We start from the raw sequence: 131,444 nt of genomic DNA on the forward strand, positions 1-131,444 counted from the left end.
TACCACCCAGGTGCACGAGAGTGTGCACACACACGCACCCACACACATGCATGCGCACACACGCACACACTCCAGGTATCCGATCCATTCCAGCTTGTTTCAGCTCCCCCCACCCTTCTGCTTCTAGCCCCTCCCCACTTCTTAACTCTGTGGATGGGTTAGTAAATGCCCAAGGCCTTCGGCCTGAGCGAGCACAGATAACAAGGCAAATCTCATTTCCAGAGTGAGAGTGCGTCTGGATGCCACCCCCCCGCCACCGTGTACCTCGGGGCAGCATCACGACGAGCCCCCCCACCAGCCTGCAACATCAGTGGTAGGCTGATGGACTGGCTGTCTGGCTCTTACCATCCCCAAAGTCTTCCTGGGAAGAGGAGGCAAAGCGGGTCCCAGGGCAAGACCGGGGCAACCTGGGGACAGCCTGTCCTGCCCAGTGACCCCAGCAAGGCCTTGGCCCTCATTGCTACCCCCTGGCAAGGGCCAGCCTTGCTCAGGAGGCGAATGATTGCATCCCAGCCGGCTGGCTGCGTCCACTTCCAGCTCAGTGCTCAGGGTGGACAGGGGTCCCCTGGGAGCCGGGAGGGGGAGGCAGGAATGTTCTGGCACTCTGGGCTCAGCGAGTCCCTGTGTGCCCTTCGGCACCGGGCCCATCCCCCTGATGCACCTGGTCTAAATCCCAGGGGTCATGCAGTGTCTTTGGGTGGGAGCAGACCATGCTGGCCAAAAGAGAGGGAGGGGGGCACCAGGGCTTTGGGGACCTGCCGCCCCAACCCTTGCTCTGTTCCCAGCCTGACTTTCAACTGAAACACACCAGTCCTGCCGTAGAGGATTTTAAAATAACTTAAAATAGCTGAACGACTTCCACCATGTTGTCAAATGGGGGCTGCCCTGAGCTCTCCCGCAGCCCCGGCGCACTGGTCCCTTCCTGGCTCTCCAGAGCCTCCTTCCCGGGAATTACGGAGTTAACACCTCCATGCAGGTGCGTAACTGAAGATGTGGAGTGTCACCCAGGACCAGGGGCCTGTCCCTGACTCCGTTAGTCCCACCCCCGCCCCTGGCCCACCTGCCTAGTTGGGTTTCTGCTGCCCCGACTCGGGAGTCCGGAAGCGTGGTTGACTCAGACCCAATCATGAGCCTGAGGGTCCTGCCTCCAGCCCCACAGATAAGAGTTGGAGGGATACACCGAGCACAGGCCCCCAGCCGAAGCTCTGAAAGGGAGGAAAGTCAGCAGAGTCCTCTCTCTGGGTCCCAGGCGAGGAGGAGGGCCAGTGGACCCCCACCTGAGCCCCAGCTTCCTCTGCCGCTCACACTCGCGGCCGCCCCCGCCCCTGCCCCCACAAGTACCTCCATCATCTATACAGATTTATTTCACGATAATTTCATTTCGTCCCTGGCTCTGGAAAGATGGATTGCCCAGCGAGGTGATTGGGGAATCTGTGTTGGGCTCATAAATTTGCTGCCCCTCCATGAAGCTCCTGTGTAATGTCCCACACTTGGTGGTGGGGGGGGCGGGGTGGAGAGGGGTGAATGTGACTGCTGTCCTCTCCCTGTCACCTGGGGGGGGTGGTATAACAGGAAAGCATAGCAAAGGGGGGAGTTTCCCTGCCCTAGAACAGGTGGGGTTCTCTCTCCTCCCTTGTTACAAAGGAGGTTATTTGTCACTTGGCTGGCAGGATGGCCCGCCTTTGTCCACCCCTCACCAGCCCCCCGCCACAAGGGGAGGCCTTCTCCTGCTGAGCGGGCACTGAGCTGGCAGAGGAAAGAGGGGCCAAGAAGCAGTGCGGGGAGCCGGGGGGGGGGGGGCGGGGAGAGGAGAGGGGGGCTGCCCCCTCCTTCCTGCTCTTACTGGTCAGCAGGAGGCACTGTGCTGGGAGGGAGTGGGAGGCTCGTAGAAAGCTAGCCCCTTTCAGGAGGGAGAGCACATGCACACACACATCTAACCAGTATGCACACACACGCACAGAATAGTAGCACGCCCACACCAACACCTGCTAGAAAGAGATTACAAATGCAATAGCAGAATTGAAGCAGTGTAGGAAAAAGGAGTATGGGACTCAGAATCTAGGAGAGCCAGAAATCGGATACTGGCCACCCAGCGTTCCCTTGGACCACTAACACAACCTCTCTGAGCTTCACCTTGTCCAACTGTAAGGATAACCCATCTTCCCTCCAAGGGTTGTTGTCAGGATCAAAGGAGACGCTATGTGAGTCACATAAACGGTGGCAGAGTCATGGTTACCGTGCCCTCCACACGCGTGCGCGCACCCTTGCCTCTACCTTCTTTCTGCATCTCTCCGTAGCCCGATCCATCCCTCTTCCCACTTCTGCACAATCCCTAACTGACCTTTCAACCTCCCAACTCCAGGAACAGCCCAGAACAGTGCAGCTCCGAGCCCCCCGGGGCCACACGTTCAAGCCTTCTTTCCTCTCCTCCCTCTCCCGACCAAGTCACCTTTATCAGCCCAAGCCACATGGCCCCTCCTGCCCCCAACCTTCATGCTCCTGGGTGATGGGGAAGGCTAGGGTTTGGAGGTCATAGGGGATGGGCAGGGTAAGAGGACAGAAGTGAGGGGAGGAAGGGAAGCTACCAATGGCAAAAATGCAAAAATTGGGAGCAGAGACCCCAACGAAGGCCAAAGCCGAAGGTTTTCAGTCGTGGTTAGGGAGGAGGATGTTAACATCATCAGGAAGCTCTTAAAAATTACAGATGCCCGAATAAGCAGCATCAAGGCCCCCAGCCCACAGACATTTTCTGTCGTTGGTCAGGGATGAGGCCTGGGTCCCTCGAAGGGTTTAGGAAACCGGAGCCAGCGGGTCCCTGCAGCTCTGGGGGGACGGAGGTTTCTTAGCACCCTGCCACCTGGCCTCCCACTACTCTAGTCCAGCACGTCCACTGCCGGCCCCACCTGCTGTCCTCTCCTGCCTCTCTACCTATTACACGTTAGCCCCCCGCCTGCCTCCAGCTCCCGCATCTCATCCCCACATGAACCCTTCCCTGGGGTCCCTGGTGGGCCCAGGCCTCCTGTTGGATTCCCCCAAGGATCCTCCTCCCACCCCAGCTTCCCAGGTGGGAGGGGGGCAGGAGAGGCGCTCAGTTCCCGGTTGAATCCCGGCTCCTGCCTAATTAGTATTCCAAGGAGAGCTGGCTCGGCAGGCCCCGGGATTTGTTTGCCAGCCGGCCAGTTCCCTGTCTCCCCAGTTCAGAGTGAGTAATTCTGTCCCTCCCAGGCCCATTTAAGGGAGTGAATAATTAGTTACATTCAATTAGGCCTCTCGCTGCCACTGTGGCTCCTGCCTGCCTCACTTGGGGGGACAGGCGCCTAATGAGCTGGCGCCTGTCTGACACGGGGGAGCGGGTGTTAAACACCTGCGACCCCCCACCCCTCCACCGGGTGAGGGCTTGGAGGCAGGAGGTGAGAAAGGAGGCTGGAACCTTAGGGGTGAAGGCGGGAGAGGAGAGGCCCATAGAAAGAGAGGCAGCAGGAAGGGACTCACAAGGAGAAGGAAAGAGAGAAGCCATGCAGACATCCAGCCGTATAGTGTCCTTACATGAAGCAGGCTCGGCCCTACACGGAATCCTATGCAGCACTTAAAAAGTATGTTGTTGATCTATATTTACACGCATGGAGAGACGCCCACCGTATACTGCTAGGCAGAGAAGGCTGCTTACAGCTCAGTGTATGTAATAATAGCCCAAGTTAAAAAAAAACTATTTTTGGCACAGAAAACAAGCCTGGAGGACCTGTACCTTGTGGCGGGTGGGGTTGGTGGGGAGGGTTACAGGTGGTCTTATTTTCCTGTTTATTGCTTAGATGGGGGCGGTGCAATGCACCGGTATGATTTTCATAATTAGCCAAAATAACATTTGTTCGAAAGAGAAGAGGGGGAGATGGAATTGCGTGGAGAAGGAAGGAGGCGGATGGCAAGGAGCTAGCGGCCGACTGCAGGGAGAGGGGTGGAGGGATGGGCAGAGACTGCGGGTGGGGTGGGCGGAGTCCTGGAGGCAGGCGGCGAGACGCAGGGAAGTCGCTGAGCACCGAGGCCCAGCAGGACGCCCCGGTCTGTGGGGAGAGAGGCAGAGAGCCAGAGGGATTGGAAGGGGGACAGGAATGAAGAAGCATTCCTTGCCCACCGGGCACATCTGTTTGGGCAGAAGCTGCTCACTGACCTTACTGAGCTCCTCCCAGAGACCCCCTCCATTAACGGTGCTGCAGGGCCTTCCTATGGGTGTCCTCCAGCCCCCAGACTCTAGGACCACAGCATGGGGTTCCCCCCCCCGCTTTTTTTTTTTTTAATTAAAACTGTATTTCCCCACCCTTGCCAGTGGGTTTTTAATTTTCTGTTCCAGAATCACTCTGGGGGAGAGAAATCCTTGGGGCAGAGTCTTTAATAACTTCTGCTGCCCAAGGAAGCCGCCGCAGGCCCTGCAGGCTGCCGGGGAGGGTTTTGCATCTGCCTGCCTTGGGGGGAAGGTGGGCTGGCAGTGGGGGCAGGAAGGGGGGTATCACAGAATGAAAAGGACACAGACACCAGCTCACGGCAGACCCAGGGCAATTTCTGAGTCCTAGAGCTTTTCAACACTTAGATGTGGGTAGAGCCAGGGCCCCCAGGAGCTTCCTCCAGCCTCTGGGCTGGGATGCGGAGGGAGGAGAGAGCCTGCCTCTGACACTCGGCCTCACCCAGTTCTGGACCTTACCCAGGGCCTCAGTTTCCATGCATATAAAACAAAGGATCAGGCACAATGACGTTCCCAGTCTCTTTTAATTCCAACCCTCTATGACACACTTTCTTGGGTTCTCACCGACTTTTTAAATTTTTTAAATTTTAAATTCTTGGAGCTGGTAGCATTTCAACACTAGGAGATTTCACATGGAAATCCGGATTCAAAGCAATATCCAACTCCCATTCCTGCAGGGCAACGTGGAAAGGGACCCATCGACACTGCCTCCCCCAAAATAGGCAGAGCCTCCCCACTTTGTCATAGTCTCTGTCCTCCTGAATCTTCTCGCCCAGGCCCCACCTCACTCTGTGGCTCCTATGCGGGTCACCTCACACCCCCTTGCCCTGGAGGTTAGCTGCTCCAGGGTTTCTCTTCACCTGCCTGTGCACAGTCACACTGACTCTTAATGGCCCCGCGAGATAGGCACCTGTTCCCCTACTTGATGATGGGGCAAAATCCTCAGTCTGGGGGTCAGCCTAGTTTGGCCCAAATCCCAGGTGTAATCTTGAGAATTTAGCAAGTCATTCCACTCTAAGCCTCATCTGTAAAATGGGTGTCATGAGACCATGCATTCTGGACAGTTGTCCTCTGGACTAGGACAATGCCTAGGAAATTCTCAGCACAGTGCCTAGTACATGGAGAGCACTCAAGCCGTGAGCATTCTCAGCGACTCCGTGCCCAGTAGGAATGCATTTAATGCCTGTCCGAGGAAGGAGGTAGGGGAGAGGGTGGCCTCCGAACGGCCAGAAATGGAGGAAGATGCAGGGTACAGGTAGCAGGAGGTTCGGGCCTAGTGGGCCCGAGACAGGAAAGGCCTCTTCTCCAAAGTGAGGGTGGGATGTAGCTTGAAAGTCCGCAAAAACCGGCGGCCAGGGTCTTCGGACGTGACGTTGGCGCCACCTTCTGGCTGATACAGGCCTCACACCCTCACCCCCACCCACCCCCACCCCCAACCACAGACCAGAGCCGCTTGTCTAGTGGGTTGATAATCTTCACTTATTTTTAGCATTGGCGGGACCCTTAGAACTCCTAGGGCACCAGCCCTTCCTCACACATCGGAAGGGAAAATTTCCAAAACCAGAGAGTAACTTTCCCAAGGTCACATAGAAAGTTTCTGGCTGAGCTCCATTTAGAACCCAGAACTTGCTACAGCTGCCAAGAACCCCTTCCCTTTGTCAGGGACGCTGAGATATATAAAATTGTACCTTCCCATGCATGAGCTCTGCTGACTCTTAGGGGGAGCCCCTCCCAGAAACAGACTCTGTTTCTGGAAAGAATGCGGGTAGCTTATTGGTGGGAGGGCAGTGTTGAACTCAAGAGCGCCAGTGGGGGAAGGGGGAGGAGACAGGGGAGGGAAGGAAGCCAGCGGCAGAGGGGCACCTGGGGCTTGATCCCTCTAAAAAACCTGGAAAACCTACACCGCCCTTCAGATTTGTCCCTCCCAAGGGCAAGGAGGCTGGGGCATCTGTCCTCCACCTTTCATTCCTATTTGGTTGATAGTATTCTGGGGCATTAACTCTCCCAGTGGACCCTCCGCACACCTGCACCAAGCCTGCTTTCGAGACCAGGGAAACCCCAAGGCAATTGATCCCAAGTGCTTACAATAGGAAACCAACTGCTTATCTGGAAATGTCAATGCCTAGGGAGGGCAGTGGTTCTCAAAGTGAGGTACCTGGACCAGCAGCCTCAGCATCACCCAGGGAACTTGTTAAAAATGCAAATGGCTGAGCTCCTCCCAAACCGACTCTTACACTGGCTTTGAGCCCCCTGCAATCTTTTAATAAGTCTGAGAGGAGGTTCTGATCCATGCTCAAGATTGAGAACCTCTGACCCAGGAGAACACAAAGAAGACTCAATACCACCTACTACGGGTATCGTCTCCATTTGCCAGATGAGGAAACTGAGCTGCTCAGAGATGAAAATGACACACCCAAGGTCACACAGACAATAGGTGACAGAGGAGGGTCTTTTGCCTCTTTCCACCATACTGCCAGGCCCAGAAGTGAGTGACACTAGGATTTATTTGGATTCTAGGTAGAGGATAAGGGTGCTGTTCCAAAGCTCCCCTCCCCCGACCCCACAACCACCATGTTCTGCTTTCTAAACCAAACGTCTCTGCCTGGTGCATCCGAATGGTTCTTAAAGCTCTTCTGGGAAGCTTGCCAAGCCAGGTGCCCTTCTCTTGGCTCGCAGCTGCCCTCAGTCTCCATCCAGGACAAGCCCCCTCCTCCATCCCCACTGTCCAGCCAGCAGGACACACCAAGGAAATCCAAAGCTGCTTCTCAATGGGGGGACAGGTTGAGCTCCCTGGGTTGAACCAGCCTGGTGGAACCCTCACCATGAATCTTTGTGCAGGGGCTTTGTGTGGCTCCTCCCTCTCCTTGTCCTCCAACTTTCCTCCCCTCCTCTCCCCTCCCCTCCCCTCCCTTCCCCTCTGCTCCCACTCCATCTGCTGTTCCTCCTGGCTAGGCTCCCCCTCAGTTGGCACAGCAGGAAAAGAGAACAGGATGGTTTATTTTTATCCTAAGATACTGCTGGGGGGCGGGGGGAAGGGGCACCATCTGACCAAGAAGCAGCAGCTCCTGTAGCAGTTGGGAGGTCAGAAGGAAGTGGGAGGCCAAGGACCTCCCAAGGAAGGAGCTACAGATGTAGGCTCCAGAGAGCAGGAAGATCTGGAAGGAGCAGCCCAGGACCAAGAGTGGCGAACTCCGAGTGCCATCACTGAGAATTGCTGTGTGACCCCAGGCAAATCCCTTCACCTCTCTGGGCTCCCACTTTCACCTCTGTTAAAGAGGGAGGGATCTGGACCCTGCCTGCCCGCAAGGCTGGTTTTTTTTTTTATGAACACGAATAAAATGAGGAGAGTGCTTTGCAAACACAATGCCAAATGTGAGCACACATGGAAACCGCCGGGAAGGGCAACAGCCTGGGGATGTTCTTATCCTCAGAAAAGTGCCCTAATTCTGTGAGCCTGTCAGCAAGTTAAACAGCTCATGTCACCCAGCATTTCCACCCCCGTTTTCCTTTATACATGTTTGATGACTTTTTTTTTTTAATTACATAAGCATTATATGAACTCACTCTCCTTTTGGGGGAAAAAAGTCAAATCGTCGTTTAACCCTTCCCCAACCCAGACATTGCAACTCTTGAAGCTGTGCTTTTTCTGTGTATCCTTCCAGAACATATCTATCTATATCATATCTATATACACACTGGTATGTTACGATTATACACGTATCTGTAGATGACATATCCTATCGTTTGGGGGTATGTGCTTTAAGAAAAAAAAAATGTTTCCATACCATTCTGCAGCCTGATTTTTTTTCACGACAGTGTTTTTGAGATCCTGTTGTATAAATATATTATAATTTTATTTAGCCAGTCCCCTGCTGATAGACCGTTAAGTGGCTTCTAGCTGTCCACTGTCACAAGCAACGCCACAATGGATATTCGCGTACGCGTCTTCCTGGGCTCGTAGAACACACCAGGGTACATCTCTGGGCGCTGAAGTGCTGGTTTGGAGGATTTGGTGGATATTACTCTACGGCCACCAAAAAGTTTCAGCTCCATCTTTAACAGCAAGTTGGGAGAGCGAAGGGACTCCAGGGCTGGGGTGGAAGGTTCTCTGATTCTGCACCTCAGCGGTGCGCAGGGGCTGCCCCGCCCCTTGCCGCCCAGCGCAGCCGCTGGAGCCGCAGCTCCAGGTTCTGCGGCCACGCGCCCGTCTTCCCCTGCGGCCACACTCCTGGGAGCGCACTGCCTCATACTCTCTCCTGCACAGAGATGCGACTCTCTTTGCCGTCCTCCTGGGTCACCGGCTGGCACCCGTGTAAGGTCTCCTGCACCGGAGCAATGGAGTGGGGAGGGACAGGAAATTCCTCCACGTCCTCCACGGGGCCCCCCCTGCGGTCGTTCCACGTAACCTTAGGGGAGCCAAGGCGTGAGGTTACCCCCCCAATACCTCCAAGTGGCCCTTCCCTCAGAAGGAGCCCCCTTCCCCCAAACACAAGCCCCTTCCCCTTTCCCAAAGGGAGGGTCAGAGCTGATTCAATGGGGACCTCCTGCCCCCTGCTGGCCACACAGGGAGTGTCAAGAAGCTTCCAGAGTGGGAGCCCGCAGATCCAAGGAGCTGCCCCCTCCAGCCCCTGCCCAGTGACGGGGCACCAAGGCCCCAGAGACACGGTTCCCCATGTATTAAATGCCAGGAAATGTCAGATCTTGCCCATGGTGCCAGGGCTGCTCTGTGGGGAGATGAACTCTGGAGCAGGCAGAGTTGCTGGTGCCGGGGAGTGAGTGGGAAGAGGCGGCCGTCCCTGCAGCCCAGCCCTGGGAGTGACAGCAGCTGCTTCTGGTCCCTTCCCCTACCGGCCACAGGGGCAAACCCTGAAGCAGTTTTCCTGCCACAGAGTCAACACTGAGTCAGGCTTTCTTTCCAGCTTGCCAAAACCCTGACCTGGTTCCCCAGGGCTGACCTACCTTATTCTCTGGCTTCTTGGCCACCTTTCCTGGGGGGGAAGGGGGCGGAGAGAAATGAGATGGGGAGTTGGTGAAGTCAGATCAGGAAACAGGTGGCCACTTCCATACCTTCTCCCTCCTTCCTTCCCTCATCGCCTCCCCACCTGGGGACTCACTGACACAGGCGGACACCAACAGGACAGCAAGCAGGATCCCCATGGTAATGGGGATCACCACCAAGGCTCTCATCCGAGGTGGGGGACCTGGAGAAATCAAGACTTCGGTGATGGCTTCCCACCAGCAGCACCCCCCCAACCCCCATGCCTAAGGCAGCTGCACCTTGCGGGACTCTCAAACCCTTCAATGGCTGAGCTCATCTCAAATCCACCAACTCAAACAGGTGGCCCTGGGAGAATGTGGCCGGATGTGTTTAGTGTGACCAGCACATTAAAAAAGAATTCTCGAGGGACACCCGGGTGGGTCAGTTGGTGAAGGGGCTGCCTTCAGCTCAGGTCATGATCCCAGGGTCTGGGATCAAGCCCTGCATTGGGCTCCCTGCTCGGCGCAGAGCCTGCTTCTCCCTCTGCCTCTGCCATCGCTCTGCCTACTTGTGCTCTCTCTCTCTATCTCTCCGTCAAATTTTTTTTAAAAAAGGAATTCTTGAAATACTTGCCAACTTTTTAAAATTGGGAGATGGCATATTGAGTATTGGGATATCTGGTTTCTCTTAGAAGTTTGGAAGATCCAGCTGCAACGGGCCAGCAGCCCCACCTGGCACCCCTCGCCAAAACTGAGGAGTGGTAGCTGTCCACTCTGGCTCCCCACATACCTCATACCTCCCCACCCTCTGTCCGGTGCGGAGGTCCACCTTATGTCTGCAGGTTGTCTTTGTTATAGAAGAATGAAGAGAAGTAAAGTATTTCTTGGACCTAAGTCTCTATCCTAAATGGGAAAATGAGAGATGCATGGCAGGGACTAGGGGAAGGCAAGTGAAGCATTCACCTTGGGACAAAATCTAAGGGGACACCAAAAGACTCAGTAATCAAGAAAAGTAATATTTTAATGTCATGTTTTGAAAATTATATCAACTATGGCCTATAAGCCGCCTGCCTTTTCTTTTCTTTTTCTGAGATTTATTTATTTATTTATTTGAGAGAGAGAGAGCACACACAAGTAGGGGAAGGGGGAGAGGGAAATGGAGAGAATCTCAAGCAGATTCCCCACTGAGTGGGGAAGCCTGACATGAGACTAGATCTCACTACCCTGAGCCGAAACTGAGATCATGACTTGAGCTAAAATCAGGAGTCAGACACTTAACTGACTGAGCCACCCAGGCACCCCTGGCTGGCTGTTTTTTAAATAAAGTTTTATTGGAACCAGGGCTGGGATTAGGCTGAGGCAAGTGAGGCAGGGCTGGATCACATTTTTATGTAAATCTTGATATTTTGTTCATTAAGGGTTTGTTTTTTACAATAGCTTTGATTTTTTAAAAAAGAAAGTGTTATTTATCTCGATGACTGCATTTTTCTCGCACCCCCTTTAATACTGTGTCCAAGGCAAGTGCCTCGCTCACCTCACTCTAGTCCCAGCCCTGCCAAGAGGAAAGCAGTTCTTAAGAAAAAAAACGCAGAGAAAATGTCTTTGTCTTAGCAGTGACTTTTCAGCTCCTCGACATGACCTGCCTGGTCCCTGCAGTTATCGGAGTCTGTGATCTGTGCTGTGGGCCAACCCCCTCATTCTAAAATCAAAACCGAGGCCCTGAGAGGAACAATGTCCCACCATGCTGGCTGGAACACCTTGAAAGAGCCCATGCCAGGCACTTCCCCAAGCTGCTAAAAGACCTGCTGTCATCATCCCATTTCACAGATGAAGAAACTGAGGCTCAGAGTAGGGAGGTGACTTGCCCAGGCTCCATGGGTAAGTGGCAAAGCTGGGATGCCTCAAAACCCCCAAACTGTTCCCTCCTCTCACTTCACCTGCTCTCCCTCTCCCCGCCCCGTCATCTCTGTGGGCCCCTCTGTTCCCCTTGAGCTCCTCGCCTCCCGAGCCTGCTACCAGGACCCAATCTCCAAGACTCACCACAGACAGCATCTGTCTTGTTAGTCCCCTCCTGAATCTCCATCAGGCCTTTGGTCTCACAGCTGTGCACAGACAGACGTGCATGCGTGTGCACGCACACACACACACACGACACAGACACAGAGAGAGATAGAAAAAGACATGAAATTTCCCCAACCATAAGATTTCCAACCCCAGAGGGAGACCGTCAAAGCCAACAAGTTCAGGTTCACCGAGCACGTATTGTGTGCACCCTCCAATGCAGGCTATTATGGGAATGACACAGACTCTGTTCTTATGGAACTCATGAGTGCAGAGAAAAAATTGTTGCACATCTTGAAGGAGGAATAATCGGAGAGTCTCTACAGCGTGCCGTGCTTCGTCACATAGGCTGAAGTGAACTGGGAATCACTCAGAGCAGGGGAGACCAAGCCCACAGTGGCTGGACGAGAGGGACGACGAATTCAGGCTAAGGCAGGGCTTCTCACACTCAGCACTACCGACATTTGGGGCCACATGGCTCTCTGTTGCAGGGCTCTCCTGTGCACCGCAGGCTGCTTAGCAATACCCCTGGCCTCCACCCACTAGATCCCAGTAGCAGCCCCTCTCCAGTTGTGACAACCAAAATGTCTCCAGACATTGCCAGATGTCCCCTGGGGAGAAAAATTGCTCAGTTGAGAACCTCTGGGTTAAGGGTCATCCAGAAAGGCTGCCCTAGGGAAAGGAGATCTGAGTGGCCTTGAAGGATGTAAATTTAGAGCAGCAGTACATTCAAGCTGAAGCAAGACAACATGATTTGAGGGATTTGGTGGGGGCCATGCCAGACGGTGCAAAGGAACTACAGAAAATTGGGCTTTAGAACCGGATCACTGGTAATCAGCCATGAAGGTTTCACCCGGATTCAGCAGGTAAGTTGTGTCAGCATCCAACCAGAGGATCACATAGTGACAGGACTTGGGGGGCCAGAGAGCTCACAGGAGGAGAAATTACAGACAAGTTCAGCCGGGAGGCCCTCACACGCATCTCAATATGGGATGATGAAGACGTGGCTGTAAGAGGAGTGGGGAGGAGTGGACAGAAGAGAACATCACCAAGAAAAATACATCAAAAGCAGGGGAAAAAGGTGAGATGCTACAAAGAACGCGTGTACATAAGGGTGCCTGGGTGTCTACGAGATACTCCTACATGTCTTCTCCTCATGCCTTGTGAAGTGCGGGTTGCTCCCATTTTCTAAATGAGGGCACTGGGGCTCAGACAAGGGTTGCACACTTATGTGGGGTCACAACCTTTCTAAGCTGCACTGGGGCTGGGATCCAGTGCTCTGATTCCACCAACCCAGCTGCCCCCAGTTATCATTCAGCAGTTATCAGTAAAGATTTATTGAGCATCTACTGCGCACCAAGCATTGATGTAGGCATAAGGAATGCATCACTGGAAGAAAAAAGAAAAAGAAAACAAGACCAAGTCTCTACACTGAAGGAACTGGCGGTCTCCTGGAGCAAGACAGACAGGAAGCAAATGAGAAAGTATTGTATGGAATCCTGGTATTTGTGTGGAAAATACGTGTGTTTGCACGTGCATGCGTTTATTTGTTTGCACAGAGAATCTCTGGTAGGACACGCAGGAAGAGTAGCTACCTCCAGGGAGGACTGAGTGGCCGAGGAACAGGGTGAAAGGAGACTGACTGGTCACCCTAGGCCTCCTTGTGCCTCGTGTCCCACGAGCTTGTCTCACCCATTTTTTAAAAGTGAAATGTAAAAATTAATCAGGCACGTGAACACAAGGGTGTTCAAAGCAGGAGAGCTGGGTCAAGAGAACCAACAGCGTGTTGAAGGTTGGGGCCTGTGCAAAGGAGTCTGGGTTTCATCCTAAATGCACAGGGAGCCATGAAGCGTTTTACATAGGGAGCGCCAGGATCCGAAATTCACTGCAGAAAGCTCACTGTGGCAAGAGGGTGGGCGGGAGAGAGCAGAGGCAGGGAGGCCGGTAGGGAGTAAAGGCACTGTACAGACCATAGTAGTGACCGTGAAGGTAAGAAGAAGGAATCCCAAAACAGGACCTGGTGACTGATTTGGGAGGGACCATGGGACAAGTACCCAGACCCATGGGAGTATCTTCCCAGAGGATAAAGGGGCAGGCAAGTGAGCCCATTTGGCACCTGTGGGTCACCTGTGTGGAGCTGGACCCCCAGTGATGACATATGACTGCCTGGGACCCAGGAGACAGATCTGGACAGGAGATGTGGTTTGGGAACCATGGACACAGATGAGATGCTCAGGCAAGGCAGGCAAAGTGGCTGGGGAGTAGAGCCTAGAACAAAGGCCAAGGAAACCAGGTAGGAGGAGCAAAGGACAGGTAGAAGGAAAGCAAGAGAGGTGTCACGGTGCCCCTGAGAAGCGAGTTTCATGAAGACTGAGAGATCAGCAGCGTCTGTTACCACCGAGAGAGCAGGCAAAAAAAAAATGCTGAGAAGTGACCTTTTGGTCTAGAATTCTCTAACTGCAAAAGTGTGTGGACATGGGGAGCAGGGGCTGAAGGACAGGTAGCCAGAGAGAATGGAAGTGGTCCCACGCCCCTCTGAGGGCCAGAAACACAAGGGATGGATCCTTGTACCTTGTCCAAGGGTGACACTTTTCCAAAGCAGATGACACATTGGAGAAGAAGCCGACGGGGCAGGGATCGCAGACGGTATCAGAAACCTCTGTAGCTGGAAGGGAGGAGGCGGTATTCGTCATCACAGTGGACCACCTGTCCGGCTCGCAAAGGAACTCGTGGAATGGCAGGACAGGACAAACTGCCTGTGTCAAGGGCTATCCCCCAGCCCAGAGCTGCCCTGGTAGAAGCCTCCTCCCACCATCCACCCCAGGCAGATGCCCAGGGCTGGAGGCAGGATGAGAAACATTCTGTTTTCACCAAGCAGAGATCCCAAGGCAGGGGGATCAAGACTGAGTGCCCAGTGCCCAACCCCTCACCTGGAGCCTCAGCTCCCATCTCCTGCCTGCAGAGCAGACTCCCAGACAGGCCACGTACCGATCTGCTTGACTCCCAGGCCAGGGAGGCACAGGCTGTGCGCGGTGCAGCTTTCACAGGCCTCGCTGGTACAATGGAGACCTTCATGGCACATGCAAGTGGTGTCTCTTTCTGAGGTGCCCTCTCTCTGGACCCGGAGCCCTAGGTCTGAACAGAGATGGCAGGAGAGATAGAGACACCTTACCAGCCGTGCTCGGGCAATCTGCACCTCACACGTCCCGCTTTTCTTTTCTTTTCTTTTTTTAAAAATATTTTTCTTATTTATTTACTAGAGAGAGAGAGAGAGAGAGAGAGAGCATGAGAGGAGAGTCAGCGAGAGAAGCAGACTCCCTGCCGGGCAGGGAGCCTGATGTGGGTTTCGATCCCAGGACTCCAGGATCATGACCTGAGCCGAAGGCAGTCGCCCAACCAACTGAGCCACCCAGGCACCCCCGCCTTTATTTTCTTAAACCATCTTCCAAGTAGGGATAAGTATCAAACTATTTAACAACCCGGACAACCCAGACTGCAACCAATCAGAGCAGACTCTGGCCATGGAAAAAAGTAAGGGCTCCGTTGTCTGGAATAAGCTAGACTATCAGCCTAGCTTGAGCGCACCCCTTCCCCAGCAGCCCACGCACTGGGGTCGCAGTATTTGTGCTGGTGACAGTGTCTCTCTGAGTTCCAAGTGCCTAGGAATTCGCCTTCTTTGCAATGAGTGCATTCAGTGTCGATGGTCTGTGTGCAGTCGCTCACCAGTTTCTGTCCTGGAAAACATTGGGAAATGAGATGGTTCCAGCCAGCTCAATGAGTCAGACACTTATCCAAAACTGAGCAGGCTGGGGTGTAAGGTGGCGGGGGAGGGGGGAGTTCAAAGATGATCGTCTTGGACCTTTCCAGACTTCATAGTCTTGTGGGGGCCACAGGAGAGATAGGAACCCTAGGGCTGGGTAGACAGAGAGGGAACCCAGAACATTCTGACAGCAGGGCAGGGATGGGAAGAATCCCAGGAGTCATTTAAGACGGGAGCGGACAGTTGACACATGGAGTCTGTGTCTGCCAGCAAACCAGGAAGGGTCCCACTATGGGGCCAGGGGGTTGGCGGCTCACCTGGAGGACACAAATTACAGCACTGGGTGTTTACTGGGTATTGCTTTTCTCTGCATGCGGTGTATTCTGGGTGGACCTAAAAACAGAATGGGGCGATTGGCGGGGATCTTGCAATCTCTGCTACAGCTGGCAGAGAGGTGGAAATCAGCCAGGACAGAGGTTAGAACTGAAGTCTGGAGCAGAAAAATGGAGCCTGCGTATTACTTGGTGTGTTTGTTTTTAACTAAACTGCCAACTGATGTGATTATAAAAGGACCCAGAGGATCAGTCTGGCATTTCACAAAGTGATTGCACTGGAACATCACAATATTCCCTGAACCAAACAGATCTGCCTTTTGGCTCAACTCCTGAGTTGTTCCTCTTCCCAAAGACCCAGAAACACAAGAGGACTCCAGTACCTCCCCTGGAATCATGAAGCTAGCTGGCTTCAGCTGGTCCTAGTTCTGGCTGGGGCTATATTTAGCACTTGGCCCCTTCCTTCTATTCATCCGCTCCCCACCCTTTTCTCCTCTCCAAACACTCATCATCTGCTGATCCAACCCCTTCCTCATGAAATACCAGGACTGTGAAGCTAGAAGGATTCAAATCCATTGCTTTTGCTTTACAGGTGGCTAGCCTAAGGACCAGAGAGTTGGGGCACTTGCCCTGGGTCACACAAAGATATAATCTGCAAGAGCTCAGGTCTCAATACTGCCCCCTCTCCATCAACTTGGGTCTTGCCTGTGCTATTTTTACTCCATCCAGGTACCACCCATGCTATTAATTACTTCTCATTAATTTAAATACATCGGGTTTAAATGTAAACTTTATATCGTTGACATGAGAGAAGAGCCAGTATCACTTCTCATAAATAAAAGGTAACCCTAAAAATAAATTCAACGGAAATGCAACAATGTTATTAAAAACCCAGCAGATTGGGGAGGGTATGGGCTATGATGAGTGCTGTGAAATGTGTAAACCTGGCGATTCACAGACCTGTACCCCTGGGGAGAAAAATACATTATATGTTTATTAAAATAAAAAAAAATAAAAAAATAAAAAAAACCCAGCAGAGCCCCTCCTCTCCAGGCCTGCCCTTGGTTTGGGTTTTTTGGTTTTTGTTTTTTAAAGGATTGTTAGAGGGGCGCCTGGGTGGCTCAGTGGGTTAAAGCCTCTGCCTTCGCCTCAGGTCATGATTCTGGGATCCTGGGATCGAGCCCAGCATTGCACCGGGCTCTCTGCTCAGCAGGGAGCCTGCTTCCTCCTCTCTCTCTCTCTCTGCCTGCCTCTCTGTCTACTTGTGCTCTCTATCTGGCAAATAAATAAAAAAAAATCTTTTTTAAAAAAATAAAGGAGGATTAGTAAGTGCTGGAGAGGTTTTAACTCTATTCTAGCTCCAGAGAGTTCCTCCTTCAAAAAGAGAGAGAGAGAGAGAGGATTTTAATAGAAGTGTAAAGTAAATTTCTGTTGTTTAGTTCTATATCTGTGTGTTCCCTAAAATCATGCCACACTTCAGGAAGAGCCAGTGAAAAGAGCACAGGCTTGAGAGTCAAACCGCTTAAGGCTCCAATCTTGCCTTTGTTAACACTTATTGGTTTGGTTTCTCTTAGCCTCAGTTTCCACATCTCTAAAATGGGAGTACCACCTGCTCCACAGATAAGGTTGTGAAAATCAGAATGAATATCCATAGACAGCCCGACACAGTAGCTAGCACATAGTAGGGCTCATTTCAATGGCAGTTTTAATTATCACACGTATATGAATATCTGCTGAGATGACGAACACCCTGGATTCTGCCTAATTGGTGGCTCTCATTCAGCTTGGGTGAGAAGATTACTTGCAGAGAAGCTTCTTGCTCCAAATGGGGAAGGAAATATACAGGTCTGTTTATTCCACTACCACATCCTGTGAATGTTCTTCCTGCAACCCTGTGGACCTTCCCACCAGACTCCCAGAGCAGTGGATATCCTTCGTCATTTTCAAACCCATGAGAAATACAGCTCCTTCTCTGAAAGTTTGTCAATCTCCAGCTCCCACTCCGTAGTCCCGGTCCTTCTGACACAAAGAAGCTCAGGACCAAGGCTCGGAGAAGAAGGCTCTGGAATCAGGCAGATGTAGATTTATATCCAGGTTCCACCTAGCTATGAGAACTCTGGCAAGTTATTTTCTCTCTGAGCCTCAGTTTGCTTATCTGTGTAATGGGGGAGTTGAAAAAATCCGACTGAATACCTAGAAAGGATTTTGCTCAGAGCCTGACACATGGGAAGCTCTTACAAGTAGTCCCTGCTATTTTTGTCACCACCCAGTCTCTACCTGGCGCCCAAACTGGCAGCATGTTCTTAAGAAGACCAGATCACCCGTCACGCTACCTCGCCTGTCTCTTCCTCCAGTAACCTCCTACAACCTCCTCCTCCTCTATCCAGCTCCACCTTCTTCCTGCATCCTTTCTCCCTAAGAACCATTGCTTAGAGTGAAAATGAAAGTTCTGGGACCAAAGCAGCTTCCCCACTGACTCTCTTCCCCTGCTGCTGACTCCCCAAACCCTCCATGGGTCTTTCCTACTCAGACTTCATGCCAGAAACTACATCCCTTGAAAGTAGGGGGAGGCCGGAGGGTTTGGGATGAGAGGGTCAGGTACTTGGGGGATTCCCAGCCTCCAGAATGAGGAACTACCAAAATAGATTTAAACAAAAAGTGAGTCAAGTGTGGGCTTCTGAAAATCCCGGAGACATGCTTGGTTGGGCATAAACTGAGACTTCCTGGTGCCTGGAGAAACCCCTGCTGGTCTCCTAACCCCTTCTTGGGTCCCATGAACTACGCAACGCATCTCCCCTGGCAAAGGTCTCCTATATCATCTTAAATTCAGGAGGTAGAGACACAACCTTGGGTATGCCTCCTAGGTTGGATCACCCAGGATTGGGGGTGGGCATGGGAGAGTGAAAAGCTCCTTGCCTTCTCAGAGCAGTACCTGGCCCCCTGCACCCACCCTTATTCCCACAAGAAGGCAGCCCCAGGTGGCCAGGATATGATAACCCCTCACAGAGGCTGGCATCTGTCCACAGTGGAAAAGGGACAGGAAACCGACCAGACCCGCCTCTTCCCTTGCCCAGCCTCCCTTCTGGCTTCTGAAACCCCTCGCCAGTCTGTGCAGCCAGCCTCTGAAGCAACAAAACTAGACTGCAGCCTTTTGACCAAATAAAGAGTTGAGGCTCCCCAAATCCCATCCCCATCTACACCATAGGTGCACGGTTTTTGCAGTGCCCCCACTACACGCCCTCTGTGGACTACCTGGCACCCCAACCTGGAAGAAGACAGAGGCAGCCTACCTCGTACAGCCAGGACTCCGGGGTACCTTCCCCGGCTTCTCTACCCACCTGTCTGTCCTCCCAAAATCAGCTAGGAAGGTCCCTTCCCCGAAATATTTCTTCTCTTCCCGTTCCCCCCTCTCCTGTCCCTTATCGGGTCGGAGCAGAAATTCAACTCACGGCGGTCAACAAGGAGCCCCAGAAGACACAGCGCAGAGGCAGAAGAACCATGGCGAGGTGAATATCAGGTGGCGGAGTAGGGGCGCGGGCACTGGGCCTCTAGTAACCCCCCAGCCCGTGCCCCTCCGCCCCTCCCAGGAAATGGGCGGGGTCTCCGGGGACCAATCGCGGTCAGCTTCGTTGGGGGGGGCGGAGCTCCTGACGACTACTCGCACCGGGATTTCCCCTGGACATTCCTAGGAGTCTAATTTTCCCCGGAGTTTAGGGACGCGCTTTTGGCGCGGGGAAGGGCGCGTAGTCCCAGGAACAGCACTGCCTCCTCTCCTCGCCCCTGGGGCTCAGAGGCCAAGCTGAAGGGCGCAGGGAGCTAGCAGTCTTCTCGGAGAGCTAAAGGAGAGAAGAGAGATCCCCACGTGCTGCGAAGACGCCCCAGGGACACCACCCCCAAATGTTCTCCCCGGCAGCCTCCGGGAATTCCGGCAGAACCGAAAGTGTCCCCACCGCGGATGGAGAGGCCTGAGGAAGTTCCCCCCATCCCTGAAAGCGGGAAGGCCGCAGCTGGGGTGTGGGGAAGAGGAGGGCTCGGGTGGCGTTTCAAGGAAAAGAGTTTTCCAGTTTAAAGTTTCGCTCTCTTTCAGAGGAAATTCCCTCGAGTGGGCGCAGCGTCCCAGCCTCCCCAGCCATCCATCCGTGCGCATCCATGCGTCCCCGCGTTCCCATCCGGCGGCTGGAGACAGGCAATTAGAGTAGAACATCAGCCTTTCGGGGATCGGGGATCCCCACGAGTATCTCAGGGGACTGCGGACCCTCTCGTTCTACAGAAACCCCCGCACGCTTGTGCCTACATTTCTCGAGTTCTGGCCCTCCACGCCATTCTTCAACCAAGTTAACACTCCCTATTCGGCAGCATGGAACACCTGAATTCTGTTCTAGGCTCCGCCTCTGATGGGTTGCGTTCCGTGGAACCTTGGATGTCCCCGATGGAACCTGAGAAGCTTGAACTAGACAGCTGTTGGGGTGATGGCCCAACAAGTTTTGCATTTCTGGGCCAGCCCAAAAGGCCAGGCTGCATAGATCAGGGAAGAGGGGAGAGGATGACACTGCTAACCCCACCCTCCCGGCTTCTGCAAAAAAGGGCACCCTCTTTTCCAACACGTGCCACTAATTCAGAACCCCATCATCTCTCACCTGGGCTGGCCTCACTCATTCACTAGGTACCTGTTGAGCCTCTACTATGGGCCTCGCAACACCCAACAGCCCCCTCCCCAATTGTTCATCCTGTTGCAGTTTTCCTTGCAAACCCCAGATCTGATCCGATCAGGACACTTCCCTGTTGAAAAACCTCTTTGGGCTCCCCATCCTCAGGATGTTCCAAACTCCTTCTCATGACATAGAAAGCCCTTCTGCACCCTACCCCCACCTGTCTCCCCAAGTTCACTCTCTGCCATGCCCTCCCATGCACACTGGCTCCCACAGTACTTTCCTCCCCATTTTCAAACACTCTTTTCTTCTTACTGTGTCTCGCTGTTTCCTTCTTTCCCCTCTCCTTCCTGGAACCAGTTTAAATATCGCTTCCTCCTCACTTAAGTCTCAGCTTAACTCCCTGAGACAGAGGTAGCTGCTCTGCCTTAGCCTCTCCCCCTATTTTCTTGCAACATTTGTGTGCTGGACTAGAACTCCACCTGTCTGGCCCCACTGGACTGGAAGCATCTTGAGGGCAGGACTGAATTCATCCCAGTCCTGGGCATGTAATAGGACACCAATATGCACTTGCTGAATGAGTGAATAAGTGGGTTCTGTTGCTTCTCGTTCCCAGCACACCCTCCATCAAGAACCATGTGCGGACAGGAGGTGCAAAGCAGGTTGGTAGTCACAACACACCTCGAGCTGGTGGTCAGACACCACTAAGCCATGAACCCTTGAAATCAGAGTCCAGAGGACTTCACAAAAGCCACCCAAACATGCCTGGGATGAAGAGAACATTAAACTATCTTTTCCCTTTTTAATCCACCTCATAAAGCAAGTAGAGTTTTAATTCCTTTGGGAGGGGGGAGGGCGTTGCTATAATAACTTCAGCCATTACTTATTCTTTATTTGCTTGATTCCAAAATTGGGCCCTTCACAAAACTGCCTTGGGAAGCCAGTACACAGAATTAAAACATTAATTATATTATATAAAACGTATCATAGCCGCAATTAAAGCAGCTTAAATTAATGTGTGAAAGAATAAATAGTAGCCTTCGGGTTGCCCCATGGGGAGAAGACCAGATAAGATAAAGGGAAGATATTTTAGTATATGCATATCCAAAGCAGACGTGTGCTGGCGGGGATAGGCCAAGAGAAGGCATAGAATCTCCCTGGACTGAACAGAGTACGCTGGAAAAGGAAGGAGAAAAGATGATTTACGGGGAGGGTGGGTTCAATGATAGGAGTAGGGCAAAGAGTGGGGACCCAGGATTCTGGAAAAATAGGAAATGGTCTTTGCAGGGGAGTTGGGGGGGCGTGTCCCAGGGCCACATGGATGGGTAAGAACCAGGCCTGGAGGTGAAGTCCACAGCACAATCAGAATCCGGTGAGCAGATGATTCTAATACACAAACCCCATTGTGTTGCTCTTAGGTTTGAAGCAACTCCCCAGAGAACCTCATTCCTTAAGCTCATGGAGTCTCAAGGCCATGGGTTCACTGAGCTGCATCTCTTACTGTCTTCCTGTCTTCAAATTTCTGCTCCAGGCTGGGTGCTGTGACCTCTGCCAGAAAGCCCTTCTCCGCTCTCCTTTCTTCAGATCCACCCTTTCTCATCTTTCAACTCAGGTGTCCTTCTCTGGAAACCTTCTGGAACAAGCCACCTGGAATGGGCCCACCTACCTCCCTGTGCTCTCTCAGAATCCTGTGGCTGCTTACCTAAGCAGGACTCCAACCCTACCACACTGTATTTCAATTATTCTGTTTACACATGGAACCAGTGTGCTGAGGCGACTCAAGTTGATGGGGCATAATAATGAAGTTTTCCGTCTAATCTCTACCTTCAGCCATGCTGTGCTGAATTTCCCTTTTCCATCCCTTAATGACATCTTGGGCAGATTGCATTACTTTTGGATCACTTTCTGTTGTTAAACCTCCATCCTTGAAAGCTTTATTCTCAAACTCAATTTAAATCTCATTTTGTCTTCTCCCTTATTCATCCAAGGGTTGACTTGAGCCAGCATCCTTCCTGCTTGAATAAAAGGTGGGGGAATCTGGGGGGGGGGTGGATATAGCCTGGTTGGGAAACACGCATCCTGCATCCTCCCCCTTACTGAAACTGGGAGGAAGGAACGGGAACAGCTCTGCGATAGACCCCTCCCTGTTGGTTGACCCTCCTTCTCTGGCTAACCCGGAGTGGCAAGTGTTTATAAATGGTTTCTCATGGGCCACATGAGTCTATTTCTTGTGGGCTTCTCCACTGCACAGTTTTCTGACAGTGGCCATCCAGTTCAGGCTTGAGCTTCCCTACCTTGCCCCACCCCCTAGGCTTCTACCCCTGGTGGGATCCTGTTGCTTAGCAACCAGCCCAGCTGGGTGAGAATGTCAGCTCAGGGAACTACTACAGGGTCTACTTGACTCAGAGAAACTCACACATCCTGGCCAGCTGCTCCACAGTGACTCCTCTCTCACCTCTCTTTTCCCCTGCTCAGATAGGGACAAGGGAACATCAGCAAGTCCATTGCCAAGTAGACTCCATTGGGGAACAGCATTCCAGTATCCCAGTATTCCAGCATTCCAGTATTGAAGAGGGGAAGAGAAGGGAACTATCTCTCACCATAAAAATTATACTCTTCAATAAAACCTAAGAACTCCTCCCTCTCTGGTATTATGGGGCAAGGAAAAGGAAGTGAGCTTTTAGCTAGGGGATATAGGGCCAGTTCTGCCCCCTTTAGTAAACCTTGCAAGGAATGCATCTGGCTTCATTTAGAATGCAGGGTACACAGGGCCTGTTTGCTTTGGTTGTGGGACATAGTACCAAATCTTAAGTAACTAGGAGTTCCCGCTCAATAACCTTTGGATTGGGCCATCCTTCATACCTAACTTGATTCTTGGAGAGGAAGATCTTTGTAGACTGATGCCACATAGAGCCCAGGCACATGCTGGATGCCGAGCAAGTGTTTGTTGAGTGAATGTGAAACTATAAACTGATGAGACTGTAGGGACCCGTCAGGATCTACTTGCTCATTCTCACACTGTCTGGGGAGTTCTTATCTTCACCAGATGACCAGGCTCTCTAGCTAGGATTCCCAGGCACAAGTGTAAACAAAAATCTCTCCTTTCAGCTCAGCAGAATTGGGTCGGGATTTATCAAAGGGAACCAAGAAACTCAGGAAAGAACCCAACTATAGATTAAGAAAACCCAAGAGCTCGCAAAACAGATGAGTGAGTTAACAAAATATAAACATTTGTTATCATGATCTGGTGAAATCCACTTACTGACTTGGCTGATCCTGATTCTTAGACCTCAGGTCTGGTCCTCAGTCTTCTCGGGCTCTGATGTCTGGAATACGAGATGCTTTGGTTGGGGGAGGGGATCAGATTTCTTAACCATGGCCTCAAGATCTTGCGTGATCTGGCTTCTGCGGACCGCTCCTTCCTCTCACCTACTTGCTGGCTACACCCCAGTCACCCAGAACTCTCAGTTCCCACCTCAGAGCCTTTATGCTGCTCCTTCGGCCTAAGAGGCCCTTCCCCACACTGTTCCTCAGCTGACTCTTTCTCATCATTCAGGTCTCCGGGCACAGGGCACTTCCTCAGTGAGGCCTTCTCTGATAACCTTATCTAAAGTGAGTTCCTCTGCTCCAACCCACCTTCCCCACTGCCGTCCTCTCTCACAGCACCTGTTCGAGTCGGGGTCATCACTGCAAGCAAGAGAAGACAGAGCTGATGAACTTAGGAAGAGAACATTGTTGGAGGGTGTCAAGTAGCTCACAGAACTGATGGGAAGGCTGAAGGATCCAACTCCATCCAGCAACGACACGGGAAGCAGGACATAGTCAAGACCCTGCTACAGAACAGGTCTTACAAACCAGCTCTGTTAGCCAACCCCCCAAGACAGCCCCCAGCGACCCCACCTCCTGGTCTATGTACCTTCTGCTGGTCCCCCCACCACCACCACTCACTGTACCAGGGCTGGTCACATAACCAATAAAATCCTGGAGAAGGGATGGCATGTCACTTCCAAGATCAGGTCATAAAACTGAGATTTCAGGCCTACGTGCGCTGTAGAATATTCTCTCTCTCCCTCACCTTCCCCCTTTCTTGCTTCCCTCCCCCTTTCTCTCCTCCTCCCCTCTCTTCTCCCTTCTCTTGTCAGGCCCACTGGGGAAGCCAACTGTCCTTTCAGGAGAACACTTGGGAGTCTATAGAGAAGCCCACCTAGTGAGGATCTGAAGCTTCGGGCCATCGGCCATGTAAGAGGAGTGGCCCCTCGAGTCCCAGTCAAGCCTCAGCTAAGTGAAACCCAGCTGCCACCTTGACTGCAGTCTTGTGAGCTCATAAATGTTTTGTTATTTCAAGTCGCTAAGTTTTTTTTTTTAAGATTTTATTTATTTGACAGAGAGAGGGAACACAGCAGGGGGAGCGGGAGAGGGAGAAACAGGCTTCCTACTAAGCAGGGAGCCTGATGCTGGGCTCGATTCCAGGATCCTGGGATCATGACCCGAGCCAAAGGCAGATGCTTAATGACTGAGCCACCCAAGTCAGTAAGTTTTAAGGGAATCTTTTACTCGGCAATAGATAATACAATCAGTAAGTGACCCTGAACTTGAGCATCATCCCCTCTAGGTTCAACGTCTTGGGAAGGGACCTCGGAGTGGCTATGCCTGGCTCACACCCCATATTCTGGCTGCCAGGGCGGAAGGAAGAACTATCTGTGCCTTTCTGGCCCCTGGTGGGTCCTGCCCCCTACCGTTCCCATCAAGTAGGAGGGATGCTCGTATGCAAAACAGCCAAAGCAATCTGTCTGTACTGCAATGCTCCATCACAACATTACCACTAGTTATCGTTCTCTGCACAGGATGGCCTTTTTCTCTTTTCTCCTCCTCCTCCTAATTTTGGGCACAGAGCAAGGCCTCAGAACTAAAGAAAACAGATACTCTCTTGACCCAATAGTATAGGGGAACTATTCTCAAAAGTCAAAAGTCTGAGTGCCTTAAGAATGCCAAACCCTGGGGAAACCTCAGGGCAACCTCCTCTCGGTGGATTAATGGGGGGAAAAGAAGAGAAAATTTGGGAATCGGGATCAAAAGATACAGTTCTGCAACTTTTTGTAGAGCCAAAGGCCAATGAATAATCAAACCTTCCCCACTCAAGATATATGTATGAAACAGATACTTTAAAACAGACCAAAAATTCAGCCACGGTCCCATCCCCAAAATAAACCAATGTTTTATTTGTGCATGTCTCCTTGTTGACCTTGTCAATATGTACCTTCAGATTTTTCTTTCCTGAGGATACCCTAGATAGATTTCTTGTTTTACGTTATGCTGTAACATTAGATCGTAAGTATTATTTCCACTTCTGTAAATATCCATTTTTATCTTTCTGCTTACACTCCCCTCCCAATCACAGCTTTGTTGGGATCCTTCTACGTATTTAAGAATATGTTTGTTCAGGGGCTCCTGGGTGGCTCATTTGATTAAGCATCTGCCTTTACCTCAGGTCACGATCTCAGGGTCCTGGGATTGAGCCCTGTGTCCTGTCAGGCTCACTGCTCAGCAGGGAGCCTGCTTCTCCCACTCCCTTTGCCCCTCCCCCTCCTTGCGCTATCTTTTTTTTTTTTTTTTAAGATTTTATTTATTCATTTGACAGACAGAGATCACAGGTAGGCAGAGAGGCAGGCAGAGAGAGAGAAGGAAACAGGCTCCCTGCTGAGCAGAGAGCCGGATGTGGGGCTCGATCCCAGGACCCTGAGATCATGACCTGAGCTGAAGGCAGAGGCTTTAACCCACTGAGCCACCCAGGCGCCCCATCCTTGTGCTATCTTTAAAAAATATATATGTTTCTTCATATCATAATAAAAGGAATCTTTACCAATTTTCCGCCCTTTTCTCATTTAACTCTATAGTGGAAATCATGCCAGGTTAGCAGACACAGATCTAACACATTCCTTTTGTAGCCGCTGCATAATATTCCAGGATGTGGGCTTGTCACAACTGACTCAGTGGTTCTTCTGTTGATATACATTCAGGCTACATCCAGGCTTTACCACTGAACAGCATGCTGTAACGACACGTACTTGTACCCATATGCTTGGGCATTTGCGCTTCTATTCCTACAGAAGAGATTTCTAGAAGTGGAATTTGCAGATATGTATATTGTAAATGGGAACAGTATTTACAAAACACTTGGGAAATTCACATGTATGAAGGGACCTTTACTTTGCATTCTACCACTAGATGTTATCATCCATTTCAATATCTGACAGTTCATGCGTGAAGAGAGATAGCTCATTGCTTGAATTTATATTTTCCCAATTAATTGAGCATCCTCCCAAATGTTTATTAACCATTTGGATTTCCCCTTTCATGAGCTAACTAATATATCCCTCACACACTGTTCTACCGAATGTCTTCTTCCTATCAATTTCACTTATCTATGTATCCATTCAACAAATACTCATCAAGGATTTCACTATATGTCACATGTTAGGATTATGGTATTGAACCAGGCAAGTCCCAACCCTAATGAAGAGCTTTTTGTATGGTTTCAATAGTAACCCTTTACTATGTCACCCACCTTGAAAATCAGCTCAGATGTCTAATTGTATTTTCAAGCTCATACCCATGCTCTAGGAGATTGCTAATCTTTATAGTTTGGGGTTTTATGATGTAAAATACCTAATACCAAGCACCACCAGCTATTAATTTGTTAGAATATAAAGAGTACCTTGCTGGTACCCCACTTTTATGCCCTTCACATTCACTGTTTCTGTCCCTCCTTCAAGCACCTGTGACCTTCTCCTGAAGGGCCTTTTATGGCCACAAGTTCATATTTAGCCTTTGAGGGGAGCGGGACAGAAGTGCCTGGGGGAATGTCCCTGCGAGCATCCTTTTACCAATGACAGACAAAGAGCTGGTGAATGAATAGCCCCGTTCCCTCCTCCCTTAGGTGGGATAACTCAGAGGTGTGTGTTCTCCACAATCTCCGCATCAAGAGGAAGCCTCAGTTGTCCGTGATGTAACCAGCATATGAACCCACTGCACAAGGGCTTCCTTCCCTTCCTTCCCCATCGGTGCTTCATGGAGTCATCTTCCAAATTAACTACTTGCCCTCAAATCCTTGTCTCAGTTTCTGTTTCTGCAAGACTTCAACTAAGCGCCCTTGGTTTGCAGATGAGAAACTAGCTTGATGGGTAGGAATGTGGCCTCTGAAGTCAGAGGTCTGGGTCCAAAGCCTGGTTCTGCTCCCGATTGCGGCCTTGAGTACTTTCTAAATCTCTGGTTCCTCCTCTGTAAAATGGGCCTGAAAGCTCCCATGGTTATGATAAGGATCAAACTAATTTTGTCATTTCCTCATAATATCCAGTGGAAGTGATATTAATCCTTAGTATTAGAAATACAAGAAAACTGCATCCTAGAGAGTACAAGTAGCTCACCTAAGGTCACACAGGAACGTGGCACTCATGGGCCATTTCAAAAGACCCTAATCCTCTGTCTTCCCGGGGTCCAGGGATGTTACAGTCATAGGGTTCCGCATGCCTTGGACTTTGAATGCCCCTAGACTCACAGGAGGAACTGGGTATTTACCAAAGCTGTCCAACAGAACTTTCTGTGCTGATGGAAACACTCTATATCTGCATCCAACGTGAGGACCACTAGCCAAAACACAGGGGCCAATTAAGTACTTGGAATATGACCAGTGCAACCAAGGAAGTAGGTTTTTTACTTCATTTACTCTTAATACACGTAAATAGTCACACACAGCTAATCCCGCAGCTCAGGTCTAGAGAATGGGGGTTGGGCAACGATGAGAAGAACCGCTTAGGTTCTTTCCTTCTCCCCTCTTGTCCTCCCTTGCCTCCTGCCCCGTCTCCCAGTGCCAGCCAGTCGACACCCAGCTTTCCCTCCTTTGAAGGCGCTGGGTTCTATGGCAGGAAGCACAGGGACTGGGACAGCGGCTGTATTTTCATACATCCAGCAAGGTGAAACACACTCCTTTGGGGTCCCGGTGTTGAAAGACAAGACGAATACCTACTATAAATAAAGCTGAATAGAGATCCTTTTCTAGATGGCTTCCATTGTTCCCTGTTCCCTTCAAGTGTTCACGCTGAGATAATTTCCAGCTTCTCAGACCCTCAATAGTTATAAAACATACCATTACCTCATTTTCATTTCATTAGATTCACAGGTCACAAGACCACGCTGATCCTTACCAACTTCATCTTTAATGGTTTCAAAATAATGGTTCTTTCCGCTTTAGTGTGAGCCCGATACAGAACTTCCTACTCGTGTATTGTTACATCTCCTGCTTCCCCTTTCACTCTCTGTCTAGACAATAGCGGCTAATGGAGTTTTCCAAATGCCAGTGTGCATTTCACATCCACGAAGATGCGCCCCACACTGCTCTGTAACCCCACAGCTGGAGTAGGAAAAGCAGTCATTTCTCTCCAAACCATCTAATGCTGATGGATGGCATGGAAAGGTCTGCCCAAGTCATATATCTGATAAACCGTCAGCTCGCCCAAGCTACATTTCCATGGCCCCTTTAGTTAACTCTGCAGGGCATGGTGGGACATGGGGGCTCTGGAGGCTGACAGATGTGGATTTGACAGATTGCGTTGCTTAATTGTGAGGAAGAGTAACTTACCCTATTTGAGACACAGTTTCCACACCTGCAAAATGGAGGAATGGGATAATTACTTTGCAGGATAGTGAAGGACTAGATTTATGTGGAAAGCAGGATGTTGGCCTTAAAAGCACGAACTCTACCACTGGGATACTGCCCTGTGACACTGGGTAACTTACCCAACCTCTCTGAGCTTCAATTTTCTTGCCTATATACCAGGGATCATAATAAGGCCTACCTTTTTTTTTTTTTTAAGATTTTATTTATTTATTTGACAGAGAGAGATCACAAGTAGGCAGACAGGCAGGCAGAGAGAGAGGAGGAAGCAGGCTCCCTGCCGAGCAGAGAGCCCCATGCGGGGCTCGATCCCAGCACCCTGGGATCATGACCTGAGCCAAAGGCAGAGGTTTTAACCCACTGAGCCACCCAGGCACCCCTAATGCCTACCTTTTAAGGTATTGGGAGGATTAAATAAGGATGTATATATCAAGTCCTCGGAGAGTGACTGACTCAAAGAAAACATTCACCTTTTAGTTTGTCCTAAGGAGAGCTTCTCATCCCAGACATTAACTTCTTTCTTTAGAGCAGGATTCTTGAGTGTGTGTGTGTGTATGTGTGTGTCTGTGTATGTGTTTTGCAGAATCCTCTGACCATACATAGAAGTCTTTGGACCTTTCCTAGAAAAACATTTGTGAATGCATAAAATATGATAGCGGTACAAAAAAACCAATTATATTGAAATACAGTCATCAAAATGGTAAAAAGACAAATGTGTCCTGTAGCCCTGTATGAGCTTCTTCGTTAATGGATTACATAATAAGATCTAGTGGCACGACTAAGATTTCCATAATTTCAAAGTAATGATGAGTGCAAACAATAATTTAAGACCTCTGCAATAACTGTACTGTGATATGAAATATCTGTAATTTCCACTGGAGACAATGTAGTGGGCTCTGCTAATACTTCTGTTGCTTACATTCATAATGGAAAGAAATGCTTAATTTCAGTTAGAGGTAAATGAGAACCAAGAAGCAGGTTTTTCCCATTCAAGTTCACGAACCCCAGACTAAAGCCTCCTGCTTAAGAAAATACTTAGTGCCCCTTTATCCTCAACCGTGGGTCCAAAGTCACAGATTAGGAGGTACCCCCAGGATTCCCCCTCACATCTCATTAAATGGCTTCTGACTGGAAAAGTAATTTCAAGATGGGAGAGCATAGTCCTACAAGAGCGTATGTCAGGCTAACAAACCACTACCAGCTAGCTAATGCTTACTGTGCGGTACACGGCAGGCACTAAGTGTTCTAAGTGTTTTACAGATGTTAACTCAGCAACATTCATAACAATCCTTTCAGGGAGGTCCTATGACTATCCCTGTTTTACAGAGGAGAAAACCGAGGCACAGAGAGGTTAGGTGACATGCCCTAAAGTCACACTGTGAGTAAATAGTGGAGCCAGAATTTGTACTCAAGTAGTCTGAATCCCTGGTCTATGATCCTAGCTACCAGGCTACGCTATCTTTCTATTTTGAGTGGGGATTGGGATTCAGATTTAAAAGAACATCTTGTTAACCTTAAATGTAAAATACTCAGGTATTTACCGGCAAAATGAGTTTATTTGGAAATTGTGGAAGAATTGCAATCTGAGACATGCAGGCTATGGCAAACCACACAAAGCAGAGGAAATTTACTCTATGGAGAGAAAGGAGGAAGTTGGAAGTGGCTGCTCTGAATGAAAGCCCCTTGGAGGAAAGCAGGAGCTCGGGGTGATGATGGCTCCTCGTTGGCTGAATTATGGCAGTTTCTCATGGGCTGGGCTGTTGCTGGGCAAGGAGAAAATCTTCCTTCCTCCTGCTGGGTAGTCTTCCTGTCTAGGAATGTGAAACAAGCTGCCCTGATAAGTTTGTGGGTGAGAACTTCCCCTTCGGGGCTTCCCAACTCCACTCTGCATGAGGTTTCCCTTTACTGACTTTCACAACCTTAAGGGTGAATAGGAATTCACTAAAGAGGTGGCAGAGAAAGGAGGAGGGAGGATGGAAACGTAGGAAAGGGGTTAGGAGAGTACTTAAGCAGAGGGAACAGGAGGTATAAAGGCCCTGAGGCGGAAAGAATGTGGTGAATGTAGGGCCCAAAATGATACCTGTGGGTTTGCAGGTTGGAAAGCAAGAGGGACAGTGGCAAAATGTTAAGTCTGGATGGCAAAGTTCCAGATCTCACAGGGCCTTGAAGGCAGCTTTATCATTGTCCCAAGGACCGTGGGGAGTGATAATCAGATCTGTTATATAAAAACATCATTCCATAGAAGAAAAAGAAAGGGAGAGAAGAAAGGGTGAAAGCCAGGAGCCAAGTTTGGAGACAAGGAAAGCAGTATAAGCTAGGGGTGACAATAGCTTGGACTCGGTGGTGGCCGGGGAGGACCAATTTGAGAAACATTAGAGGGAAGGATCTGGTGTACCAGCTACGGGGATGAGGGAGAACTCCGTGGCCCACTGTATTCCCCAAAGGTGGCCACAGCTTTGTCTCCCTCCCACAGTCTCTGCTCAGAGTGAGAGCTCTCACCACTCCTCCGGTTGAGAGGGGTCCGTGAATCTGGCCTGCTTAGGAGGCATATGACTTCCACAACTATGTCAGAGAGGGCAACACAGCTCCTCCCTGGTTCTTTCAGCCACTCTCCCAGGGCACCGAGCTCCATGGAAACAGCACAACTACTCTAAAGCCACCATGTTGTGAGGAAGCCCAGGCTAGCCCATGCAGAGGCCATGTGAGGAGAGAAAGATGTCCCGCCAGCCTCCAGCTGCTCCAGCCCCCTCCTGTTCCAGCAGCAGCCACTGGCTCACGAACCTGGAGACAGAACTGCCCAACTAAGCCCTTCCCGAATTCCTGGTTCCCAGAAACTATGAACAAGAATGAAACACTTGTTTCACATTACTAAGCTTTGAATCTGGAACATCCATCCTTCAGATTCTGCCTCTACTGACTTGGCCAGTTATCCAGTTCCAACTCCCATAAAAGAGACTTAACAGTCTCAGTCTGGGTAAATTGTGAGAGACCCTGAAACATGGTCAATGGTTTCTAGGTATGTTATCTCTGTAATCACCAAGCCCAGCGGTTTGTAAACCTGGGAGGAGACTTGTTTTTTTGTTTGTTTGTTTGTTTGCTTAATATTCTCAAGTTTTACCCTAAACTCACTGAATCAGAATCACCAGGAAACAGTGACCCAGGACTTGGCTCATCTGTCCTACTCTCTGACACCATCCTTAATCATTTTTATGATTTTTATACTTATACTCTATTTCTATAACCCAACATATATAGGCAAATTTGGAGATGGATCCTTTGAGAATTTCAAGGGAAGGGAGGCATTAATCAGATTGCCCTGGGGATCTGAGTAGCACAAAAGAGATTTACTTACCTGCATCAAAGATAATTCTCTTTAAACATTTTCATAAGTATATTTCACATGGCTCTGGAAATAAAACAACTAAATATGTGCCATCTAGGGTAATAATAATTAAAACAATGTGAACTGCCCCCAAAAGAAAGGGATATTATAGAATCAATAAAGAGTAGGGCACTTGGCTGGCCCAGGGTCTCGGGGTCATGAGTTCAAGCCCCACATTGGGTTTTTATTTTCTGAAAAAAATTTAAAAAAACGAAAAAAATAGGAAATGATACAGAAGCAATGAAAACCCCTAAATTTAATCCTCCTATTAAAAAGAATATTATATGATAAACAGATACAAAAATGGTTTGGGGGTGTTATTTTGTGTTGAAATGGCTTGGAGGAAGAGGGAATATAATTGTACCTACCTGTGACATCATACTTTAAAATCAATATTAATTGGATTAAATAATCAGGTATTAAAAGGGGAAAAGTAAATCACTGAAACATTAGAAAAGGAAAATGTATATTTACCAAGTTTTCGGGAGGGTGAAAAGTCGGAAGTTAAAAATGTGTCAGCTGGGGCGCCTGGGTGGCTCAGTGGGTTGGGGCCTCTGCCTTTGGCTCGGGTCATGGTCTCGGGGTCCTGGGATTGAGCCCCGCATCGGGTTTCTCTGCTCAGCGGGGAGCCTGCTTCCCTTCCTCTCTCTCTGCCTACTTGTGATCTCTGTCTGTCAAAAGAATAGATAGAACCTTTAAAAAAAAATGTGTCAGCAAAGCTGTGTTCCTTCTAGAAGCTCTGGGGGGAATCTGTTTTCCCGCTTTTTCCAGCTTCTAGAGGCCTCCTGTGTTCCTTGGCTCATGGCCCCATTCTCCACCTGCAAATCCAGCAGTGTAGTAACATCTCCCACTACCTCCCTCTCCCTCTCTCCCTCTCCCTGTCTTTCTTCCACCTCCACACCCTTCCCCCAGCCCCCACTTCCATAATCACATCTCCTTCCCTGACTCCAACCTTCCCACCCCCCACCCATAAGGACCCTTGTGATTACATTACATTGGGCCCACTTGGACAACCTAAGATTATCTCCCCATCTCGAGATCCTTAACCTAATGACACATCCAAAGCCCCCATTGCCATGTAAGGTGATGTATTCACAGGTTCCAGAGACTAGGATATGGATATCTTTAGGAGGTCATTACCCGGATTCCCACAGTTGTACAGAGCTATACTAACACTGATGGGCGTGTCATAGAGGCTGGTCTCTCTGATGGCAGGGAGGGAACTCAGTGTGGCTATTCTGCAGTTTCCTGAGCCACTCCTTTCAACATACAACAGACCTTGCCAAGTTGGGGCTATCCCGTTCTGACCCACTTTGTTGGCAGAATCTTACTCTGAAGAGCTATTAATTCATTTGGGGTTCACCAGGAACTCAATATCACAACAAAGTCCCTTCCACCCCCACCCCAACATCCTGGGGAACCAGCATTCATTTATTCACTCATTCAACTCCCAGTGACATTTATTCTATTTATTCCACTTGTGAACAGAGTAGCCCATGAAAACCCAAGGGCCTCTGTCTTCTAAGGATTTCTTTTTTTTAAAGATTTTATTTATTTGACAGGGGGGCGGATCACAAGTAGGCAGAGAGGCAGGCAGAGGGGGAGGAGGAAGCAGGCTCCCTGCTGAGTAGAGAGCTCAACCCTGAGGACCCTAAGATCATGACCTGAGCTGAAGGCAGAGGCTTAACCCACTGAGCCACCCAGGCACCCCTGTCTTCTAAGGATTTCTTATAAACTGCAAATACAAATAAATCTATAGAAAGACACAAACCATGGCATCATAAGACATCTATGAGCCATTGAGCCTGCGCAAATCAGGCATAATTCTAAGAGCTTTATATACTTTTTTTACATACTACCTCATCTAACATACTTCCTATTGACCTTACGAGGCACATACTATCTTCATTCCCATTTTACAGATGAAGAAGAGGAGTCATGGGACATTAAAGAACACACCAAGTCTGCCAGCTAGGAAGTAGTAGATTAGAGTTGTGAACGTAGGCCAGTCTGATTCTACAGCCTATGTTCTAATCTACCGAGATTTCATAAATGGTAAATTCCCTCAATAGGTTTGAGCCAAGAAAGCTGGAGCATCAGAGGTCTGTGTTCATGGCCCACCAGATAGATGGCTAGGGCCGCACAGGCAGGTCCCAGCTAGGCTGGCAGTCGCCTCCACTCTCAATGCCTCTCTCCTCCCCTGTCTCCTACTGGCAAGGAATCCCTTCAAGACTAGCATGGAGAAATGAGTTTCTTAGCCTCTGTTAGGTCGTGTGAACCTTTTGGGAATTGGAAAGAAGAGATAGTAATCACTTTGCCTGGAAAATGCATTTTATGCACATAATACCACAGAGGGTTCCACTCAAAAGAAAATTGCTGGCTGAGGAGGACACAGCCTCGCTTCTGTGTCTTCCTGCCAAAAATGTAGAACCTGGATCTCACAATGGAGAAACATCAGACAAGCCTCAGTGAGGGTTGTTCTATAAAATAAGTAGCCTGTACTCTTTAGAAATGTCAAGGTCATGAAGGACACAGACGGACTGAAGAACTGTCACAGATCAAAGGAAACCCAAGACATGAAAATAAAGGCAACATGTAACCCGAAACTGGGTCCCCGACCAGAAACAAATTGTTTCTTTTGCTCTCAAGAACATTAGTGGAACAACTGGTGAAATTCAAATTAGGCTGTGGATTAGATGACACAGAGATAACACAGAGGAAGAGAAACAAACAGAGAGACAGCTACAGAGCAAACAAGGTAAAACGTTCAATATTTGGGGAATCTGGGAAAAGGACATTCAGGAACTCTTTGTACTATTTTTTGCAACTTTTCTGTAAATCTGAAATTATTTGAACATTTTAAAACATATTTTTAGAGATTTTGACATCTAGAGCCACAGTGCTTCATTATGTAGTGAATGAGAATTGCCTTAACTGGCAGCACATCTGAGCTCTGCACACCCTATGTGTCTACAGAAAAGGCTGAGAAGTGTTCTCATGAGACAATTAGCGGCAAGAAGTTCCTAAACCAGGGAATGCAGTGCAGCTCAGAGGTCAGGAGCCCAGGCTGTTCACCTCCAGCATTCTGTGACCTTAGGCAAGCTATATAAAATAGAAGCTCTCTGTGCCTCAACTGGCTCACCTGTAAAACTGACATAATAACAGTATTTACTAAGGAGACCATCTATATGACATTAGCAAAGGGAAGGAATTCTTTCATTTTTAAAGATTTTATTTATTTATTTGACAGGGAGAGAGACAGCGGGAGAGGGAACACAAGCAGGGGGAGTGGGAGAGGGAGAAGCAGGCTTCCCACTGAGCTGGGAGCCCAGTGCGAGGCTCGATCCCAGGACCCTGGGATCAATGACCTGAGCCAAAGGCAAGACGCTTAACTGACTGAGCCACCCGGGTGCCCCAAGGGAAGGAATTCGTAAACAAGACATAGAACACCACAAACATATGACTACATTAAACTGTAAAACTTGTGAATGACAAGGTACCATTAACAAAATAAGATGACAAACCACAGAGAGAAGACCTAACCCTAACATGAGATTGGTATCCAGAATAGATAAACAACTCCTATGGATCATTAAGAAAAACAGAAATAAACCCAATGGGAAATGGTCTAGAAATATCGACAGGCAGTTCATAAAGGAAGAATCTCAGGAAAAACTTGGATAAGAAAATACACTCGATATCACTAAATTCAGGAGAATTCAAACTAAAACAACAAAAATATTGTTGCATACCTATAGTCATAAGCAAAAAATGAGTAAATGAATAAAGTCCAAAAATATCCAAAGTTGATAACGGTATCTAGAAATGGTACTTATACATTGCAGGCAGGACCAGACATTAATACACCACACACACTTCTCTGAAGAGCAGTCTGGCTAACCCTCCTAAAGTTCGAGATGTGATATATACTACAGAGTCAGCAAATCTACTCCTAAGTATGTGTCCTTGATGTACCCAAAGAGATATGTACTAATGTGTTCAGGGCAGCACACTTTTAACCAAAAGAAAATCTAACTATTCCTTAGTACAGATACACAAACTGTGGCAGACTTATACAAAATAATACTACACAGCAAATCAAATGAATACATTACAGCAGTAGTTCTCAGACTTTAGGATGCATCAGAATCACCAAGGAGGGCTTGGGAAAGGACAAATGGCTGGGTCCTACCCTCAGAGTTTCTGATTCAATGAGTCTTGTGTAGGACTGAAATTCTGCATTTCTAACAAGTTCTCAGGTGTTACTGATGCTGCTTGCTGGTCTAGGGACCACAGAAGTAGTTGTAAGTTTCAACACAGTTAAATTTTGCAAACCTAGCAGAGTTAAAAAGATAAAAGTTTGAAATGTTAAGGAATTGTTGAAGTTCAAATTATATAGCATTTATCTCGTGGATCGGCGTGAATAACAACTGGTATAATGTGAAATGTTCTGGGTGGGAAAAGATAGGAAGATGAAGTTGGGCCACAAAATCTCTGTCCCTGTATATCTCACCAGAAAAATAATAATAATAAAAATAAGTTAAAGGATATCAGAAAATTAAAAGAATTAATCAATTCAACCCAAAAATGAAAAAGCATACAATTTTATGGCATAAACACCAAAAAGGGATAACACAGGAAAGAAACAGAAGATTCTGAACTGAGTCCAGTGTGGTTCTTAACCTACCCACAAAAGGATACCAGGGAAGCAGGTGAATCCACAAAATCCGGAGACTTCACTCACTCCAGAGTGAGTGAACAACCTTAGGAAAAGTAGAGAGAAAAAAAAAAACATTCCCTGGGCATAGACATCCCTATCTGCTCTGGGAGCTCTCAGCAGAAGTGGGAAATCCCAGGTGCCATGATGAATTATGAATTATTAAGGACCCGAAGATAACACATATCTGTCCAAAGGCATCAGGCACACCCTGCACTCATCACAAGTGAGACTAATGAGACAATACTGTGTGTCTCTGTTTCTTTCCTTCAAATATTTACCTGTTTGTAATTACACGTTCAGGTGCGATTATTCCCTAATTCTCTCTCTCCACTAGAAAGTAATCTCGAAGACAGCAGAGATGGGTCTGCATTTGCTCATGACAGTGTTTCAAAATTAGGTGTCTAATAAATCATAGGGCCACCTACTAGGTGTTTGATAAACATTCAGTGAGCAAATGAGTGAAGGGGTGAGAAAATGAATGGTTGTCAAAGAAATCTGACTTCCCATAGCATTCCAATTCCACAGCCACCATTTTTCCTTGGCATGCACTATCACAAAGAGAAAAACTAGACCCCCGCGGGGTCTGAGACATTTCCTAACTAATAAAAAAGCCTACCTGGTTCATATAGCGATAGCTGTGATTAATGAAGCGTATTTACAATTGTGTGAACAAATTCCATCCCCTCTGACAAATTATTCTAGAGAAAAAATGAACAATACAGCATTTTGCATGCTTCATAGTCAACAATTACATTCTGCGGTATTTATTTTTGACATTGAATAAATATTCCAGGAAGAAATAACTCAAAAAGAACCTGTAACTATATCAACAGAAGCCTTTTGCCCCTTGTCAGCGAAACTAATAGGGTACACAGCCTATTTAAATGTAAATTTAAATAAAGCGTTTTTCTACCTCTCTGCTTTCTTTGTTCCTTGAGATTCGGAGGTTACGGGAATACATATACTATTCTCCAACACACACATCCAAAGGTGTTTTGTTTTTTGTTGTGTTTTATGAAAAACAAAATCAAAGTGTTTTAGGATTTAAGTGATCTATTTCCACAGTTAGAATGGAAGAAAAGGCGCTCCGAATATCAGAAGAAAGGCGAAGCCTTTGGGGTCGGGGGACCAAGCCTGGACCCATCCTTAGCCTTGGAGCCGTTACTAGGCAACCCCTAGCGTTCTCAACGGCCGCCGGGAGCCACTTCCCCGCCCTGATTGCTAAGGAGATCGACGCCCAACACAGCCCTGCCGTAAACCCACGCGCTCTTGCGACATTGCCGCGCCTGCCGCTGCGTGCGCGCCCTCTGCCCCCACTCTCCGCCCCGGCCGCCATTGCCTCGTGCCCGCGCCGGTCGGTTGGTGGCGCCTTTGTCCTACGGCGGGCAGGTGGGCTGAGGTGGAGGCGGCAGGGGCGGGCCTGAGGCGAAGGAGCGGCCGGGAGCCCGCCGCGCTGGTAGCGGTGAGTGCCGGGAAGCGGTGGCCGTCCGCCGAGGCGTGGGGCTCACGGCAGGCGGTTGAGGGGCCCGGGCCGGATGGGGAGGCTGAGGCGGGAGGGCCCGCTCGACGCGCGACCGCGGCCTCGGCTCCTCTCTGGGTGCGCGCGGAGCTGCGCATGCCCGGTGCGGGGCGCGGCCTCTGGCTCCCGTCAAGCCCAGGCCCGGACAGCCGGGGCGGCCGCTGGTGGGCTCGGGTCCGGGCGGTGCCGCACCGCGGCCGCCTGTTTTGTGCGCGAACCGCCGACAGTAGTCCTCCAAGCTTGTCTGTAGGATAGGCCTGCACACCCCGCGTCCCTTTCTCGAAATTGTGAAGTCGCTCGCCTGCGGGTCCTCAGCGAGTCGGTGGCGCAGGCGGGATTCGAACTCGGACCGAGGTGGCCCGCCTCTCCGGGCGTTCTACCGGGCGTGCACGCGCCGTGCGGCGAACCGAACGCTGGCCCCCGTCGCCGCCGCCTCGCGGCCCCTTGACAGCATCTTCGGGGCGTCTGTCTCCTTGTCGCGTGATACCTCCACTCATTTTATAACGCGGACCCCGGGCCCCGAGGATGGGGAAAGAAACTTGTGCCCGAGGTTACCGCGGAAACTAGCGACAGAGCCAACGCCCAACCTGCTGGCTCTTCTGTCTCCTGACCCAGGTCACTCTCCGCTCCCCACGACCCGCCGGGGGCTTTTTTGAGGACGGCGTTTCCCAAATTTCAGTCTCTCGCGTTACACCTTTCTGTCGTGTACCTTCTGTACTGTTATTTATTTACCAAATGTTAATTTTTTTCTTTAAACTGACTCATTTTTCCTCCTTCTTAAATACGTTTGTTTAAGGTGGAAACGTAAATAACAAACCGTATAATGGAAAGCCAGTTATTTTTCTATTGCTCATAAAAAATAAATACCTATCTATTAAACAGTGCGTCCTTGTTCCTCCTGAAGTTATTCTGCGTTCCACGCTTTGGGAAACGCTGCCCTAGGAGTACGGGGTTAATTGTCGTCCTGGCTTTCGCTCTGTGCATAGATTTTTTTCCCTGAGGCATAGCTGATTCCGTGAAATGCTCCAGGATCTTGGGGATGATGATATTACAGGGCTTTTTCGTTGTAAACTGTTCTCATTATTGACTTACAAGCGCTAGTCCCAGGGAACTGCAGGAACTGTCAGCTCCAGTGCGCCCGGTGTGCCTCCTCAGTTTTCTTGTAGCATTGTGTCATGGTAACCACCTGACTGTTTCTGCATATGACCATGGAGCAGTTTTGGGTTTTGACAACTCTAGATTTAATGTTTTCTGTATGAGTCAGTCCGGGTGTGAAAACTTACTTTCATGTTGCCTTTTTCCAACCAGTAAAGCCCAAGCTTTTGCATTGTGGGTTTTGGAGATCACTTGGCTATTTAATATCTGTTTCTTCCTATATTCTAGTTTCTTTGCCTTTCTTTTAGCTCGTGTCATCTTCCAGGTACTCATTGAAACCTCTGACATGATTTTTTAACCTAAAACGTAGAAACTGTAGTTTTCCTTGTAGAATGTGCTGGAGAAACTGTATTCCAGGGCCCAGTGGAAGGAATTTTTCTAGCTGCAGGTGGTTCAGGCTCACATGCCGGTGAACACCACACATTTCAAGAAGGCATTAGGAGCTCCTTTCTCCTGGCTAGATCAGATGCTGCCAATTGCTGAATTGTTGAAAAAAGCTAATTAGGTCTTTCAAACAAAGGGAGGCATTGACAGATTAACTTATTTATGTAAACAGTCTGTTCTATTTGTAGTCCGTTCATAAACATTGTGTGTGTGAGAGAGCAGATTTACTTTAATTCATTGAAAGGAAACTCAGAAAAGTCTGCTCAGACCATTCAGGTGTTGTTTCTTCAAAGTCTTATTAAAAAAAAAAACCCACATTCCTTGGAGTTACCTTGGTAAGAGCAAAATGTAGAACTTATATAAGGCTAAGGTGATCAGTCCTGTTTAGAGAAGAAATGAGAATTTATTATTGAGGTCTGTTTCCGAACTTCAGCACATGGAGGTTCAAGCTACCAGGGCTCAAAAGCTAAGTCCTTTGGAGAAAGGTTTTAGAAGTATGATTTAAAAAAAAAAAAAAGAGTGCCTCATGGTTTGAAACTTCATTCTTAAGAACCATTGCAGGCATTCTATCCCTGTGGCCTGCAGATGGCAGTGCCTTTGTATGGCTTGTTACTACTGTGAAAAGTATTGGAATTCATTTGTACTTGTAAGAGAATGAGAAACCTGTGGAGGAAATGTATTTAATATTTGAATGAGATACCTGTGGAGGAAATGTGTTTAAAATTTTATTCCCTTCAACTATCTTTGTTTCTTTGTTTTTGACTCCCCACATAAAGAATGAAACGTCTGTTCCTAAACTATTACTCTTAATGGTAATGATCACATACAACCCTCAGTGCATATGATTTAAAAGCAGGTTTACAGTACCAATTCATTTGCTCCCACTAATCATCTTGTGAGATATGTAGGCTGATATTATTAATTTTTTTTTTTTTTTTTGCTTATGAGGAAATAATGGCTCAGAGAAGTTAGATTTTTTTGCCTAAATCATATACTTAGTAGAACATATTCAGGATACTATTGAAGATATAGGATTTTGTGGTCAAGCAAAATTGGGAAATAATGAGATAAAGAGGTGTCCTTATTCCAGAACTTTAATATGCTAAACATATGCACTGTAGATGTCCAAGAGAGGAAGATATCATTGGTATCATTGTCTTGCTATCCTCCTATGTACATGTTTAGGTCCTAGTGTTTTCCCAAACTGACTGTTCTTTCTGCCACGCTCTGTTTCCTCTCTTTACCTTGTGGTTTACTAATGATTACCATGTGTTTTGAGACAGGTGGTTTTAAAGCTCAGTCAGCTTTTTTTTGTGCCAAAAGATTTGTCCTGTGAACAGCATACACATTTGTCTAGACTATTTGGCTTAAGCAGAGTTGAACTATCAAGAAGTTAAAAGGGCAGTGACCAACAGAATATTACCCTCTATGCTACTTTCATTAATGAGAAGCATTAATGAAAGGATCAGGGTAAGGCCACTGTCTGAAGCCATAGCACATTAGAGAAGTATGAAGTATACTGACAGCTAAATATATAATGCCAGCATGCCTGCTGCTTTTTAAATGGTGGTTTTATTACCACCAGATATGAATATTTATAGGGATGGTCATTTTCATTCTTTAGCCTATCACTAAAAGAAAAAAAAGAAACAAACAAAAGAAATAATAGGTCAACTGGACCAAGTGCTTTTTTCTTTTTTTATTTAAATTAAATTAATTAACATATAGTGTACTATTAGTTTCAGAGGTAGAGTTCAGTGATTCATCAGTTGTGTAAAACACCGAATGCTCATTATCAATTATTTTTATGTTAAGAAAATTCCCCTCAAAAAATTAGAACTTTTGCACACCATAATACTCTTTTCCTTTTATTTCCTATTCAAAACAATATTATTGTTGACCTACATAAAGACTGACAACTTTAGGCAAGGATCAGGGTAACTTAAGTTGCATTGGAGAACATTTAGAAAGCAAAATGTCTTATAACTTGAGCTCTGTGAAATATCTTGAGTGGTCCCCTGGTTTGGATCTAGAGTGATTGAATTACTGAAGATTAGGTTGATCCTGCAGTTAGTGAGCAAGCTTTGGAGAACTTTGAATTATGAATAATTTGGCTTTAAGTGAGTGTACTTAATTATCCAGTTGGAGATTGAGATAGTAATAACATGTATTTACCATCAGAGATGATACAGGAAATTTATTTTTAAATGTCTCTTCAGAAATTATTCTTGATATCCAAAAGAAAAAAATAAGAAAAATACTATTTCGTTCAGTACAAAAACTTAAGATTATAAACTTATTTTATAATAAGTTTTTTTATAAGGACAGCATCAGTCACTAGAACAGCTTGTTGGAAATACAAATCTGTATTCAGCTTCCCATCCCCCCAACTCTGGAGTTGGGGCCTGGAGAATCTACCTTTCAGAAGCAAACCCTGCCATTTTTATGTACATTATGGTTTTGAGAACCCCAGATTTAGGCTTTAGAAAATGAGTTTTCACTAGAAATAGAAGATTGAAGCAGATTCTAGTACTAATCTATTCATATCCCAGATTACTAATAGGAATTGGCAACTCTGGTTTATGGTTGGTATACATTTTAAGCAAAACTGTAATTTAACTATAAAATGTTCTTTGGCTTCATGGTTTGAACTAGAGGTAATAGCAATAGTTAGAATATCTGTAGAGTTTTTAGTATTTTAATTCTTTCCATTTGCATCAGTAGGATGCTTTTACCCCTTGAAAACAAAGCAGACCCACCAATATTCCATGTCTGCTTATTAAATTTAGATTTCCTCCACTTTGCTTTTAGTGGTGTGGATGTGAAATCATATGTGTGACCATTTTTCTCTTCTTGCAAAGAGATTCATTTAGATATGAAAACCAGATACCTAAGAAGAAGCAGGAGTTTTAGCCCCTGTCAGCAAAACAATATCAACAAGTCTAGTTTGCAGAATTTAGAGAGAACTTTAGTTGAAATTTTGCCATTTATTAGCCAAAGAACTGGATAATATGCTATCAAAAAGTGGCAAGCTCAGTTGATAATATTTTTCTTGCTCTTTTATAACTAGGTAATTGGGAAAAGAAGCTTAAGTTCTCAGGATGCTTTTTAAATGATCAGATGAAATTGAAGAGAAATTGTTGGTATACACTCCTCCTTGGGGGGCAGGGACACTGACCTTATAATTGGATATTATTACTAACTTTAGTACAGTGGAAACTTGGGTTCATGATTCCATTTCCTTTGGAGGTAGCTATGTGATTGTTTTCTATACTGTTTTCAAGGGTTATACTTTGACAGATTTTAGCCATTGTCATGATGTTTTCTTCGTAGCATTATGTTTATGGGTTATTACTCCTTGAATACAGGAGTTTAAAGAGGTTTCTAAATGGAGGATCTAAGTATATGTTATACATAAGCTAAGGGATAAATAGATAATACAGTTCCCAAATACTTGCCAAGGATCACCTGAGAAGCTTGTTAAAATACAGGTTCCTAGGCTTCATCCTCAGATTCTCAAAGTTTGAGATGAGGTCTGAGAATGATGTTTAGCCATCTTCTCAGGTGGTACTGATATTTCTTCATTAAAGGAATGCAACGTGAATAATGAAAAAATATGTGTGTGTGTGTGTGTGTGTATATATATAAATGAGAGGGGACATGGGAAACTGTTTAATGGGTATAAAGAATTTTAGTTTTGCAAGATGAAAAAGTTCTGAAGATCTGTTGTACAATAGTGTGAATATATTCAATGTACTAAACCATGCACTTAAAAATAGTTCGTATGAGGGGCACCTGGCTGTTTCAACCGGTAAAGTATGCTACTCTTGATCTCTGAGTCATGAGTTCAAGCCCCACATTAGGTATAGAGCTTACTTTAAAAAAAATAATAGTTAATATGATAAATTGTGTGTTATGTGGTTTTTTTTTAATCACACTAAGTTGTTTGTTTGTTTGTTTTTAAGTATTAGGAAAAACTAAGGAAGGGTGCTTCGTTGTCTGTTTCTTCCAGAACAGTGGGTTAAACTGATATTGTTGGCTATTAATTCCTGACTTGGGCCCCAAGTTTATTTTATATTCCTTTACTGAAGGTAGAATCATAACCTTTTAAATATTTTTCTCATTCCTGTACCCTTCATTGTCAAACCAGTGATCCTTGAAAATCATTACTGTAGTTAATATTTTGAATATCTTAGGTTTAAATACTCCTTGCCCCCCTTTTTTGGATAATATACATATAGGAATCCTTTATTATTTAGCTTCACTGAGACTCTATCATGGTAGCTCAGTGTATACAGACCCTCTTGCCACCAATTTTTTCCTTTTCAGCAGCAAAGTTTTTTGTGACCTTTTTCTAACTCTGGCTTGCATCTGTAATTCTTCTCTCTTTTCTTCCTCCTGTCCCCCTATTCCCTACACTAAACTTCCTTTAGTACTAATTATGTTCTTCACGCCATTCCTTCACCTTTACGTGGGCTGGAATGACTCTTCTCTTTCTGAACTTTCTGAACTTTCTAAACTACTCATCCTTCAGGACTTTTTCTTTTAGGCCATCCCTGCCTCCTCTATGTCCCTCCTACCCCTTATTCTTTTCAGTCTCTTCTCCCCTGCCACACAAGCCTTCATTGTCTCTGCAGTAAACCTCCTTTAGATTATGATAATCCATGTGTATGTCCCACTCTCCTTTATTAAACAGTGAACTCCTTTAAAGCAGAGACTTTAGCCTTGTTATTTCTGTATGTGTAAGGCGTAGTACAGAGTGTGACACACAGTAGGCCTAGAGGCATCTGATTGAGCTGATTAGAAACTGTTTTCAAGTGTGTTAATTCAGTTCTGTAAGGATTTCTACTGGTACAGTTCAACGGAATTTTTACCTGTGTTAAATAAGCCTGTATTTTACATTTTTTGTAGCTCAGACTGTTTTACCAGTTTAGATTAGCTCCATCTTTGTGACTCTAAATTAGTGAGTTTTTTCTCTTAGCTGATACTCTCTTTAAATCAGCATAACCAACACAGGTGGAGTATCCATTTCATCAGGTTTAGAGAAATCAAATGACTTGACTAATTATCCACCACTCCCATTAGGACTAGAACTCAGATGTGCTGATCAGGCGAGTGCTCTTTCCTCAAAAGAAGTAAAAAGGGCAGAAAATTAAATGATGTAGAATTTTTTTCTGAAGTGTTGAGTGAATAGAATATCGGTAGCAAAGTCAGAAACCTTGTACAGTTGACCCTTGAACAACATGGGTTTGAACTGCACAAGTCCACTTATATGTGAATTTTTTTTATAGTACTGTAAATGTGTTTTCTCTTCCTTACGGTTTCCATAATATCATTTTCTTTTCTCTACCCTACTTTGTTGTAAGAATATAATACATATATTATTATATATGTATATGTAATATATACAGTATATAATACATATACAAAATATAATACATATAACAGTATATAATACATTATATAATACATATAACATACAAAATATAATTTTGTATATAATATATAATACATATAACATACAAAAACACATGTTAATCAACTGTTCATGTTATCAGTAAGTCTTCTGGTCCACAGTAGGCTGCCATTAAGTTTTTGGGGTGTTTTGTTTTGTTTTTAGTCAATCAGATTTTTTTTTAAGATTTCATTTATTTATTTGACAGTCAGAAATCACAAGTAGGCAGAGAAGCAGGCAGAGAGAGAGAGAGAGGAGGAAGCAGGCTCCCTGCTGAGCAGAGAGCCCGACATGGGGCTCGATCCCAAGACCCTGGGATCATGACCTGAGCCGAAGGCAGAGGCTTTAACCCGCTGAGCCACCCAGGCGCCCCGGCTGCCGTTAAGTTTTTAGGTAGTCAAGTTTTTCCGCTGCATGGGAACAGCACTCCTAACCCCTGATTTGTTCAAGGGTCAACTGTAGTTTGAGGTGATAGAAACCGAAGTGGTAATTTAATAAGTAGGCTCTGCCCTGCTGGGTATCTGGGGCACTAAAATTGGTGTGACTGGCATAGACTGGGCCTATCCCAGGTTCTGTCATTTTGATCAGGGAGTCTTAGCAAGCATTCATAATAGAAACCATGTTTTTCTGTTCCCTGTTGGAGCAGTATAGCATAATAGTTAAGCACTTTGGTGTCAGACAGATCTGGATTTGAATCCTAGCTCTGCCTCCTGACCATGATGTGATCTAAGATAAGGCAGTTAATTTCTCTAAATCTCAAATTTCCTCATTCGCAAAATAGAGATCATAGTACTTACCTCCAAGCGTTGTAGAAAGGATTGAATGAGATAATGCACATGATGTTCTTAGTACAGGCTCTGGGACAGAGTAAGCATTCTGTAAATATAAGTTATCATTGTTTCCCCCATTCCTGTACCTAGGAATAAAAATTTAATACAGTTAAAGATACAATCGCTATTTTAATTAGAGAATGAAAGAGAGAATCCAATATGAGGGAATGCGTAGTTTTTAAAGTAAGCTTAAAGGATTGAGAAACAACAAGCAGGGCATTCTCTTATTCCTGACTCATTGCATTATAACTTGTTACATATCCATGATGTTATAGTATACCATCAAGGCCATCTTCATAAATATAGTTTAAGTGAAAAGTCCAATCCTTCCCCCTCCCAATTTGGGGAATTTGATGTGTGATAACCTCTTTCTTGTCAGTATAGTTTTTCAAGTGGCGTTATCTTTATCATTACATAGTTCCAATTTAGTAATTACTGATTATTAGTTGGTTTTCAACTAAGCCTTTGGGGAATTTTATTTCATTTATAATCACATCGAAATTATATAGGCTTCTGGGTTCTTTCAGCAGCCAACAGTCCAACAGTGATACTGTCACTAAGTGCAGCAATTCATGCTAGAATAGTCCTTATGGTTTTCCATTATGATAGCTTGTGATAAAAATTGATTTTAAGGTGAAAGAGTTGTTTTTATGATGGTACAATTAGAAAAAATAGAGCAAAGCCATTCTTGGTACTATGAATGAAACATGCATTTTTATTTATAGCATTGTACAAAGACCATTGTGTGAACCCTGTCTAGCATATTAGTCTAAACTAAAATTGTACAGTAGGCATTGTGTCATTCTTTGAAAGTTCTTTACCCCAATCTTTTGTGACTTAAAACAGCTTTGCCACTTCCTGTGTGACATCGTGTTTTCTAGATTATTTTCTGGTTTGTTTCCTTTTATGTAGATCCCTTCAGTTGGTGTTATTTTTCTTGCCTAAAAATCCTTAACTGAAAAGTGCTTTTAACTATTTTCAGAAGAAACCTTAGAAGATATTCAAGCCAAGGTACCTTGTGATGGTGATTTTGAATGGCATTCACATAGCTAATATAGCTAACAAAGTATGGAGGTACCAACCAAGCTGAGGTGAAAGAGATACTGAGAGACTGACTTCAGGTCTTTTTTTTTTTTTTTTTTTTAATTTATTTATTTGTTAGAGAGAGAGAGTGAGCGAGCACAGGCAGACAGAGTGGCAGGCAGAGGCAGAGGGAGAAGCAGGCTCCCCGCCGAGCAAGGAGCCCGATGTGGGACTCTATCCCAGGACGCTGGGATCATGACCTGAGCCGAAGGCAGCCGCTTAACCAACTGAGCCACCCAGGCGTCCCGCTGACTTCAGGTCTTAAGGGCATTTGGCCAGGATGAGATAGAGCAGGAGGGGGAAGAAACATCAAAGTTGCCACTACCCTCTTGTTGATTAAATTCTCTCCAATTATGGTTCCCTACCTAATGTCCAGAAAGGTGGCCAGATTGTCTTTCCATCTTTTTTTTCTTTTCCTTTACATTAACATTATTTCTATTTCCTTGGTGTAGATTATATATCTCTGTAAAGAGTTAAGGAAAAAAATCTAATTAACCAATTAATACAAAAGCCCCCTTTACCAATCCTAATATTTTCATTTTCAAACAAACCTCCAGCCTCCTACTTGGTGGGTTATTAAATTATGTGACCACAAAAGGGGGGGGGGGACAAGGGTCTTTTCCTTGACTCTTTAAATCTTAATTATGCTTTGTGACCAGTTCCCTGAAGTTATTTTACTTTTGGCAGCTTCTCTATTCTTCCTGTATTTCTAAACTCATAGGTTTTCCAAAAGTTCTATGTGACCATGTGTTAGGATTTTTTTGTGTATCAGTCTTCGTGGTGATAACAGTTTTGCTTTCATAACTCTTACTGAAACCCACCCCCCAACCCTCCTCTAACCTGAGCAGCCCTCTTGGGTAGCAGTGAAACTATCAAAAACTTCAGGTCTCATTTTCTCCATATCTCACCCAAGATGGAGGTATAAGGAACTCTTAAACAGAGGTGAATAAACAAACACTTGGCATTTAAGAAGAAACTTAAAATGGTCTGAGAGTTCTCTTTTTTACAGAAGAAACATAAGCCACACCATCCAGATATAATTGCTTTAGACTATTTAGTGAAAATAGATAGTAGGAGACAAATTATAATCAAAATGGTTTAAAGATAAAATAATCTTGAATTTTAAATAATCTTTCAAATAATTGCAAAAAAATTTCACTAACTTCAAAGTAAAATATTTACCTCCTTCATTCTAACTGGAGCCAGCTTTGCCCCAAAAGCCTATAATACATGACTACTTTGGTCTCCCAGTACTAATATGTAGGTGCTCACAGAAGTGAATATAATTAAATAGTGTAATAATCCTTTTCATACCATGTAAGCAAATTATATCACATTAATAGAAACGTGCCAGCTAAAATGGTACCATATGTACTGTACTCTAACCTAAATGTTCAGGTCAAGTCAATGTTTAGAGAAGTTTTCTTTATTCACAAGACCATCCAATAATATCTGGAATCCTGCTGGGAGATACCATGCTTATTTAAAAGAAATCTTCACACCCCTACTACCCTCAGTATATTCCATAGATACTTTGAAAACTACTTAAACAATCAAAGAGATGACTTTTCTTTCTGAATCATAATCACCCCATATTAGAGAGCAGTACAAAGTAAGTAGACTAGGTCAGTAGGCCCTTCGAAACCTAAACAAATATTCTTCACAATAATACATAAAAGAACTAATCATTATATAATGTGCAGTTCAGCTGTTGTTGAACTTTTGGGATTGTAAGTGAAAGTGCTACTTGTCATACCAAAGCAATGGTCAGATATTACTATTGGCCAAGTCCTGTATAGACGTTATATTTTTATTTTTATTTTTTTTAATAGAAGGATGATAGATAGCATTGTGTCTACTTCATTGAAAATGTGAGAGGCAACTTAGGGTGAAATATGCTTCTCTTATTGTTTAGATTTAGATTTATGTTACCTTCAGTTTATCAAAAGTCATTCTTCTCCTAGATACAATAGAAACTCTGACTTAAAATGGAACTGAAGATTATTCTCACTTAAATAGGAACTCAAAGTTGACAGCATAGCGGGGTAAGGTCTGTACCAGACCTCTTAAGTTCTATGCTATTACTGTGATCTCTCACACCATAGGACTCTGGTTGGAATTTTTTAAATACATAATTACTATTTTAAAGTACTCTAATTATGTGAGTGCTTAATACCATTTAATGTCATTAGATACACTGCCAATTGCTTAATATGGAACATGGAGAACAAAACTACACTGCAGCAGGACACAGTTTCATTTCTTCATGCAACCAAAGATTGAAATTTTTAATACATTTATTAATCTTTAAGTCACATAAAAATTGTCCTGTGTTATCTTTGGATACATATTGGTACATTTCTTTAGATAATTCATCAGTTCTTACTCACACATGGTGTTTTTATTATTCATTTCAGTTTTTGCAAAGCAGATTTGTTTTGTTTTTAGCAAGCAGGCCTTAACTGCACAAACTGGCCTTTCTGTAAGTTTGTATGATTCCAGTGCTTGCTTCGGCAGCACATATACTAAAAAAAAAGTTTGTATGATTCCACTGTTCTCCCTTACCTAGTTGTAAATGCCACACTTCTCTAATGAAAACTTCCTGTGTGGAGTGTTTTACTACCTAACCAAATGCCAGTTTTTATTCTGAAATACTTACCTGTGAGGATTGTAGTTGCTAACATGTAATATACTTCGTTTAGGAAAAAAATATTCTTTCCTACATCTCATTCTGGAACATTCTATACAACGGAATGCAACACAAGGCACATTAAAAGTAGGCCCTGCTTCATGGCATATTGACAGTTTTAAGCAACAGAGTCCGGCTGTTTCTTCTTTATAACATAAAGTGGAATTATTTTCCTTTGCTGCTTTTTTTTTCTTTTTTCTTTTTTCTTTCTTTCTTTTCTTTTTTTTTTTTTTTTTTTTTAACTCTGTCTCTCCTGTCTTTCTCCCACTCTCCTGCCCTCAAAAAAGAATCTTGGAGCTGGCACTCGAAGAGTTTAGAAGGCAACCTTTTCTACTTTTGGAGGAGGCAGTTAGGTTTAGGACTTGATAGCGTGTTAAAGCATAAACTGAGGGACATTCCTTACCAAACCATGACAATGTACTGCCATAACTTAGTAAAAATTGCCCAAGTGACAGTGTGTCTGCTGAATGGATTTTCTTACACCATCTGGTTGTCATTGTAGTTTTTTTGTTGTTGCTTTCATTTGAAATGTGCTGATGATTTTGTTTTTATTCCATAGCATTGAACAGATGGGTTGATTATTCTTTTCAGATATTAATAAGGCAGCGGAAAGAAGAAATATGAATACGGCTCCATCAAGACCCAGCCCCACACGAAGGTAAAGTACCCTGAAGCAGTGAGTTACCTTGGGAGAGTTGGGCTCTGGGGAGTTAAGCCCAACTTCGTACGTCAAGGGTCTTTTCTTCCCCCCAACAAATCAGAAACGCTCAAGCAAACAATAAGAACATGAACGTTGTGTGAAGGGCCTTGCTGCTTTTTTTAAACATACATCAGGAGATGCAGAGAAGCTTTGCGTTTTCGGTGACAAACCCAGCAAGTTCAGCTTGCAACATGAGTTGCAGGTGATTGGAAGAGGATAAACCTCTGTCTGTCCCCAGCTCACGTGTCGTTGTCGTTGGGAGCCTCCACAGCAGGAGGAGTGCCCCAGGGTCGTTGGTGTGTGCCATGCTGCGCTGCAGTGGGCAGCAGAGATTCGACTCTTCATTCCAAATGGCTGCCGGTCCAGATGTTAACCAGGTTTATGGAAAGTGCTGCTTGAGAGATTGCTGCCGTGCCTGTGCTGCAGATCCCGTTTGCTCGCATGCTTGGGTTACTGTTTGAGGGGAAATAAAAAGGGCAAAAACACTCCAGCTCTCAAAAGTCTCCCTTTTTCTTAGCTTTTCTGGAAACAAAAGGCATTTCCCTAATACATTCTTTCTTCCAGTATCTACAGAAGAGATAGTCCTGATGTATACCCACGAGATATGCATTAAATTGGCCCTTTCTCTCAAAGAAGAGCCTGTTTATGTTACCATATGCACCAAAGAGGCGTTATCCAAACTAGCACCCTAACCGTACACGAGTGGATGCAGTTGTGCACTTCTGTGTGGAATGCAGACAGATGTGATCTTTTTCATATCTAGTGTCTCTTCATGGCCAAATGGATACTCAGTAAGGATTTTGCTTTTACCTCTAAGTAAAAATATCAGTTTTCCACAGTAAACTACATACCTAAACTACGTACCATGATAGACTATATTTCTTATATTGAACTGAACACGGCTGAGTACGATGAATCCTGGTGTGTACCTGCTGGCGCCGCAGATCACCTGGCATATACCCAGCTAACTTACACATGACATACAGCTGTCTTTCGAGACAAAAACACCTCTATTTTGTTCCCTACTCATAGGAAGGAATGGCTGCTGTATGTTTGGTGTATGTTGCCCCCACTTGGATGTGAAGAGTGGGTATTTTCTTAGCTACCAGGAATAGATTATACTTGACTGCTCTGCAGACTTCAGGTAGACGATAACAGCAAGGTGGTGATTTCAGTTGGCTTCTCTGAGCACTCTGCCAGTGCAGAGGAGTTGAATCTGACACCACAGCCACAGCTGCACTACAGCCACCGGGTGGATGCCCTGGCTGGCCAGTGGTCTCACTGCAGAAGTGAACATGTACATTGGTATTCTGTCTGTCCGCTCTCACACTGGAAGGAATGCCTGTAGCTTACAGGGAAATACTGTGCTGATTGATTTTGTGGGCATGCGTGAGTAGCCTGAAGAACTTAAATGAATCCTGCAGAACTTCAGCAGTTCCATATAATGTCTGCTTCTATTATGCTGCATCAAACCATGCTGTAGATGTTGGGAAGTCCCATCTGTGTTGCTTCTCATGCCCCAATAAACACGGAATACAGAGGGTGAAGAGTTTACATCTAATGGTCAGAAATAGAGGGCGCCCATTGGAAGCTCTGGCTGCCAAGAGGCTTGAAAGGAGGTAGAGTATGTGTTCCCGAACTAGGTAACTTACTGGAAGGAGTATGGAATTGGTATCTATAAAGACAGTGGCTCCACTAGTAAAATCCTCTCCCCTCTCTTGTCCCCATGATGCTTATAATCTCTGGATAATGTCTTTGTTTTTTTGCAGGCAACACGCCCCCCCAAAAAACAAGGCACATCACAGAATAGAGTAGTTCCTGTTTGTGCTCTTGATTTATGCCATCTTATTAATAATACTTAGCTAAATCTTTTTAACATTTCCAATTGATTATAGGTATTCAACAGACATTGGCAATGTTGAGAAAATAACCATCTCCCCTGCTTGGAATCTAATATAGCTATTGCCAGAACATTAAATTAAAAAGATTAATTTCATCCCCTCTTAAAATGCAGCTCTATAATTTCTTGTGCAATGGAAGAAATAGCTATATGCTTTTCTTTTTTTTAATAGTAGATCTCCCTACAAAACAAAACAAAACATACAAACAACATTGGAAGGGGCTTTTAAAATGTTCTCCCTACCAGAGACATAAATACAAATACGTTACTTCTATATGCCTTTTAAAATATCACCTTCCTCAGGGCACCTGGGTGGCTCAGTTGGTTAAGCACCTGCCTTTGGCTCAGGTCATTGACCCCTGTGTTGGGCTCCTTGCTCAGCAGGGAGTCTTTTTCACCCTCTCCCTCTGCCCCTCCACCCCACTCATGCTTGCTCGCATGCAGGCTTTTTCTCTCTCTCAAATAAAATCTTTTTAAAAAAATAAAATATCACCTTCCTCAAATAATTTCTAAAATGAGGTTGTTTGGGATGTGAATAGGGCAGTAGCCTCCTGCTTCTTTTTGCAATCAATAGGAGGCACAGTTGGGCTAATTTAATTGCCATCAAGAATCAGTCTTCCCCCTTGGTGCTATGTCCCTAACTGGGTTCCTCAGCATGTTATTTAACATGACAAAGTGTCATACAGTTGTGCTTAATAAGGTTCAGGGAAGGAGGATATTCACATTTCATAAATCTGTTCTGAGCCCAGTCTAAAACCTGAGCAGAGAGTCCCAGTTTTTTATCTCTAAGAATAAAAATTTTAAAGCCAGACAAACTTGATACTGTATTCAAAACAGAACACTAACATTTTGATCACACTGATCATGTATTTTCTCTTATGGTATACCAATAAAACAGAAATAAAATGGAATAAGTAGGCAAGATAGATGACTGGTTAGCCTGGAAGAGGCTAATCATTTTCTCTAAGGATGAACACTGGATATCACTCTTTGGGTACATACTCCCAGTCAGAGCCTTGAAGTAATTCAAAATATACCAGTCTGTTGACAACTGCCAAACTGCCTTCATTTGGCAACTGTAATCAGTTACGTGTCCCCCAGCCAGACGGAATGCATTGTTCATGGGCAGGGTGGGGGGGAGTATATTTGTGCCAGATATTTCCCTGGAGTTGTATTTTAATGTGTTCAGTGTTGCTCCTTTTAATAAAATTGTTTCTAAACATGCTGGCAAGACCTTTGTAACACCTTGTTTTGCTGGACGTTAACCTTGACTGTCAAAACACCTAAGTATCTTTGGGAGTTTTCACAGGATTATCACCTCTTCAAATGTCTCTGTAAGCCACAGTTCTGCTGGCATTGCTCTCTGTTCGGTAATGTGCCTCCCCAATGACTCCAGCTGTCAGAGTGTAATTCTGACAATATTGGTCCAGCCAAGCACAAAACTCTGCATCAGGGATCTCTGCTCTGGATCAAATTTCGGCCTGAATTCTCATCATTTAACCCTTGGACCACTTCAGTGGACTCTTGAATACATCGCTTAGTTACCATTAAGCTGTCTAGCATTGGTGCTAGGCACTGGCCCTTACTTTCTTCAGAGACTGAACCGTGATGCTGGTTGTACCTCAGATGTTCTCTGTTTCTATCTTCAGCTCAACACCCTGGCAGTCCAGGTCTTGGAACATATCCCTACACAGATGTGGCCTCCAAGTGAGACTCTATTTCCTAAACCTTCCTGTCTGACATTAAAAAGAGCAAATAGAACTAATTTGTCTACACCAAAAGCTCTGCAGAGAATTTTCCCTGTGTGTTTGTTAAGGATGTTAGGCTTGGTGCATCTTGGTGAAAGTCATCGGGGATCAGCTCATCAGAAATATCCTAGCTGTAGACGAGTTTCTTATGTGGCTCAAGATAACTTCTATCTCCAGTGCTAGTTCTTTTGATGACTACTTGCTCTTACGCTAGCTCTAGGTGGGCCTCGCAAATTAAGATTCCAGGCTATGATTACCTCTGCACTAACACTTAAAGAACAGCCATCAGTTCTCAGGAAGTGCCGCCTCTACCGACAAAAAAAGTCGTATTTGTGCTTGAGAAAATCATCAGCGTTCTTCCTAAGGAGAAGCATGGACACTTAAAAAATTTGGATCTGTGAGGTGCGATAACTCATTGCACCCCATATCCTACCAGCACCTAACGGCAAATTTCTGCACAAGTCTGTTGTCTCCGTTTCTCACAGTAACATGGAGCCATCATGGTGGGGGATCAACATCACGCAGCAGCCAGCCGTTTTAGATAATGATACTTGTGGACAATATCTGCGACAGAAGTACCAGCAACTACTGAAGTTGGTTTTTTTCAGGAACGGAAAAAGAAAAAAAAGCTCGCCCTCCCAAGGAAAATATTCCAGTGAACAGAAAGGAGATGCTGACAAAAAAGGACAGAGACCTTTCTCCCTGACATTCTGTAGAGCCAAGGCCAAAGAACACCATCCTGGGCTTGAGGTTTCGGTCTGTGGAGGAAGAGAAGCTTAAAGTCCATCACACACTTCCAAGATGATCATCTGTCCGTTCTTACTCTGTAGGCTCTCAAATGCCTAGTGCTCTGCACACCTCTTGGTAGTGCCTGGAAGAGAAGCTGTTCTACCAGAAGCACATCACTTTACCATCTGAGCCATGGCTTTTCCCGTCACCCACCCTTCTCTTCCCTCTCAGATGTTTCCAAATGATACGACTATATTTCTCTCAAGGCAAAGAGCATTTGGCTTTTTCCCCAGCTGAATAGATGAGAAATGTATAGCAATTTTAGTCGTGTTTGTCATCTGCCTTCAGTTTGTGGACTCCAGTGCTGAAATTTGTTTAACTGGTTCTGTTTAAAAGGTTCAGTTCTTTTTAGCTTCTAGTGACCTGGTACCTGAGGATACACTGCGGTTGTTCTCCAGTAAAACACCTCTGGGATGAGATTGTGAACCCTATTGTGCTCCAGAAACTTGCTTTTAACCCACTTGTTATCTAAGGTCAAGCATCTCATTCAGAGGCTTCCTCCTTGTGCACTCTGAATCCTGCACCCTGTACCTCCCTTTTGTTAGCTGGTTCTTGTTTTGAGAAAGTTGTTGGGGCCAGCAGCAGGAGCCCTTTTGTTCTGGGGAGATCTTTGTTTGGGTCCTAAAGTGACCCTAAAGGTTTTTCGTTTTCGTCTCTAGAAGAACAGCTTCTGCCACACTGCTCCTCTTTTGGAGAAAGGAGAAAAGCTTTGCCTTTTCATATTATTATCTTCTCTGTTCCTACTTCCACTGTTGTTTGGTTCTTTCCCCCTTGTGAATGTCATCTTTTCTCCATTTTACCCAGAAAGCAATGAGGGAATTAGTAGTTTTGTTGCATATGGACTTTAGATTCATTGAGGGAAAGGGAGTGCTTGCCTTCTCACACTGGAAGCATGAACTGAGACTTTGGGAATCTAGGGTTATGGTCAGCCTCCAGGGGTGGAGGTAAGTAAGGTAAGTTTAAGGTATTTCAGTGGATTCAAAAGCATGAGGACAATGTGGCATTTTTAATTATCCTAAAGCTATAAATAATGTGCTATGACTCGGTGTTCTTAGCCATATCCCCACCCCTCGTTGCCACCACCTGAAGGCTTTGTGTATGGTCTGTGGTCTGTCAGGTTCATGGTATCTCTCATCCCTGATTGCCAAGAACACTTGAAATCTGATTCTATCTCTAATGACTACTTCTGACTGTTCCCCAAGGCAGGTTTATCTGCTGATCGTTAGTCTAAAAATACTTACTTGTCTCTTCCCATAGGATCCTGAGTTTTTGCCCACATTATATACTCTTATCAGATGTTATACACGTGAGGAAGATTCTAGGACATAATAGAAAAAAAAACAAAGAATCTTGGTTAGTCTGCACTTCAATAGGAAAAATGTTTAGCGCCTCCTCATTTAAACTCCCTGATCTCCCATGTTTGCGCCCATAAATCAAGAGTGCGTGTGACCCTTAAAATATATAAGGACCTTTCAAAGATGCAGAATTGGCATTTAAATTCTTTTTACTGTGCCCACATGAAGTAAAATCGAGGCTTTCTACCAGACTTGATGGCATCGTGATGGCTGCCTAGTGTGTGTAATCATGGTAGATGACAAAAGTTTAGACAAAATATGACACCTGCTCATAAGAGGCTTACAGTTGAGTTGAATAATTCGATTTATTAAACATTACTGAACTCCATGCTGATGTCCTAGGGATCCAAAGACTTCAGGAGAACTTACTCTTCAGTAGAGAAGCAGTGTAAACAGGTAATTACAGAACCATGTGATAAGTGCAGTGATAGAAATACATACAATATAAGTTATGGGGCATCTGCTGCATGCCAGACATAAACTGACCTAGTGGGTTTACAGTGGAGAGTCAGACGGACTCATGGACTCACGGTCTAGTAGAGCAGACAGGTGTTACACAAGTAAATAGATATGTCAAATTATGATAAATGACAAGTAAAAACAGTGCTATGAGAAAATGTGGCCAGGATTTAAGGGCAGAAAATAAACTTTTAGACTATTAGAATCGAAGGTAAGAGACGCATATTATGCTGAGACCTAGAGAATGAGTATGTTCTGTTCCTGCTGCTCAAGCAGAGGCATCAGGAAAAGCCTTGGCTAGTTACAGCTGAGAGGCCAGTGTGGCAAGATAGTGTCGAACTTCGGAGGAGAGGGAGTGAAGTTGGAGAAGACAGCCAAGACCGTGCAGCACCTGACTTAACCTTACTGGAGATTTCGGATTGAATTCTGTGGGAAACCAGTGAAAGGTTTTACATTTTTGAAAAAATCACTCAATACAGAGAAAGATTAGAAAAGAGGCAAGAGCAGGAATGAGGAAGTCTTATCCCACGGTAGAAGTCTCTTGCTGTGGTTTTAGGGAAAGGTCATTATGGGTTGGCCTTCAGCAGTACTAACGGACTTAAACATGAACAGAATTGATACAGATTTTAGAGAAAGAATGAACAGAATTTGAAAATGGAATTGGAAGAGTGGATGGGGCTTTGGAAAAGATGACATTCAGTTTCCTGGCTTAATGAACTGAGTAGGTAGGTGTGCCATTTATTGAGATGGAAAGGACTGAAGGAGGAGCATTTTTGTTGGGGAAGTTCAAGAGTTCGGGGCAGATTTTATGGAGGCGGTAATTCTTAAAGTAGGTCAAACAAGGAGACACTGTTGTGAAAAGGTAACTATCAGATAGAGATGAGTAACAGAAATAGTAAGTGTTCTAAGAGTTGAGCCGCAGGAAAGATCAACAGTTATTAGGGAGATTAGAGAAGATCTCTTGGAAGATTTGGGACATGAACTTTCCTGTGAGGATTGGGTGATACTGGCATTAGTGCAGGAAAAATATTCCAAGTTGAAAAACCATGTGAACAGAAATCCTGAAGCAGATAGGATCGTTATAGTTAAGTCCTAAGAACAGAACAGATGAGGTTGAATCAGGAAATGGGGGGAGCAGTAATAGTTGGGAAGGGTTCGGATTTGTTAGGAAGGGATACCTAAAAGTGTGATTGTCAAGCTGTGATTAGTAACAGGTGGAAATCTGATAGTTAATCTGATGTTTATGGGTTGAATGAATTGAAATCTGGAAGATTGGTTTTTGGTTTGGGTTGGGTTTTTTGTTTTGTTTTGTAAACTTGTAAATCCAGTAGGAATGAAAAAGAAAAGTGAACAGGATTCAGGTGACTTAATGGAGAAAGGAAAGAAGAATCAACATTAACTTTCAAGAACTTAAACTTTGGTAACCAGGAAGATAATTTCCAGCAGAAGTGAAAAAGTCGGGAATGGGACTATGAAGTGGGTTGAATAAGAAGTTTAATTTTAGATATGTTGAGGTTTAGTTTCCAGTAGGGTGGAACGTTTCATGAAGCCCAGACATATCTGTGACTTCAGACACTGTTCAAAGGAAAAAAAAGAAGGAACCGGGTTCTGCATTAAACTCAGATTGAGAGAGACCACTACTCAGTAACTGTTGAGAAGACAGAGAAGCTGAGTGTTCTTATACTTTACTGTGTGTCATATTGTACTTTTTCTTTTTTTCCCTTAATTTGACTATCCTACTAGATATTTTAAGTGAGATTTTCTGTACTTCAGGAACAACTTTGATCACTGTTACTATATATGAAATTGTGCATTTGCTCTTTTTTTTCTTCATGAGTCTTGCTCCTTACTATGTCGCTCCAACTTTTCCCCCTTTTAAAATCTTTCAGACTTGTCTAGTGGGAGAAAACAGGTTATGGGGGAAAGATGCTTGAACTTTGAAAACCTGTGGAGATTTAGATGATAGCGTGGCATGCGTAAGGAATACCGAACTACTCTGGGACAAATACGTGACCCCAGTCAAAACCTTTGGCTTTGGGCCTACATTCTTCTTTTGATGTCCTAATCTTTTGGGATCCTGGAACCTACTAGTCTTCATTTGCTAACCAGATGGGTGACTGTCTTTAAAATTTTAGTCATGTTCTCACTGTTTGGCTGCCGTGTTTTAGAGAAAAATGCTTGGAGAGGGTGGGGACTTCCTCCAATAAAGAGCTGAAGGGTTGGCTACCTTCAATTTCTTTGTCTTAGCTCCTCCTTGCTACCTCCCACAGAGATCCATATGGCTTTGGAGACGGTCGAGATACAAGACGTGATAGATCCCCAATCCGAGGAAGTCCAAGGAGAGAGCCCAGGGATGGCAGAAATGGCCGGGATGCCCGTGATAGCAGAGCCATGCGAGACCCCCGAGACTTGCGGGACCACAGAGATACCAGAGACATTCGGGATCACAGAGACAGCCGAAGTATGCGAGATGCTCGGGACATGAGAGACCTTAGAGACTTTCGTGATCTAAGAGACTCTAGGGATTTTCGAGATCACCGGGATCCCATGTACGACAGATACAGAGATATAAGAGACTCCAGAGAGCCCATGTACAGGTACATATACAGCCATCTGCTTGGATTTTTGTTGGTTTTTTTGGTAACAGTCTTTTTTATGGGTGTTCTGTTGAACAAATTGAAAGCTTTATAAGGGCAGTGACTTTATCAGCCTTGTATTTCCAATGTCTAGCAAGTGGCAGATGTGCTACTCAATAAATACTTGCTGAATGTGTGAATGTTTGATGAATTATGCTTAGTGAATGAATCTGGATCTCTCCATGTGACCTGTGAAAGGCAGCATTGTGCAAATGGGGAAAAAAGATGGATCGCAAATTGTTTTGGCAGTGCAGAAACACAGGGAAAATGTACACGTGGACAGTAGGTCCAGGAAAAAATATTCAGCATCATTCGTCAGAAGGGAAATGGAGATCAAAGCCACAATGGGCCACCCCTTCATACCTACTAGGCTGGCTGTAATCACTGAATCGTGTATCGAGGCAAACAACAAAAGAAAGTAACAAGTATTGGCAAGGTGGGGAGAGAGAGAACCCTCGTGCATTGTTGGTGGGCATGTAAAATAGTGTGGCTGCTGCAGAGAACAGTTGGCAGGAGGTTCCTCAGAACATTAAATACAGCAGAATTACTTGGACCCATCAGTTCCACTCACGGAACTGAAAAGAGGGACTCAGAACAGATCCTTGTATGTGAGTACGCGTAACAGCACTCTCCACTGTGGGTCTAGCAAAAGATGATGAATAAGAAAAGTGATCTATCCATACAGTGGACTTGTATTCAGCCATAAAATGGAGGGTAATTCTGACATCTGCTACAACAAGGATGGACTTTGAAAACATAATGCTAAAGGAAGTAATCCAGACGACACAAAAGAACAAATACTGTATGATCCCACCGACATGAAATACCTAGAGAGAGCAAATTCATGGAGACAGAAAATAGATTAGTGGTTACAGGGATGGGAAGTGAAGAGTTTCTGCTTAGTGGGTACAGAGTTTCTGTTCTGAGTGTTCTGCCCAAGGTAATGAGAAATTTATCTGTGTATTCACATGAAATATATGTCTGTATGTATTATCAAAATTAATATCAGTAGTTACTATCAATTATTTTGCATTTACTTTAAGCCAGGGACTATTCTGAGAGCTTTCTGTATATCCTCCCAGTCATTTGCAAAGCAGGTTAACACAGTCACAGCCACAGAGCTGATAAGCAGTGAGTCTCAGACACAGACCTCATTTGTCTAATCCCAAAGTCCTGCCTTCCTGTGCCGCTTCCTCACAGAGGAGTGGGTATTGAAGAATTCTCTCTGGGTTTTGCAGCATAGGTGAGTTTTAACTTTGTGCGAATTTGTTCCGCTTTTCAGGAGAGAAAGCTCTTATGACCGATACCTGCGAATGGACGAGTATTGCAGGAGGAAGGACGACGCTTACTTTGACCGCTACAGAGATAGCTTTGATGGACGAGGCCCTCCGGGCCCAGAAAGTCAGTCTCGTGCAAAAGGTAAAGCAGCAGTTTATTTCTGTTACTGGTAAGACACTTGACAAATGGAACAGGAAACGAATAACTGACTGGAAAGGGACTGATGTCTTGGCAAAGCAATCTACGGAAAGGAGAAATGCAAATATCCTGCTAATATGTAGGGAACGTACAGCTGAAAATAATTTATAAAATGCAGATTAGTACCGCCATCCGGTTGAGTCATGTAACAAGAAGAAATGAATATGGGATTCCAGCAGGAAGAAACGAACAAAAGATTGGAGCTAAAGAGGGTTAAGTGTTTGCTTTTTGCCAATTAACGAATAACTACAACTGTTTGCACTGCCTGTGCATCATGTGGGGTTTTTTGTTTATTTATAATTTTTATCAGCATCTCTTTTTTAGGTAAAGACAAACATGGTTTTTCTTTTTCTTTTTTTTTTTAAGATTTTATTTATTTGACAGAGAGATCACAAGTAGGCAGAATAGCAGGCAGAGAGAGGGGGAAGCAGGCTCCCCACTGAGCAGAGAGCCTGATTCGGGGCTCGATCCCAGGACCCTGAGATCATGACCTGACCTGAAGGCAGAGGCTTAACCCACTGAGCCACCCAGGCACCCCCAAACATGTTTTTTCAAAGCCTCATTTTTCATAATACATCTTTAAAAATTTTTAAATTATTTCATAGTTGAATTAAAAAGCTCTTTTAATTTGTAATAAAACTTTATGAGTTTTTTTTTACAGAAAAAATTACAAATACCTGTCAATAAGGGTCTTAAATAGTTGTTCCCAAAATGCAAAATAAAATAATAACAGAATACCATCTTTTACCTATTAAGTTGGCAGGAATTTTCAGAAGTGGCAATTCCCAGTGTTGACTAAGATGTGGAGAAATAGCACTGGGTGATCCACCCCCCTGAGAGGATAAGTTAGTAACAGCCTCTCTAGAGTAACAGCCTTGGTGTAGTGTATATCAGATGACACATTAAAAATGACCATGCCCTCTAACTGAACAGTTCCATTTCAGTGAGTTTATAATAGTAAAGAACAATTACACTGGCTGTTTTTAGGAGGTAGACCAGAATGTGTTTATGTTACGACCTTGTCCTACAAGTAGTTTGGGATTCACAATAAGCCTTGTGACTTATTTTTGTAGAAAGTCACAGTCCACATTTCAGTTTGCCTTGTTGGTGTCTTACAGAGCGTTTGAAACGTGAGGAACGGCGTAGAGAAGAACTTTATCGTCAATATTTTGAGGAAATCCAGAGACGTTTCGATGCCGAGAGGCCTGTTGATTGTTCTGTGATTGTGGTCAACAAGCAGACTAAGTAAGAATCCTTTGGTTATTTCTCCTTAGTAAGGAGAAACGTCAGAAGAGAAATTAAGACGTCCTTTGGCAGCTGTACCCACTGGATTTGGGCTGTATATTCCAGCATTGCTCTCCTGTGTTTAGCCAGAGTTCGGTCTGTCAGTTGTAGCTTGACAAAAAAGCCATTGCAAACGGTCTTAGGCCCCAGAGGGAAATTTTTAGTTCACTTGATGGGGAACTTTGGGTATGGCCACATCCAGGGTCAGACCATGTCATCAAAACTTAGTCTCTGTGTCGCCTTCGTTCTCAGACTTGCTTTCTACTTGAAAACGCAGAAGGGCGCTGACCCTAGACATTTATCTTCGTAGAAGAAGCTTCTTCCCCAGTGCTTCCACCTAAAAGCCTGGAACTGTTTCTCACTGGACTGACCTAGCTTACTCTCCCATCCTTGAGCTAGCAGCGCTGGGATACCTTGATTGACCAGGGCTAGATTATGTGCCCATTCCTAGAGCTAAAGGTAGAATTAGGTCTGTGGAATCATGTGGACTCAGTAGAAGGGTGCATTCCCAAAGGGAGATTGGAGAGGGAGGGAATATATGTTGGTCATGCAAAGCAACAGATGCCCCCTTCATGGAAAAACCCTGAATCCCAAGTGCTTTGAGAGGTGCATGTCTCTGCATTTGTCGGCTAAACCTTCTTTGTGAAGGTCCGTGATCTTGCAGAACTCTTAAGAGACCATCCCGGCCAATCCAGAGTTCATGGTACCTTTTTGCGCGCCTCTTTTTCACATTCTTTCCTGAAGAGACCGAGCAGAGAGGCAGGAGGGAGCATAGCAGCTTGCAGGCTTTGGCACTAGCTATGTTCCCTTTCCCCAGGTGGTTAGTAAATAACTTCATGTGTTTTCTAGCAGTTTGGGGTTAAAGAGCTAATTTCAAGGCAGAGACTAGGGAAATAGGTGTTGAGACACCAAGCAGCAGGCAGAGTTCCCAGGCTCTGGGCTGCCTTTGTTTAGAGGTAGATGCTGCTTTGACTGTAGATAGCTTTTTTTTTCTCGACACATGGTAATAGCTATCACTTTCCGAGTACCTACTCTACCACCCCTTGCTAGGCGCTTTACTTAAATTATTTTTAATCTTAACACTCATCATATTACATGTATATTCATTCAGCTCATCTCTTAAATACATGGTGAAGCTAGCTACTAGGTCTGTAATGGTACGCTCACACAGGGCCCCTTCCTGTTGTCGAGCTTTACAACCTCGTCAGGCAGATGACAAAAATGGATGTATTGGGCGATGAGCCCTAGGAGAAGAAATATATCAAGGATCTAATTTAGATTGGAAGGAAAGTCAGGGGAGTGACATGAACCGAGCCATATTGTTCCTGTTTAATTGGTAAAGAAACAAGTTTGTAAGAGGTTAAGGGATTTGCTTAAATCTTAACAACTCTGTAAGTAAATGTTAAGGCTGGGATCCAGATTTATCTTTGTAGCATTGAAGCCCATTTTTTCCCCATTATATTATGTAGCCGCCCCAAAGACAGACACATGCCTCAAGTCTTGGGCAGAAGGATGGTGTTTAAGGAAGGACCACTGGACTACGGGGACCCAGAGAAGGACCTGTGTACTAAGTACTGCACTAATGGCAACTTATGTGTGACCATTCTGAGCTAGTTCACAACTGTTCTGAACTAGTGTAAGGGAAGGAATTGGTCTAGATTCTTGAAGAGGGCTCTGGGGAGGCACTGGATACACTAAGATTTGAACTCCCCTTAGGAGCACACACTGCTGACAGGTGCAGCAGCTACACACTGGGGGTGCTCAGGCAGTCCTCACCTCGATCCCGTTTGTTTCCACAGAGATTATGCTGAATCAGTGGGCCGGAAGGTACGAGACCTGGGCATGGTAGTGGACTTGATCTTCCTCAACACAGAGGTGTCACTGTCACAAGCCTTGGAGGATGTTAGCAGGGGTGGGTCTCCTTTTGCTATTGTCATCACCCAGCAACACCAGATTCACCGCTCCTGCACAGTCAACATCATGTTTGGAACCCCTCAAGGTACGGAAGCCCCAGTGGGTCAGATTTCCAGAGGTAGTCACTAGTCATTAACTCTTTCATGCCTTACTCACAAGAAGCAGGTTTTGGCCACATGACTTGTAGGTCAGCTCAAATATGGCAGGGCCCTTTTATAAGGACACTTGAGGAGACCTGCATGGCCACGTTCTCGTCTGATGCTCTTTCAGTGGATACAGTTTTCAGTGGATACAGTTTTGGGCCTGCTATAGAGAAGACATATTTAGCCCGTAGGTAGAGACAGTGGGATCCCAGCAAATGTTTAACAGCTAGTTCTGGGGAGCAGGCAGGAGGCAGTGTGGTGTACAGTATTTGCTGATCTCCATGATGTAAATGCTCCCACTGTGTCCTGTTTCAAGCCGCCAACATGAAGTCACTTCAGAAGAGAGGCGCACCGTCAGCTCTCGTCCGTGAGAGCAGGCACCGGTGCGTCTCTGGTGTGGGCTGCTCTGAGTGCGGCAGAACCCTTCCTTGCTTTCACCAGACCCTGCAGTAAGGGGCAGAGGATAGAACAGGCGATGAGGATGCTACCTGCGAGTGTGCTGGAGAAGTGGAAGGGGCAAGAGAGCAGGGAGGAGGCCCCAGAAGTCCTCGAAGCCCTTCCCTGAAGTCGCTTTTATTTAGTACTTAGCACTCAGAATGTTGGGACTCGGCCAGCTGATGTCCTCGTCATTGCTCCTCCAGTGGGGACTTTTCCCTTTTCCCACCACACACAGAATCTCTGCCTGACAGGTTATACGCATAACCGCGAAGTACATAAGGCTCTCCACTAGGTCATTCGGTCGTTTGTCTCTCTCAGGACTAGTTCTCAAGATGCGGGAGGACATTTATGTAAAGTTCTGAGGCTTCTCACCACCCTGTAAGTCACGTTGCCCTCGGGTGAGGAGAGGAGGTTGTTTAGGGTTACATTTGATCTCAATCCATGACCTTTGAACTGATGAATTCAAAAACAGTAGGCCGGCTCTATCCCGAGCATCACAGGGGAGAGCCAGGCTTTACAGAAGCCCTTTTTTTTGGCCCCCCACAGCCTGCCTCCCATGCTTATTCCCTGTGTGGTCTTTTTGAATCTGTGGGAGACTGTCGTGTTTCTTTGATTTTTGCTGCCAGTCTGTGTGATCTAGGAATTCCCCCGAAGAACCAGCTCTGCGGAAGATGTGTGTTCCCCACCAAAGAAATCTATTCACTTTTCTTCCCAGCCTTCATCTCCTTTCCCCCTGGCTCCCCATCCCAAGACTTTTTGTCACCAAAATGGTTTTCTTGCTGGTTTGAAGTTAGGAAAGGCCTGGTAGACTCCAGTGGGTAAGCACTCAGGTGTATTAGGGGAGAAAATAACTCCTGCCGTTGTCTCCTACAGAGCATCGCAACATGCCCCAGGCAGACGCCATGGTGCTGGTGGCCAGAAATTATGAGCGCTACAAGAACGAGTGTCGGGAGAAGGAACGTGAGGAGATTGCCAGACAGGCAGCCAAGATGGCCGATGAGGCCATTCTGCAAGAAAGGGAGCGCGGAGGTCCCGAGGAAGGAGTGCGCGGGGGGCACCCTCCGGCCATGCAAAGCCTCCTCAACCTGCTGGCAGATAATCGGTACCTCACTGCGGAGGAGACTGACAAGATCATCAACTACCTGCGAGAGCGGAAGGAGCGCCTTATGAGGAGCAGCACCGACTCTCTGCCTGGTGAGCTACGTGGCAGGGCCGAGGTGAAGTTCTGACTCTGCATTTCTCTAACCCCCAGGCTCTGTTGGGAGGGTGGCAGGCCCCACTCTTTGGGGTGGGTAAGGGGAATGAGCCCATGCCCTGGGTTCTCCCACGGGCTGTCCTTACTGATGTAATGATAACTTAAGATTTGGGTACTGAATTTCAGTCCCTGTAGTGAATGTGGTGACGGGTGGGCTAGGATTGCTGGCCGCTTGGTAACCGAGTTGGATGCCCTTTTGTCCTTAAGTCCTCTGGGGCACCTGAGCTGTTTCCTGGAGACAGCACATACCCTGAAGTAGCCCCTTGGGGAAAGTGATGTTACAGTCTGTGCGTTATGTGATTGATGTGATCAGTGATTGTTGTTCTTCCCTGGCTGCTAAGCCGCCTGCCCAGGGAGGGTACTTTCAACTGGATACCTCCTCCTTCTGTCTTTTAGGCCCGATTTCCCGCCAACCACTCGGGGCGACCTCGGGTCCCTCGCTGAAGACACAGCCAAGCTCCCAACCGCTCCAGAGCGGCCAAGTGCTCCCCTCTGCTACACCCAATCCAGCTGTACCCCCCACCTCCCAGCAGGAGCTTCAGGCCAAAATCCTCAGCCTCTTCAATAGTGGCACGGTTGTGGCCAATAGCGGCTCTGCATCCCCCTCAGTCGTTGCCGGAAACACCCAGAACCAGAATTTTTCCACAGGAGTGAACAGCCAGCCTCAGCAAAGATCACAGGCCTCTGGCAATCAGCCTCCAAACATTTTGGGACAGGCAGGATCTGCTCGGAACATGGGCCCCAGGCCTGGGGCTCCTTCCCAAGGGCTCTTTGGCCAACCTTCCAGTCGCCTGGCACCTGCCAGCAACATGGCTAGCCAGAGGCCCGTGTCTTCCACAGGTATCAACTTTGACAATCCAAGTGTACAGAAGGCTCTGGACACCCTGATCCAGAGTGGCCCTGCTCTCTCCCACCTGGTTAGCCAAACCACAGCACAGGTGGGGCGACCCCCGGCCCCGATGGGATCTTACCAGAGGCATTACTGAGGCTCAATCTCCAACTACCCCCAGTCCCTTCATCCCCTGGCCTTCCACCTACTGCGTTCAAATAGAGTTATTTGGAGGATGTTTTCTGCGCCTCTCCAGGTCTTCATCGAATGTTTCTACCACCTGCTCTCACTTCTGCCCGAGGCTGTGTTGCTTATTCCTTCCAGAGTCAGAGTTTATACTGCATTTGGGGGTGTATCTTTTTTTGTTGTTTTTTTTTATTTTGTAGAAAATAAATATCTCTGGGGTCACTTGGGCAGTATAGGTGTCTGGGCTCAGTTTATATGTCATGGGTTTCTCTTGTTACTCTGTCCACTGATTTGGAGGTTGGGGGGGCGGGGGGCAGGAGGAAGCCGAGCCCGATCGGCTGAGTTTGGAATGGCGCTTTCCTGTCATTCGCCACCGCCTTTGTTCATTTTGAATCTGCCAAGGTTTTTCAGCTTTGCACAGGCCGACCAGATCTCAAGCTCCTGTCTGCAGCTCCTGCCTAAGGTTGCAGAGGACCAGCCTGGGCTTGGCCAGCACAGCGCCGTCGTTGTGCCCCCGATCCCATGTGTACGGGGTCTGCTTGAGGACTCACTGACCCGCTGCCCTGGAGTTGTCAAGAAGTGTCCATGGCAGCCACAGAAGCAGGCGCTTTTCTGCATCATCCACGGTTGTGGGTTTAGGGTTTTCTTTTCTTTTCTTTTCTTTTTCTTTTTTTTTTCTTCATTTCATTGGAGGATCTCCAATGAGCTGAACAGCTCCCATCACCAGCAGTTCAAGAAGAACTGTGAATCTGGACCCTGACCACTCTCACCCCCTTAACATTTCTGCCAGCCTCTCCCTCTCCAGTGCTAGTTTCATGGAGGTTCTGAGAAGGCAGCTCTAGACTCTGGCAGGGAACACCCCCCCCCCCCCGATTGTTTTGAGCTTTTGGCTCAGAAATCAGGTTCTTATTTTCATCTGGATTCTTGTTCTGTTTTCTGAGCAGCAGGAAGTAGGGACCATTTTGATGTCAGACTTTTGGTAGCTGGACATGTCCTTAATACAGGTGGCTGTTCATAACTTTTGAGCCAGAGTGAAATTATTAAGAGGGAGGACTTCTGGCTGCTGCTCTAAATGGAGCCAAAGCAAGCTGCCCTCTCCCTAGGGATGGTGCTCATTAGAGCCCTGTGGATCACAGTCTCAAGGGGCCCCTGGCGGGACGAGGGAGAGCAGTGACTTCAGCTGAGTCCCTGCCAGTGGCTGAGTAAACAAATGATTTCAAAAATTCAAGGTCCCCAGGTGGCAGCGTTTTATGTTCTGACATGTTTGTGTTATAGAGTGTTTTTTTTCCTTTTTGGAATTCTGTGTTGTTAATAAGATGAGATGATTACTTTTTAATTAAAATGAAAAAGTAAAACCTGTGTTGTCTTTTGGGGCGTTCTGTCTGCAGGGGCATTCCCTCCCAAGGTCAGAAGGTGAAGGTCCCTGATAGAGCCCTGACCGCTTTTGGTCTGGCGCCCTGACTGCTTTCGGTCAGGCGTGAGGTCTGCCCCTCTCGTCGTCCTCCTGTGATCAGGCCTGAAGACCTCCTAAGCCTGGGCTGTCCTCATGCATCCCACCTACTTAGAAGCTTTAATAACATTCCAGAGCTACAGCCTATTGGCTAATGACGATGTGGTGTTAAACATCCTTGTTTGTGTGGCAGTGGGCTTGTCCTCTTAACTCTAGGAAAGGAAAACAGGACCCTGAGGAGGCCCTTGCTGGCCAGTGGAGCAGGGCACCCTCCTGTTTTGATTCCGTTCAGTTGCCACCCTCTGTTCTGTCCATTATATGTGAGGAGTTGGCAAAACCATAGAGTCCTAGAGGCTGTGGGAGCCTGGAAGGACATTCAGTAGCCCCACCGGGACACCCTGGGGCAGGTGTGGTGAAGTGACTGGCACTAGGCCTCCATGGCCTGGGGATAGCACTGAGCCTGACCTGCCTAGTGCTTGTCTTCATAGGATGTTGGCAGTGCTCTCCAGGACAGGGCCCCACAGCCATCAGAACACAGACCAGGCCACCGGACCTGGAGGACCAACCCAGCCCCCTTCTGCCAGTGACAGGGTTTGATGAGGCCGGGCTCCCGAAGAGCCACCTTGAGTGCCCCTCTTCCCACCTACTCACTCTTCCCCCTTGGGTGTCCAAACAGCACACCTCAGGCTGTGAAGGGTATAATAAAATTATTTTTATTGCATTTTGTGCAGACGGGAGTCTAAAAAATACAGTAAAAGCTGTAAAGCATTAAATGGGAGCATTCAACAATAAAGGAAAGAACCAACGCGCTCCTTTCCGTATTGGCACAAAGAACACAAGATCAATACTGAGGCAGAATGCGGAATACTGAAACACACTGAAAATTAAAGGCAGGCCTAATAATAGTAATAAATAATCTTGATTTGGTTTGCAACCTCTCCTATTTACAAGGGTTTTCAACTTCATTGCATTGCCCTGCACATAGATCGTCTAAAACAAAAGCAACACTAGTTATCACTACAAGGCTATTGAAATATTGCACTCAGAATAAAAGTCACTTGAATGGACATGAAACATCTAGCTACAATGATTATAAAGATAATTTGATGAATGACTTGTGATAACATTCATAACAAATATTGCACATGTAGCACAGAAAAGTTGGGTTTTGTTGTGGGATGTTTGTCTTCCTCGACGGAAACTTTGCTCTTGCCAACCGGACATTCTGGGCCCAGATAGTGCAACTTTGGTTCCCTAATTGGTGTTGATACAGACCCCTTCCTCTTCTGCCCAGCCTCGGATGTTGAGAACACCCAGAAGCGTAGACCCAGCTGTGGTTCTCAGAGGGTGGTGGTTAGGAAGATGCAGGGGGGTCAGGTGGGGGCCGGGGCTGGTGTCTTAATACTTCCAACTTTCTGAAGAGTCTATCTGGCCCCCTCACCAAATCTCAGAGGGCTTGGTCTAACAGGCAGAGGTCCAGACCTACCTCCAGCCACACCTGACCCAATCTATAGATGGCAACAGCTCCAGCTCTCTGCCTTGGGCTCAAAGGGAAGGAGGTGCTGAGGTCAGGAGTACCCAGTAGCCCCAGCTCTGTCTGGGAGGTGGGCAGGATGCCTAACTAGGTGCAAATGTCAGGGCCCTGGGGCTGGAGGTACTGAACCCAGAGGGCGCTGGAACGAGCATGCAGTGCCTATCCCCCTTAGTAACGTGCCCTGGGGGAAGGGAACCCGCCCAATGCGCCTTCTCTAGGGATAGAGGGCGCCTCTGACCGGGCTGCTTGGAGCAAAAGCGCCAAGGATTGGAGTTGGAGAAGCCAAAGGCTTTGGGTCCTAGTTGGAGGAGGGCAGAGAGGCGCTAAGAACAAAGCACATGGCGACCCCAGCCCTCCCCCAGGCCCAGGTGTCTGGGAGACGCAACTAGAGGCCGCTGCTGGGCAGCGAGGCCGGGCCCCGGGACGCGAAGAGGGCGACTGGGTCCTCGAGGCCGGAGCTGCCGGATGGGGACAGGAGAGGGTACATTAGGGGCAGCGCTGGAGCCTCCCCTGAGGGTCTGGCCCCTAAACCCAAATCGCCCCCCTTCCTCCCCCGCCTGTCCCAGGGACGCAACTCCGGGGAGGGGACGCCGTCCAGCTCCCCGGCTTCAGTCTTTGGCGAGGAGCCATGGGATAGGGGGAGCAGGAGACGAGCCGACGAGGAGAGAGGCCTGCTGCCCCAGCGAAGGCACGGGGGCGGGGCTTCCTCGGTCTCTCCCCATCCCCGAGGAGCCCCTCCCCTGCCCCGGAGCCCGCACGCCGGGAGCCTAGAGGAGGCCACGCGCTTCCCCGCAGCCGCTGGGAGGCGGATCCAGGAAAAGCCGGACACTGGTCTCACCCCATCTCCGAAAAGAGCTCGTGGAAGGGTCGGAAGCCAGGGGCGCGCGGGAAGGGCGAGGAGGCGAGAGCGGGGCGAGGGTGCCGAGGGGCCAGGACCGCGACTCCCGCCTAAGCCGAAAGCACTTCTGCTCCCAAACTCTCGGACGTCCAGGAAAACCCAGCCTCCCCGAGGCCGCCGCCTCCCCCGGGCGCCCCAGCGGGAGAGCTCGACAGTGGCGAGCAGAGAAGTCCGTTGCGCTTCTAGTCACAGAAATATGGGGACGTTAAAAATACACGCGATGTCTCCTGTACACTATGTATAGGCGCGGCCCCGCGCGGGGGGGCGGCGGATCCGGCCAAGCGCGGCCTCCCCACCGCGCGCCCTCGGGACGCCGGGAGCCGGGCCCGCGCCGCGGCGCCGAGGACCGGGCGGGGCGGGGGAGAGGACCGGGCCGCGAGGCCCGCCGGGACTCCTCACGGCCCCGCGCCCCCCGCTCTCCGCGCCTCCCCGGCCTTATTGCAGCGTCTCCTCCCGCGGGGCTAGGCCGGGCCCGCGGAGCAACGCACCGACGGGGCGCCCGGGCTCCGGCCTCCGCTTGGGGCGGTCCTCTCCGAGTCAGCCCCGAGCGGCGTGGCCTCCGGGCTTCAGGCAGCGGGGAAAGGGGCCAGGGCGCGGGCACAGGGTCTGTATGTAAACGGTGACAGCGGCGGGGGGCGCGGCGAGAGCTCCGGGGCCGCCGGCCAGGCGCGCTCGGGCCCGGGTGGCAGGTCCTGGCTCTCAGGAGTAGATGGTGATGACCTCGCGGCCACCGCCGCGGACCAGCATCACCCGGTCCAGGTGCTCGGTGAGGACCTCGAGGAACTCCATGTCTGAGCGCGCGTCAAGGAGAAAGACCATCCCTTTCCCATCCACACCCCGCTCCCGGATGGAATGGGAGTTGCGATCGGCGCCAGGGAACCCTGGGCCCTGGAACCATCCGGGTCCCAGGTAATTGAAGCAGGACCGGGTCGGCTCTTCCATCCCAGGGCTAGGACCCCGGCCCCCTGACGTCCGCCTCGAGCCCCCACCCCGCACCCCCCACACCCCACGTTAGGTCCAGGATACAATTTTCGTCACCGTTGCGGTTGCGTGGAGGTCCCGGCATGTTGAGCAAAACCAGCTTGGCCTCCCGGGATTTCTTCACGATGACCTCGTTCAGCCGCACGGCGGTGTGCATGCGCCGCACGTTGGACTGGTTCCTGGGGTGGGGGGGTGGGGGGGGCAGAGGGGAGGAGGGCGCGTGAGCTGGAACTGGGAAAGCTGGACCCACGGCCCTCCCGGCCCCGGGGGCACTGGGCCGCTGGCACCAGGTCAACCCCAGGCCTCTCCAGACTGGGCTATTCAGAGACCCCAAAGGCCAGGACCACGAACTGAAGGTTCATGATAGAGTCAGGAGAGCAGGGACCCTGGCCAACCCGGAAGAGAGAATAAAAAATCCTGAAGCATGGGGCGCCTGGGTGGCTCAGTGGGTTAAGCCGCTGCCTTCGGCTCGGGTCATGATCTCGGGGTCCTGGGATCGAGTCCCATATCGGGCTCTCTGCTCAGCAGGAAGCCTGCTTCCCTCCCTCTCTCTCTTTGCCTGCCTCTCTGCTTACTTGTGATCTCTCTCTGTCAAATAAATAAAATAAATCTTTAAAAAAAAAAAAAAAAAAATCCTGAAGCACTTACAAATTCTCCCACTCCCTTCAGGAAACACAGGAGAAGCAAAGAGAAGCACAAGAGAAAGGTCAGAAGAAGGAGAAACTGAGGACTTGGGCCATCATCACCCCTTACCCATAGCCGGCCACGCCCACCCCCACCCCCCGCAGTAGGTACTGCCCCCCCAGCCACACCCCCTTCACTTTTTCACTGGCTCCGCCTGGGAGTACTGATCCTCACTAATTAGCGCAACCCCCCAGTTCTCAGATGGGGAAACCCAGACAAGGTTTGGGCTGGGTCTTCCGACCAGGACCTCCTCTGCTCCTTTGCTCTGCCATGGGGAGCAAGGACCCTCTAGGCTCACCCACCCCCAGCCCCCAGCCCCCAGCCCCCAGGCCCCAGGCCCCTACGGCTTCATGCTGAAGAAGTCCTTGATGCCCTCAGAGGAGACCGGACTGGGGCCCTTATTCTTCTCTGCTGCCGACTTGTCCTTGGTCCAGGTGAGATGCACCTTCTCTGGGTCTGCCTCGCCCTCCCCTTCGGGTTCCTCCCCCGGGGACGGAGAACTGCTGGGGCAGCTGGGAGCGCTCTGGTCATGGATCAGCTGCACCTGGGAGATGAACAAGGGGGCAGCATGTGACTCCTGTAGAGGCCAAATCTTCTGCCCCCACCGGCTGGGGCCAGACCACCCCCGCCTCGCACCTCCTCCTCCGGCTTCTCCTCGCTGTCACCAGCTGTCTCTTCTGGGACATTGAGGCGGAGCCGAGTGTTGGCTGGATTCTTTCTCCGGATGGAGCCCCGAGACTCATCTGTGATACTCTGGATCTAGAGAGTGACACGGGTTAGGACCACTCTGCTCCCGCTCAGCACACGTGCCCTGCAAAGAGCTATGGCCAGCGCTGCTGCTCAGCCACAGACACGCACTGTTGGAAGCCGTGCCAGTTGTCGGAATACTGCGGTGTGTCCTTGTCAAACAGCTACTGCCCTGCTCACCAGGCTGCTCCAACGCATTGGCAGAACACCCTCCAGCAACCAAAGGGTTAACGCTTGCCCCCGCCCCCACAGGGCTCTATCTTAGCTTAGCACCCAGGGCCAGTTCTGAGTGGTCAGTGCCCTTGACATTTCTTATGTCTTTTACTATCAGCCCTGGAGTGTTCATCCTTCCCAGCTCCCAGAGGCACCCATCACCCATTCCCCTGAGGACCCATTAACCGCAATCTGAGAAATACATTACTCACACCTGGGAGACCGCCTCAACCGTGGTCTGTCACCCTCACCTACAGATTCTGCCCCCCACTCCCCAGGCACCCTGTCACCTGCCCCCGAGAGCTCTTCTGTCCCTGGTCCCAGAGTACCATCGTTCATTTCCCCGAGGTCTCCACTCCCTGAGGTGCGACTGTCCTCCCAGCTCCCGGGGACGAGTGGTCCCACATTACCCACACCTGGGCAGTCTGACACCTACACCCCATGGGAGACTCATCATCATCGCCCCTGAGAACTCCGCAACCACAGCCTAGGAGGTGAGCCCCAACTCCCACCGTTAGCTACATCCCTTATTGCCCATCTGGTGCCCGCTCTGGCAGGGTTTATCACGTGATCCCTCGTCCCCCACACTCGCAGCCCGTGCCCCTGAGGAATCATTATCCATATATATTTAGCTTCCGCTGTTCTCCATTGGGCCCCAGGAGTCACATACAGAGTGGGGAGTCTGTCACCCAAGCCAAAGCCCTTGGCATCATGGCTGGCAGGCTTGGTAGGTGCAGCGAGGCGGGCTCGAGGGGGGGAAGGGTGATGAGTAACGCTCCAGGGTGAAGGCGGTGCCAGCGGCCAGGAGTGGGAGCCCTGGGCCCTCCCTGCCGTGCAGACCCAGAGTGGGCAGCATCTTGAGGTGCTCAGAGCCCTGCCAGGGCGAGCTCACCTCCCGCTCTCGCTCGTTCTTGGTTAAATGCATCTGTTTGAGGATCTGCGAACGCTGCTCCATCACCAGCGTCTTCTCGTAGGTGTAAGCTGAGATGTCGCTCTCGTGCTGTGGGCGGGCAGTGACGGGGGCAAGGGAGGAAAGCATGAGTTCAGGGGCGAGGCCAAGGGAAGGGAGGCAGCCTCCTCTCCTTCTGCCAGCCTAGGGCTTCTCCATCTAATGACCTAGTTTAACCAATAGCTGTGGGAGGCAAGGACGAAGCATAGGGCAATGCTCCTTGAAGGCAATGCAGCTCGTTCCCTGCTCAGCCCAACGCAGGACCAGGCGTATGAATGGGTGAATTAATGAATGAGTTGATTAATTAATTACCTGGGTGAATGGAGAAGGGGAAGAAATTTCATAAAGGAACAGTGATGAATGAATACATATATGGATGAATGGGTGGTTGAGTGAATGAATACATTAATGAACACAGACGGATGGGCGGAGGGATAAATAAACGGAGAGAAAGGAAAGAGGAGAGGCTCTGGCCGGTAGTAGCGAGGGGCGTGGACTCTGAAGCCAGCTTGCCGGGATGTGAATCCTGGCTCTGCCGCTTAGCTGTACTGTTGGGCAAATTCCTTAACCTTCCTGTGCCTCGACTTCCTAATCTGTGAAATGAAAATGCCGATAGTTCTGTTTCACTGGTTGCTGTGAGAATATATGTAAAGTGTATGAGACAGCGCCTCGCATCGAATGGCACAGCTGTTCTTATAAAGGGAGGGAGGGATGGACGGAAGGACGGAGGGACAGACTGACTCTTGGGTGACTATGTGAGAGGCTAAGAGGTGGATAAGGTGGGGAGGAGATCCATCGTCATAAGCCGAAGGATTTGGGGCTTGCCGTATTCGGTGCTGGGGCCAAGGGCAAAGAGGGCCAGGAAGGACTCCAAAACCTCAGGGCGGTTCCTGGGCGCTCACCATCTCCACCACCTCGACCTCCGCGGTGATACGTAAGTGGTACAGAAAGGTGGTCAGGTCCTTCTTCATCTGGATGCTGTTGTCGTCCATCTGGGCCACCGTGAAAATACGCATCTTGCACTTCCGCCAGACCTGGAGGGGTGAAAGGGACCCAGAAAGGTCCAGCCCAGATGCAGTGAGGAGAGATCCAGAGCCCGAACCTAGAGAGTCCCTCGCCCTTCCGGCCCACCTTCCCCCGCCCATACGCAGACCCGAAATCCTTTATCTCAGGGGTCACTGCCTACAAAAACTCCCTTAAGTAAGGGTACCCCGTTAAAGCATCCCTTGCGTGGGTTAAGCACTGCTCTCCTTTACAGGCAAGGACACCGCAGGAGGAGACACAATCAGTTCCCAGACAACAGGGGTGGTCAGCCCCCTTTCCCAGGAGCTCCCGGCTGAGCCCTGGAGCCACGCCCGCCCTCACCTTGTGGTGCCGCAGCAGGAAAGGCAAGAGCATGAGCATGCCGCCGTCGTGAACGATCCACCAGACGTCGATGCTGCCCTCCGAGAAGCGCTCAGGGTTCCCGGGGAACATGGACACGTTCTTGGTGACCAGCAGGGCCAGGTGACCAGCTGTGGTTTCCCGGACCAGCTCTGGGGAGGGCCAAGGAGAGGGCCAGCTGGGAACACAGTGACCCTGTTCCCTTTCCCGCACCCACTGGCAGCCACAGAGGCTCCTGCACCCAGCGCCCCACCTCACCCCCACCCTGGACTTGGACGGAGTCGTCAGAAAACCAGCATCCACGTGGGTCTCATCACTTCATTATTGTTTGGATTTGGGAAGGCCTCCCCACCTGTCAATGGCAATAACACCACGCGCCCTTCCTATTAGGAACTCTCCCGCACGTGGCCTCGTTTATGCTCTCAACTGCCTTCTAACTATGACCCCCCCTCCCCATTAAGGACCCAGAATAGCCTGGAGTCGCCAGGGCAGCCTCTAGATTTACCAGCTGTGTGACCTGGAGCAAATTCCTCAGTCTCTCTGTGCCTTGGTTTCACACCAATAAAGTGGCGATAACAGGGAATAACCCTCCCGGGACTGCTGAGAGAACGAGAGGCTTAGAGTCTGGCCCACAGAGCGTGGTCTGTAATCGTTCGTTATTGCGTTACTACCGAGGGATCTAGTGCTCAGAGAGGGTGAGTCACTTGTGAACCATCACACAGCTAGGAGGGGCCAGAGGCGAGACTCAGACCCCGGATTCTCTTGACTTCACAGCTGCCGCTCTTTCCACGGGCCTCCACGGATGCCCTCCCAGGGCCGAGCCAGCTCTGCGGGGCCCAGGACTACCTCCTTCGCACCTGAGTCCCGGCACCCAGTGCAGCGTCTGGCACATGGCCAGCTCTGAACGCCCACACCTGCAGATGCAGAGTCCGCACCTGTCACATCTGGGAAACAGCACCCGGGCCCAGGAAGGAGAACCCACGGCCCCCCCACGGCCCCGAGCCCTCCCCGTGTTACCAATGAAGTTCCTCCACGTCTGATGGTCTTCCTTCTGCCGCCAGTTTCGGGGCCAGCCGACGAGGACCGTGTTGTGCTGCAGCCCCCCGAGGCCCCCAGACTGAATCAGATGCGACACGCCGTCACGCAGGTTAGAGGAAATCACTACCTGGCAGAACCCCTTCACTTTCTCTGCCTCCATCAGGCGCCGGATGGACTGGGGAAGGTGGCGGGGAGGGGAGCGTGTCAGACAAGGATGAGCCTCAGGCCTCCCTGGCCCTACTCAGTCCTTCGTGGCCTCTCTTCCTCCTGTCTGTCCCCTGGGTCATCCCGATCTACCTGATACTCTGCCCAGAGCGCCTGAACTGTGCATGGCTCCCCATGTCCTGTGGCTCCCATTCCTTGTTGATGCGTCAAAGCTCTTCATGACATTACCCCGCACTTGCCCCCACCCCGCCATCGTTCGCAGTCCCCCTGCAAGCCCTCCAGCACCGCTGGGACCCCTCCCCCCACTGTCCATCCCACCCTGCCTGAGACCACCCCCCACCCAGACCAGCATGGAACAGGGCTCCCCTGCATGCCCAGACGATTTGCTTCGAATGACTTAAAAAGTTAGCATGGATGATAAGCAGTTTAAATGCACATTCCGCCTGCACTGTGAGGGTAGGGCTCTTCTTACTCTCACTTTACGGAGGAGGAAATTGAGGCTCAGAGGAATTAAGACTTGCTTAAGGCCACCCAGCTAATGGCTGTCACTGTAGGGGTGAAACTCCAGGGCTCTGACTCCATCCCCCACACTCTGGACCCCTACCCTGATGTCAGAGAGAGCCTCAACTCCTACCTCTGCCACCTCCTGGCTGTGGGACCTCGGGCAAATCACCTAATCTCTACGAGCCTCAGTTTTCCATCTGTCAAATGGGAATCATGACAGCTACCTCATTTAGGAACAGGGAGAATTACAAGACATGATGTGGGTAAGGTAGAATGTTGCCTGACAGATTGTAGACACACAACACATTCTATTACTCGGATATGAACTCTAGTGGGTTTGAGAGCCCTCTGGGTATGTTCCATCTTCCGACTAGCATGGGAGCGCCTTGAGGGCTGGGATTTGGTCTCACACCCCGCCCCCAATCTCCCCACGCCTGGTTCACAGCACATTCTCAGCCTCTGCATGTTGAAGGAAGCTGACCGGCGGAGGCCTCCAGCTCTGGGCCTTGACAGATTGGTGTGAACGGCACAGTGAGGCAGAAACACCAACTGTCACAAGCCATTAGGGGTGCCCCTCCCTATCTCGCCTCACCTCCCTCCGGCCGCCTTTCCTTTCTCCACAACTAGTCACAGCCCGAGGGGAGAGAGGCCTGGATCGAAGACAGAGCCCACTTCCTCTGCTGCCCACCAGGTCTCACACACCTGTCAGTGCCCCATCCTGCACAAGCCGCCCGCCCCTGCCGGCCCTGGCTCTGGACTCTGCTCTGAGAGCACGGACCGTGGATGTGGACAGGAGCAGGTGACCCAGAGCCAGGGCCCCAGGTTCAAATCCTGACTATGTTTCCAGCCAGCTCTGTGGCTGTCAGCAAGCTGCCTTCCCTCTCTGGGTCTGTTTACTCCTGTACTAAATGTGGGTTCTCACACTGCCAATTCCACACGGTGTGGGGATCGAGAGAATCACAGATGTGAGAACACCCTGAAAGGTGTATCCTTTGGCAGGGAGAAGTCTGGAGTAGCAATGAAGCCGTCCTAATCTGAGTCTCCGTTTTCTGTCCTTAGACACATGCCCTGACTTCTCTAGGCTTCAGTTTCCTTATGCATCAAATGGGCCCTTTGGGCTCTGACGGTCTTCGGTTCTGAGAGCTGGATTCTAAAGAACTCTCTGAGCCCTTAGATTCCTGTTCTAAGGAAGATGACAGAAAAGCCAGAGCCCACTTCGATCCCAAGGGTGGGAAAGAGGGAAAGTGTAAAAGGACAAGGACTGTCTTCCTGAGTGCCCTCCCATTCCCCCTCCCCACCAGGGCCTCGGCTCACCTCCTCCGCCCGCTGGGCCTGGGGATGGTTATCCAGAAAGGTGCCCTCAAGGACGGAGCCCACAATGGTCAGGCCCTTCCCTGCCTTGAGCTGGGAAGTCAGTGAGAGCAGCTGGGGGTGTACCACATTCTGGTCTTGGTCCACGCGCACCAGCACCAGCAGCTGTGGCCTGAAGAGGATGCAAGGTGGTCCACACCACACACGCCCAGCCTCCACCATACACCACACACCCACGTGCTATAAGCCAGTGAGTTCACTAGCCATCCATCCTCCATACCCCCTTCCCTTACCCATCCACTTAAACATCCATCCATTTCCTTGACCATCAACCCAGCCCACCAGCTCCCGCACAGCCACCCACCCACCCACCTACCCACTCGTCTCTCATCCACCTCACTTAGCCATCCAACCATGCACCCATCCAGCCATCTTGTCCATCAGTCCCCCACTCGTATCTGTACCAATTTCCCTATACATGTATTAATCACCTAATTACCCGACATCCACATGCCACCGTCCATTCACACATTCACCTGTCAGCAGTCACCCTCCAATTCACATATACACTTGGCCATCCACCCAACTATTTATCCATTCGTTTCCGTTTTCATTTGCCCCTCCCCCAATCCATCGCACTGGCCATCGGTTTAGGAGCATTCTCTAAGCACTCGGGGTTAGACCCTGTGCCGAGCATTTAAGAATTCACAGACGAGTAATACAAAGCCCTGATCTCTGGAAGGCCCAGGTGCGTAGACACCAGCAAGCGCAAGCCAGCAATGTCCTAGGCATAGCTCAGCCTTCAGGCCTTCCTCTTGGCCAAGCAATCTGAGGGAGATGAGTGAGGCCGGGCTTACAGAACCGCGTCATCTAGAAAGCACCCTGGGTGGAGAAGTGGGAGGAAAAATTCCTGCTTCTAGTTCTGCCTTCTGTGACCTCTGAGACCTTTTCTGGCCCCTGACTTCCACACGAGTAAAGTGGAGGGATTGCTCTGAATCTAGAGATTTCGAGGAGCCCCTATAACTCTCTAAGTGAATGAAGCCACCTCTCCCAGTCTCCCAGAGCAAATGCCACACGACGTTACATTCGTCTGTCTCTGCATGTGCCTTCTCCGTCGAACTGCGAGCTCACTTGGTTCCTGCAGACTAGAAGGGGGCCTGGCGTGTATCCTGCGATCGTACATTTTTTAAACACATGAGGAATGAACAGAGGGATGAAGAGATGGCAGCTCGGCCTGGCCCCGGGTGCTGCAGGGGGAAAAGGTCAGACTAGGCCGGGCTGAGAAGGGGAGGTGAGAGCAGACCATGGGCGGGGAGGACAGCACTCACTGACCAAAGCAGGTGAGGAGAGTCAGACCCTGCCCCCTTCCTGTCCTTCCCTTGGGCCCTCCCATGCAGGCCTGGCCACTTACCTCCAATTCTTGGTATGTGGGGGCCCTTCCTCCAGACGTAAGAGAGCGTAGCGTGCGGCACTGAGGGACAGGCCTCGGATCCCATCACCCCACTCCTTCTCGGCCCTGGGAGTCCGAGGGGATCAACCAGGGCAGAAAGTCAGTGTGTCAGTAAGACCCACGCACACCCAAGTGGCCACCCCAGGACAGAGGATAGACAACCATTCTGCCACCTCCTTTTCTCAAAGCTCCAGCCCCTCCCTCAGCTCCTATCCTCTATCCCCCAATCCCACCCCTATCACCCCATCCCCTCCCCCACTCTTACTTTATCCCCAGTCCCTCCCATCCCTTAGCCTCTCCCAGCCCTCCCCATTCCCCCCCTGCCAACGCTTACCCACGGTACTCAATGTACTTGTAGATGAGCCCAGCAATGAGCATGGCCACCAGCGCATAATACCAGGAGCAGATAAACATGAGCGCCAAGCAGAGGCTCATGCCCAGGAAGGAGAGTGTCCTGGACAATGGGAAAAAGACCCAGCCCCTGAGCCCTGGCAGGACTGTCACTCGTGCCAGGGCTCAGACAGCAGGAGTTAAGATGGGGTGTGGTGTGGACAAGAATTGGAGGTCTAGGGTGGCTCAGGTCTGGGGGAACTCGCAGCATCGTCTCCATGAGCAGCCCCATGGGGATTTGGGACCTTCTAGATGAATGAGCAGCCACAGACTGTGCACCACCCCAAGCCCCACACAACTCAGGAGTCAACACACTACCTTGCTCCAGGACCTTTGACTCTGCCAGACCACCCTGCCAGAGGCCTTCCAAGACAGAGTTCCCTGGAGGGAGTCGGAGGCAGGATCTCCCAGCAAGAGTGTGCCCCCAGGAAGGGGGGCCTGGCAGAGCAGGAGCACTAAAATGGGAGTCGGGCAGCTCAGGTCCTAGTCCTGGTATGCCATAGTCTTTCTGGGTGACTTGGGGCCAGTCCCTTCCCCTCTTTGAGCCTGTTTCCTTTCTGTAGCGCAAGTAGGGTCCTTCCTGCCCTGTCTGCCCCACATGCCAACTGTGAAGCCGAGGGGCCATAAGGGAAATGAGCAGAAGAGCCCCAGGCTCCACGTAGTAGGCATCTTCTGTGCTCCAAGCCCCGTAACACTCCCAAGGGCCCCATGAGGTCAGTGCAGTTGTCACCCCCATTTCACAGCCAAGGAAACTGATGTCTCTTCTAGTCTGTAAGATGTTGAGCCGGATGGGCAGGGGTGGGACCACAGCTGAGACCCCAGATGGTCCTGTTATATTACTATTTGTGATTAGAAGGAGACCCTCTCCAGAATCTTTCTCGTGCTAGTTGAGCTACAAAAGCCAGAGAAATGGGCTCCCTATTTAAGTTTGGGATCCTTAGACCTCGGGGATGGGCTAGGGTGAGGCGGGGGTCGGGGTGGAGGCGAGAGGGTGGTTCCGGCAGCCAGGGAAGGGGACAGGGCGCCCACCAGTGGTAATATCGAAAGCGTGGTCTCCAGTTGGGCGTCCTCAACAGCGTCTGCACTGCACAGGCCAGGTTCACAAACATGTAGCACATCAGGAAGAACCTAGAACACAGAAAAGCCCCAGGAGAGACAGAGATGCAAAGGGAGGCAAGAAACAGAAAGAGAAGCATAAAGACAGAAACTGGGAAAGAGGATAAGAAATTGGGGAGGTGGTCAGACCACATTCTGGTGCTGAGGAAGGGCTTCGGAGGCCAAATCCCCTTAAAACACACCACGGTGCCTGTGGGAATGAATCTCCATATAACAAAAGATGGACCATTAAACAACGGGGTGGGCTATCCAGGGTCACAACTGGAGGATCCAGGTAGAGAGATGTACCCCCTCCCCCAGAGCTGATGGAGAGGGCAAGAGGCCAGCACGCACATAGAGAGGATGGGGGCGACCTCATCAAGGGACGCGATGAGGATTCCAATCTCACAGATGCAGGCAGTCAGCAGCAAGGCCCATGTTGGCTCTCCGTTTGCTTTGCCGTGGCCAAAGACCTGGGGACAGAGCAGCCACCATAGAGGTCTGAGATCTCAGAGACTTGTCATCTCTCTTCTCCAGTCTTGGGGACTAGTGCAATAGAGGCAGGACTCCCCTAACCAGAGGAAGGAGGGAGAGGACATGTATTCCTCACCCTTTAGGGGTACCCAAGGGGATGTCAGGCTTTGGCTGTGTCTCTCCCACTCTGGCATTGGTAACTCAGTGCAATGAAGTTCGAATCATCCCTTAAGGGGAAAAGAAGCACCTGTGGGACAGATGGAGAAGAGCTACAGGGTCAGCAAGTGGCCATGACTGTGTGCTCTGTGAATCTTTTTTTTTTTTAAGCACCATGGAGAGAGCTACATCTTCTTGCCCTTTGGCTGCCTCCCTCCCTGGTCACTCAGCCAAAGGAGGGCCATTTGTTCCTCCCCTAAGAGCAAACAACTCTCCCCAAAAAGATGACACTGCCATAGGCCAAATCCCAAATAAGGCGCACCCATTCTTCTGAGTGGGAGTGCAGAGCGGAAGGGCCCTAGGGGGCCTTGGCTCCCTGGGTGGCCTCTCTGGGCAGTGGCTTGGCTGCCTGGTGTAGTGGATGGGCTGTTCTTCCCACACTCCACCCCTGACTGACCTGCAGGAAGGGCACTATGCCATCCCGGGAGATGGCCTGCAGCAGGCGTGGGGCCCCCGTGAGGCTCTGCAGCCCAGCCCCACAGGTGGAGAAGAAGGATCCAATGACAATGACCCAGGGGGATGGCCAGGCCAGTGTGCCCACCACCAGATTGCCATTCACAGCTTCGCCAAACCTGGAATGAAGGGACAGGAGATTCTGGGTGAGCAATACCTCCTCGATTTCAAGGGCATGACTCCTACACCAGCCTCAGGACCAGCTGTGTGCCCACCACAGGCCTAGGCTCTAAGGGAGCAAGGTGGGGGCAGGCGGGAGGAGACAAAGCTCCTGATACCCTGGACACTTTCTATGTGACCCTGGGCAACTCATTTAACCTCTCCTTGCCTCAACGTCCTCAGTGGTAAAACAGAATGATGATAAACCCATCTCACGTGATTGGTGACAAGATAAAAGGAGATAACACAGGTAAAATGCTCAGCACCATGCCTGGAACAAGATACTAAGAGTGATCACAGTAAATGGTCAATTGTGTAATATTATGTTAATCTGGCCAAATCTCTTAGCTTGTTAGAACCTGTGCCTCCATCTGAAAAATGGGGTTCCGACCTCATTGGGTGGTCATGGTCGTGTGGTGTGAACATCAAAGATAAGCAATTTCTAACAATGGCACTATCTTCGGTTGGAAGATGACTCCTAGGTCGGTAAAGAGAGCCCTGTGACTGGAGTGTGGAACCAGAGGTTATGCTCAAATGGGCCATTGCTGAAGGACTACGAGAATCAAATGAAGGGTTTTACTGGATGACTTGCTGAATCCCTCGCAATCCTGTGGGAGGTCTATGATTAAATGAAATAAGTGTTGATTAAGTTGCCCTCAAAAGTGAGTAAGTGTAATATATGCAAATTGTCCATTTGGCCAGGTCACTCTCTTGCTAAAACCTGTCAGGGTGCCTGCAGTTTTCTATAAAATAAAGCTCTAATGTCCTGGTACCAAAAACCAGGCTTCCAGGACTGGCTCCAGCTTCATGTTCCCATTCCCCCACCCCTTACAGAAGCCGGGACAGCACCATGGAAACTGACTTCTGTGACAAGACCTCCTACTTCACCCTGCTGGTGGCGCATGCCCACACCCTTCAAAAGTGTATGTTCCAGAAGCTCTGAATTGCTTATAGCTACAGGCACCCACGTGCATGTGCACACGCACGCACACGCACACACACACACACACATGCACACACACACACACACACACAGCTGTTTCTCTTCTCTACCTTTGTTCATGCTGTTCCCACACCACCTAGAATTCCCTTCCCACTCCTAGTCACTTAAGTAATCTCTACACAACATTTAAAGTGAAGAGGATATGGGGACACCTGGGTGGCTCAGTCGTTAAGCATCTGCCTTCAGCTCAGGTCATGATCCCAGGGTCCTGGGATCGAGTCCCGCATCAGGCTCCCTGCTCAGCGGGGGAGCCTGCTTCTCCCTCTCCCACTCCCCCTGCTTGTGTTTCCTCTCTCACTGAGGAAATACACTCTCCCTCTCTCAAATGCATAAAATCTTTTTGAAAACAAATAAGTAAATAAATAGAGGATAAATGAGAAAACGTGCATAAGGCACTTCCAGCATCACCTCCTCCTCTCCAGCCCCCTGGAGACTGGGTTGCAGTGTCCTGTGCACAACCAGAGCCCTTGTACTTTACTTTATCCCACTCTTGCCACCCTACATTCCAAGTCTGTTGTTGAGTATGGTTACCAGCCCCCAAAGAGCTCCCTCAGGACAAAAAGTATGTGTTATTTATCTTTATTCCCCACGGAACTCTGGGCAATAACCAACACATAGACATCTAGGAAATGTTAAATGGGTTAATAGATTTTAAAGGGTGGGGAAGTCGTATTATCCTTAAAAGAGAGAGAGAGAGAGAGATACCATCCAAGCTTCTTGAGCAAGATAAAATATAATATAAGGTAAGTTTGCAAGCAACCCTGTGAAACCTCCCTCCCACAATTCCCCTTGCACAGGGTCAGCACTCCCTGCTGCATCTGTTTCCCAGAATTTAGTCCCCTATACCCACCACCCAGGACAGAATCAGCCCTGATTCCCTTACTTACTTGTCCCGCAGGACGACCCCCTCAATGCAGGCCCCAAACAGAACAACGGAGCTGATATCTGTAGTAGAGAATGAAGGAGAATCTCCAGGGTGACATTCCCCTTTCTCCTCCCAAGCTAGCTGGGTGAGGCAGCAGCTGAAGCTGCCCTCCCCCCAGGCCTCCGAACCCAGGGTGCTCCCAGCCCAGCAGTGCAGGATACAGACAGCAGAGGTGGTGGCAATGGCCAGGATAGTGCCAGTGGGAATTGACTTCTGGGCATCCCGTAGGTCCCCGGAGCGGTTAGAACCAGCCATGATCCCTGTGAACAGAGGAGCAGCTAGGACAGGGTCCACAGGAGACCATACAGAACAAGAAGAAAGGACACCAACCCTGGAGTCAGATAGCCTGGGATCTAGTCCTGGCATACCAACTGGTGTTGAGAACTTGGCCATATTCTTTGGCTTCTCCTGGCCTTAATTCCCTCATCTGTGCAATGGGAACTGGATTGTTGGCTCCTGCCCATGTGATGAGATTGTAGGACTAAGAAATTTCCCACATCATCATTGACTCTCTCTACCCATCAGTCCCAGGCAGAGTCTTCTGAGCTCCCCTTCACCTGTGACTGAGGGGAAGTAGATGCCAACCAGCAGGGTGAAGTAGGAGGTCATATCGCTGAAGACATAAGGATGGTCCATGTCGACAGGGGTGCCCTCTGCGAGGCCCACCGAAGGCATCCCACGTCTCTCCACAATCACCCCTTTAGTCAGGTAGGAGCTCCAGAGGTTCTCTGTTGGGGGAGAGAGGATGCTCAGGAGGAAGGCCAGAAGTCAGGGTGTTAGAGCTCTAGGGCCAGGAGGTGGGGTGGGCAAAAAGGAAGGGTCAACGTCAACCACTTCACACTCCCCTGGGGTCTTGGCTCTATTTTATTTCCACCAACATTTCCTAAGTTCCTGCTTTGGGCCAGGCCATGTCCAGAGGCTTTGCACATGAATCAGATCTAGTCCTTGCCCTCATATAGTCCTGTCTAGTGGGGTAAAAATCATATAAAGGGCTATCTCAGGCTGATTCATTATGTCCCAAACTGATCTCAGCACCCAGCCGCCTCAAACCAGCTCCTTTTTCGTGCCCCTTATCTCAACAAATGGCGCCACCACCATCAATTCAGACAGTTTTATGTTGCCCTCAGCTGCTCCCCTGCCCATCTCCACTTCAAAACCATCTCCAACTTCTGCCCACTATTCCTTTTAAATATTTCTCAAATATGCCCCTTCTCTCTTTTCCAGGGTTTCCCCACTTCTGCACTATTGACATTTTGGGCCAAAGAATTCTTCGTCATGGAGGGCTGTCCTACAGCACTGTAGAATGTTTAGCAAAATCCTGGTTTTTATGCATTAGATGCCAGTAACAAGCATCTAGTTGTGATAGCCAAAAATGTCCCTAGACATTGCTACATGTCTTCTGGGGGACAAAACAGTCATGGGGGAGAACTGCTGCTCCACGCCCACTGACATCACTCCATCACTCTAGATTAGAAAACCATCATCTCTCACCTGGACTCAGCATCACCCTCTTCCTGGACTCCCTGCCGCTGTTCTCTCTCCCTTTTACCTTATCCATATTAACAGCCAGAGTGAACCTTTAGAAATGATGAGCTGACCAAGTTCTTCTCTCATCTGAAACCCTTTGGTGGCTCCTCATTGTCCTTAGGACATGGTTCAAACACTTCAACATGGCTTCCAAGGCCTGCCACAATCTGGCTTATGCCAGCCTCTCCAATATCATTTCTTGCCCCTCCTTCCTTTGTACTTTATGCCCCAGTCATACCAAATTATTTGTGGTTGGAAGGACACTTCTCTCTCTGCATGCTCTCAGGCAAGCAGTTCTTCTCCCTTAATTCCTTTATTCCCCTAGTATAACTCAAAATCTCTTATTTTCCCCTCAAAACTCTTCTAAGATGAGTCTAGGAAGGCTTGTCTTGCCACCTTGTACACATGACTGCTCCCTCCGCTGTGAGGTCTCTGTTCATTGAATGCACATCTACTCAAATTGCAATTTATTTGCTAATGCATCTGTGTCTGCTATTACACTCCTTGAAGCCAAGGACTGTGACTTATTTATGCTGTATTCCTGGTGCTTAGCACAGTCCTAGAAACTAAGAAGGTGCTTGGTGAATAGTTGTTAAACTGATGGCTTTCTTTCCTACTAGGTGGTAAGATATTTGAAGGCTCCCTGATATTCCTCCATGATACCAAGGACAGAACATGGACTAGAGTAGGTGCTCAATTAAAACTGATTGAATTTAAGTGAATCCCAAGGAGAGTTCCTTAATCCTGACCGTTTAACCCACAATCCCTGTAGTGTTTCCTGGACACCAGCCCTCTTCCCTCCACCAGACCTTTGATGAGGCCACTGGCGGCGCCAGGGATGCCCTGGATCTCCGTGACATTGTTTCGGGTGAAGTACTCATCACAGGTGGCGTTGAGGAAACGGGAGGAACAGAAAAGGCCCCAGAGCCGTGTGGTCACCGTCTCATTTCCTTCCCAAGCCAGCTTGGCACAGACATCAAAGCCATGGCGAGACAGTGTGCGGTTCCCCAGGAGGCAGATCCTAGGGAGAGAAACAAGGGAGGAAGATGGGGGAAGGACATAACCTTGCCTTGGCTTCACAACAGAACCACCGGGGGAGCTCTAAAAAACACAGATCCCAGGGCCCCGTATCCAGAGATTCTGATTTAGTTGGGATGGAGCCCAGAATCAGTGTTTTTTCAAAGCTCCCCCAAATGATTTTAATATGCAGCCACCGCCAAGAAGCACCGTTTTAGTGCAATGCTGTGTTTCAGCACCATGGACAACAGCCTCCGTGCGTCATCCTGGCAGTGACATGTAAGGGAATCTGTCCTTAAGAAAGAGGCAGAGCCCACAGAGATCTGAGCCCCTAGACCTTCTCTTCTGTGACCTTGTGCATGATAGAAAAGGTGTCCAACACTAATAAGTTGTCCTATTCCAGGAATTTGTCCCCATCCAGGAAATGCTCCCCTAACATAGAGAGTCATCCCTTCAGAAATCGTCCCACTTGGTTCTTCCTAAGCCCACCCCACCCTCAAGTAGTTGACCCTCACAGGGGAAACTCTGCCCACCTGCAGAACATATTACCCTACCCTGTAGAGATTCCCCCCAAACCAGGAGAGATTTTCGCTCCCAAGGGAGGTTGCTCTGAATCCACAATCGCTCAGATTCTGAGAGATGAGGAGAGGGAGGTTGGCAGGGGCTGGCATTGCAGACCCAGAAACCGAGCCAGGGAGTAGGAAGACAATGCCTTAGGCTCAGAGCAAAAGCACTTACGGAAAGTTGGGTGGGTCGAAGGCAGATTTGATGACCCCAGCATAGATGGCCAGGATGGAGAGGATGACACAACCCAGGAAGACAAGGGCAAATTTGTTGACATACTTGACGCCCACAAAGACCACAGTGGCCATGCAAGTGAGCACACAGGTGCCATACACACGCATATTGTTCAGCATGGCTGCTGCCTCCCCGCTGGCATCTTCCGCCTTAAAAATGGCCATAGCTGGGAAGAGGTAAGCCTGCAGAAGAGGGCCAAGGAGGTCAGGTGAGTGACACAGCAAGAAGAATCGCCCCCAAGGATATAACCCAAAGTGCAGAAAGACACTTCGGAAAAAAAAATGCTCATCACGGCATATTTACAGTAGCATAAGACTGGAAATGACATCCACTGATAGGAGGAGATGTGATCATCTGTATTCTTTCTGCACATGTGTATTTTCTAAAATTTCCATACCAAATACTAATATGTTGCTATTCTTAGAAAAGTTATTTTCACTTATAAATGATATTTACAAAGGGAGCTTCTAATTATTTAGGGAAACCCATACAGACCTATTTTACAAAGACAAAATACAATATCATGTTGTAAAACAAACAAAAAAAAATAGAAGGAAATACACCAAAATGTTAACAGTGATTTTCTTTGGGCAATTATTATTTCCCTTTTTATGTTCTCTGATATATTGGCAGGTTTACCCAATGGGCAGAACTGTTTTTATAAGAATTTTTAAATTATTTAATTTTTTTAAGTCATGGAGGTCTATTATTATCCTCTCAGAATTTGGCTCTTTGGGTCTTTTATTCACCATCCATCCTCCCTGTCCCCATACTCCTCCATTCTGCCCCCAAACCAGACGCTGCATCTTTTAGTTTCCATTCTCCAAGACAGTGCGATAAAGTGGAAAAGCACTGGCTTTGGGGTCAGAAAGACACAGGTTCATATCCCTCCCACATGTTCCTTAAAATTCCTGAACTCTGCTTTCCTCGTCTGTAAAATGGGGACATTATCTAACTCATGGAACTGTTGTTAGGACAAACTAAAATGATAAATTGCAGGCCAAGGAGCCTGGATATGGTAGGGGCTTGGAAAATGTCAGCCCCACTTTCTGTGTACCAGGCAACCCTGGTACACAGAACTCCTGGTACACAAGAGCTCCCACCTCTTCGTGGAGGGGCCCCCAAGAGCCAAGACCCACATTGGCAGCCTCCCCTTCAAATACTGACCAGCAACCTGACTTCTTCTCATCAGTCACTACTCCTAACAGGTCTCTTTATTTGGCTCCCTCACATCCTTCTTCTCTTTCACAACCTACTGGTCACCAGCCCTGGACAGTGAACACGCACAGGGAAACTAGCACAGTCCCAGGCACGTGGCAGGCAACCAAGACGCAGCTATTGTGTGACATTAGTTTTATTTATTTTTTATTATTTCTACCATGATTTTACTCTTATCGACCCACCTCTACTACTGGGTAGCTGAGTGACCTTGAGCAAGTCGTCACCTCTCTGAGCTTCTCATATGTAAAATGGGCATAATAATACTTAATCCTCATGAGGATTCAAGAAAATGACTGTAAAGCGATTGGAACTCTGCTGAGAGCACAGTGGGTGCCCGATGAACGCCAGCTGTTCGGTTACGTAATTACTGTATCTCGTCTCCCCAACTAGACTGTGAATTCTTGAAAGACAGAACCACAGGGACACCTGGCTGGCTCAGTGGGTTAAGCTTCTGCCTGTGGCTCAGGTCATGGTCTCAGGGTCCTGGGATCGAGCCCCGCATCAAGCTCTCTGCTCGGTGGGGAGCCTGCTTCCCCCTCTCTCTCTGCCTGCCTCTCTGCCTACTTGTGATCTCTCTCTGTCAAATAAATAAATAAAATCTTAAAAAAAAAAAAAAGACAGAACCACATCTGATTTCCTTTTGGCCTCACTGAGTGGCTTGGACCTCTCCCTAGGGGGTGTCCAGGGAGCATTAGTTAACTGACTGACAGCCTGGAACCCCACACCCCCTCCTCGACCCCTCTCACCAGCAGGATTTCAATGGTGCCCAGGATGTACATGGCCCCAGCGAAGGTAGTGCCCAGGTAGAAGCAGAGGCCCACAGCGCCCCCAAACTCTGGGCCCAGAGACCTGGAAATCATGTAGTAGGAGCCGCCAGCTGCAGAAAGAACCTGGTGTCAGCGAGTCGTTCGAGGGGAGCTGGGCTGCCGTTGGGGGCGAGAGGGCTCAGGGACAGAGGTGAGAAAGGAGTTGTTCTGGGCCTCACGCCTTACAGGCTGCAGCCCTAGGACTGGTGGGAGACTAAGCCAGCCACTCTGAGTGGATTTTGCTGCACTAATTACCATGTTGCTAATTACCCCTCTAAGGAGGTCATGGCTCAGAAAAATAGGATGACAGAGAGGAGAGGAGGGTCTCAGGCAAAGGGAGATATGGCATTGCCCTGTTCAACTCCATAAACAGCTTCCCTACCTTCCCCCTTAATACCACCGCCCCCGCATACCCCACCAGAATCACAGCCCAGCCCCCAAGTTAGCAGTATTTTCTCTCTTGGTCCTGAAGGCCCATAAACCCTATAGCCCTGTCTCTCCTTCCAACCATCCAGGCCGCCCTCCCAACCATCCAGGCCCCTTCCCCCTCCGAGAAACCCCATCACATACCAGGTACAACTCCATTGGTTGCAATCGCACTCATGGAGATGGCCGTGAGCATTGTCTGTCAGGAGAGAGATCATCAGAGTGGCAGCTAGGGCAGGGGCCGCAGTGCCCTGGGTAAAGGCCAAACCTTATACCCCATAAACACCTGCCAAACCCACAAGTCCTTGCTGAGCTTCTCCCTGGTCGTGTTCCAACTTCTACTCCTGCCAAGTCCTTCTTGTCAAGAAAACCTCTTATTCACCACGCACACGGAAGCATCACAAGCTACTTGTGCTCATCAGAGAGCTCTGGAAATCCCAGTTTGGCTTCTGACCAGCTGTCTGACCTGGGACAAGTCCCTTCACTTCTCTAAGCCTCAGTGTCTTTATCGATAAAACAGGCGTGCTGTCTTCCTGCCTAAAGGCACACACTGAATCTGATCCTCAGCAGATGTGTGACAAACCCAGACCGAGGGACATTTTACAGACTAACTGATCCATGCTCTTCCAAAGTGGAAACACCATGGAAGACAAAGAAGGAAGCGCTGCTCCAGATTAATGGAGGCTAAAACGAGCTCATAAATGAATACGAATGTGATCTTGAGTTTTCCCTAGTTACGGAGGACATGATTGGGACAATTGGCAAAAATCTGAATGAGGCCTGCTGCTAAACCATGATGAAGGGGTCACTATTAAGACATCGTTAATGTCTCAATGTTAGTTGCCTGGTTTTGATCATCGCACTGTGGTTATGTAAGGGAATGTCCTCGTTTTTAGTAAACACACACTGAAGGATTTGGGATAAAGAGGCATCATGTCTGCAACTAGCTCTCAAATTCAAGGGGAAAACGGTACTTAGAGAAGGGAATAAAAACGATAATAGGTTAACGTCTGTTCTATTCTCGCAAATTTTCTGTATGTCTGAAATTCTGTCAAAATAAAAGTTAAAAAGAAATAAAATAGGGGTACTAGCGTCAGTCCTGGCTACCACACACGCAGAGGTGGCTCTCGGGTCGCGTGCAAGGAAATGGAAACATGGCGAGAAGTAGGTGTTCGGGGAATATCTGATATTTTAGGGAAGATGGAAAGGATCCTGTTACAAAGCTGTCTGTGACCCACACTGCCATTTTTTGTGAGCCCGGGGCCGACCACAATGTTAACGACTGCGGTTTTCAAGGCTCCAGGTTAGAAGGATTTGATTTCCTTCACTACGCCTATCTTTTTCCTCAATGAATCTGCATTACTTGTGTAATTATACACACACTCACTCACACACACACCCAAACACAGATCCAGGTGAAACCTGGTTAGTGGCCATCGGGGAGCAGCCTGTGAGGTGCAGGAAGGACCAGTCAGACCTAATTTACTCTCAAAGCTCATACGCAGTGGTTCCTATAAAAAGCTCAGGTCTCATGCTTCCCCGCCTCCCTCCCCCCACCCCAGGTTCCTGCTCTGGCCCAGCGGTCCCGGGGTGGGGAGGGGAAGGCGTCACTCACACAAGAGCAGCAGATGAAGACCATGCAGAAGGCCTCCATGATGCCCGCGATGCCCACCACCCACGTGAGTCGCAGGAAGAGGATGACGCCAAAGATGTTTTGCAGGCACGGCAGGTACACGCCCATGAAGGTGCCCATGCGTGGGGCCTGCCAAGGAGGCCAGCGTCAATTCCTGCAGCCGTAATCACTGCCGACACCCCAGACCCACTCCTTCTCCCCTCTCTCCATCCCCCGTTCTCTGCCTTTCTCCACCCCCATCCCTTCATCCCCCTTCCCTCTTTTGTCTCCCCATCCTCTCTCCCACCCACCCCTCCTTCCTCCCTCATCCTTTTCCCCCCAAGGCCTTCACCTGCACTGGCTTCTTTTTTCCACCCTCATTATTTTCTGCTTCTTCATGCTCCCTACTTCCCTGGGGCAGGTTGGTGTAGTTGGCCAGGCCACTGAGCAGGGAGGACACCATGGGGCTGGTGTCCATCTCCTCCTGTGGAGGGAGGGTGGCAGTGGTAAGACACAAGGTCCTAGGGAAGGGACAGGCGAACTACGTGGTAGGAGGCCAGGAGAGATGGGGGCAAGGGTATCAAACCACGGGGGCCGGAATGACATGGGGAAAGAGGAGGAACAAGTATGGACAACAGGGAAAGAGGACGGCAGGATAAGGAGAGGGAGCAGCAGGGGTGACCGGAAGGAGAATAAGGTGGGCCTGAGGAGGGCGTGGAGAGAAGGACACCTCCTGAGGGAGGGATGGACGGCAGATGGGCAGATGAACGGGGAAACAAACTAGGGAGAGGGGCGCGCCCCAGCAACCCACCTCAAACAGGGCCATGTTCTTGCCATCGTACTCCCTTCCCTTCTCTGTGTCAGTGCTGTTGATGAAGGGGCTGCTCTCCTTGGGGTTGCCATCACCTGAGAAGGCAGAGGAGCCAGGGGTCTGGCGTCAGCTGGTTGTCATCCCTCTGCCCGCGCATCCAGCTGCGTGGCCACTTGAACTCTCTGAGCCTCCATTTAACGGAGCTAACGGTATCCCGCCGAGCTGTTTCAGCGGACAGCACGTACAAAGAGCCCAGTTTTTAATGGACATGTGAGTGCTTCCTTGCTCTTGGGGGTCCTTCTCCATTCACCAGGACACCCTAGATTCTCCAGGTTCCCCTCCTTGACCATACCTGGGACCTTGCTGGTGTTCTGGGATGGAAGCATGCTCTTCCCCAGAGGCAAAGATAGAGAACACTACAGCCGGAGGCCCAAAGGAAACTCCACCTCTTGGAGAAGTGACCCATTTGGCATCTTCTGTGCTCCTCATGCATCTTCCGTCAACACATATTCACTGGCTCTCTCCCATGTGCCAATACGGGCATGGGGAGGGAGGGGAGAGTAAACACAGACCAAGACACCGTCCCTGCCATACGGAACCCACAGGCAGGACAGATAAACCAGGATGCGGGAATTTCCAACCCAGAGTGGTAAATTCTGTCATAGAAGATGAACAAGGGACTGTGGGAATACAGGAGAGGCATTCAGCCCATCCTGGGAGGTCACGGAAGGCTTCCCAGAGGAAGTGACGAGGAGGCTGAGAACTGAAGGATGAGTAAGAGCTAGACCGGGAGGGAGGCGGGAGGGTGTTCCAGCAGAGAGAACAGCATGTTCGCTGGCTGAGAGGGGAGAGTGAACAGAGTGGGTCAGAGATGCTGAAAGAAGTTTGATCTGGCTTGAGTCTGGTGAAGGGGCATGGAGAGACGGGCTAAAACGTGAAGACTGACCTATGAAGAGATGAGCCTCAGAAGGTGTGGGCTGGGTCCTTAAATGATTAGCAGACCATGTTAAAGATTTGGGCCTTCATCCAGAGGACAATGGGAACTCATCGAAGAGTTTCAGGCAAAGAAGTGCCATGATGGGAGCTGTGTTTTAGAGCAACCACTCTGGCCTTTAGATGAAGAAACACAGATGTTGGCTTGAGACTTACAGCAATCCAGGCAAGGGTTTATGATGACCCAGACCGGAGCACTGCAGGGCATCGGGCAGACTCAATAATTACTGGCGCATATTTCTATGCCAGATGTTTGGGGATGTGGGAAGGGGGAATCGAGGAAAATGCCTGGGTTTCTCACGTAGGTTAATGGGTGGGTGATGGCGCTATTTAGTAAACGGGGGCAGAGAAAAGACAGAGGGTGGGGAAGATGCTGAATTCAATCGACAGTAGGGCAGAATAGGACACTCAAGCAAATATGTCCAGAAGCCACTTGGATACACAGAGTCTTGGGCCCAGGAAAGAGGTTGGGCAGAGAAAAGATGACGGTAACCCATGAGAATATGTGGAGAAAGTGTGTGAAACCATGTATCTGGCTGAGATCACCCAAGGAGAAAAGCTCTTGGACACCTAGGAGAGGTCCTTTCAAAGAGATGTAGGAGACCCCCACAGGCACTTAACCTTGGCTTCAGCCAGCACCCTTTCTCACTTCTAGGGCTGAATCCCAGTAGCAGACATCTCTCCAGACCCTGGGGAGACTCTCCAATAAATAAATCCCAAATGAAGTTGAGGCCCTATGTATTCCGAATTTCCTGTCCCCTCGTCTCCTATCATGTCTCGCTCCACCTCCATCTTCCCAAAATCCTTCCCCATCCTTCTTCTCCCTACCTCCTGGAAACCTTCCTTAGTCACCCAGCAGGGGTCCATCCCTAGAGCACAACCTGTTACAAATCCAATCTCAGCCTGACTCAAAGTCGTGGAAGAGGGAAGAGATGTCTCACCGAATCAAGGGACAACTTCTGCCCGCACCTCCACCTCGTCCATCAAGCCAGGAACTCCTGATTCCCAAACGGGGGGGGGGGGCACCATCACCTCTTCCTTCTTACATATGAGTTCCTGGAAATGACAGACTTTCCCCCAGTGAGAACCTAGCACATAATAAATGCCCAGGGGGGAAAAAAAGTCTTTGGAGGTAAATTTCCCCCAGGCTCCCTTCCTGACCCCCAGGGTCTCAGAAGAGCTGTCTGGGGCCAGAGAACAGGAGAAATGAAAAAAGACAAGTGGGTTCCTCCTCTTTTTAAAATGCTGACAAGATGTTTCAGATTCTCACCACACTATGGAGGGCACAAGAGGGTTTGAGGCGAATGAGAGCGAATTTCTTGATGGTTAAGGAAAAGGGTTGGGGTCAAGATTTAGGCTCCAGTCCCAGCTTTCTAGGCTGTGTCGACATATTGGGCAAGTCGCTTAAACTCTCTAAGCCTCAGTTTCCTCCTTTGCAAAGGGATAATAATTGTGCTTAACTTACAGGGCTGTCCTGAGGATTAAGGGAAATAATGCGTGTTGGGTGTGCCTGGCACATAAACGGAACTATTGGGGCTATTATGAGTACGATTATTATTCATGTATCTGGTGCTCCACCCAGACCGGGGTCCCCATCCCATGCCCCTCCCCAAGCCCCAAGATTTAAGTCCCCTGTGGGTCTGGATCCCTCTCCCAGCGGCGTCCGCTCGGGGCCAGAACAGCCGGACACGGGAGCCCCTCCTCTCTGCCTTTCACGCCCCCTCCCAAGCCCCTCCTCCCTCCCGGGGTCCCGGGGCCCGTGCGGGGCGGCAAGGCGGGCGTCCTGGCCCGAGATCCGGCTACTAGGCAGCCCCGCGCCGGTCTCCATGGCGACCGCGCGGGCAGAGAGCGCAGCGCCGAGCCGAGGCGGCCACGCGCCCGCAGCCGCTTATGTAACGCGACGCGCAGCGCGGAGCCAGGCTCGGGGCCGGATCCCAGCTAGGAGCGGAGGGCTGGGGAGAGGACGGCTCGATAGGCTCGTCCTGGGTCCCGCCCTTCCACCCGCCATCTGGACGGGACGCCAGGCCGCCGGCCGCGTCTGCCGCGGGCTGATTTCGTCCCCTCCTTGGAACGGCGGACGCACTGGTTGCGGGGAGAGGGGCGAGCTTCAGGAGTTCTCGAAGGAGCCGGGGGAACTCGCCCTGAATCCTCAAAGCCAGGACGCAGGCTCGTGGGTAGCGGCGAGTGGCGCGCGCGCGAGAGGCAGGGCCAGACTGAGGCTGAGCCCTCTCCGCCTGGCCCCCGCCCCGGCCCCCGCCCCCTGGGAGCTCTCAGCCCGAATCGGCTTTCAATTAAGCTGCGGCGGCCAGAGCTCCAGGGGAGGAAACAGGCGAGCGGCGCGGGCTAAGGATCCTCCCCCAGGGGCCTCGGACCAGGCCTGGGGGAATCCCCAAGCCAGATTGGGGGAGTGGGGGAGGGCGTCAGACCCCAAGGGGATAGGGGTCTTCTTAAGTCCAGAGGAGCCCTCTTACTCCTCGGGATAGTACCACCTCCCTGAGGTCAGTACCCAGGTCCTCACCTACATCCCCAAGAACCTAAGATCAGAGATGGCAGAGGCTCTTGGTCTGACAGACCCTCTTCCCTCAAGCTCAGGTCCTTAGGTCCCCTACGACCATCTTGGGGCATCGCTGGGAGTCTGCCTCTCTCTGGGAACCCAAACATCTGACCCAGGTCGTGGCCACTCTAGTTCCAGGTCCTGGACCCTACACAGAGAGAGAAGGTCTGGAGACGGACCCTCTACACTGAGTCTAGAAACTAATGGGGAGTGGGTAGAACCAAAGGGAGTTCCTCGTTCGACTCCTGTTCCACACACATAAATGCCTCTTTTCTAGCCCTCCTGAGACCCCATGGAAACCCCAAGACCCAGAAATGCAAAAACCTACGGGTAGAGAAAGCAGGGGCTGGGGGATTGGACAATACCCTGTGCCGGGCGGGGGGGGGGGAGGCAGAGATTATCTCTCCGGCTGAGCCCCTGTCCTCAGACTGAAGGCATCTGAAGGGGATCCCAGATGGCAATGACCCCCCCCACCCACAAACACACAACTCGTCCCCTGGGCACCGCATCGGGATGCCTGGATCTGCCGCAGACTCGACTTTGCCAAACCCTCTTCCCCCATAGCCTAAGCCTCCCTGTTGGGGAGGGGGACTGCTGCTGGATGAGGCAACCCCCAGGTCACCGGAGAGATGGATGAGCTAGCTGGCCAGCCAGTGGCTCCAACCTCTGTATACCACTCAACTTCAGGGAGGAAAAGGGGGTCTTAGACAAAGAATTGGGGAACCTGGTGTCCACAGCTTTCCCAAGCGGCCACTTGGCTCTGACTTGGATCCAAGATCCGGAACACTTCAAGTCTAGGCTCCCAGTCCCTGGAAGACCCCGCTCTTTCAGTCTTTGGATCTCTTTGGCCATCCCCCGGGGAGGTCTGCAAGAGTCTCAGCTCAGAGGGTCAAGCAATGCCCAGGGGAGCGTTTGACGACTCGGAGCGCAGACAGCCGGAGCGGGAGGCGCGCTAGTGCGCAAGGGACGCAGCGCCGCTGGAGGGTGGGGGGTGGGGGCGGCTGACAGCCGTGATGGATGGCTGAGACCGCTGGGGGGCGGCGGGGGGCCTGGGAGCCCGAGGGGGTGGCTGGCCCCAAAGACCTCGGAGCAGGAAAACCGTGGAGGAGGGCGGCGGAAAGCAAGAGCAGCGAAAGGACTTGCTTCAAGCCCCTGGGCTCCTAGCGAGTCTCCGCACCCACCGCAGCGCGTCCGCAGTGTCCGCGCCGCGGCGCCGGGGATTCAGCTGCTGGGACCCCATTCCTGAGGCCTCAGTGGGGAAGCTAGCAGAGCTGACTAGAAAGGCTCCCCCTTCCCCCGCCCTGGAAACCTCACTGTCATCCCAGGGTGCCGAGAGGAAGGGGAAAGAGGGAAGAAAGGGTGATCTTGCTTCCCGTCCTGAATAGGAACCCATGGGTACGCGAGAGGGAGAGGGAGATTCCGCAAAGTAGAGCCGAAAATCTCCGGAGGAGGTACGCTTCAGTCTGAGGTCGGACCTCGGGCAGCTTTGGGGGAGGGGGCCAGGATTGCACCAAGTGTCCCCTTAAGGAGACACCGCAGCCCGGACGGGGGCTGTCATATGGCTTCAACCCCCCATGGGCACCTTCCCCCCACCTTTCAGATGGAAGTCTCAGAGCGAGGGACTGCAGCAGACTGCACCCCCCCCCACCCCCTCCCCGCGCCGCCGGTCAACGCTCTGCGCCAGGACGCCGGGGTCCCTTCTTGGGGAAAGGAACCCTCCACCCGCCTGTCGAGGTCCACGTCAGCCCATTCTAGCTCTTCCATCCTCTTCCCACAGCCTCCCCCGCTTAGCTAACCCACGTCTGCCCCCGGGCTGTGGGCAACAGCAACACCTCGGGGCCCCCAGCCCTGCCCCGGGCGCGGCGCATTCCAGCACCTCGGACAGCGCCTGGCGCATTCCAATGGAGCGGAGCTCCAGGCCGCCTTCGGCGCCCACCGCCCCGGTCAGTCCCAGTCTCTTCTCTGAAGGAGGCGGCCCCCGCTCTGCCTCTAACCCTAGAGCTGCCTCCTCTCCTCGCCGCCCCCTCCCTCGCCACCCCCGGGCCGCTGCTTACCGGGGTTGGCTCCCCCATCGCCGTCCTCGCAGTCCGTCAGGTTGTTTAGCATGGTGGCGGCGCGGCGCCGGGCCCGGGGATGGCTGCTCCGCCTCGCCCGCGCCCCTCTGCCCGCCTTCGCCGCTCTCTCGCTCGCTCTAGCTCTCTCTCGCTCTCCGCTCCACGGAGGAAGAAGCTGCAGTGCCCGCCCGCCCGGCGCACACACACTCGCACACGGACACACGCTCACACCCGCGCGCGCCCCCTCTCAGCGGCGGCGCTGCTCACCTCATCCCGTATGCAGGAGGCGTGAGCCACTGGCGGGGTTTTGGGGGGGAGCGAGAGAGGGAGGAAGAAGAAGAGACGAGGGGCGGGCAGAGCGCTGCTGGAGGCCCCCTCGCACGAAAACCGGGGGCTTGCACGGGTGGGATGGAGGGGGTGCTGCGGGGGACCGGGGCCTCGCCTCCCACGAACAGACGCAGCTCCGCCCGCCCCCCACTCCCCGGCACAGGCGGGGCCGGCACGTGGGCAGGTGCCATCCCGCGCCCTAAAAATAACGGCAGGGAACTAGGTCGCGGCCGCGGGGAGGCGGCCCCGCAGCGGCTGCCTGGCTGGGGGTCTGGGGTGACCCCTAGGGGGAAGGCGAGAAGTACTGAGGCGGCGGGGGTGGGGCGCCATGGGATATTGGTCCCTAGGGAGCCTGTCTGCAAAGCTGGGGAGGCCAGCCCTGAAGAGAAGCGGAAAACCAGACCCTTTCCCAAATCGCTATTCAAGAGGTTGGAACCGGAGGTGTGTTGAGGCCAGAGCCCTTAACTGAAGCACTGTGCTGCCCCCAGGGGTTCAGGATCACTGGGCTGAACTGTTTGGCTTATCCTGTCTTAAAATGGGAAGAGTGGGACCTGAGGAGTTGCAGTGAACCCTCTCATTGTTCTTAGACTGAGTCCTAGCTTTTCGCCCCCAAGACAAATCCCAGGAGTCCACAGACGGGACCCTCTGACTGTAGAATGACCCTGGGAAGATGTGGTGAGGAGGAGAGAAGGCACCAGTGAGATTCCAGGGATAGCTGACTCCCCACTGGGGATGGTGCAGCCCTGAGGGAGGGCAGGCTGGTAGGAGGCTGGCTGGGACAGAGTGGGGGAGGGAGGAATGAGGCCGCCTGTCGGTTTGGGATCAGATTTTCTCCTGGGGCGGGAGTGTCTAATCCCCTAATCCAGGATTGTTTTCTGAGGATTCCAGAGCCAGCATGCTCTCTGTGTTCCTCCCACCGCCCCCCCACACCAGTCCTCCAGAAGCTTGATTGTCCTGGGACCTCTCTGGGAGAACCCCTAGAATCCAGACTTGAGCCAGTGGTAGAGACATCTCAGGAAGAAGCATCGGAGGTTTGGACCCTTTGTGCCTCTGGAATATCTAAACATCCAAGGGTGAGAGCAGGGGAAATCCAAGGGGAAAGCATTTTCATACTCACTCCTAGCCCCCAGTACTGGCCCTCTAAATTTCAGGAGAATTCCAGGGCTAGAGAGGATCACATCAATCATCTTATCTAATGGACAACTTCATCTTACAGATGAAAAAGCTAAGGCCCAAAGAAGAGAAATGACAGCCTATGGACACACAATGCCAGTGAATGGCAGGATTTGGTCTAGAATCAGTTCACTTTATTCTAGTTTAGGACTGTTCCTCAACATATATTCTTCCAAAATTTTGTCCTGTCTCCAACAGAAGGGAGAAGGATAGAGTCAAACCAAACTGTGGAGCCGTCTCTGATTCTTGGCTACTAAAAGGGGTCCAGGGAAAGGTCCGAGATGAACTCTTTCCCTTTTCCTGTGGTCAGGCTTCAGAGGTGAAGGACTGAAGTGGCCCCTCGGCTTGCAACCAGAGGTAGGCCCAGCAGATCTTCAAGGGTCCTAAAAAGCCATCCACATGACTAGAGACCCCGTTCTGGGACATGACTTCAGAGTCACCGACAGGACCCGCCACTCAGAGTCCTTGCACACAATTATCAGTGGCTTCAGATCAGGTCAATCACAGTCTTTGGCAGCTGACTGGAAAGGGCTTCAGAGAGATCCACCAATAAGGTATCATTGCCACTGGGTTTTGTGGGCGCTGGAAGGACTTGTTAGGATGGAGAGCTAGCTATTCAGACAAGGTATAAGAAGTGGTCTTCTTGGCTTTCCCGGGGAGAAAATCACACACACACACACACACACACACACACCAAAAAAAAAAAAAAAAAGTGAGATGAGTTTGGATTGGAGACAGGGGTTAAAAGGATAGCAGGTGGATAGACCGTGTTCAGGAATTTCTAAGCACTCCACTACCCACACCCCGCACCGTCACCAGCACTAGCAGCAGCATTATGGTTTTCCACTACGCTGTAGAGACAGGTAACATAGCAAAATGTGTAGCATGTTTGTCTGAGAAGTGCTGTGAAAGAAATTAAAGGCTGAGATTTTTGTTCAGCAATCTCAGATCTGGGATATTCCCCTGGAGGTATTTCCATTCATCTGTGGTCCAGAGCCCTGGCCGCTCAGGGTCTGAGCCCACCCACATCTAGATCCCAGGAGAGTACAGGTGAAGGCAGGAGTGATTCCTCTTCCCCTGGGGTCCCCATGTGCCAACCCTTGCTGGAGTTCCTATCTCACAAGGCACTGGAATTCAAGACACAGTGAAGTTATCCTGTCCTCTGCCCCCAAATTCTGTCTATCCCTGGGAAAAAATAAGTTCCTCTTTCTGGGCTCCAGTATCTCCATCTGCAAAATGAAAGGGTTAGGTCGCATAAATCCAAGGGACTTCTTCCCACTCTGAAAGCTTAGTGCTCTCTCCATTTATCACAGACTAAAGCCATGGAGCCCTCCCCAAGGAGTCCAGACCAAGTAAGGAGATGGCCCCAAGGGGAGACCCTACCCCTTGGAGTCCCACCCCTTACCTCTCAAGGAGCCTGGCCCCCATTCTGGCTTCAGATCAACTGTCTACAGTGTGGCTTTGAGAAGACACCATTGCAGGTACCTGCTGCACTGTCAGCCTGGCCTTGGCCAGTAAGGTCACCAGCAAGGTGACCCTCATCTCTGAGCCCTGAGAACACGGCTGCTAGCTTAGCATCCCAACTCCACCCAGAGCCCTAGGAAGATCTAGGGCTAGGGAAACTCTCTCATTCAAGCCACACAAGATGCAGAGCTGGGAAGAGTCCTGTTTCTGAACTCTGAATTTCACCCCCATCCCACCGTATGCTTTTCAGAGAGAAAAAAAATTCAGGGAAGCTGCCCAAGTCTCAGGATGTGGGAACTGGAAGAGACTTAGTAAATTATTTTTGCCCCCCCCCCATTTATGGGAAAATTAGAGTCCAGAGATGAAAAGATACAAATTTTCTTCATGGGGTGAACTTGCGGCAGACTGGGGACTAGAACCCGGCTCCCTGACCTCCAGCCCCGGGCTCCATGCACTGAAGCTGGAGCCACCTGACTTCTTTCCACAGGAGGCAGGCACAGTATTCCTCCTTATGGCTCAGTCCCTATCCATCCTTATCTGCATATCATTACCCCCGTGACCTAACACAGCCACCCCGGCTCTGTCTTCCAGGAGCCAAGGCCCTGAACTCCCTCTTTCACTCCTCTCCCCAAACTACATGCCCGTCCTCTCAGTGAACTGATGAGTCCAGCACGCAGCACACCCCACACACACAGGGCTCGCCGCAGAGCACGTCAACCACCATCGTCTCCGTGGCAACCAGGGGCTTAATTAACAGGCTGCAGCCCTGTCACCATGGCAATGGCACCCCAACAGCCCCCCATTCCCCTACAGATTCAGCCCATCTTTCCCCTTTCTCAATCTGGACCCCCTTCTCAAGGCAGTCACCCCCCCACCCCCACCCCACCTGGAGAGCTGGTGCCCGCAGATCGCTCTGGTTCATTGAGAAGAGGGGAGGGGAGATGAGGGGGATGAGAGAGAGAGAGAGAGAGAGAGAGAGCAGCCCGTCACCATGGCAACTGCAGCCTCGTTCATAACCAGTTTGTTGCCATGGAGACTCCCAGGGCTCACCTTGGGCTGAGGTACTGGGCAGTGAGGTTCTGAGTCCCAGCTTGAGGAGGGGGTAACTGGAGAACACCCTGAACGGGCTGGAGATCTCCGGATCAGATATTCATACCAGTAACTCAGTGTCATTCTTCCCAGTTTACAGATAGAGAGACTGAAACATGAGGTTTGGGTATGGGGGAGGCAGAGAACTTCACCCTTCTAGACCATCAAAGAATCCTAGCATTTTTACGGCTAGCATGACCGTCAGATAGCTTCCTGTTCACCTCCTCTGGACTACAGACGAGGAGACTGAGGCTCAGACAGGGAAACCAACGTGCCCTAAGGCGACACCACAGAGCCCGAGCGAAGAGCGTGGATGGGCTATTTTGGGGTCTTGTTCCATCTCTCTAGCATAAGTCAGCTCCTTCTCACTTGTGGGAACACATCTCAAATCCTGTTAGTCTTAATCCAGGCCCATGTTTCTTTCCAGTGTCCCGTCTTGCTCCACCAGAAACTGAGGCACAGTGGAAAGTGGTATAACGGGTATAGGAATCGCTCAGAGTGGTAACACCCGGCCCCAGGTCCACTTCTGTCCAGCCAAGTCATCACTAACCTCCCCATAGTACAGATGAGGCAACTGAGGTACAGGGGCTGCCGCCCAGGGTTCATGGTAGATTCAGGGCTCAGCTTCGGACTTGTCTCTTTCACCCCCGTTGTCAGTTATGTCCCCACTACAGTTGGTCGGTCCCCTGGCAGCAGGAGGCACTTCCAGGGCCAAACCCCACGCCCTGGGTCCAGAATTAAAGACAGTGCTCATGCACAAGTGACCTGCCAAACCTCTCCCAACCCTTCCCCACTTTCCACAGGCTGCCATTTCTCCCCAATGGGCCTGAGTGAGAACAGGAGGTGGGGACCACATCTTCTTGGGGCCAGAGGGCTGACACAAGAACAGCTGCAGGAAAGATATCGCCAGATTTCGGTTCCCCTAGGGTGCCCTTGTCTACTTCTCCGTGCAGTGACCTACCAAGGAGGAAGGCTTGGAAGCACCTCTCAGGACGAAAGAGGTTAAAAGTGATCCAAATCATTCTCAAGAGGAAACTTATAGGGCGCCTGGGTGGCTCAGTTGGTTGGGCGACTGCCTTTGGCTCAGGTCATGATCCTGGAGTCCCAGGATTGAGTCCCACATCAGGCTCCCGGCTCCACGGGGAGTCTGCTTCTCCCTCTGACCTCCTCGTTCATACTCTCTCTCACTGTCTCTCTCTCAAATAAATAAATAAAATGTTTAAAAAAAAAAAGAGGAAACTTACATAAACTCATGCACACAGTTACCCACCCCACAGGAATTCACACATGCCCATCAACACACTGGAATGCAGTGACACATATAAGCACTGACCGCCCCACTGGTCATCAGAGCTCATGTGAGATGCTCCTCCCTCCAGACACACAAAGACACACGCACACTGCCTCTGCCGCATTCTAGATTCACATCCAGTTAGCACACACACCTGCACACCCCCCAAACTGGGAGCCATCTTTTACTTCAACAGGCAGGAGCTTGGAAATGGGAATGGGAAGACGTGTCAATCACATTGGAATGAGAGAGGGCCACCTTTTTCTCAAGTAAGGGGCTGGGGAATGGGAGGAGAGAAGGCAAGGGTAGGAGAAGTAGGAGCTTGCAGCCACTCCCTCTCTGGTCTGATGGACATTAAGCACCTACCAAGAGCCGGGCTGTGGGCTTGGAACTCGGAACACTAAGATAAAAGGAAATGGTCCCTGCTTTTAAGTTGGAGGAGCCACGCAAGTAAATAACTTCCATCCACTGGGACATGTCCTCTAATGGTGCGGTGGGTGGGCAGAAGAGGAATGACAGCCTCTGCCTGGAAGCAAGGAAAAGGGAGAAAGGTTTTCAGGAGAGGTGCAATGAGCCATAAGCTACAGAGTGAGTAGGAGTTTCCCCGGCTAATGGAGGTGAGATGATGAACACGGACAGGTATGTCCAGGAGCAAATGAGGAAAGAGTTTGAATGACAGACTACGGCATCGGTCTTTATCCTAAAAGCTATGGGGAGCTTGTGTGGAGGGTGGTTAGGACAGAATCCGAGGCAGGCAGACCAACGAGGAGGCTGTGGCTCTGGCCCTGACCATGTGAGAAATGATGGAGGTTTGTACAGAGTGATGCTGACCAGAAGAGAGAGAAGACAGTTAGGATTAGTTTGGGGGGTGGGTCGGCCAACGCGTGAGGACCAACTAGATCTGGTGGGAAAAGAAAAGGAAACGTTCAGAATAGCTCCTAGAGTTCTGACTTTTGAAACTCTAAGGATGGAAAGGACATTCATGAAAATGAGAAAAATGAGAAAGGAGGCAGACAGTTTATGGGGAAATAGGAAGAATGGAAGGAGCCCAAGAAATCCAAATGGCCACGTCCAGGAGGCGATTGGCTCGGGGGCTGGAGGCCTGAGGAAATCTAGGCCTCGGTTTGGTCATCTACACAACGCGGGATTTCGCCAAAGAACCCCTCCACCCCAAAAGGCCCCCTTCAGGGCTGTTGGTGCTTAGTTTCGCTGCAGAGTGAGCTCACCTGCGGCTCGGCAGCGACCCCTGGCGGCCCGGGGAGGCTCTTCCTCCTCCCCGTGCTGGGGCCACTCCAAGCAGATTCGCAGCGTTTCTTCCAGATCTGAGAGGCGCAGGGTCAGGAAGGGGACTCCTGACAAGTGCCCCCTGAGGAGAAGACTGTGGATGCATCCAGGATACTGATTCTTTACTGAAAGCTAGATGGATCTTTCACCTCCCCTCTTGTGTACCCTGCCTATAACTTCCATGGCAAGACCCAGCAATGGGTCCTCGAGGAGGACGTCCCCAATCTAGCCTGAGCTTGCTCCACCTAACCCTTTTCTGAAGCCGGAGCAAAGGGACTTAACTGGGTCCCCACGGGTCGGGACCGGAGACCCCCACAGAATCCTCCCAAGATCTAGCTGCCCAAAAGTAACTTATCTTGCTCCCGTCTCCTCCCCGGGACCCCCAGGCGCTGTCCGCGACGTCTCTCGGGAGGCCGAGGACTGGAAGATCCTCCAGGCCCCAAAAACCTGCTGAGCCAGCAGCACCAGCCCCAGCGTCCCGGACTCATTTTACCTCCCTCCCTTAACCCCACCCTATTCTCCTGGCTCGACCCCTTCCTCTCTGGTCCCGCCCTTTTCTGCCCCCAAACAGAGAGTCCTGCCTCCTCCCATTGCCTTTGGACCCACCCCTTAATCATATGGCCCTCCCCTTTCCCTGGTTTCACCTTCTTCCCTCTGGCCCCGCCCCCTACCCGAAATGACCCCGCCCCTTAAGTGCTCTCCAGTTCAGCCCTCGTTTGACCCTAGCCCCTCCATCACAAGATCCGCCCCTTCGCCCATAGCCCCACCCCTTCCCTGTGCCCCGCCCACCTCGAATCTGGCCCCTCCCTTCACCATTTGCCGTCCAGCCTCCTTCCCTCCCGGCTAGGTCCAGCTCTTCTCCCTTCTCTAGCCCTCGGCTGAGCCCCCCAACCTCCAACCCCGGCCCTGCCCCTTCCAAGAGTAGACCCTCCCACCATGGCCCCGCCTCTTCTCTCGCCCCGCCCCGCTCCGGCAGGCCCCGCCCCCTGCGGCCTCTACCTTTGGCGTCTTCCCCAGAGAGGTGGCGGAGACAGGTTGCCGAATGCGGGTGGGACTCTAAGTCAGAGGTCCCGGCGGGCGCCGCGGGGGGCAGTGAGGTGACAGTGAACCTGCGGCTCATAGTGCGGAAAGGGACCGGGCAGCGGCGGTACGGGCCCAGATCGCACAAGTGTCTGCAGCCTGGCTCTAGCAGACAGAAAGAGCGGATTCCCCCCCACTCCCGTCCGCCGCCCCCCACCGGGCGCGGCGCCGCGCAGGGTCCTAGTGCCCGCTGGCCTGAGCCTCAGAACGTGACCATCTCGCTCCAAGTCCCTGGGCTCTCAATTCCAGGAAGCGCCTGAGGATCCCACCTGCAGCTGAGAACTGTCCCGACACCGGAGCCCCAGTGTGTGGCTCCTGGAGCCGGGGCCCACTTCTGCTGGGATCTCCTAAACACCTAGGTTTTATTCACTCATTCATTCATTCAACGCAGTTTGATTAGCTCTCCTGTGTTTCGGGCAACGGTACATGGCACTGGGGACACAGCACTGACTGAGATCGACTGGCTTCCTGCCCTGGTGTGGCTTAAATTCTAATGAGGAGTGAGGGGAGAAAGATTGTAAGTGAGCAAACGCATAGACAAGATGATTGGAGATTCTGGTATATGTTAAGGAGAAAAAAAAAAAAAAATAGGGCCCGGGGGAAATGACCAGGGGAAAGGAGTACTTTAGAGGGTGAGCTAAGAAGATTCCTCAGAAGATGTGATAGTTGAGCCGAAACCTCCCTGATGAGAAGGAGCCAGCTATGCAAAGATCTGGAGGAATAGCTCTCCAGCAGAGAACACAGCAAGCGGAAAGGCCTGAATGGAAAAGCAGCCTGGATTGTTCAGGGAGCCGCAAGAAGGCCAGCGCGTCTGAAACAGGGTGAACGGAGGTGAGAGTGATAGGAGATGAGGGAGGGGAGGAGGGCAGATCATGTGGCCTCTTGAAGGCTTCGGAGAGGAGCCATTGGACGTTTTTGAGCAGAGGAGGGATGTGATCTAACTTCTGTGTTAACAGGATTGCTCTGGCTGTTGTGTGAAGTCTCCAGACCAGGAGTGGAAACGGGGAGTCTGGGGAGGTCGCTCCTGCAGAGCCCCACGCCAGAGGTGGTAAAAGCCAGATGAGAGTGGTGGCAGCCATCCAATTCAAGGTATGTTTTGGAAGAACGTACAGAACCTGTTGCTGAATTGAACACTGTGTGGGATGGAAAGAGGAGTCAAGAAGGACGCCTGGAAACTGTCGCACATTGCTGGTGAGAGCACAGATGGGAAAAACCACTTTGGAAAATTGTTCGATCCTATCTGCTCAAGCCAAACATTCATATACCTGTCTCCGCAGCAATTCCACCCCGAGGTATGTGCCCTGCCAAAGCCCTGGTATGAATAAGTAAGACTTAATACATTTGAATACACAGTATCCTACTTCTACTTATGCAATTTCTCAATACATTTCTAATTGCACCATTAATTGCTGTATGAGATATACTAGGTATATGCCCCAGAGAAATGGCTGCCCATGTTCACCAAAAGACATTTACAAGAATGTTTATTGCAGCATTATTCATAATAGCCTCAAATGGGGAACTACCTAAATGCCCATTAACCATAAAATGAGTAAATAAAAAAAAAAAAAACAAATGGATAAACAGTGGGACATTCACATAGTGGAAAGCTATAGTATGAATGCACAATCTATAATTCATAAACAATATTGATGACTATCACAATGTAACCTTGAGCAGAAGAAGCCAGACACGAGACTATATACTGTAAAATATTATTTAAAGTAAAAAGTAGTCAAAATCCATCTAAGCTGTTAGAAATAATGGTGGTAACTCTTAGGTGGAGGGATAGCGATCGCAAGGGAGCAGGAGAGGAGATTTTAGGGTGCTATAATTTTTTTTTTAATCTGGATGTGGGTTACACAGTTGTGTTCAGTATGTGGAAATTTATTGAAATTTACACTTATGGCATGTGGATTTGTCTTTATGTTTATTCTGTTAGAGCAATAGTTCTCAACTGGGGCTAGTGTTTCCCAACAGGGTATATACCTACCAATGTTCAGGATATTTTTGATTGTCACAACTGGAGGGTGGTGTTCCTGACATCAAGTGGGGATAAGTCACATGTGCCGTCTAGGCTAGCACCAATTCAGCCTGGCCATGAGCCAAGGGTTCCACATTACCCCTCTGCACTCCCCCACACACACATTGGGACCCAATGTGGGGAGAGGAGGACTGACCCTGAGCGGGTCTGCCATCTATCCATGATCCCACTGCCTCCTGGAGGTAGATACCAAACATTCCTACAACATTCCCCACCACTAAAAAAACTATCTGGCCTGAAATGTCCGTAGTGTCCAGGTTGAGAAACTGTACTAGAATAAGGAGTTTAACCGATACCTAGATTTTAGGACTGATCAGGTTCTAAGACTGATTGAGAGCAGATAATGTCATCCTTTTTGAGGTAGTGATGATTGACAAAGAAGCACATTCAGCAGATGGATGCCAAGAGTTCAGTTGGACCTGTTGGGTTGAGGAGCCTCTCAGGCACGTAAAGATCATGCAAGTCTCCCTTGAACATACAAGTCTGGAGCTCAGGGGAGAGGTTAAGGCTGGGCGTATAAACTGCAGAGTCTTTAGTAGAGAGATATAAAGCTGTAAGTCTAGGCGAGATCACAGGGAATGGATTCCCTGTGATTGAGCGCAAGGACATGCTATCATCTAGAGGTTAGAAAGACGAAGAATGGCATTACTGTGTCAAAGAAGCTGAGAGATGTGTGGGATGATCCCAGAGGGCCATCACATCTGGCTGCAGGAAGTTCATAGGTGGCTTAGAAAAGAATGATTTCGGCAGTGTGGTGGGGTGGGAGTTAGGCTGGAAGTGGTTGCAGAGAGAATGGAAATTGAAGAAGTGGAGACTATACTTTGGAGAAGTTTTACCGTGGGTGGGGGTGATAGGTAGAGAGATGGATCAGTGTCCAGAGAGAGAGGTTCAGAGGGGCTTTCAACAAGCCCTACTAAGGAATGGGGGCATGGCCCTGGGAATGGGTCATTCCTCCGCAGAAATGGATGAGGCGGTTTAAATCCGCCCAAAGGAAGCTCGGGAGGAAGTTCTCTGAGTCCCTCAAACTCCTGCTTGAGCCTGAGTCCAGAAGGCAATCAACATGCCCATCAGCTCCGCTCACCTGCCCCAACACTCCGGTCAAGTCCATCTGGTGGGATCACATCCTGCTCTTGAGCCTTTCATTCGGACCTTGTCTCATCTAGTCCAGACCACCGTTCCCCTCAACCATTCAAGAATCCTTCTCTGCTTGGCTTGCATTTGCTTCCTAAAACCACACACTAGAGCCATCTGTCCTTCCCCCAAACATCCCCCTGCTTTTTCTCTTCTCCCCGCCTTTAACCCAAGAGCTGGCAATCGAATCCCACTGCCAGCAGTCACCAGCTATAGGACTTCCGCTGAGCTGTGTAATTCTGTGTGCCTCAGTTACCTCATCTGTAAAATGGGGGAAGGGAGTGATGGCAATAATACCCATAAGGTTAGAGCAGTACCTGCCTCGTGGGGTTGTATTAAGGATTAGTGGTGTTGACATACATAAAGCCCATGGCACAGTGTCTGGCACGGAGTCAGTGTTGGATGAACGGTAGCCACTACCATCATGTATAATACCATATTCCACTTATCTGCTGGCTGACCTCTGTACACTTCAGATGTTGCCATTCCTCACTCTATGCGCCATACTGCAATCAACATCCCTGTATCCGTTGTTTTATGCTCATGTGTGTGAGAGGTAGCGTAGGACATTCCTAGGCGTAACGGTTTCTGGTAAATTACCCCCTAAGAAGACTGTTCTGCTTGAACAGAAAGAAACTCTTGCTCACCTTTCCAGATTCAGTTCAAGTTCAGATGTCATCTTGGCTGAGAAATGTTCCCTGACTTCTACCACGACAGAATCACATATCACATACAGAATCACATATATGTGCCATGATTCTAGAGAAAAGGGCCACACGCTGCACACCCTCCAAGTGTGATTCCCTCCCCCACCAGACAAAAAATCATGGTAACTGAGCGGGACTCTTTGGAGACTGAACCTGGAGTCTGCATTTTAAGCAGGTTCTGAGGGCACGCTTATGTACCTAAAGTTGGAAGACCCCGAGAGATCCTTAAGGACAGAAACATAGTCCAGCTCTCCTTCCCCAGTACCCAGCACAACGCCTGGCTCCACTCAGGAGCTCGATAAATGTTTGATGAATGAATAATAGGTTGGCCATTTCCCCAGCTGTAAAATAGAAGTAATCACATTATATCTTCCTACCAGGGAGAATGAATGTTAATATTTATGAAGTGCTTAGGACACTATCTGGCACAGAGTAAGCTCTCTGTCTGTTACATGCATATACACATACATACATAAAGAAATCTCCTCCTCAAGGTTAAAGAATCCAAGTTTATTAAAAACATTCCAGCAAAAAAGGAAGGTGGAAAGAGAGGGGCCCAGCCCACCTCAACTCTTCCGTGTCCTCCAGAACAAACCCACCAGTTCGTATCCGGCAAACTGGCTCCTTCGCCATTGGGATGGACCCCCTAGGATCTTCTCTGCAGTGCCAAAGCAGGATGGGAAGCCCTAATCCTCGGGGCACTGCAGGAAGTCAAAGGTCACGTAGCCCACTTCGTCCACCTGGTTCGCCTCATGCCGAGAATTCACACGCCAGTAGAAACGGTCCTGGCAGAAGTGGGCTTTCCCTGCGGGGGAAAGGCAAGTACAAGAGAGGTGATGCCAACCCTCCCACAGACACATACAGAAACAGCAGCAAGATTTTTACCATCGTCCCTCTTGCCCATTCTGGATCTTTCCAAGCTTTTCCTAGGACGCCTCCATCTCCCCCCACAGAGATGTCGGAGGGCAGAAAACCTCAGTGTCCAATGTTTGGCACCGAGCCTGGCACACAGTCAGAGAAACTACTGGGACACCTGGGTGGCTCAGCTGGTTAAGTGTCTGCCTTCCACTCAGGTCATGATCCCAGGATTTAGTCCCACATGGGCTCCTTGCTCAGCAGGGAGCCTACCTCTCCCTCTGTCTGCCACAACCCCTGCTCGTGCTCCCGCGTGCTCCCTCTCTCTCTCTGATAAATAAAGGAATAAATACATATATAAAAAAATAGATCTTTAGGGGCGCCTGGGTGGCTCAGTGGGTTAAAGCCTCTGCCTTCGGCTCAGGTCATGATCCCAGGGTCCTGGGATCGAGCCCTGCATCAGGCTCTCTGCTCAGCAGGGAGCCTGCTTCCCTTCCTTTCTCTCTGCCTGCCTCTCTACCTACTTGTGATCTCTGTCGGTCAAATAAATAAATAAAATCTTTGAAAAAAAAAATAGATCTTTAAAAAACAAAAGAAAGGAAGAAACTACCAGGATCTGATCTGCCCTCAAACCCTTCCAGCGCTCCTGCGTTCCCTCTGCTCCACACCAGCCACATCGGCCTCTGGCTGCTCTTTGAACACATCAAGGTCACTCCTAGCTTTGGGCCTCCGTGCTAGTTTTTCCCTCTGCTTGGAAGCTTCTCCGCCAGACTGTCCGAGGGCTGTCATTCAACATTCATTCATTCATTCATTCATTTCATTGACTATTTATGGTGCTCAGCACCATTAGGGCCACTGGGGGGATGAAGCAGAGACAAAAATGCAGGCACGATCTCTGTTCTGCGAGGCTCGCATTCCCATGGGATAAGAGAGACGATTAATAAGCAAACATGTAAGTAAATGAGACTGTGACAATGTAGAAAGCTATGAAGGAAATAAAAACAAGGGGCGCCTGGGTGGCTCTGTGGGTTAAGCCTCTGCCTTCGGCTCGGGTCATGATCTCAGGGTCCTGGGATCGAGCCCCACATCGGGCTCTCTGCTCAGCAGGGAGCCTGCTTCCCCTTCTCTCTCTGCCTGCCTCTCTGCCTACTTGTGATCTCTCTCTCTGTCAAATAAATAAATAAAATCTTTTTTAAAAAAGAAAGGGAAAGAAAGAAATACAAGCCAGTGAATAACTCATGAGGGCCGGGGAAGGCCTGTTTGAAAATAGAGCCTAAGCGCTGAGAGCCGAAGGGTAAAAGGGAGGCAGCCCTCGGACAGTCTGGCGGAGAAGCTTCCAAGCAGAGGGAAAAACTGGCGTGGAGACCCAAAGCTAGGAGTGACCTTGATGTGTTCAAAGAGCAGCCAGAGGCCGATGTGGCTGGTGTGGAGCAGAGGGAACGCAGGAGCGCTGGAAGGGTTTGAGGGCAGATCAGATCCTGGTAGTTTCTTCCTTTCTTTTGTTTTTTAAAGACCTATTTATTTGTATATGTATTTATTTCTTTATTTATCAGAGAGAGAGAGATGGAGCACGTGGGAGCACGAGCAGGGGTAGTGGCAGACAGAGGGAGAGGTAGGCTCCCTGCTGAGCAAGGAGCCCATGTGGGACTAAATCCTGGGATCATGACCTGAGTGGAAGGCAGACACTTAACCAGCTGAGCCACCCAGGTGTCCCAGTAGTTTCTCTGACTTTGGAACAGGTCTGGAATCACCCCCAAGACCGTGGCCCTCAGCTCCTAACCACTCCCTACTCCTAGAGACTATCTTGATGGTATTCAACGAGCAGTATTGCTTGGACCAGAATATTTGCAAAGGAGATGGTGAGAAGTGAGTGTTTTGGTAGTAGAGTCAACAGAACTTGTCAACCAACTGCATGTGAGTGGTGAGGAAGAGAAAACAAGTATAACTCCAGCTATCATCCCCATTTTACTGACGGGAAAGCTGAGGCACAGTTATGGATTGCCTTTTTTTTTCTTTTTAATCACTGTATCTCCCGTGTCAGGACGCGCCTGGCATATTATAGGCACTTGATAAATATTGTCATATAAAGGAATGAGCCTCCATGCAAACCTTGTGTCTCCCCTCCCCCCCTACTGTGGGGGAAAGAGCTTCCAGCCAGGGACGTAGGAAATCTGGGTTGTAGTTCTGGTTGTTCCCTTGTGTCCCTTTATGATCTGGGAAAGGTCCCTGCCTCTAGAGGGAACTTCATCTGTGCTGGGGAATTTTTTTATCCGTCTCTTAGAATTTGACCAATCAATTAGGCCACTAGCGTGGGAATTGGGGCGGGGCGGGACCCGACCGCGGTCTGCAGCCGTGCTCACCTTGGTACTGGAAGACGTTGTGCGAGTTCGAGGGCACGCCGGGGAACACCTGCTCCACCGAGCCGAGGCTCTTGGGATCGACGGTCTGCGCCTTCACGTTGAAACTGCAGAAGTGGGGAAGAGACAGGTGCTGAGCCGAGGGACGGCGGATGGCGCCCGGGGTCCCCCTGCCGGCGGTGGCCGTGACTCTCACCTCCAGAAGCGCTGCCAGCTGAACAGCAGCACCTTCCCCCCGCCTTGCGGGAGGGCCCCAGTGACTTGGGCCACCTCGGGGCCCAGGCCCAGCTTGTCCAGACGCCTCGGGCCTAGCACCGACGCACCTGTGTACACCCACACTTGGCGCCCTGCAGGGGAGAAGAGCCACATCGGTTTGGGGGCAGGGAGTGGACACACATTGTCCTTGAATGTTAAGAGGAAGAAGCCAGCGAGGCCTTTATGCGCCCAACGTGCCCTCAGTCTCGGTGCCCACGGAGCCGAACCGCTCGGTAGGACCGTGCGAGGGGACGGTGAAGAGCGGCTAAATGGCACCCGCCAGAAGGGGGCGCCTTTTCCTAATCCGCGGAAAATGTTTCGCGGATTACCCTCGGTCTCTTGGTCCTCCTAGATTGGCAAGGATGTGGACGGCGGGGACGGGGGAGGAAAAAGGAGGAGACTAACCAGAGAAGAAGAAAATCTTCTTGGTGAGCGGGTCCTCGAAGACGGAGTCCAGCTTGCGGGGCAGCGCAGGCCACGAGTCAGTGATAAGGAAAGGGCCCTGCACCGGGCGCCTCTTGCCCTTGGAGAATCGCCAGTACTTCCTGGGCACGAGAAAAGGGACCGGTGGGGCACTGAACTTTGAACCGAAGGACAGTGGCCAGAGAGGGGCAGGCACGTCCCTCTTCGCAAGTTCCCTTCCCCAGCCACACATCCCTGCCCCCTTACCCATCCTTGAACAAATGCAGACGGTTCCTGATCTCTGCGATGGCATCGAAGAAGTTCACTTTGCACATATCCTCTGCAGGGTCGAAAGTCACTGTAGTTGTCTCAGAAGGGCCAACAGTGGGGGGACCTGTGGGGCCAGCTGCAGGGGGGCCTGTGGGACCAGTAGTGGGGCGCTCTGAGGGGCGGACAGTAGGAGGCCAGGTAGGGCAGACGGTCGGTGGAGCAGTGGGCTGGACGGTTGGAGGCTCTGGTTCAGGGTCCCGGCGAGACCCTAGAAAGAGACAGCTGTTGAGATACCCTCTACTGTGTGCAGGTCGGCACTGGTATAATATACGCGGCCCCAAACCCCATGAATGAGGCCCCTGGCACTCCCTCTCCTCACTTTGGGTGTTGGACCTGCATTCCTCCAACGCTGATAGGCTGATTTTTTCCCCCCTGTACATTCACCTTTCATTCCAGTTATGTCTGTCCAATCCCTGGGCTGTGTTGGGCCCTGACTGGGCCTTATGAACCCAAGACATGGAGGAGCTCTCCCTCCCCCTCCAGGCTGGTGGGAAAGAAGTGTGTTCTGGGCACTCAGTTAGTGCTAAAAGCTTTATAAACTCACATTAGTTCATTTGACTTAAAAAAAAAAAAAGGCAAGTACATTCTTTAATATCTCCATTTTTTAAGTGAGAGAATAATACTAATGATTATAAGTGATAACAATAAAATATTCAACACTTACATGGTGGTTACTATATGTCAGGCATTATTCTAACTCATTTAAACCTCCTAACAACCTTGTGAGGCAGATACCATTATTAGCCCCATTTCACGGTGAGAAAAATGAGGGATGAAGTAACATCTATAGTCACCTAGCCAGGAAGTGGCTGAACTGGCATTTGAACCCACATCTGTCTCAGTCTAGAGTCTGGGCTCTTTATCCCCATCTCCAAACACTGACCAGGCAGCAATTGGCCCTACTGGCCCCAGGCTTTCCCACAGATTAAGTGTTGAGGTCCCCACTGCCCCCTCCCCTACCATTTCCCCATTCTGGGTACAGCGACAAAACCCAGCCCTGCTCTCTGTACCCTCCGCATCCCTGCTCCAAGCCTCACCGTACAGATACTGGATGCCCTTCACATCGTCCTCATGCAGTGGGGGTCCCTCGGTGAAGCTGTACATGGGGTACATGAGCGCTTCTGGCACCGATGAGTGATCTAAGCCCAGAGCGTGGCCGAACTCATGGGCAGCCACAAGGAACAGGCTGTATCCTGGAGAAAAGAAGTCTCTGAGATAGGAGTCCTGGGCGGACCTCCGAGCCCTGGCCATCCCTCCCCCAAAACCGCTGCCCCCACCCTTGATCCCTGCTCACCTTGGTCAGGGCAGAAGCCCCACTTCTTGTCTCTGTCGAAGTTAGAGGTGGTGGCGCACCAGAGGTGCCCATCTCCGCGGCCCTCCCTGGTGCAGGTCGAGTACTCCTTGCCCAGGAAGATGAAGGGGAAGACACACGGCTCCCCCGCGGAGTTGCCCCCGGTCGCCGCGGAGTCGACTGGAGAGACAAAGGGCCTTGGGTGAACCAGGTGAGGGACCCAGTAAGGGACCAGGTGCGGGCCAAACAGGGAGCTAGACAATCCTGGTGTCCTGTTTTAAAAGCCTAGGGGAGGCTGGGGACGTAGCGGGCTAGGTGGTGGGCGGGGCCTGGGGACCGGAGACTAGGGGAGAGGCAGCAGGCTAGGCTAATAGGTCAAGACACAGAGATGCCGGGCGGGCTCGTGGACCTCAGGGGGAGGGGCTATGATGGTGGACAGGGACGCCGCGATCCTGAGGCCCAACGAAGAGGGGAGAGACAAGCCAATGGGTGGAGGAGCCACGTTTCCGGGACCAATGAGGAACTAGGGGGCGAGGCTTGAATCCGGTAGGTGGGGTCCAGGTACCTCGGGTTGGGCAGAAGCCGTAGAGTTTGTCTTGGTCGTAGTTAGCGGTGGTGGCGCACCAGCGGTGGCCGTCCGAGCGACCGTCAGTGGTGCAGGTGGAGTAAGATTTGCCCTCGAAGGTGAATGGAAACACGCAGGGCTTGCCGTCCCCATTGCCGTTCTGGGTGAAGAGTCCTGGGGAGGCGCACACGGTGACCCGAAGGCGCCATGAGTTTAACGACCCACACACCCTCTGTGTACTCCTTCCCTCCTCTCCCCATTTCACATTTCACAGGGCCCAGAGAGCAAGAGAGTAACTTGCAGGCCGCACGGCACTAGTGGCAGAGCCGAGATTTAAACCAAGGGTTTTGGCCCCTCGAGGGTGGTGGGCGCCGCTCACCCCCGCCGCGACCCCGCACTCACTCTCGCTGGGGCAGAAGCCGAACCGGTGGTCAGTGTCATAGTCGGCCGTGGTGCTGCACCAGGCCACGTTGTCGGAGCGGCCGTCCGTGGTGCAGGCGGAGTAGGAGCGGCCCTCGAAGGTGAAGGGGAAGTGGCAGGGGGCGCCATCTGAGTTTCCGAAGTAGGTCGGAACCACTGTAGGAGGAGGGGGGGCAGGGTCAGGGCGCCGGGCGTTGAAGAGAAGAGAAGGGAATGGGGGCCAGGGAGGCTCAGGATCTCACCGACGCCCTTGCCCAGGGACCACAACTCTTCATCGTCGAAGTGGGCGTCTCCCTGAATGCCCTGGCCAGGAGGAAAGGCGTGTGCCAGGAGCCCGTCCTTGCCATCGAAGGGATACCCATCTCCGTGCTCTGGAGAAGCAGGTGGAGAAGAAGGGAGTTAGCCGAGTGCAGTTGTGCAGCTGGCGCGCTGCCCAAGGGCGCTGCAACGAATGTGGGCTGAGATCCCGTCTCCGAGCAGCTGTCCGAGCCTCGCGTCCCCGCGCTGTGCCGCGTCGGGCAGGAGGGGGCGCATAAGGGCCAGCGGCGGGCAGAGCTGCGGGGACAAGCGAGACTAAGCCGGGTCCAGCGCCCGCTCTATTCTCTCGTGGTCCTCCCTCCGCTGTCCCCATCCAAGACCCTCCTGGCTTTCCCCTTCTCGCGTTCTCACCCCTAACACCAAACTGAATGACGATGTCGGCTTCGGGGCCATACACCCGAGTGAAGGTGAGGGGTGTCACTGCGCTCCAGAGCGCGAAGGCGCGGGCGAAGGCGTCGTCGATCACGTCGCGCGGCAAGTCTTCAGAGTAGTTTTGGATCCTGCAGGGGGGAGATCAGAAGTGAGGCCGGAGCCGGTCCAGTAGCGACAGCCGGTGTCTCAGCGACCTCGATAAAGCACAAGGCTTCCTGCGTTCCAGGCTTTCATCTACAAGGCCCTTTCAGACGCATTTTCCTCCTGGGACGCTCACAGTGGCCCCAGCAGAGGACTCAGGATTGCGTGCGAGACCCATTTTTCTGAAGGAGAAACAGGGGCGCCGAGGTGGAGACACTTGCCCGGGGCTGCACATTTAAACCCAGTGTTGGGGCTAAGGACGAGATCGCCGCCGGCGCGGGGTCTGGCCCTCCCGTCCCCCTCCTCCGCCGGACCCGGTGGCGCACCAGTAAGTGATGTCCTGGTGGTGCCACTTGAGGTCGCCCTCAAAGGTCTGGAACCTGCCCAGGTCCGGGACGCCGCAGCGCGGGGTCCGCATGGCCTCCAGGGTGGTTTTGTCCAGCTCTCCAGTCTCGGGCAGAGACAGGCGCCTCTGGAGAAGCCGCAGCGCCGGACTCAGGGACTGTTCTTTGTCGTTCATCTCGCCCACGAGAGTGTAGCCATAGCGAAACAGATATTCCTGGGGGGTGGGAGGGTAGAGATAGTCCAGAGCCCTGACTTTCTCTACCCTCCCCTGCCTGGATTCCATCTGTCTAGGTACTCAGGGACTAGCAACTACCCAGGACTTGGTACCCTGGATACCAGTGCTGGTGCTCACCCACTAACTCCCTTCCCTGCAGACATACTCGGCTCCTTCCCACCCCTGGAGACCCCTGGCCCGTGCCTACCTCAGGGCCCCCTAGCATTTACCGCTGTGCACCCCCAGCACCTGCCCACTCCAGAACCCTCCATCATGTCCCATTGTCCACCTCGGAAACCCTTATTAGCCATTCCTGCCATCACTGTCCCAAGCCTCCACAGGACCTCCAGGACCTGATCCTGGACACCTCTATTCTCCAGACATGCCCATCACCCCCAACTTGCCCCAACGTTATCTCCTCTGAGCCCCCATGCTCTCCCTGCGGCTCCTGGCCAGCCTTCCCCAACTCCAGACGGTGGGGTAGCCTACCTGTGCCAGCTGCTTGTCAGTGAGATTAGCTCTCCAATCTCCCGGAAAGACCACCAGGGTGGGCTGGTGTGGTCTGGGAGCCGCAGAGCAGCAGCCCAGCACCAGGAGCACCAGCACCAGGGGCTGCCTGGGGCTCATGGTTAGCGTAGTGGTGTCTAGCTTTGAGCTGTCCCCGTGGGGGCTTTAAGAAGGCGCTATTAACTGAATCAGTAACCCCGCCCCTCGCTGGCAGGCGGGGGCTGACTCAGGGGATGGGGTGTGTTGGGGTGGAGGGGGCAGCCCCAGCATGAGAAGGCAAAGAAAGGGCTTACACCACCACCACCTCTGCCCCCCTGTCCACAGTTCCCAATGCCGAGTCAGGCAGGACCCCAGACCCTTCCCCTATGGGCAGGAAACCACAGGCCCATAGGGGAAGGGTTGGGTTTTGCAAACTGCAGAGCTTGTGGGAACTGAATGAAAGCCAGGGAGGGAGCTGAGCCTTGAAGGACTCCCTGAGCTCACCACCTGGAGGCCCTGAGTGGTCAGCCCAAGGGAAGGGAATGGAGGAGTCCCCAGGGCGTCTTCCTGAACCCAGTGATTCCCCCTTCCTGGTCAGACCCCATCCATGAGACCCTTCCCACACTGCTAGACTCTGTCCTCTTTTCTCCTCACTGGAAGCATTTCTTGGCAGCTTCCTCTCCCTGCCCCGCCTCGGGGCAGAAAGAGTGGGCTCCGCTAGGCAGGAATTGGGGAATTCCACCACTGCAACCCTTGTCTTCCACAGGCTGAATCTTTCAGGATAGTAAAGGGGGAAGTTTATGGCATCTGGAAGCCAGCAGACAGGCTTCACTCTCCTCCTTCAGGGCCTCCGGCAAATGCCCTACCACTCTGAATCTGCTTTCTCAGCTGTGAAAAAGGGCCCTTTGTCCCTAAATTGATGTGAAGATAAAAGGAGATCAAACACAGAAAATGCATACTAAAGGTTGTTACAAGTCGTCAGTAATGGCCGTGGTTTGCTTTTAATTACCTGGGCCCGAGACTGTGATTCCAACTTGGAATCAGGAGACTGGGGTTTGGGGCTCTAATCCACCTTGTGACCTACAACAAATGCCTTCTGATCTCTCTGGGTTTGGGACTCTTCAACGGCAAAACTGGGGAGAGGGGATGATGGGGAGGCTGGTCAGTTCTCCAGCCCCTTCCCCACCAAGCACAAGCTCTAGCCCCAGTTTTTAGCCAAATGCCTCCCTTCCTGTCCTCTTCCCCCTGCCAGCCCCTGTGGCATCACTTGGGGAAGGCAACATAACAACCCAAGAAGCTAGATTTAAAGCTAGATTTAAAGGGCTCACTATATGCCAGTCATTTTCTTTTTTAAGATTTTATTTATTTGAGGGGCGCCTGGGTGGCTCAGTGGGTTAAAGCCTCTGCCTTCGGCTCAGGTCATGATCCTGGGGTCCTGGGATCGAGCCCCACATCGGGCTCTCTGCTCAGTGGGGAGCCTGCTTCCTCCTCTCTCTCTGCCTGCCTCTCTGCCTGCTTGTGATCTCTGTCTGTCAAATAAATAAATAAAATCTTAAAAAAGAAAAGATTTTATTTATTTGAGAGAGACCATGAGCAAGGAGAGGGGCAGAAGGAGAGGGAGAGGGACAGGCAGGCGCCTCGCTGAGCCTGGAACTCGTTGATGACTGGGTCCCAGGACTTGAGGCGAAGTCAGGTGCCAAACCGACTGAGCCACCCAGGCGCCTCTGCTGGGCTCTTTCTAAGCTTATCTAATAAATGAATCTGTGAGACAAAGACATTTCATTTCCTGTATAGGAAAATTGAAGCTCTAGAGTTCACTAATTAATGGGCATCAGCTTTGGAGTCAGCGGCTCTGGTGTTCAGTCCCTGCTCTGTCATTGCTCAGCTGTGTCGCCTTGGGCAAGTCACTTTACCTCAGAGCCATAATAATCAGGCATTTCTTGAGATTCACCGTGGGGAGTACTGTGAGAACTTCCCTGTATGCATCTCATTTCATCCCCACAACCATCTGGGTAGTATATTTAAGGAGCACCCCTCCTATTTTTAGAGGACGACCCTGAGGCTCAGAGCAGTCAAGGAACTTGCCTGTGACCACACAGCGAGTTAATTCACAGGACGAGGACTCAAGCCTAGGGCTGCCTGGCTCTGAAATCTTTCATCTTTATCACCATTTACAGGGAGGTCAGATGACCAGAGGGGTGGGGGAGAAGGAGCTCAGGGAGAAGAGCCCTAAAACCCTGCACCTTCTTCCCTGATCCCCGGCAACCCCCCCCCCCCCAAGAACGGAAAGCAGTCTCAGACCTTTGGGGAATCAGAGGCTAGAACAGCAGACCCGGGGGACTATATTCCATATTTGAGAGTGTGAGGTCATTGAGCAGTAGCATTTTATTTTGTTTCTTTAGAAGATTTTATTTATTTGAGAGAAAGAGATAGCACGAGCAGGGGTGTGGAGTGAAGGGGCAGAGGGAGAGAGAGGGAGAAGCAAGCTCCCCACGGAGCAGGGAGCCCGCGTTGGGGGGAGAAGGGGGTGCCTAGATCCCAGGACCCTGGAATCATGACCTGAGCTAAAGGCAGATACCTAACCGACTGAGCTACCAGATGCCCCGAACAATGTCATTTTACAGATGGAAATAAAGGGACCCTCCAGCCCAGGGGGTCTTCCTCTGGTGGCAGACTCAAGCTTTAGGAGAATCCGTGTACTACCCCCAACTTGCCATCAGTGGTACAAAATATGTCATATCTGTGTATGGATGTCCTGTTTCTCGAATTTAACACTATTGACATTTGGGGCCAGATTTGTTCTTTGTTTTGAGGGTCTGTCCTGTGCATCGTCGCACGTGTATTAACCTCCCCAGCCTCTACCCACTAGGTGCCAGGAGCACCTCCCCCTGCCAGTTGTGACAACCAGAAATGTTGCCAAACATTGCCAAACGTCCTCTGGTTGGGTGGGAGGGAGGGGCAAAATCACCGCCAGCTGAGAACCACTGATAGTTGTTGATTTTTTTTTTTTATATATAAAGGGTCCAAAACGTTTATCATAGACTCAAACCGTTGATGATGACCCTCAAACACTCAAGTATGTGTTGAGTTTTTATGGGCCAGACATTGTGCTAAGGATTTGGGAATACAGTAGTCACCAAGATAGCCTTTGTCACTGTGCTAATGGAACTGAGCCCAGTAGGGGAGAAATTGAGTGAATTAAGTAATTACCAGAGAGACAGACATCACAAGAGGGCATCGTACTAATCCACTCCAGGTGCCCCCATCATGCAGATGAGGAAACTGAGGCCCAGAGTAGAGAATTTACCTCTCTCTGGTCCCAGAGCAAGACAGGGACAGCATGCATGGGACATCAAGGAGTGGAAGCTCTGAGCCTGTGCTGTGGAGCCAAGCGACTCGAGTTCCAATCTCAGTGCTGGCACTACCTCGTTGTGTGATCGGGGCAACTGATATAACCTGTCCGTGCCTCAGTTTCCCCATCTGTAAAACAGGGGTAATACTAGTGCTTACTTACCTCCTGGCATTGTAAGGGTCAAATTAACAGCTATAACGAGCCTGGTATAAGGTAGTAGGTGTTTGCTGCTATTGTAATGATCATCACCTCCCAGCCAGCTGGGTGTTTTTACCAACTGGGGGGCAGGAAGAGAGCACCCAGCCAGGAACCCCTGGCTTGATTCCTGCAGTCAATCCAAACAAGAACCCTCCTTTCCTCACCCCCTCCCAACTTCCTCCTTTACACCCTGGCTCCCCAGCCCCCACATCAAGAGGAACTTGGGAGAGTGCCCTTTCAACACAGCAATGGCAGGAAGTGGTTCTGGTTACCACATCCCCTTCCCCACTTCCCTCAGCCCCTCCTCCCAACACCGCAGGTTTAGCCAAGGCAATGGGAGAGGAGGCAGAGAACAGGATATTCCTCCAGGTGGGTACCCCTTGACCCTGACCCGTGAGTCCTAGCTCAGATTCTAAATCCCTTTCCCAGGTGGAGGTCCCATAAAATGGGGAGGGGGCCGGTCCTGGAGCCCTGAGTCACCAGCCAGATGACACAGCCCTGCAGGCTGCTGTTACTAACACCAGGCCCCCGGACTGGGGTCAGCCTCACGAGGTGAGGAACCTCTCCCCCTATGTAGGATGGGGAATTCCAAGCCTGTTCCTCCTGAACCTGCCAGAGAGGGGAGGGGCCCCTAGGCCCCAGATGCCCCAGCAGGAAACGGGAAAGACACTTGTCTGTGATGAAGCGGAAAGGTGTGTGTAGGGCAAGACACAGCCCCAGGGAAGAGCATCACCTAAGTCCCCGCCCCCACCCACAAACGCACCTACCATCCCTAGCCCCGGGGTGGTGGCAATCATCTGTGGACTCTTACAGGCCTTAGTAATAATGATCTCTGTTGAGCTACTTCAAAAGGAAGCCAGAGAGTAGAGGCTTTGGAATCCGAACTCCTGGGTTCAAATTCCAGCTCCTACTACATTTGACTGTGTGAGCTTAGGCAAGTCACTTTGCCTCTCTGTGCCTCCATGGCCTCGTCTGTAGAATGGGGGAGAACAGTCCTCACTCAAAGGCTCGTGCTGAGCATTAAATGGTATTATACATTGCAAGTTTTTAGCACACAGTAGGTATACATACCAAAAAAAATATATTGGCTGTCTTGTTGCCGTTACTCTAATGCTCTCTCCTTTATGAATTAGGATTCACGATCCTCTTTCACTGATGAGGAATCTGTGAGGCCCAGGGAGTTGCCCAAGTCCACACAGCTAGCCAGGGGCAGGCCTGGGATTCTACCTAAACCTGACACCAGCGCCCTGTTCTGTCCACCACATTGGGCATGTGTGGCTAGCCGCGCTGGTGCCCCCAACCGTCCCGACAATCACTGCACAGTCACTGCACCCTTTAAGTGGCATGCCTTACCATGTCTGAGCCGCACCGAATCCAGAACTTAACATTGTACTTGAAGCTGAGCTTTCAGGGGCAGCAGAGACAGTAGCCCATTTTCAAGCCGACAGACCAGAGACGTGCTTCAGGTTGTTCACTGTTACACAGCGGGTGAGTGACCTCGTTCCTGCACAAGCCTCTGACTCCAAATCCCGTGCTAAGATCGGGTCACTGGATCTGGCAAGAAGGAAGTCAGTGGGGGAAGCAGCCTGGGGGTGGGGTGGGCTGCCCAGAAATCAAGCTGGAGAGACCAACAGACGGAACAGGTGTAGGGGGAAAAAAACGGGGATGATAAAAGGATGAAGGTAGCTGGACAGAGCAGAGAACAGTCTAAAGGAGTTTAGAGAGCTTCGAGTCCACAAGAGGGGATGGAGCTATGGAGAGTTGTGCCCCTGGCTGGGGGGTGGGGGCGGAGATGAGCCTTGGCAGTGCATTACCCACCAGCACTAGACATGGGTTCCGCAAAGCAGGCGCAGCCCCGGAATATAAAAACCAGGTATGGCCCCCAAATTTAAAAGTTTCTTTGTTTGCTTGGTTGTTTTTTTTGGGTTAAGACTCTATTTTTCTAGAGCATTCTATTTGGATTCACAGCCAAATTGGGAATAAAGCACGGAGTGTTCCCCTAGACCTTCCGCCCATACATAGGCACAGCCTCCCCCATGATCAGCAACCCCACCTGAGCGGTCCATTTGTTACAAGCCATGAGCCTGCCTGGATCCATCTCTATCACCCAGAGTCCACAGTCTACATTAGAGGGGCTCCCTGGTGGTGGTGTACATCGCATGGGTTGGGACAGACGCAGAATGACACGCATCCGTCATTACGCTATCATACTGAGTAGTTTCGCTGCCCTAAAACTCCTCTGTCCTCTGCTTATTCATCCCTCCCCACCACAGGCTGGTTTTAATACTTGCAAAAAATCCTTCCAGTAGCCACCATGGGAAAAGTGGGATCTTTGGTAGACTTCCTTATATAGTCATTTCAGGGTTTAGTGCTGTCTGACTTTGAATGAGATATGGGGCAGGGCACCCTATTCTCAGGGATAGCAGCCCCTGAACGTCTAAATCTGGTCCTGTTCACAATGGGGAGGGGGCTGCGGAAAGCCCTAATCCTTGGAAATCCCAGGTTAAACATTTAGTGGTCAAACATTAATCCTAGGTTAAATATTCAGTCAGTGCTGGCCTGAATCGAGAGCCTGGGGGACCAGAGTGGGAGGGAGAAGCCCTCACAGGCTAACCGGTGGCTTCTTTGCCCCTTTTCCAAACCTGGGCTGAGCCCCTACTCTTGGCCAGGCACGCTGTCTCGCGCATCCCCTAGTTAGGCAGTTCTCCAAGGGTAGTCCCAGGACCAGCAGCATCAGCACCGCCAGGAATTTGTTAGAAATGCAGATTCTCCACTGCTCCAACCTCAGAATTACTGAGTCAGCACCTCTAGGTGGAACCCAGCGCTCTTTGTTTTGAAATGCAGGCTCAAAGGGGCGCCTGGGTGGCTCAGTGGGTTAAGCGTCCAACTCTTGATTTCGGCTCAGGTCCTAAATGATGTCAGGGTTGTGAGATCAGCCCCTCCCGGGGCTCAGTGCCTAGCAGGGAGTTGCTCTGGGGAGTCTCTCCCTCTGCTCCTCCCCCTACTTGCAGTCTGTCTCTCTTTCTAAACTAAATAAATAAAATCTAAAATAGATAGATGGATAGATAGATAGATAGATGATAGGTAGGTAGATAGATAGATAGATAGATAGATAAAATTAGGAAGGATTCTAGGTCTTTCTGACTGTAAAGCTGATGCCCCTCACCGCAGAATCATAATGAGGGATGACTTCAAATATTTAACAATCAGGCCCCCGACCAATCAGACTGATTCCATCCAAGGAGCTTCAGGAGGCTCCTCAAGGGGTAGAGGGGAGAATGGGGGAGGTAACGATCATTAACCCTTCCATTCCTGGTTCCTTGGTCCCAGGAGTTTGGGGGAAGGGGCTAAGGCTCCGGGGCATTTGGAAGGGTCAACGTAGTAACTGTTACCAATGGGTAGACAAGGAAAAGATTTCAGTGTTTCAACAACTTACCAGCTGAACACCAGCCCTGAGTATGGTCTGTTTCCCACGGGACTCCTGAAACCTGCTTACCCGGTGGAGGGCCTGGAGCTGAACGCAGCCCAGAAGAGAGGACGGGTGTAACAAATGTCTCATGAGAGTACCTGTTCGACAGTGCTTCTCAACTCAGCCCAAGCGTTGGAGTCTCCCGGGATTTTCTTTGGAATAGCGATGCTTGGGTTTCATACCCTAGAGACTGTGACTTAATTGGTCTGGGTTGCGGCCTGGGCATTGGGTTTTTTGTTTCGTTTTGTTTGGTTTAAAGAGAACAATCCTATACAGGTGCCCCGAAGCCTGGGAGACATTCCAGATTCAGAACCGCTGGTGTGCATCAGTATTTCCCAAGGTCGTGGACTTGCAAAAAAATACAGATTCTCAAGAGATTCGGATTCAGTAATCAGTGGGGCCTGGAACTGGGTGTTAGCAAGCTCCCCTGCAGGCAGTGGTGACTGAGAGAGGCTCAGAGACCCTACCCCCTCTCTCCCAGCCCACCCCCAGCGTAGCTGAAGCAACTAAGAACATTTTGCCAGGAAGTATCCAGAACCAATTTCCGCAGCTCTTCCTTCCCCTGTGCTGCAGAGACATTGCTTCAAAGAACACGCTCTGAAACAGAGCCTAAGACACCCTCCCCGGAGAGCCGTTTCCTGGCTGCACCACGCAGCAGCAGAGCCCCAGGCCTGCTCTGATTGCCTTTCTTTCCCATTAATCCCGGGACACCCTCATTTAGATGTGATCTGCATACATTTGCATACTGAGTTCCAGTGCCCCCTCCTCCTCCACCTCGCAACCCCGTGGCATGTTGTGGGGGTTGGGGGGGCGTAAGACTAATGTATTCACGAAGCCTGCTGAGATGGGTTTGAACCTCACGCAGCGCTGGGACTTTGATACACCTGAAGCTGGGTTGCCAGGCTTGAAGGGAAGACGGCTCCCAGGCTCAGCGTGGAGGCAGCAGGAAGGCAGACGCAGGAGGCCTCAAGTGGTCTAGAACCAGCGGCTCCAGCCCAGCTCCTGAGAAGAGGCAATGCAGGGTTTCTCCAGTGGGAAAAGATGGGAACAGCAATAGATGGTGTGGGGTGGGGGGGTTGGGTAGATGAGATTCCTTCCCAGCTTCCGAAGGGGCTTGGCTTGGAGACCACTGATAACATTGTCCCAGCTCCGACCATGGTCTCTCCGAAGCAGGAGCCAGGCTGCCTACCAGCTGGTGCTGTGGAAAGAACTGGGCGCTGGAGTCCCACCGGTCTGGATTTGAACTCTATGCCTTTGGGTACATGACTTCCCCTTCCTGAGCTGCTCAGTTTCCTCATCTTTATAATGGGACTAATAAGCTGATTATATTCGGTTACTCAGTAGTGGGATATCTTTCCCAGGCCCCTTGGGAGGCTGGGAAGGAAGCTGCTAATGGGTGCTAGCGGAAGGTGGTGCTGGGAGCCCAGCAGGCCCCCCCCCCCCCCCCCCCGCCCGCCCAGGCTGTCCCCACAGCAGGGTTCCAGCTATGCTCACAGCTGACCAACTTCCTTTGCCTCTCGCTTACTTTCCTAGTCTGGTCCTGAGCCTTCCCCTCACTGCTGGGAGCCTCCAGAATCCTTTTGGCGACCTTTCTTTTTGCTTAAGTTAGCCCGGGCAGGTTTTGACTGCTCGCAGGCAAGGGCCAGGATTGACACATCCTCCCGGGGGCCTGGCTTTGATTGCAAGCACCACCAGCCGGTTTCCTAAAGCCCCCTGGACAGCCCCTCCTGCGGCTCCCAGGAGTGCCTCCTCTGCCTCCTGGTCCTGATGTACTTCTCTCCAGCCCTGCTCCTCCCTCCACGCTCCCCCACTGCCTGGTTCTATTCTATTTGCAGCACTCTCTCCTCCCTGGTCTTCCCAGTTTCCCCACCATCTGTATAGACTCCTACAGTGCACCCCTCCCCCCCATGTCCTCCGACCAGTTGACAACCTGTATAATCCTCTTAAATCCATCCCCTCTCTAGCCATCTACTCGGGCGACCGGGCTACCGTCAAAATGTACCATAGACTGGGGGGCTTGTCCAACAGACATTTATTTTCTCGCAACTCTGGAGGCTAGAAGTTCCAGATCAAGGTGTCCACAGGGTTGGGGACTCCTAAGGCCTCTCTCTTTGGCTCATAGGTGGCTCTCTTCTCCCTGTGTCCCCACATGGGCTCCTCTCTGTGCTGCTCTGTGTCCTAATTTCTTCTTCTTACACGACATCAGTCAACTTGGATTAGGATCCACTCTAATGACCTTGTTTTAATTTCATTACCTCTTTAAAGACCCCTTCTGGGGCACCTGGGTGGCTCAGTGGGTTAAGCCTCTGCCTTTGGCTCAAATCATGATCTCAGGGTCTTGGGATCGAGCCCCACATCGGGCTCTCTGCTTGGCAGGGAGCTTTCTTCCCCCACCCCACTCTCCCTGCCTCTCTGCCTACTTGTGATCTCTGTCAAATAAATAAATAAAATCTTTAAAAAAATAAATAAATAAAGACCCCTTCTCCAAGGATAGCCACATTCGAGGTCCTAGGAGTTAGGACTTCAACATATGATTGGGGGTGGGGCACAGTTCAGCCCCAAACACCCTCCATCCTCTGCATTCTCACTGCTGCTGCTAGAGCTTCAGCCCCACCGTTTCTCACCTGGTACTAGCTCAGCTCCTCTGGCCCCCCAGCACCCACACTCCAGACCCCTCTCCTTGGTCAGCTCTCCCTGAGCATGCTTCAGAAAGTTTCCATGCCCCCTACTGTCTCCACAATAAAGACTGAACTCCTCAGCCTGGCACCCAAGGCCCTTCAGAACCTGGCTGCAACCTCCTTTGACAATCGTCACAGTAATCAGGGCCAGAAAAATGGCCATGCTGTCTAGCACCTTGTTGGTGTAACTCATGATTTTAAAAAACCGAAACAATTTCTGGACATATAGCTTCAGCATCAACATGGAGCTTGTCAGAAATGCAGACTCTTAGGCCGGGCCCCAGACCTGCTCAATCAGAACGTGCATCACCTGCACAGACCCCAGGCGATCCGTAAGCACACCAAGGCTGCAAACTTTCCTCGCACCGATGGTATCCAGAGAGGACCCACACAAGTGAGACCCGGGGTCACCTTGCTGGATCAGAAAGTTGCCTTTGTCATCCAATTGGATCAGAAAGATGCCTTTGACAGAACCATCCAATTCACAGGAGCCTGGAATGCATAGCACATAATGATTCTGAACAAACAAATGAACTTGACTTCCCAGGGCTATGAAGAATGCCTAACTCACAAGTCTGGACACATGAAAAGGTTGCCGGGAAGGGCTCCCTGATGGAAAAGGCAAGGTTCTGGTCTCTCGTTCCCATTCAGCAAACATTTACTGAGACTCTGCTAAGGGCCAGGCTGAGTGCTGGGTGTCGGGCAGGTGTATGGAATGAAAAGGAGACATGAGTTTTGTCCTGCAGAAGCTCACAAACAAGGAAGGGAGAAAGATCACAAAAACATGCATTCGTGGGGGGCACCCAGCCACCCCTGTCCTCCGTTCCTCCTACTTCAGTTCTCAGAAGACATCATACTCTGGCCCCTGGAGTGCACTCCCCACCCCCACCCCAAGCCTCCAACCCTTCCCCATCTCCCCTCTCTGCCCTCGCCCTGTGCCTGACTAAATCTTATTCATCTTTTAGATTTCAGCTGAGATATAATTTCTTCCAGGAAACTACCACTGACCACCCCAACCTGGGAAGTGGGGCCCTTCTGTGCTCTCATGATTCCCCTCAACCCACCACTTCCCTTACTGTGGCATTTTTCATAATTCAGAGTGAATTTCCTGTTTATTCATCTATCTCTCCTCACAGACTGAGATGGTTATGAGGACAGGACCCTTATCGGCCGTGTTCATTCGCAAGGAAGTATTTCTTAAGCATAGAAAAATAATAGTAGTGCTATCTGCTTTTTTCTCAAATTCATATTATGTGCCAGGAACCATCCTAAGTATTTATATGTATTAACTCATTTAATCCTCACAACTACCCAGTGAGTGGGTGCTGTGATTTTTCCCACCTCACAGATGAAGAAAGAGAGACACAGAGAAGTTAAGTAACTCACCCAAGGAAACACAGCAATTAAGTGGCAGAGTAGGGATTCAAACCCAGGCTGTCTGGCTCCAGAGTCTGCATATTGGAAGAGGGAGTGATTAATTCTATAGAGGAGACGTCAGAAGTCAAGGAAGCCTTCAGGCACAACACCCGAGCCCACTTTTGGAGAATAGGAGTCTGCCATGTAGAAAAGGAGCAGGGGCTTTTGCAGACTTGACACCACCAATTTGTCAATGCAACAGCCATTTCCTGAAGGACAAAGGGAAGGCAATGGACAGCGCTCCAGATACTGGCCTATGAGGCTCAGATAGAGTGACTGTCGTAGCGTCCAGTTTCAGCCTGAGTCATGCATGAGTGGGGCGAGGCAAGTTACACATGCCTTAGGGCTCTGGTCCTTCAGTCTCTGTGTGGGCGAGACATACCCTCCCCTTCCCTCCCCTCTTGCCCCAAGATTCAAAGCTCCCTCCTGAACCATGCCCCCATCCCTTGCAGGGATTGGCTCACCACCTCAGAAGGAAGGTCCCAGCAGGCACACCTTCAAGCAGGTGCAGACCCAGCACAGACCTGGAGCCTGTGAGAAGAATCGAGGAGTTTCCCCAAAACCCCACTCAGGCTGTCCTCATCCTGACCTTACAAACCCTGGGAGTCTCCTCTGGCTCAGAAGTCTCCCAACCTTTTTTTTTTTTTTTTTTAAAGATTTTATTTATTTGTCAGAGAGAGAGAGAGCGCACGCAAGCAAGCGAGCACAGGCAGACAGAGTGCCAGGCAGAGGCAGAGGGAGAAGCAGGCTCCCTGCTGACCAAGGAACCTGATGCAGGACTCGATTCCAGGATGCTAGGATCATGACCTGAGCTGAAGGCAGCCGCTTAACCAACTGAGCCACCCAGGCGTCCCATGGAGTCTCCCAACTTTTTAAACCCCAGAATACTGTTAGGAAACACTTTAAGGAAAACCCCAATATATGACAAATTAAGAGGTGTTCTCTGGCACCCCAATTCCATCGACCCTGTCCCTGGGAGGAGCCCTAAAACCTGGTCTAGGCCAGCTACTTCTTTTTACTCTTGGAAAAAAAAGCTGGAGAAAGGAAGAGATTTGTTAAGAACACAGGACAAGTCGGGGCTAGCACCTGGACAGAAGTTGCGTTTCCTTGTTGCAAGTTCTTGTCTCACCAAGTCGAAGAATGAATCCCAGAGACACAAACGGGTGAAATGAATTTTTATTGAGTGAAATGAAAACAGAAAGGAAAGGAAGAAGAAGAAGAAGAAAAAAAAAAGCTCCCGAGGCAGAGGGGGTCCCAGTGTGTTGCCCCTGAGGGCTTTTATGGTCAGTGTTTTATAGAAAACTGACCAGGGAACTTGGTAAATATCTTGTCTATAACACTTAAGACAAACAAGGTAGATTTGTAAATATCATTAACACATCCCATCTATATTTAGAACAAACAGGATGGACTTATTATGTTCCCTGCTCTCTGGTTAATATCTCATCTATAACATTTCTCCACATCTGGGATTTCTGGGAGCCTGGTTAGTAGCCTGAGCCCAGGCCAGAAAGTCAGGGGCCTCCTTTCTCTCCC

General features: G+C 49.9%; 4 protein-coding genes across 8 annotated transcripts; 1 reads left to right on the forward strand and 3 right to left on the reverse strand.

Annotated features, from left to right (window-relative positions):
• Window positions 1-8,018: 8,018 nt before the first annotated feature.
• On the reverse strand, window positions 8,019-18,949 carry CD40 (CD40 molecule). Of its 2 annotated transcripts, none has more exons than XM_080812765.1 (9): window positions 18,814-18,930; window positions 15,350-15,425; window positions 14,881-15,006; window positions 14,261-14,407; window positions 13,844-13,937; window positions 11,252-11,313; window positions 9,349-9,435; window positions 9,194-9,222; window positions 8,019-8,640 (listed from the first exon to the last, which is right to left on the reverse strand). In XM_080812765.1, exons 1-9 carry the CDS (start codon window positions 18,862-18,864, stop codon window positions 8,479-8,481), a joined length of 834 nt encoding a protein of 277 aa, XP_080668891.1. In that variant the 5' UTR covers window positions 18,865-18,930; the 3' UTR covers window positions 8,019-8,478. The 2 variants fall into 2 exon arrangements, with proteins under 2 accessions (XP_080668891.1, XP_080668890.1); XM_080812764.1 differs by having other exon boundaries at window positions 8,025-8,640; window positions 9,337-9,435; window positions 18,814-18,949.
• Window positions 18,950-38,112: 19,163 nt separating this feature from the next.
• On the forward strand, window positions 38,113-68,372 carry NCOA5 (nuclear receptor coactivator 5). 2 transcript variants are annotated; one of them, XM_080814752.1, is made up of 8 exons: window positions 38,113-38,248; window positions 50,493-50,559; window positions 59,123-59,449; window positions 60,771-60,907; window positions 62,083-62,209; window positions 64,048-64,247; window positions 65,617-65,937; window positions 66,395-68,372. In XM_080814752.1, the coding sequence occupies exons 2-8, from the start codon at window positions 50,522-50,524 to the stop codon at window positions 66,982-66,984; spliced, it is 1,740 nt and encodes a 579-aa protein (XP_080670878.1). In that variant the 5' UTR covers window positions 38,113-38,248; window positions 50,493-50,521; the 3' UTR covers window positions 66,985-68,372. The 2 variants fall into 2 exon arrangements, with proteins under 2 accessions (XP_080670878.1, XP_080670879.1); XM_080814753.1 differs by having other exon boundaries at window positions 65,617-65,960; window positions 66,395-68,370.
• A 3,222-nt stretch (window positions 68,373-71,594) lies between these two features.
• On the reverse strand, window positions 71,595-106,602 carry SLC12A5 (solute carrier family 12 member 5; the record flags this gene model as incomplete). 3 transcript variants are annotated; one of them, XM_080814010.1, is made up of 26 exons in its annotated part: window positions 71,595-71,686; window positions 71,922-72,055; window positions 72,525-72,539; window positions 72,905-73,104; window positions 73,197-73,319; window positions 74,413-74,520; window positions 75,372-75,503; window positions 75,835-76,004; window positions 76,870-77,065; window positions 78,874-79,042; window positions 80,282-80,386; window positions 80,655-80,774; window positions 81,740-81,838; window positions 82,160-82,278; window positions 82,893-83,067; window positions 84,998-85,055; window positions 85,197-85,295; window positions 85,593-85,763; window positions 87,372-87,583; window positions 88,318-88,559; window positions 90,345-90,475; window positions 90,975-91,029; window positions 92,446-92,592; window positions 92,795-92,926; window positions 93,254-93,348; window positions 106,482-106,602. In XM_080814010.1, the coding sequence occupies 26 exons, from the start codon at window positions 106,600-106,602 to the stop codon at window positions 71,595-71,597; spliced, it is 3,420 nt and encodes a 1,139-aa protein (XP_080670136.1). The 3 variants fall into 3 exon arrangements, with proteins under 3 accessions (XP_080670136.1, XP_080670137.1, XP_080670135.1); XM_080814011.1 differs by lacking the exon at window positions 106,482-106,602 and adding an exon at window positions 98,855-98,906; XM_080814009.1 differs by lacking the exon at window positions 72,525-72,539.
• A 4,332-nt stretch (window positions 106,603-110,934) lies between these two features.
• Window positions 110,935-118,966, reverse strand: MMP9 (matrix metallopeptidase 9). Its single transcript, XM_080814110.1, has 13 exons — window positions 118,799-118,966; window positions 118,077-118,309; window positions 117,589-117,737; window positions 117,162-117,290; window positions 116,902-117,075; window positions 116,500-116,673; window positions 115,938-116,114; window positions 115,681-115,836; window positions 114,581-114,851; window positions 114,317-114,456; window positions 113,853-114,003; window positions 113,660-113,763; window positions 110,935-111,249 (listed from the first exon to the last, which is right to left on the reverse strand). Exons 1-13 carry the CDS (start codon window positions 118,934-118,936, stop codon window positions 111,131-111,133), a joined length of 2,115 nt encoding a protein of 704 aa, XP_080670236.1. The 5' UTR covers window positions 118,937-118,966; the 3' UTR covers window positions 110,935-111,130.
• Between the last annotated feature and the right edge of the window lie 12,478 nt (window positions 118,967-131,444).

This window comes from Martes martes (genome assembly GCF_963455335.1).
Source record: "Martes martes genome assembly, chromosome: 9".
NCBI classification, from domain to species: Eukaryota; Metazoa; Chordata; class Mammalia; order Carnivora; family Mustelidae; genus Martes; species Martes martes.

Bases quoted from the DNA above. Each gene is read 5' to 3' on its own strand.
- MMP9 (XM_080814110.1), bottom strand. From the start codon at position 118,936: ATGAGCCCCAGGCAGCCCCTGGTGCTGGTGCTCCTGGTGCTGGGCTGC. The intron at 118,310-118,798 runs GTAGGCTACCCC...CCCACCCCCCAG, and splicing joins CTGACAAGCAGCTGGCACAG to GAATATCTGTTTCGCTATGG. The intron at 116,115-116,499 runs GTACCTGGACCC...TTGTCTCTCCAG, and splicing joins CGGCTTCTGCCCAACCCGAG to TCGACTCCGCGGCGACCGGG.
- CD40 (XM_080812764.1), bottom strand. From the start codon at position 18,864: ATGGTTCTTCTGCCTCTGCGCTGTGTCTTCTGGGGCTCCTTGTTGACC. The intron at 15,007-15,349 runs GTGAGCCGCCAA...AATGTTTTCCAG, and splicing joins CTGTAATTTGTGTCCTCCAG to GACAGAAACTGGTGAGCGAC. The intron at 14,408-14,880 runs GTGCGTGGGCTG...ATCTCTGTTCAG, and splicing joins GCACAAATACTGCGACCCCA to ACCTAGGGCTCCGGGTCCAG.
- NCOA5 (XM_080814752.1), top strand. From the start codon at position 50,522: ATGAATACGGCTCCATCAAGACCCAGCCCCACACGAAG. The intron at 60,908-62,082 runs GTAAAGCAGCAG...GGTGTCTTACAG, and splicing joins AAGTCAGTCTCGTGCAAAAG to AGCGTTTGAAACGTGAGGAA. The intron at 62,210-64,047 runs GTAAGAATCCTT...TTGTTTCCACAG, and splicing joins GTGGTCAACAAGCAGACTAA to AGATTATGCTGAATCAGTGG.